The sequence below is a fragment of the Amblyomma mixtum genome, chromosome 9 (assembly GCF_055824585.1).
Source record: "Amblyomma mixtum isolate Tamu chromosome 9, ASM5582458v1, whole genome shotgun sequence".
Lineage (NCBI taxonomy): Eukaryota > Metazoa > Arthropoda > Arachnida > Ixodida > Ixodidae > Amblyomma > Amblyomma mixtum.
Window position 1 is genome coordinate 11,484,318 of NC_143020.1, and position 144,179 is coordinate 11,628,496.

At 47.9% G+C, this 144,179-nt stretch overlaps 1 protein-coding gene and 1 pseudogene across 1 annotated transcript; both read left to right on the forward strand.

Annotated features, from left to right (window-relative positions):
• The first annotated feature begins 8,723 nt into the window (after positions 1 to 8,723).
• LOC149328309 (uncharacterized) lies at positions 8,724 to 23,690 on the forward strand (annotated as a pseudogene).
• Positions 23,691 to 36,911: 13,221 nt separating this feature from the next.
• On the forward strand, positions 36,912 to 102,937 carry LOC149328310 (uncharacterized). The gene is made up of 3 exons (XM_089558957.1): positions 36,912 to 37,026; positions 94,668 to 94,948; positions 102,575 to 102,937. The coding sequence occupies exons 1-3, from the start codon at positions 36,912 to 36,914 to the stop codon at positions 102,935 to 102,937; spliced, it is 759 nt and encodes a 252-aa protein (XP_089415083.1).
• The last annotated feature ends 41,242 nt before the right edge of the window (positions 102,938 to 144,179 follow it).

Genomic DNA, 144,179 nt, shown 5'->3' on the forward strand with positions numbered 1-144,179 from the left:
CCTTCTCCCCCGCCCAAAAAACCGGCAGCCCAGAGAAAAGGCCCAGGGCGTCGTGTACAAAATTCCGTGTTCCGTCTGCCCGGCGTCGTACATAGGGGAAACGAAGAACTTCGCGGAAAGGATGAACCAACACAAAGCGGACGTCCGTCACATGAATCGTCAACGCAGCGCCGTGGCCGAACACTGTGAAGGGTGTGACCACCCAATTGACTTCGACAGCACCATTGTATTGGAAACGGAAGCTAACCCACGCAGGAGGCTTCTACTCGAGTCGTGGCACATACAGCAAACACGAGAGAATGTTAATCGTTCCCTGGGGACTCTCCCCTCATCCTATGTCCATGGGCTGCGGCCATTGACCCGCAGGTCCTCCACACAGGGGCTTAAAAAGCCAAGCTGCGCTCGCCCGTAGTCACACCGTGAAGAAGGGGCCGAGCCGGTCCCGAAACGTCGTGTTTTTCCTGTATTTTACTTGGTTGGCGTCACTTACCTTCTCCTAACATTAAATTTCCCAACCAGACAGACTTCTGTCGAATGTTTTCTTTTGGATACATATTATTTCACGTATTTGAAAAGTGCTGGAAGTATGCTTTAAGTGAGGTATTAGTGGCATATTTCAAGAATATTGTTGCGGGAAAGAATATATTTACAGATATTTACAAATAGACAAGTACAGCTGCGAGCGGCACCGAGAACACAGTCCGAACTTCGTTGTCGTCTTCTACTCTCCGCACTCGTGCCATCGCTCTTTGTCGTCGTCGTCTACCCGCATCAGGACCCCCGGCTGCTGAAACGCCGTCTCGGCGTTAGGGCAGCGACGTATGGGCGTCGTGGTAAGGTTTAAGGCGACAGACGTGGACGATGTCGGTGGTGGCGCCAGATGACGAGGGCGAGGTTTCAAGGGGAGCAATTTCATAGTTCACGTCGGTAACACGGCGCACGACACGGTAAGGGCCACGGTAGTGTGAAAGGAGCTTCTCGGAGAGACCGACGCTGCGAGAGGGCGTCCAGAGAAGGACGAGTGATCCTGGGGTATATTCGACGGCCAGGTGACGGCGGTCGTAGGCTGACTTCTGGGAAACTTGAGAGGCTTGGAGCCTACTACGTGCTATTTGGCGCGCCAGCGTGGCCTGGGAGATGGCGTCCCGAGCGTAAGCAGTGGTGGGGACTGAAGAAGGCGGCATGAGTGTGTCCAAAGGCAAGGTGGGATGCCTACCAAACAAAAGGTAGAAAGGAGAATAGCCTGTTCTGTCATGAAGGGAAGAGTTATATGCAAATGTCACATAAGGCAAGGCTGCGTCCCAATCTCGGTGGTCTGGCGATACGTACATGGCTAACATGTCGGTGAGCGTGCGGTTGAACCTTTCCGTAAGCCCATTGGTTTGGGGGTGGTAAGCTGTCGCGAGCTGGTGCTGCGTGTCACACGAACGAAGAATGTCGTGAACTACTCTGGATAGAAAATAACGACCGCGGTCGGTGAGCAGTTGACGAGGGGCGCCGTGGTGAAGGATGACGTCTTGCAGAAGAAAATCGGCAACATCGGTAGCGCAGCTGGACGGCAAAGCACGCGTGATGGCGTACCGAGTCGTATAATCAGTTTCGACAGCGATCCACTTGTTGCCGGAGAGGGACGTCGGAAAAGGGCCAAGAAGGTCGAGGCCAACACGGTGAAAAGGTTCCGGAGGTATGTCGATGGGTTGCAGAAGACCGGCAGGCAGAGTGGAGGGCCTTTTCCCACGTTGACACAGGTCGCAAGCGGCCACGTAACGCTTGACGGAACGATAGAGACCAGGCCAAAAGAAGCGATGCCGCACCCGAGCGTACGTGCGGGACACGCCAAGGTGACCGGCTGTCGGCAGATCGTGCAGTTCTGCAAGGACAGAAGAGCGTAGACGTTGGGGTATCACGAGCAGGAGCGGGGAACCATCGGAGCGTAGGTTTCGGCGATACAAAATGCCGTTCTGGAGCACATAAAGGTTCAGAGATGGAGATGGTTTTGCAGAACGGATGCCATCAAAGATAGGTCGTAAAGATGAGTCGTGACGCTGTTCGTTGGCAATATCAGCAAGATCGGAGATAGCTAAGAGGCAGGGCAGGGTCTCAGCGTCCTCTAGGTCAGGTGGTTCCACAGGGTATCGAGATAAGCAGTCAGCGTCCTGGTGATGGCGCCCTGACTTGTACACGACGGAGTATGAGTATTCTTGGAGGCGCAATGCCCAGCGACCTAGGCGACCGGTGGGATCTTTTAGTGAAGACAACCGACAGAGAGCGTGGTGATCAGTGACAACAGCGAATGAACGGCCGAACAGGTAGGGTCTGAATTTAGCTACTGCCCAGACAAGGGCAAGACACTCGCGCTCAGTAATGGTGTAATTTTGCTCCGCGGCTGAAAGTAGGCGGCTGGCATAAGCGATGACTCGATCTTGACCCTGTTGACGTTGGGCAAGTACGGCGCCGATGCCATATCCGGAGGCGTCCGTGCGAACCTCTGTGGGAGACGACGGGTCAAAATGTGCTAAGATGGGCGGAGTGGTCAGCAAATGGACGAGAGATGAAAATGAGTTCTCTTGAGCAGTGCCCCAGGTAAAGGGGGTGTCGTTCTTCAGAAGATCGGTGAGGGGACGAGCGATGCCGGCGAAATCTGATAAAACGGCGAAAATACGAGCACAAGCCGACAAAGGTGCGCACATCTTTCGACGACCTTGGAAGAGGAAAGTCCTTCACAGCTTGAATTTTGATGGGCTCTGGGCGTACACCAGAAGCGTCAACGAGGTGTCCGAGAATAGTGAGTTGGCGACGACCGAACTTGCATTTCGATGAGCTCAGCTGAAGTCCGGCGTTACGAAACACTGTCAGAATATTGGAGAGGCGCTCGAGGTGCGTGGCAAAAGTAGGCGAGAAAACCACAACATCGTCTAGGTAACAGAGGCAGGTGGACCATTTAAAGCCACGAAGAAGGGAGTCCATCATTCGTTCGAAGGTAGCCGGGGCTTTACAGAGGCCGAACGGCATGACTTTAAACTGGTATAAGCCATCAGGCGTCACGAAGGCGGTCTTCTCGCGGTCCTTTTCATCAACGGCAATTTGCCAGTACCCCGATCGAAGATCAATTGAAGAGAAATATTTGGCGCCGTGGAGGCAATCTAGGGCATAATCGATCCTTGGGAGTGGATATACGTCTTTTTTTGTGATGCGGTTGAGGTGCCGATAATCAACGCAGAAGCGCCAGCTGCCATCCTTCTTTTTCACCAGGACGACTGGTGAAGCCCAAGGACTTGACGAGGGCTCGATGATGCCTTTTGCGAGCATCTTGTCCACCTCTTGATTTATGACGGTGCGTTCGGCGCTGGACACTCGGTACGGACGTCTGCGGAGAGGAGCGGAATCACCGGTGTTTATGTGATGCGTCACCACAGAGGTCCGAGCCAAAACACGGCTATCAAAGTCGAAGATGTCGCGGAAAGATGATAAGAGGCACCTAAGATCGCGAGCTTGCATCGGCGGTAGGTCAGAAGCGATCATGTCGGCGTAGTCGTCCGTTGGGTTCGCTGTTGATGGGGCCGCAGGCAACCGGCATTGCTGAGTGGAAGGTAAGCAGCTGTCCACCACTGATATCACACATTCGGCAGCAGGGCACAGCGTGGCGAGTGAGATGCCTTGCGGGAGCGGTTGGATGGATGAACCGAAGTTCAGGACCGGAAGGCACGCTCGGTTGGCCGACATTGTAAATACAATGTGTGGAAGCGCAATGCTGCGCGTCAGGGCAACGTCAAGTTTCGGAGTGACTACGTAGTGACCTTCAGGTACAGGGGGAACAGATGAGAAAGAAATGTAAGTTGCGGCTTGAGGCGGTAGACGGACAAAGTCGACAGCACAAAGACGGTGTATAACTGGGGACGGCGACTCAGCAGAAAGAGGAAGGTCAAGCTGAACAACATTAGTGGCGCAGTCAATGAGGGCTGAATGCTCAGACAGGAAGTCGAGGCCAAGAATGACTTCATGAGGGCACTGGTCCAGAACAGAGAACAGAACGGATGTATGGCGGCCGGATATGGTCACACGGGCTGTGCATAGTCCAACAACATGAGCAGTTCCGCCGTCGGCAACGCGGAGAACGGCTTTGGGTGCAGGGGTCAGTACTTTTCGGAGGCGGCGTCGTAGGGCTGAACTCATGACGGATACGTGCGCGCCTGTATCGATCAGGGCTCTCACAGGCACTCCATCGACATGAATGGCGAGCAAATTATGGTGTGCGCGAAGGGCTAACCGAGGATTTTGGGACTGGGGCTGTACTGCAGCATCACCTCCAGACACTGCAGCGTCTAGTTTTCCGCTTGCGATCGTCCGTAGGGTCCAGGAGAGGAGCGACGGCGTTGGGGCGAACGAGACTGGCGACGGAGGGGGGACGGGGAGCGGCTGGAGCGGGGAATCTCGCCGTCGACTGTAGCACTGTGCTGGGCTGGAGGGGGCGTGTAGTGGCTGGGCTGTTCGTCGTCGCGGTGGGAGCTGAGAGGACGGTATGTGCTGCGACGGGACCAATAATTTCGACAGTGGCGGGAGATGTGGCCAATGCGGTGGCAATGGAAACAAATGGGCCTGTCGTCGGTTGTCCGCCAGTCGTTATGGTTTCGGCGACGTGGAGTGAAGTACGAAGGTCGTCCAGGAGCAATCGCAGTGAGTTCGGGTGGTGGTGAAGACCGTACAGGGCTGACGGGCTGGAAACCAAGGTTGGCAAGCTCTTGGCGGACGACAGCTTGTACCAGAGAGATGGTAGGTAAGCGGGTGTCGCCATCATGTAGATGCTGGGGGGCAGGGGACATAGCTTCGAGCTCGCGTCGGATGATGCGGGTCACATTTTCTGGGGGCGCTGGAGTTGCCCGGTGTCGCAGGTCTTCACATGAAGAAGTCGCAGCCGTGTTGGGGAGGCGTGTGTACGGCTGGCTAATACGCCTGCTTTTGGCTTCCTCGAAGCGTCGACATTCCTTAATAATTCCGTCGACTGTAGTGCAGCTCTTGTATACGAGCAAGTTGAAGGCATCGTCGGCGGTTCCCTTCAACACGTGGCCGAGTTTGTCAGACTCGGGCATGTTGGCGTCAACTTTGTGACAGAGGGCCAGCACATCTTGAATGTACGACACATAGGACTCCGTAGATGTTCGAGCTCGGGAGGCGAGGTCCTTCTTAGCGGCAAGCGTTCGGCCGAGCGGCCGTCCAAACAATTCGCGGAGTTTCTCTTTGCACACGTCCCAGCTGGTCAGATGGTCTTCGTGTGTCTCATACCAGACCCGGGCGGTGTCTTTTAGATAGAATATTACATTTGCGAGCATAAGGGTCGGATCCCAGCGGTTGTAGGTACTCACTCGCTCGTACATGTTGATCCAGTCGTCGACGTCAGTGTTGTCGGTACCAGAAAATGTCCCAGGGTCACGAGGGGGAGAAAGAACGAGTGATGTCATGGCCGGGGCTGAGGTTTGCTGGGCGGCGTCGTGGGTCATGATGAGTGAAGGCAACTGGCGGCCGCTGCGGAGCTCCGTCGTCGGTAGACGTAGGGGAAATCCGCACCTCCACCAAATATGTTGCGGGAAAGAATATATTTACAGATATTTACAAATAGACAAGAACAGCTGCGAGCGGCACCGAGAACACAGTCCGAACTTCGTTGTCGTCTTCTACTCTTCGCACTCGTGCCATCGCTCTTTGTCGTCGTCGTCTACCCGCATCAATATATTTCGAATACCTACAATGAATTTTCAAGAACGCATTTCCTACATAATTTTAATGCATTCATGAACACAAAATATGTTTAAAATGGAAGTTAAATAGTACACGGTATATTCCAAACGTATTAGTTTTCACGAAGGGTAGTTATGGAGTTTCAGTTCAGGGTGCAAAGACTCAGTTACCGAAAATGTTAATCAAACTTGCTTCTGTTTGCTCTCCACGAGTTAATACGTTTCTTTTTTATCTTTTTGTTCGCACCTCCGTTTTCTTGATCGCGTTTCATTTGTTGCTGATTGTACATGTATCATGAGCAACTTCTTTTGGGGCAAGCGGCACCTTTTTGCACATTTCAGGCAGTATGGTGCGCTGCAGCAGTCAATTCTGCTTCGCTCTTGCAGTTTAACAATTAGCTTGCGTTCTCATTAGATTGTCAAAACCACTGCATGGACGTCATATACAACCTGCGGCAAACGTTGAAGGGCACTTATTTTGATATTTATTGTGACTGTCAACGCCAGATAATTCTGACAGCCCAGTTGGAATGCTCGTTTCCTGTGACCCCGTAGCGAAGATTCAGATTATGAAGGCCTTTGACCATGTAATAAACTTCTTACATTGACGAAGCACTCAGGCTTAGGCCTAGAGCCCTTCAATGAACTGGCCTGCCGAAAATCCTTGTGCTTCTGTGTTGTTGTGCTGCTTTTCCGCATTCAATTACTTCATGCTGAACACAGTACAAGAGCCGTCACTGTGCAATGTTGAACAAGACGTCTTTGATCGCGTCTGCGTCGGTGCGATGTGTCGTCTATAATGTCCTTCGGAATGCAGACGCTGGATGCTAAGCCTAATATTTGTATAAACGGAGACTAACTCGAAGCATCAGCGGTCTTTCGTTCACGAGGCTTGCTACTGTGATCTACACAAATTTTTTCGCCCTAGATAATAAAGCATCTTCCTCAGGTCTCCTGTTGCAGTGCGGACAGTGCACAGGCAGTAGCATATATTTCAGACAACCTTAATTCCTTCCTGGATGCCCTTCATTGTTGTGGAAAGCTAGCGTAGATTAAGCTGAAAGAAAGGAGCCTCGAATTGACTGTGTGTTTTCTAGTTCTCTGAAACACAGGGTCGTATCAACTTCTGCAACCAGTTCAAACGGTTTGGGTCGCTGGCCACCCTGTGAGATCAAGCCATTCGAAAACCTTGGTTGGTGTGAGTTTCAATTAATTTGACGCTACTCGTTCTCAATAGTTGCGAAATTGCTGAGGGAACTAGCGGGCCCTTCTAATCCAACCAGTAGGAAGCTTCGTGGGTGCAGACTCCTTCAGATGTGTTTCAGGGCCCTCCTAGGGTGTCCCTATTAAGAAGGACCCTCTATTCCAAAAGGCCCAGGACAGAGCAAGGACTCCAGAATTTCCGAAGCTTTTCAAAATGACCAGGGGAGCTTGCAATAACACCATCTGCCGGGCTAGTTGGTTGCGATCCATATGTATCAGCAGCGCGAACACAACACCGAAAGAAGGAGGAAAAGATAGTACAGCGCTCGGTACTATCTTCTCCTTGTTCTTCCTGTGTTGTGTTCGCGCTCCTGATACATACGGAGCTTGCAAGCTCTTGCAAACCAGTCAGAAAGAAGCCTCGTGGACCAGAGATTGCCACAGATCTGTTTTAAGACCCGACCTGTGGTGTCCCTAGAATGACGGACCCTTTGTTCAATAGATCTGAACAAAGATGGGATTAAGCATTTTGGGATTAAGTATGGGAAGCTCCCCTTGCCCTGCTATAAGGGCAAGGGGAGCTTCCAGGCATCTGTAATCCGGTCAGTACGAAGCCTCATCCGCCAAAGGATGTTATGATCCTTCGTATTCTAGAGCCTGCCGTGGGGTGTCTCTAATGCGAAAGACCCTCTGAGTCGTGAAACTACCAGTGTGGAACTGAAAGCATTGAAATGCCACAGATTTTTCACCGTCGTTCACAAAGTTTCGAGTGAGGCATGGACGCAGACTTTAAAACACGGCTTTAAAACGAAGACTTTAAAAGTCTAGCTTACTTGTCTGGTGTGTGGACAACCTCCGGCACCTCCGCGTTGTGAGCCTTCAAAAACCTCGAGGGCGAGAGCTATGTCACTAAGCTAAGCGTGGGTGGCTCAACGCCATATTTTCATGCAATGGCACGCAGCAGAGGAATCCTCGACCAAACATGATACTCAGGGGACTTACGAAGTTGTGAGATTAACCACGCCGTTTCTGCGCATTAGTTGTGCAGAATGACGCCAAAACTGCCGGAGTCCCTCAGGAGATTTTGCTGATAATCGCTTAGCGTTGATAGGGGTTTCCAGCGGTGCGCAGTGACGCTGCGCCCCGGAGATAGGGGGGAGACTGACCCCCTAGTGCGGCTGTCGGGGTACTAACTTCGGGAACTGGGACTTCACCCCATGCTTCACCCCATGGCGGAGGTCGCCAAGCCCCGCATCCCGCCGCTGAAGGCGGAGTAGTTCTCCGTCGCTAGAGCTTGTGCTTACAGGACAGAGAAAATTCAAAGCTCTGAGGTGAAACATGGGACGGCCGATTGCACAATAGAAGATGGCGATGGACTTAGAAGAACTGAGAGTGTATTTAATCTTTCAGGAAATGATGCTGCCGAGGGATGAACCTACGGTAAACCTGGCAATTCACGAGGGGTTGAGCCCCCTTAAAAAAAATTCCACCAAGCCCGAATGGCGTCGGCCAGACATCTGGTAGGGTAATATGAGAGAAAACGTTCGATGCCGCTTCGAAAGGAGCGCGTAGTTGGCTGTCTCAGGGTCCATATATATAAATGGCGTCGCTCTCATTTCACTGCAGAAGCTGTTAACTGCTCTTTTCTGGTTCTCGCATCGATGTTGTATTACTAGTAGTAGAGGTGGTCAACGTAACCGGGTAGTTAATGCAGAGGGAACAACCGGAAGCGAACTTACGGTGGAAAGAGGAGGCCATGAAGAGAACGGCGGAAAGTGTGGCCGGAGAATGGTTACCAACGGTACCATCCGGATATCGTTAACCGTGGAAGGAGTAGGGTGCGGACAGAGTGAGGCATGCAAATACCAGAGAATGGCACCCAAGCTGTAGAAAAATTGCTCAAGATGTCAATGCTCCTAGATCCATGAAAAGCCCATTCAGATACCCCGACAATGTTTACTTGGTGCGCAGTGCAGCTCTGGGAGATGGCTGTTTGACCGCTGGTCAACGAACCTGCTTCACATGAGATGAACGGCTCTATCCGAAAGACAGCTCCTCAGGACAGTTCATAATGCGGCGTATCAAAGCAAATAACTCAACATGAAGACTGCCAAAAGAGCTATGAGCTTTCTATATTCTTCTCACTCTTTCTTTCCTGTTGGTGTTTTTAATATCTATAGGAATTATAGGGACAGCTAAATTTGGCACCAGTACGTTCAATGTAGGTGTAACACCGAAAAAAACCCTAGAAACGCTTCCACGAACGGCTTTAAATATACTCCAACACTGGCTTAACGTCACAGCTCCCTCGGTAGCCAGTCTCTCGCTGCGTACCACATCGCTGAACGACCGTTGCTCCGACCTTTTATAATCCACGAGGCGCGCGACTGTGCGCCTTGCCTCCGTTGAAAGGGTGAGCACCACACTAAGCGAGATCGTCCCGGTGCCAAGCGTGTCCGCAAATGGGTACACAGTGCACAACGGCACCCTCTCACCGCTGCGCCTGAGCGACGTCAACGTGACCGCCGAGCATGCCGTCTGCGAGGAGAACGTGCGGCACTTCCCCTTCGTCATCGCCGTGAGCACGGTAAGGAGACGTGACTGGGGCCTTATTCTAAAGCTGTCCATTTTACATTGTCCATTTCACAGCCATGCGGTTCTCTCAATCTTCTCTGTGAAGCGAACCGGCTATCGGGTGGTTGGCGACCGGATCTCACTATTCGCAGCCATTGGTTTCAATGTGCCCCAATATGCAGCAAATGGCGAGGTGCATCGCCGCGCTATGTCAACAGCCGATGACCACACCTGACCGCTGTCTGCCTTTTGCTGCAATGTGCAAGCAATGGTGATTGCCTATCAACAACCACCAAATTTCCGGTTCGCTTACCACAGAAGCTTGAAAGCTGCGAGTATGTCTGAGTGACCAGTGAGAGAGGCCAGAAATAGACGTAATGTGGGCAATGGAAAATGGACAGCAAATAGAAAACGGCCCCTGGTCTCCATATGAAAATCACGCTTTGAATTGTTTGTACCGTGTTTATCCCTGTTTTTCGGCCTCCTTTCTTGTATTACTTTAAATTACCTGCCCAGTGGTACAGTATTGATCGAGAAATGATACTATCTTTCTCTATCGAAAAAAGAATAACCTAGGCTTTTCAGGCCTTTAAACTTTTTACCTCTCCCATGGCAACTGGCAAATCATGCTCCTCTATGACGTATAGCCTATCGTCGAGCTCATCGACCACATGGCGTTCAAAAAATTTCGAATTCGCTTCATAGCGTTTATCAACACATGGCTTGCTTACAAGCGCCGCCAAAAGGCAGTACCTATGGAGGGAAATGCAAAGGCATCGGCTTAACATGGGAGTGATCAAGCAGTGCGAAAAATGTCGTTACACCTTAAGCACATTTTCAAACTACTTAAAAAATTGCTCTGAATAATAATAAGAAGAAAAAACTTCATTGTTACACTGAAAATGCTTATTGGTGGGAGCAATATGGGCTGCTCCCGACTTCCGTCTTCTAGTTTAGGGCCCGCACGGAGACAGCTGCCGCACACGCTCGGTCTGCAACTGTCCGGTCTTGGACGACGTGCTCGTCCAAGAATATTTAATCATCTGCCTATGTTCCGGCTTCAGTAAGCAGTGGCGCCTGACTACTGCGTTAGCAAGCACTTAATTACACCACGTTTAATCCATCAATATTGTGTAAACCTCTGCGAGTTGTCGTCATCTTCAGTGATCCTTCTCGTTCGGCTTTTCCCGTAAGCGGCTGTCGTTGCTGCCGTAATTGTCTCCGTTCATGCCACTCCGTACATCGTCTATTCACGCTTTTTAACTATTCTTAGGTGTTACGATAGACCGTGGCCTGTCCTCGACGAAGCACATTTCTGTGCTCAAGAAAAGCTCGACAGCTTTGCAAGCATTGTGCGGTATATGGCAGGAAAATGTTCGGGTCCCTCCGAGCGATCTTTACGACACGTGTACCAGGCCCTGGTAGTCGGTCTTCTCAGATACCGTGCACCCGTTCTCTCGGGGGTCAGACTATCAGGCCTGCGTGTGCTTGAAAGCGCGCAGGCTCGTGCTTTAAGAGTATGCTTGGGCTTGCCATGTAAAACTTCTACATGGGGCACATTTTATGAGGCCCGCGCCTGCCCAGCACGAATTTATTTTCAACAGGAGCCACTTCGTGTGCATTTGCGGCATCTGACCAGGCATCGTCATCACCCCCTGACCAACATTAGTGCGGTGCGTCCAGATGCAGCCTTTTCCAGAGCCCTTTGGATGCAGCGCAATGCGGTGCCTTCGAACTACGCGCCACACCACATTGCGGAGGTGCCACTTTGGGCAGTACCAAAACCATCTATACGGACAACAATCCCAGGGATAACAAAGAAGACGCACATTCCAACAGTCGGACTGAAACAGCTGGCGCTGTCATACATTACATCTATGTATACTAACACCCAGCATGTTTTCGTGGACGGATCCGTGACGACCACCTCTTCAGCTGCAGCGGTGATAGTGCCAGGAAATGCCTCATGTCACCGTTTCAGGCTCATGCACAAAACGTCCTCTACGGCAACCGAATTGGCAGCCATACGAGAAGCCGTCCTTTATATTGGTCACCAGCCAGCGCAGCAATGGGCTCTATTCTGCGACTCGAGATCGGCATTGCAGGTCGTACAAACTTATCTAAAACCAAGGGCGTGCGAGCAGCTGGTTCAACAGATTGTGCTTTTGTTAGCCGGAGCTTTCCACCGCGGCCATATCATAAAGTTTCAATGGATACCGAGCCATTGCGGCATAGCGGGAAACGAGCGTGCTGACGCCGAGGCTCGGATGGCACATAGTGATGGTGCTTGCATTGAGATAGCCTTTTCTAGATCAGACATTGGAGCCTTGTTGGTGCATTTAATGCAAGCGGCAATGCAGTCGCACTGGCGTGATTCGAGTCATCAACAGGACCGCGTCTGTAATCTTGACGCTGGCTCACGATTACATTTGCCATCTATGGTGGTGCGACGTCATGGGACTTTTCTCCACCGGCTACGGCTTGGCGTTGCCTACAGCAAACACTATCTTCACAAGATGGGCATCGAAAGTAACCCAAATTGCGCACACTGCCACACTCCAGAGACTATTGGACACCTTCTTTGCAAGCGCCCGAACTATACTGCTGAAAGGAGAACATTGGAGGCTACCGTGAAACAACTGGACTCTCGCCCTCTCCCTGAGGAAACTCTTCTGGGCGCCAGGACGAGACGTTCTGATTGGTGGTGTGTGAAAAAGGCCCTGCTCAACTTTTTGTGTGAAACAGGCCTGGATACTCGTCTGTGACCGCCTGTGCACAACCTACATGGTTAATGACATGTGTCGGTGTTTGTGTTGCAGACACCAGTTTTATGAGTTTTATGTGCGTCTACTAACCGCGATGCGAGTGTCAGCCAGTGTGTGTGTGTGTGTGTGTGTGTGTGTGTGTGTGTGTGTGTGTGTGTGTGTGTGTGTGTGTGTGTGTGTGTGTGTGTGTGTGTGTGTGTGTGTGTGTGTGTGTGTGTGTGTGTGTGTGTGTGTGTGTGTGTGTGTGTGTGTGTGTGTGTGTGTAGACATCACCCGTGAAACTCATTGTATTATGCCATCATCAGCCTTCATTCGCACATTCCTTTTCCTCCTCTTCCCTTTCCCCTGTGTGGAGTAGCAGGCCAGGGCCATGTTTCCACCGGCCGACCTCTCCACCTTCCCTCATTAAAATTCCTTTCTCTCTCTCTCCCACATTATTCGACTACGGCTTTGTTTAGAGTGGTCTATAATTTGCCGCTCCTCATTGTGTTACTTATGTTGTAGGTTGCGGCCTGCCGAATAATGGGGCGCGATGAACGGTAACAAGATAGCAATAAAATAGCAACAATAATAATATAACAATAAGAAGAGATGATTTAATTGCCGCTGGCTGAGCGCAAGGGCTCCGTCCTTGCACCACTGCCAGCTTCGTCTTCTTCGTCACATTATGTTCTCGCTTTTACACTGCTCAGCTTTCCTTGCTGAACCGCGACGACCGCATTTTACCATTGTTCTCTCAGATAGACTTCTCCGCATAGCACAGTTTATAAACTCTAATTTGTGCGTATCTTGGTCTCACAAAATAAATAATCGCTATATCCTTGCATGCATTCAACTAAGAAGCCGGTTCTCTTTGGACGCCTTCACAGGAGTGCAATTTGACGCCAGTGAATTTCTACTATCTGCAAAATTCAGATCGTTTGAGAGACACATAACAACACATGTGTTCGGGCCTTGCTGTACCCTTGGGTGGCAATATTAATCATGTTTAAAAGAGAAAGGTCCGGACCAGGGAAGCGCACAGGGGGATGGAATAAAGGCGGGGGCGAGGTTTTTTATTTAATCATTTAATCAATTTCCTCAATTCCTTCAGGTAACCTACTGCCGGAGACAATTATAATATTGGCATATATTTCGAGATATATTTCTATAAAGAGATTACCGAGGGCAGAACTGAAGTTTTGGGTGGATGTTAAGTTTTAAATTGTCAAAGAAAGTCAGAACAAAAACGTGGGTTGCAGCATAGTGTGTTTACCTTTCCCGCTGGCGAAGCCAATGTCAGTGTTACCGCGGAAAAAGCGTTTTTAGTAATATGTTATTGTAACGATAGTATATTTAAAACAACCTTAGTACTCTCAACTACAGCGCTAACGAAGTATTTACATCTTTTATAAGATCTCTCAATACAGCCACAAAACGTGGCGTAAGTGACGCGGTAGTCGTTGTGTTCGTAGAACTGCGTAGAGATATTATACTATAGGTGCATATCGTGTCCCTGACACAAACGTTTGCAGACGCCGCCAACCTTGGCAAAAATGTACTATCATATGAAAAAAAAATTAATTGTGTTGCTGGATTTCTCAGCGTAAAGACGTTTCGACTGATCTAAAAAAATATAGCCCATAAAAGTCCGGAAACTGTGCTCTCAGATGAAAGATATGAGAAGTGCGTTATGTCAGTACCATTTCAAGCGCCATCTTTTATTGATGCCTGCTGTTGCATTCGCCTTCTATTGCATAATTTTGAAACTAACTCTCGCGCCATTGTAGGAAATGTCCGTGTAACATATTCAGCTCTGATACGTTTTTCTGTCTTGTTTACTTTCGCTGACCGGCTTATGGTCTTTTGCTTCCTTTATTTCTATTTTCACTGGTATGAACTTCTTGTGGGGAGTGGTACGAGCTAGAGACGTTCACATGCTCTTTCCAGTTTGGTCATTAGCCAACTTACCGGTCGTAGTTCCGTCATCGCTCATCTCTATTTGCTTTTGTTATCACCGAACCCAGTCAGCTGATTACTAGTAAAAGCACATAGCTGAATATAGTGCCGAGAAGCAGTGTCAATTCTGGGATGCAGGTTGTCCGATTGGCCATAATTTTTTTTCTCTTTCAGCGACCCCACTGCGCTTTGTCGAGCCCGATGTAGCTTGCCGACATATTCCTAACATACTAATCTTATGCGCACAAAGAGTGAGAAACACACCCAATCAAAGAAAATAGACCGCATCTCAACTGCTTGCTTATTAAAAAACAACGTAGTGTGTACGCGCCGGTGCTACCACTCATCCCACATGAAAAACAGTTAAATGGTGTGGAAGTAATAAAATTTTCGGCCCCAAAAAGCTCACAAGGACACCTACTTCCATTACGTTTGCAATGCGATGCCCCCAGAAAATGTCGATGTGGCTATATCCAATCTTGCTCCATTCTTTAATGGATGTGTTTTCCGAACCATACACGTTTGTCAGCAGGCATTCTGGTAGCTGACAGATGTTTCCCCCAAAGTGTCTAGAGGCTGCGACACAAAGCAATGATGATACATCAAAATGTGCAGTATATGTTATTTATTTTTTATTTATGTATGTTCCTCCCGCGCCGTTAGGCGTTACAGTACGAGAGGATATAGTTAAAAACGAAATAAAATGATAAGTCTAGCAAACATCACAATACGTCTTGACAGTGCACAATTGCACCACTGCGGTAAGCATTTTTACAACTCAGAACTCGGCAAACAGAGAATAGCCATTCACATTACATACTTTAAAACAAATAATAAAAAGGGGAATCCGAGGGAAATAAATCCCTAATGGTTCAGTGCTAAAAAGAAAGTCCGATGACATCAGTTTCGATCCTGGGAATTTCGTGACCAGTGACTCATTTTTTTCCCGATGATTCTTCTCATGCTACCGCATTAGGAACGTAAGCTGAAAAAGCCGCAAGGACTGACCGCTATGGAACCTTCCCTTTTCTTTCCGTACACAGGACGACTTTGCACTAAGGCTAAGTTGATTGATTACTCAAGCAACATTCAAATTCATCTATGCAGCTTAAATCGCTAATTGCGGTATTAAGTAGGCGTGTCCAGATTATTACTGGAAAACACCTGCTAACTGAATAGCCGAAAGAAGAGAAAACATCGCGCCCTCGTTTGGGGTTTTTAAAGCGAGAGCTATTACGTTCCCCACTACAGCGTGTTTTCTGTAGGTCCACGGTAAGGTCCTCTGCAAGCAGTCGCAAAACAAAAATCATCGGATGCACTTCAATCTCATTATGTGCTCAAACGAGAAAGCTGTGCGCGGTCCGCCACTTGAGCCATTTTCTGTGCTAGCGCTGTGCATTCTGAGGGCTTTTTTTTTAGGGTGCTGCACGATGGCGCTACGACTGCACGAGGAAATTCATCCGAAACGCAGGAAATTTGCTAGTTGCTTTGTTTGCGACATCTTTAGTTACCATGCTCATAAATACTCGTGTAGGCCCCAGTACATATCTCGAGGATCCGCTTTTAAGAACTGTGCATTCACCAGACGCGGCTTTATTCAGTATCAAACATCCAAGTGTCATGGCGGAGTGGCAGCGTCCCCGTCTGGCACGCCGGTAGCCCGGTTGCGATTCCCAAATAGATCCCAATTTTATTTGCTTATTATTTAAGCCACCACACAAGTTATGACTTATAGTTCGTGCGGACACTTTTCCTGTCCATGCCACTAATCAGCCAAGAAAACCTATAGCCCTAAAAACGAGCCTAGCTTGATTCGACTACCCAGTCTTCAGCAATATGGCGAGCTATCCAGCAATATGACGGGCTATTCTTTCCACCACGGGAACAGACGCACACCAGATCAGCTTTTATTGGAAATCTACGTCGTGATTTGGTTCCAGAGGACACCGCATGGCTTTGTGCAGCTAAGGCCTCGTCAATTGTCCTTAGCTGAGGGATGAGGTCCGAGCTCAGGAGCATAGACTTCCACTCCTCGTGCGCAGTTTGTGAATTGTCTTGGAATAGCCAAATCATATTGTATCGGATCCGTTTTCCCCCCATATGTTGTAAGTAACTGTGGAGTGTCCGGCATATATCACTCATAAGGGTAGGGTGTCTGAAGGTATTATTTTGGAGCTGTTTCCAGGCGCCACCTTTGTCTTCGAGAGAGTCTTGCACGCTTCTCCCGCATATTTAGTTCTTTGTGTCCTGTAGTGTATTATAACAACTCTCCGTTTCCCGTAAGTGTTTAGATGCAGATGCCTATCATCATCTCCGTCACGAAGCGCTCGGTCCATCAAACCTCCAGCTCGGCAGCGTGTGTGCAGTCATTACCAAGTATGGAAGCGTGAGCCGGTGCTCACGCGTCAGCGTGAGCGTGTCGGTGCCCTAAAATGTTTTATGCAGCTAGTGAAATTCCATCCTTGGCGTATTGTGGGTCTGCGCTCTTGGAATCCCTAAGAACCTGAGATTGCACAGAAGCCAGAGCCAAAGCAACGATATCTCATTCCATTCCTCTGCACTGTGAATACGAAGGGAACCATCTGTTAGAATTTTGTGTGTCTGATCTTCGAGAATTGCAGTGATGTGCCGCGCATCCTTATATTCGGCAGCATCAAAGAAGTGCAACCCGCATAGTCAGTTATTGAAGTCAGATCTGTTAATGTCACGATCATTGGCAAAAGTAAGAGACCCCTTCCAAATTCCGACCTGCGCCACTCAGCGTGTCTGCGCCCCTGAAGGTGGGGGAAGGTGCGGGGGGGGGTCTCTTATTTTTGTCCATGACACTACATCCATCAGTACGGCGAAGAACTCAGCGATAGCAGTATCTTCTGTCCGAACTGTTCACACTCACAGGTCAGCACTTCACACTTCATTCATACCAAAGTTCGAGGCATAAGCGTCCTCGCTCTGCAACGGCCACAGAGTGCTTTTTTGCTCGTGCTTTTATGTTGTTATGAAATCAGAGGCGCTGCAGAAGTTTTACAGTGGGTGCAAACCTGGACCATACCGTAAGGTAAGCGACAAAGGGCTGGAATGGAAAGAGATTTAAAACGCCGACAACGTTTACACAGAACTTATAGTTCTTGCCAAGTACTTAGGTTTGTTCTCTTCTCGTGTTTGTCATACTGTTGCATGTTTACCTCTATCACGATTTTGCTAGTGTTTCTCCCCTGCCAGCGCACCTAATTTATTTTAGTAGTGTTCAAATTTAGCACCCTGTAGGTACTGCTGGTCTTACAGTTCCTTACGTTCGTCTTTTCATTCAATTTCTATTGTACTCGTCACACCAATGCTATCTTGGTGACGACAGGACCGATAGTGTTCCTAACAAATGAACAGACCTACAGCTTATTTCCCAAGGAGGAGGAGGATAAACTTTATTTTCGTCGACAGATGTATCTGACGGTGTGGGGTTAGAGCCCCATCAAGTGGCCATGAGCCCGTGGCGTTCGGCGACTTCTAGGGCTCTTGTCACAACCCGGATCTGTGTGTCCGAGTCGGAGCTGAGCAATGCGGCCTCCCACTGGTCTGGATTCGAGAGCTGCAAGCCTCTAGGGGGGTAGTCCCGAGGGCAAGCCCACAGTATGTGGGATAGAGTGGCATGTTGGCCACACACTTGACAGGAAGGGGAGTAGACCCCAGGGTATATGCGGGCATATATCGCGGGGTTGGCGAAGGTGTTCGTTTGGAGTTGCCTCCACGCACCTTCTTGGGGTTTGGTGAGAGAACTATGTGCGGGGGGATATAGAAGTCTACCTAAGCGGTAGTGCATGGTTATATCATGAAATGTGACCATACGATCTCTCGCCGTCCGCAGGACGGGCGACACCACAACCCGGTCGACGAATCCTCGGGCATAATTGTGGGCCGCCTCGTTGCCTGGATGCGACGAGTGCGCAGGGACCCAGATCAATTGGATCGGGCGGAGTTGAAGTTTGGTGGAGTGGAGGAGAGAGAGGGTGACAGGGGAGACCCGGCCTTTGGCGAAACTACGAATCGCCGATTTAGAGTCGCTGAAGATGGTTTCTGCAGAGGTGGAGACCATCGCCAAGGCTATGGCCGCCTCCTCGGCCTCTTCAGGCGATCTGACGGGAATGGAGCACGCAACTAGCGGCCGTCCACAGTAGTTTACAACCACGAGCGAAAAAGCTTCGCGGTCGGGGTATCCAGCGGCGTCGACATAGACTGCTGTCTGATCTGTTAAATATTTTTTGTGCAGAGACTTAGCCCTGTGCTTGCGGCGAGCGACATGATACTCTGGGTGCATATTTTTAGGAAGAGGGGTAACGATAAGGTTACTGTGGATATGGTGTGGAAGCTGGACCCTGTCGGGTGCGGTTGTTTCGAAGCGTATTCCAAGCTTGTCGAGTATGTGACGTCCCGTGGAGGTGTGAGTGAGACGCTCGTACTGAGAAGTGAGATGAGCTTCCGAGAGCTCCGTCACAGTGTTGTAGACCCCTAATGCCAGTAGTTTATACGTGGGGGTCCGGTGGGGGAGATGAAGAGCCGCCTTGTAAGCCTGTCGAATAAGGCAGTCAACGCGGTCCTGTTCCTGGCAGCTAAGGTAGAGGTAAGGGAGGGTATATGTGAGGCGACTGATAACAAACGCCTGAACAAGACGTCGGAGGTCAGCCTCTCGCATGCCTCTATGTTTATTAGCAATGCGACGAATTAGACGAATGGTCTGCGATACAGAGACTGTAAGTTTAACTAGAGTGTCGGTGTTTTTCCGATTGCTCTGGATGAGGAGCCCCAATACCCTAATGGTGGATACTTCGCGTATGGGCTGACCACTAGCAGTAATGCAGATGGGAGGGTGGCCGTGGAGGCCGGGTTGACCTCGGATGAGCAGCAGCTCGGATTTCTGAGGGGAGCACGAGAGGTCGGCTGCGGCTACATGGCGCTCAATGACATCGACCGCTTGTTGAAGTGCGGATTCGACCTCAGCATCGTTGCCTGTTGAAACCCAGAGGGTAATGTCGTCTGCGTATAAGGTATGGGATAGCCGGGGGATAGCGTCTAATTTAGAAGGTAGCGTGAGCAAGGCGACATTGAAAAGAAATGGGGAGAGAACGGATCCCTGGGGGGTGACATTGCTACCGAGGTTTATAGGGTCTGAGAGGAGAGAGCCAAAGCTAAGTTCAGCTGTACGACCAGAGAGGAAAGTACGTATATACTCGTAGGTACGGTGACCAGGATTTAATAGGGAGAGGTTAGTGAGAATAGCTCGGTGCGAGACGCTGTCAACTGCTTTAGTTAAATCAAGCCCTAGAATAGCCTTTGTGCCCGCTCTGGTAGAGGGGCACAGTATCTCTCGTGAGAGCTGGAGCATAATGTCTTGCGTAGAGAGATTTGAGCGGAAGCCAAACATGGTGCGAGGTAGGAGATGGTTATCTTCAACGTAATTATTGAGACGGTTGAGAATGACGTGCTCCATCAGTTTCCCGGCACAGGAAGTTAGGGAGATGGGGCGGAGGTTTTCGAGAGCTAGTTGTTTGCCTGGCTTCGGTATGAAAGTCACGCGTGCATGTTTCCATGCTGCGGGGATTTTACCCTCTCTCCAGCAATCATTCATAAAGGCAGTGAGGGCCCCAATGGACGGGTCATCTAAATTACGGAGAGTTTTGTTGGAAATGCCGTCCGGTCCCGGGGCAGAGTTAGGACGGAGCTGAGTGAGAGCGAATCTTACCTCAGCTTCCGAAATCTCCTGATCGAGGGCAGGGTTGGCACCGCCCATGTAGGGGGGGAGAGGGTCCGGGGAAGTAGTATTGAGATAGCGTACACGAAGTTCATCGAGAAGATCCTGGTCTGAGCCGGTGTGTTGATGGACTATGCGGGAAATGGTGTCTCGTTTGGATGTTTTGCAACCGTCTGGGTCTAAAAGGTAACGGAGAAGGTGCCAGGTGCGAGTTAGCCAGAGCTGTCCACGCATGTTTTCACAAACTTGACCCCATTGCTGGGTAGTCAGTGCGATAGTGTGCGCCTCAATCTGTTTGTCTATCTGAGCTACTCTACGCCGAAGCGTTCTATTGTGGCGCTGTTTTTTCCAACGGTTTTGAAGGCTTTCGCGGGCCTGCCATAGGTGGAAGAGACGGCTGTCTGTATTGAATTGATCAGCCGTGATAGGTGATTCTTGAGTAGTAGCAGAGACATCTGCCTGCAGTTTGGAGATCCACTCGTCCAGGTTATTAATCCGGGTAGGGGCGTTCTGAGCGCGTAGGGAACGAAACTTGTCCCAATCCGTGATTAGGGTCGGGCGACCTCTCCGGCGGAACGGGGACATGCTGAGGGTGGTCGCGAGAAGATAGTGGTCGCTGCCGAGGGTATTCCCAGTGTTCAGCCACTGATCGAACCGTACGTTTTTGCAGAATGTCAGATCAGGTGAAGTGTCAATAGACACACTGTTTCCTACGCGGGTGGGAGTGTGAGGGTCAGTAACAAGGGTGAAGCCCAGTTCCTGTGCTCGCAACCACAGAGTGTTACCCTTTCGGTTGGCGGTGCGGTAACCCCAAGCGGGGTGGTGGGCATTGAAATCTCCTACAATGAGGAGACCAGAATGGTGCGCAAGCCTGTTGACCCGGGAAAGAAGGGTGGTGAAGTTGCGTCTTCTGTCTCTTGGAGGGCTATAAAGGTTAAGAATGAAGAGTCTTTGGTCGCCCCTTTTACGAGGGAGGAGTTCGAGCAAGACGCAGTCTACCCCAACGTCGTCTAAGGAGTGTTGGACGGCCGTCAGGTTGCGTTGAACCAAAATAGCGGTGTCGGGAGTGGTGACATCTAGGGGTGAGTATGGTTTATAGCCAGGTAGTTTCACTGGGCCATGAGTTTCCTGAAGGGCGATGATATCAGGGGGGATGTCGGAACTTTGGACATACTGCTGCGGCGAAACCCCCTGCAGTTCCATTGCCACACATTAAGTAGGTGGCGGGGCGCCATGGTGAAGTGTGGGTGAAGCTAAAATGGGTAGGGTGGTGGGAGCGTGCGGCAAGCGAACGTATGGTTTAACGCGCGTCGTGTGGAGGGCGGCCGTTGCGTCTCCCCTAGCTTCAAGGCCTGTGATGCGTGTTTGGATCTGTTGCATGAGGGTGTTAAGTTGTTGTTGGATTTGCTGCTGCATTTGTTGTTGGAACTGGAGCATTTGCTGTTGGATTTGTTGGGAGAACTCAGCAAATTTCGCTTCGAGCTTAGCATCAATTTTAGCCTCTAATTTTTCCTCTAGGCGAGCCTCAAAATCCTCAAGGTCGGCAAAATTAACGTAGCGTTCTGAGCGGGAGGTAGCTTTCCGCTTAGAGGGAGGACTAGAGGTAGTATCTTTGGATTGCGGGTTAGTAGATGGGGGGGGGCCTGAGGTGAGATGGTAGGAACAGGTTGAAGTGGTAGAGTGGCATTTGTTTGAGGTGGTGGATCGGGTGCAAAGGGTGGACGCTTTAAGGTAGCGTTTTGTTGTTGGAGTCTATGATTGCTAGCTTTAAGGGCTGTTATCTCGTCGCGCAGGGCTTGCAGCTCTGAATCACGAGACTGAGATTGCTGAGAGTGAGAAGCCGCAGCTGCCCAGCTCACCTGGTTTTTCGTGGAGGGCTCTCGGTGAGGAGACGACTTGGAGTCCAGGGGTGGGAAGGACTGGGAGCGATTCCGGCTGGAGCGCCGGTAAGAGGAGGAGGAGCGGTTAGAATCCATTTTGGCCGAGGTGTTTCCAGACCTTGGCGACGGGTCCGGGATCGGGAACGATGGGAGGTGGAGGCACTGTCTGAGTCATCTTGTAGCTGGCGTTTCAGTACGGGAGCAGGCACTTTGTAGCGGCGTTTACACATGGAGGAACCAGTCTGGTGAGGACCAGAACAAACTATACAAGTGGGGGTGCATTCATGGGTTTCGTCAGGGTCGCAAACTCCGCAGTGAGGACACTTGGAGAGCTTGGGAGACGGGCAAACGTCCTCTCGGTGTCCCGTTTTGCGACAGTTAAGGCAGGCTTCCACTTTGTTCTTGAAGATGTAGCAGCGCACAGCACTTCCTGTGTAGGAGACTTGGCGGGGGACCTTTGTCCCTGCGAAAGTGATGACAATAGATTGGGTCTTGCCTAAACGGCGGGCGTAGAGAATGCAGTGTTCTGGATTCTGGGGTATCAAGTACTCCATGATTTCCTCCTGGGTCTCATCCACGTACTGGTGGTGAATGATACCTCGGACGTATGCGCCTGGTGGGGCCAAATAGGTGGCAACTGGGTAGCTTGTCGGGCCCAGGATGATTTCCTGTAGCTTCGTGTAAGTGATGGCGCGGTCCCGGTTCGGGGTGCTAAAGGTGAGGGTGTTGTGAACGAAATTCACCCGAAGGCGGTCCTCTGCGGTATCGGAGTAAGTCAAACGAAGGCTTGAGGTGATATGCTCTGCGAAGAGCGTTCTCGCTCCAGGAACGCAGATTTAGGCCCCCGCGAGGGCGAATGATGACTTTAAAGTCTTCAAGAGGGAGACGTGGCAGTGACGGTGCACCTCGAGGTAGCTTACGTGACGTGGAGGGAGGTAGCTGCTGGGACGCGGTATGCTGGGCGGACGCGGAAGGCGTCTCCGTCAGCGGTGGCTTGGGAGTGCGTTTCGATGAAGAAGCGGCGGAGCCGCGTTCGTAGCAGCGGGCTACGTAGGTCCAGTCCGTGGGTATATAATCTTGAGGGGCTAGATCCTCCCCCTCCACGGTGACGACGTCCATGCTTGGCGAAGCACTGGGCCCGGCTGCGAAGCAAAGCCTATCGCCAGCGGCGGTACGCTTAGCGAGGCTGGCGCTGGACTCGGTGGAAACAAGTGTCCATGCAGGTCACAAAAACGGAGTGCCGGTCCCGAAATTGGGTTGGGCAGGTGCCGAGCACCTTCGTGAACTTCGGGAGACACAATAAGATTCGGCGGAAGGTCAAAAGTCGGTCAAAATAGCAGAAATGGCCGGAGCCCATACGCACACGCGTCTGCACACCAGGCCAGGAACGCCGACCTTATTTCCCGAGTGACGCTACGAGCGCAAACGTTGAAAATTTTTTGCGTTCAGTTCTCTGAATGCGTCTCGCTTGTATTTTTTTTCCCTGTCATAGTAGAACGCCCAGATGAAAGGCATCAACGAGTACCACTACGCGGGCAACGACATAACGACGCCCGAGGAGCGCGGTCGGTTGGGAGTCACATTCACAGGGGTATCGTTCAACGGCAAGCTCACCCACCATCTGGGCGGAAGCCAAGGTGAAGGTTCTTCCCGGCCGAAAGTGATGCGTGTGGAAGTCACTCTTAGAGAATACCCCTGGTTTTCAGCCGTAGCTACGGGCCCCCTGAACCCGCAGAGAAGCGGGGTGCCCTACTTCGGCATGATGCGGGCGGCCGATCGCAGCTTCGTGCCGGTCATTGCCAAGTTGCCTGAGACGCACGTGCTGCTCGGGCTCAAGGCTGCGCTAGGAGCAGAGTAGCCGCCGATATCTGAAAAATACTGATGGCACGCTGCAAACTGAAATGTTCTTGCACCCTCTGCCTGCCCGGAATTGAAGTGCTCTTTTATGTATTTATATTCAGCCATACACTTGCAGAAGAAGCTCAACCTGGCCTTGAATGTAGTTTATAGGGCAACTGTGTGCGAAAAGGCGATTTTGCGTCATAGCAGAGGGAAACAAAACCATGAAAAAAAAAACTATGGAGCACTTTGGCAGCCTAAAGTGCGCTAGGCTGCCACGCTACTTCGACTACTTCGCGCTACTTCGACTGCCAGTGACTGCCTATGGTGCCTCGCGCGAGCCTGCTCTGGCTGGCTCACGGCAGCAATTCGTTCCCTGTTACTACGACCAATAAGTCAGTCGATGCATCCACCATCCGGGCTTCAACATATTAGTTGACGCAACAGAGTGGTGTCGTCGGACGACAGCCAGAACACTCGCACGTAGCATAAGCAACGCCGACGGAAACGCCTCCTACCTGCTCGGTGATAGCCCCTCTGGTGACGTCTCTACGCTGTCCTTTCGCCTTCCACCGTTCTGGGCTGCCTATCCTCAGCTGTGGAACTATTGCCCGCATCATCTCGCAGACGCAAAAGTTTCATCACGTCTCTGCGCCGCTCCCATCAGAGATTGCCGCCGAGGCCCGCGATCTCCTCTTAAAGCCACTCGCCTCGGCACCCTTAGAAACGTTGGCTACGGAGCTCATCAGGTGAACAGCAGTGTCACAGTATCGCCATCTGCCACAGCTTATCTCATCCGAAGAACTGGAGGACCGCAAACAGCTACAGTTGCTGCGGCGGCGCCAGCAACTCTTAGACAACTAGGATGCTACCTTCGACCGTGCATTCCTACGTGATCTGTTCCTTCAGGGCTTGCTATCGTCGGTCCACATGATGCTAGTCACCGCCCATGGTTCGTCTAGGGAGAAGATCGCCGAGCACGAGAGTCCATCATGGACGTATTATGTTCTCCAGTTTTCCCTGGCCCTGTCTCGCGACCTCTCACCCCGACATCATCTGTTCCCCCTCCCGATTTGTTTCACGGAGCCTCCGTGAGAAGTTCCAGGCCCAGATTACCTGTCTCTCAGACCAGGTCACTGCACTTTGCACTTCACACGGTTGCTCTCCATCTCGTCGCCGGGCGTCTGTTGACTGGCGCTGTCCGACACCACCCGCTCAAAACGGCGAGGACTGGTACCACCGTACCTTCGAGGAAGAGGCGCGTCGATGTGCTCCGGACTGTAGTTACCAGTGAAATTTCTACGGCACCTCTAGAAGCGGCGCATGGGGTGGGAACTGAGACCAGCCGCTTATTCTTCATTCATGACCGAACCACCGGCCTCCTTTTGCATGTAGATACCGGGGCATAGGTTAGCATTCTTCCCCGCATCCTTACATCGTCATCTCCTCGCCTCTCCCGTCTACAGTTCCAAGTTGCCACACCCCCATTCTTACGTACGGAGAGCCTGCTCTAACACTAAATTTCGGTCTAAGACGTGTATTTTGATAGATTTTCTTTGTCGAGGACGTAGGCTATCCGATCCTAGGAGCTGATTTCCTGCGCCACTACAACCTGCTGGTGAACAAGCACTGCGAGCGTCTCGTGGACGCCACGACGGGCCTCACTGTCCAGGCCCTCTCCCTTCGAGCACCGCTTGTCCTTATACTGAGCCCACCCCAGTCGGCCTATGAGACCCTCCTGGACAAATAATCGTCTCTGATCCGTCCATCCAACTTCTTACTGCCCTTTCAGCACCAGGTCACGCATCACATTGGGACCATTGGCCCACCCACACACGCTCTACCCCGCCGCCTTGCTCCAGACCCGTTTCAGATTGCCTGCAACGAGTTCGAGCAAATTCAGAGCTCCGCCTTATCCAACCCTGCTCTAGCACCTGGGCGTCATCTCTCCACATGGTGCCGGAGAAATCCCCAGACCGGCGAACCTGTGATGATTACCGTCCTCAAAACACCGCTATAGTTCCGGACCGCTATCCCCTACACCACTTCGCGGATTTTGCAGCATCGCCGCACGGCGCCACTATTTATAGACCTGGTCAAGACCATTTTACCGCGAAACCACCTGAAGTGCCCAAAACTGCCGTCATTTCTCCAATAGGCCGCATAGAATACATCCTTAACCGGAAAACCGTGTTAACGCTTTGTGGACACCGTGATTAGGGGTAAGCGAAATATTTAGGGAAATCGTCCAAGGTGGAGTACATTTGTAACAAGGGAGTAAATTACTTATTCGAATCCACCTAAGCTTCCACAGAACCTTTGTTCTTAAAGAAAAATGCCACTGGTCCGGGGTTCGAACCTGGGGACCACCACTTCACTGGAGTAGTCTCTCTACCAACTGAGCTACCAGGAGGTCTGGCATATGGTAGGGAAAGAGCTAATTGATTAATAAATTTAAGTTGGAACAGTGTTTATTAAATATTGAGGGGAATACCTCAAGGTTCCACTTGCATCGATCGTTTCACTCGCTGGCTCGAAGCCTTCCCTCTGCCTGACACCACGACTGACGATTCCGCAATAGCCTTCGACGCCGGCTGGGTGTCCCGCTACGGGGCTCCCTCGTCTTTCAGCACAGACCGTGGCCCTAAGTTTGAGTCTTCCTTTTCTCAAAACCTTATGCCTCTGCTTCAAACCTCCCGAATTCAGACTACCGCGTACCGTCTTATAGCCAACGGCATGATTGAACGGTTCCATCTTTCGCTCAAGACCTCCCTGAAAAGCACAACTGGACGCCAAACACTGGACTACACCCATACCACTTGTTCTGCTCAGCCTATATGATACATTTAGACACAATCTCCGCTGTAGTCAGGCAGTACATGTCTTTGGCTCGCCACTGCGTCTTCTCGGTGAATTTTTCGACTTGACTGTTTTGTCTCTCTGCCCCGAAGTTGCGGAATATGTGACGCAGCTTTGTGCATTTTGCCGTGATCTCCGACCTCCTGTCCTTCGATACCAATCCCGTGTTTATTCGAGCGTTACTTCTGAACTTTCAACTTGCTCCCACGTTTGTGTTATGAGACTCCGTCCGCAAACCACTGCAGCGCCCCTATCACGGCCAGTTTCGTGTTGTCGAGCGCCATCCGAAGTTTTTCATCGCGCTGTATCAGGGGCGCTCTGACTCAATTTCCATCGACCGTCTGAAGGAAGCCTGTAGAGAGGACGTTCTTTCCAGTACACTGCCTGCATGGTTTCGGTGCCCCAACCGACCAGTTGCTCACTTACGATGCCTTCCGGTGGCAGTCGTCAAAAGTAACAGGTCTCGCTGCTGCGCCCAGCTCCACCGGGTCCCTTCACTAGCGGGGGGGGGGGGGGGGGGGGGTTCTGTAGCAGCAGGACCGGTCGCACGCAGCATAGGCGGCACCGTCCGCCGATCACCACTACCTAGGAGCATCCGGTTCGGACTCCTGCCTCGTGCTGGTGCCTCGAGTGAGTCTTTTATGGCTGGCTCAAGGCAGCGTATCGTTTGCTGGAACTACGGCCAATAATTCAGCCGATGCTTCCCTCATCCCGACATCATACTGTTTGACGCAGCATACTTCATATGCTCCCACGAACACCGTGCAAACTGTCAAGATAGGCGGTATATCGGAAGCCGACTCGTACGTTTCTTTCGTTACTTACCGCTGAACTCCGTCGCTGTTTGTCGCCATCGGGACAGTCGAATCAGCTTGCCGACTATTCGCTAGCATCTTCCTCCGGATTGAGGAACGGCGTGTTCTTTTCAGAGCTGGGAGCTCATTGTGGCAGTCATCCCCCGTTGTCGCTGCGAGAGCGCGAGTTTCGGGACGCGAGAGAAGACCACGACGGCATTTGAAGATGAAGCAGGTGTGCGGTATGCGACCGCGCCAACAGGAAGCAAACAAATCAAGACTGCCGGAGTATTGGTAGATGTAGAGTAGGCGCGATGCGTAATCTGGTTTTTTATTTTGCTGGCACGCTGCAACCTATCAGGAGGAGAGGCAAAGGGTCATTTTTAATCAGCGATGGTTATGTCGCAACATGCGCAGTTGTATGAAAAATATTTGCGGGACGTTCATACACGACTGATTGTTTACAAGTCTCTTTGCTTCTCTAAGCCTCACCCCAAACTGTCTGAGCGTATTTTTTCTTAGTGAGATCAGATCATAGAGAGGCCAAGATATTTTATAATACCTGTGGTCTTATATTTAAGAAAAGACCAGATAATAAAAGATATCGCAGCCGCCGAGCTTTTAATTTGTCCTGCGGATCACACAGGCTTTACCACACCACCATCCTCTTTGAGTGGCGATCGCACAGTTACCTTCGATCTTTACGCCGTCATCTTCACAAGTACAAATAGAATGGCGAGAAAAATGTTTCATTTTAACCTCTAATTTTCGCGGCGATGAACAGGTCATTTACGATGTATGTAACATGAACAGAGCCTAAGGGAGGCAGACAGAGAGAATGCACATTAATAAGCAGCTTTTGTGTCAGCCGCTATGCCGGTAGCAGGCTTGCCGCACGAGGCGAAGCTCCGCTTGCAACTGGACTAGAGGGGGGGGGGGGGGGGGAGGTAGAGAAAATGTGGTGATTGTTGGTCTGAAGGGAATTCAGAGAGGCAGTGGGTGACTTTGATGTAATTTTCTTGACCTGAAGTTAAGGCTTCCATCTGGCCAAAATTTATGCTTTTTTGTGCAAAAACAAGCCAATAGATTACGATTTTAAGCTTCGCTACGGCTCTTGCACATTGAACGTGTCAGTTCCGATCCATTTCTAGGAGTTCAATTCCATCATAACCTAGGCTGGAGCGACAACATATACCCAACCCGTGTCACGATAGCGAGAGCTATTGGAATGCTTTCTCGGCTTCGATATCTTTTACCTTTCTCGCTGAAAAGGCAGTTGTATTTCTCTCTTATCCATTCTCGCATCAGTTGTTCTCTTCTTATCTGGGTACCTGTAAGAAAACAGACTAGGAAAAAATATTAGCCCTGCAGTAGCGTGCAGCTCGGTTACTTTTTACCTGGAGGAAACAACACAAATAGTTGCTCGGCAAATACACAGTTTCGTATGATCCCTGTGAAAGCCATGTATGAACTCAAAATATGTATATTTATTTTTAACGAAATAAAAACAAATCATATTAATTTTTTTTCACACGTACCTAAATAGATCTACTGGCTGCAGCTTGCGTCAGACTTCTGTTGTGGTAAATAGGCCTCGTACTAATTACGGAACACAATCAATTGAGTACCAAATCATGTTGTTGTGTAATTCTCATTCGTTTGTAATAGATGCTGCTAAATATAGCTCCACGCCGAGGGGTTTTAAACGCATCTGTTCGTCTTTCCTTTTTGTATAACGTTGTGACCTAGACGAGAAAATGCTTACTTCTGGTTCCGTTTGATGTACTGTTATGTTTACGGTTCGAGCTACCCTTCTGTATTGCATTTCTGAATCAATTTTGCATATGACTAATGGCGTATTATTTTTCTTATCTTTATATATTTACAAGAAACGTTTATGATGCGTCTGTTGTGTAAATGACGGCAAAGGTAGCTTTTTTTTGTATACTGCAATACCGCTCTTGCTGCTGTACCCAGGCAAGGACAAGACCCAGTTAGGAGGTTCAGCACCTCCTTTTGTCTTGTCTTGTGGGTGTCGTGCCGGCGCCCACATTTCGCTGGCGGGCCTGTCTAAACAAGCGCTGCGCGCTCGCCGACGCTCAAAGCAGGCCCAGACTTTTTCGGACAAGTCGCGACATGCAGCGTGACTCATCCCGCCGCGCGGCGCCGACACGGACCCTTCCTCCTCTCCTCCTCTCCGTCGGTGCGAATTCCTCCGACGCTCGCCGGTTCTCGACCATTGGTCTAATTTGAACGGTGGCCAATGATTGGAGGATTTGAACGGCTGGCTGCCGTAACCGTTACCAGCGGCTATAAAAACGGAGCCGCGCTGAACCCGAGGAGCAGACGGGCAGCAGAAGAGCCATCACGCCGGAGCTACGCTCGCCGCCGGGGCCGCCCTTCTTCTGTGTGCCTGCCCGTGGTGCTCTTGGCCCTTGTATCATGTAAAAGCCCTTGTACATACTGTACATAAACGTCCCTTTACTCACCGTCGCCTCGACCGTTTCCTGGCTCGGACACCCAGTCCCAACAGTGGTGGCAGAAGTGGGATGCCCCAGTCCCAACAGTGGTGGCAGCGGTGGGATGCCAAAGTCCCAACAGTGGATGGCAGCTGCGGGATCGACCGGCGTCAGCTACCTCGGCGCGGTGAGTGCCTGATGTTTTCCCCTCAATTCGCCAGACTGCTCTAGCACACGTGATTGTACTTTAGAGTAGGGCTGTGTGTTGCACTGGAGAGAGCTTTGCTGTTTCGAGCCAAGTCGGAGCGCTTTGAAACGAAAGCTGGTGCAGAGGGCGTAAACGAGGCGTTGTTGGAAAGAATTACTTGCGCGTGTCGTACTAGTAGCGCTATAGTAGTGAACGGCAAGGGAATTCTAAGAAAAGGGCAAACTACAAGAGGTTATTGTGCGCGATGGAGAACTTCAAAGTGAAGGAACTCATCGAAATTTGTGAAGAGTTGGGCATTGATTTGGGCCCCGCAAAACGAAAGCATGCGATTCTTGAGATCATGCGAAAGGAGAATGTAACGGCTGAGGAAGCCAATGAGGCCTGGGAGGAGATCACAGAACGCCGTGAGCGCGAGGAGGCCGAAAGACGCCGTGAGCGCGAGGAGGCCGAAAGACGCCGTGAGCACGAAGAGGCAGAAAAACAGAAACAGCTTGAGCGCGAAGAGGCAGAAAAACGGAGGCAGCTTGAGATAAAACGGCATGCCCGCGCTAAGAAACTGATGGACCTGGAGCTTGAAGCGCATGAGCTCGATTTCGAGAGATATAAAACATTGTCCGCTCTGCATGAGACTAACGGTCAGAAGCTGAGAGACAGGCCGCAGCCCTTCGTGATCGCCGAAGATATGGCGAAATATTTGGCGGAGTTCGAGCGCGTCTGCGAGAGAAAGCGCGTTGAGCGGAATGGTTGGGCACAGGAGTTGGTAGCCCTGCTTTCCAGCGAAGCGTATGACGTTGTCAAGCGCCTGTTGGACGACGGCTTGGCGGATTACGATGAGCTCAAAAGCTTCTTACTGGCGAGATATAACGTGTCACCGCTGGACCTTCGCCAAAGGTACCTGCGAGAGAATAGCACCCCATCGTTTAACGATTTTCCGTACCAGTTTAAAGCCGACATTTTAGAGTGGCTCGAAAATGCTGAAGGGTCGGAAGATCGTGACGCAGAGGTAGAGTGCGTAGCTGTAGAGCAGAGCTGCCAGTGCGGCACAGAGGAAGGTAGTCCGTACGTGGCAGATGTAACTGCTGCTGTAACAGTGGGAATTGCCCCGCATTCGCCAACTGAGAAAGCCTCTATACCATCGGATAAGGTAGTCGCAGCATCGGACGATGCAGTTACAGAGGTCTCGCCCATTCAAATTGTGGCGGAGTTACCGGAAAGCGAATCTCCTAGCGTCTCGAAGGCAGGAGAAGTTGTTGAACAGGGCAGAGAGGACGTCCGTCTGGACATTAGTGAAAACACTTGCGCCGACGCAAGCGAAGTAGATGAGGACGGCACACCGTGTTGTTCAGCGCATTCAACAAAAACGCAGAAACCTGAGACTTCCGATCAACGGATGCGGACGCATATAGAGTTTGCGGACGCTGAGTTGTGTGCTAGTGTTTGCAGCGAGCGATGCGAAACGAGCCCCATGCTTTCGCTCTGCTCTGAGCTTTGCGACTTTCCAGAAAGCAGCTGCAGTAGCGGGAACACCGCGACTGAGTGCAGAGCCGACCCTCATCCGCTATCAGCTGAAACGCGCCAGGAGCACGACGCGAGCTGCGTGTCAACACTAATGTCAAGAGAAAACACTGGTTCGTCTGCGCCTGAAGAAGCTAAGGCGCTGGACGACAGTGAAGAACAGAACGTTCCAGACAACATAGCGGCGGTAGACGTCAACCCGTCCGAGAAAGATGAGGCCGAATGCGCACTCAGAGACGCTGAGCAGGAACAGCGCAGCTTTGAGGAACTTGGTGAAGGCGCCAAAGACAGGTCTGATCGAGGTAGCGCACGTGAATCGGCTGAGAATCATAGTGACATTGTCAGAGAACAGGAACCTAGGCGACGAAAGCAGCATGTGCTTCCTCAGGAGAAAATGATAGGAAAGCACGAGAAAGAAAGCTGCAACCGGAAGGAAAGTAACAGCCAGTTCCGAAAAGTGAGCTATCACCACAAGGTGACCGACAAAGAGTGCTGCCGCCGAAAGGACAGTAAAGGCAAACTCGAGAGAGAGAGCTGTCACCGAAAGACGATGAAAGGCAGGCAAAAGAAAGAGTGGTGCCGCCGAAAGATGAAAGGAAGGCATAAGAAAGACGGTCGCCGCCGAAAAGAGAGAAAGGGCAAACGCGCGAAAACGGGTTTCCACCATCGGAAGCGCCAGCGTCGCCGGCAAAATGACTTCAGTAAAGTCAGTCACGTTGTCAGCCCTGAAACTAGCGTCAGAACCAGAGCTAAAGAAATGTGCGAGGCATCACTATCGCGCAAAGCGAAGAGCATAAGTGTGTCGCGGCACATAGGTCTGGGCAGTAGAATAAACTGCAAAAAGAAATCGTGCAAACATTCGCGCGGAAAAGTGCATCAAGGCACCAAACCGAGATTCAAGAGAGCGCTGCCCGGGAGGCGAAAAATTAAGGAGCGGGACAAGTGTGAATCTTGCCGCCAGCACAGAGAGAGCGAGACGCGCAAAGGCACGTGCTCTCATGCGGGCTCTCGCTTTCCGCTGCATTCACGGGAGAAACCGCGCTCCCACAGAGAGCGGCACGCGCACGGAAGGAAAGCGCGTGTACGGCTCAAAGAGCGAAAGATTGTACGAGGCCGCAGTGACAGGGGCAAGAAAATGGCCAAGAAGAAACCGTCTAAGCGCTCAGCCAAGCACAGTTATCGCGATAGAAAGCCGCGATTCGAAATGACGCCACTTAGTAGGCGTAAAATCAAAAGGCCGTGTAGAGGCGAACTACACACCGAGCGGAAAGGCAAACGGATGCGCGAGAAAGTCAAGACTCGTGCAAGGTCTGACTTGCCCCCACGAACAGTGAGAAAGAAAGAACGGTCCCATCGGAAGCGTTGCGCACTCGCTATGGGACGTCGCGACTGGCGCGCGAAGCGCAAAGAAAGGGACAAGTTGCCAGTCAATGAAAGCGAATCACTCGTACTGTAGCTCCCGTAGAAACTGGAAAGACAAGTAGAGAGAAAGAAAAGCGCGTATACCGCGAAAGAGGCAGAGACATTAGCTACCGCGGTAGTAGAGCGAGAAAGAAAAGCGCGTCTACCGCGAAAGAGGCAGAGACGTTAGCTACCACGGTAGTAGAGAGAGAGAGAGAGAAAAGCGCAGCACAGCGAAAGAGGCAGAGTCACTAGTTTCCGCTGTAGCGGGTGTCGTTTACCGTCCGTTAGAAGCGAGGAAAACGCGAACGTAGACGCACTAAGCCGTGTGTTCTAAGCAAGGCTGGCTTCGCCTCCTCGTGACCTACATTTTGTCTCTTCGCGAACAGCTGTTTTAAGTTCGCTCGTAGATCGGGGAAAAATTTGTCCTCATTTGTGGCCTCAGCTGTGTGTTCTGGCCGAGTGATCTCAAGAGAGCGAATTTATTTTGCATTCATTTCATTCCGAGTGTTTCATGTGTTTGACACTTTGTTTGAGTTAATTACTTTGGAGTTCTTGTATCCCACATGTGTCTCTTGTAGAAGAGGGAACAAAAAGGGGACAGAAATATAGCCAGCAGAGGTTTTTTGACTTGAAGTCTGGTGTTTTGACGGGTGACGGAGGGCACTTGCTCGTGTTGGGTGTTGCCTGTTGTCGGTTGGTTCTTGGCAACATGCAGAACGATCAACGACCGATGCTGAGAAGCAAGCTCTTCCGAAGGACCGAGCGAAGCTGATCCAGTCACCTGGGCGACAAAGCTGCGGAGCAGTGATCCTGTACTGCCGAGCGGGACCCGTTCTCGGAAAGGAGCCTGGAGCTACCTGCGGCTGAACACCGGACGAGAACTTGGAGGAGCCTGGCGTACGAGCGCGCCCCGCATCCGAGCCACGCGGAAGTAGCTCGTCTTCGTGGCGCATTGTCTGGCGGCGGTGGTGCTGTCGTGCCGGCGCCCACATTTCGCTGGCGGGCCTGTCTAAACAAGCGCTGCGCGCTCGCCGACGCTCAAAGCAGGCCCAAACTTTCTCGGACAAGTCGCGACATGCAGCGTGACTCATCCCGCCGCGCGGCGCCGACACGGACCCTTCCTCCTCTCCTCCTCTCCGTCGGTGCGAATTCCTCCGACGCTCGCCGGTTCTCGACCATTGGTCTAATTTGAACGGTGGCCAGTGATTGGAGGATTTGAACGGCTGGCTGCCGTAACCGTTACCAGCGGCTATAAAAACGGAGCCGCGCTGAACCCGAGGAGCAGACGGGCAGCAGAAGAGCCATCACGCCGGAGCTACGCTCGCCGCCGGGGCCGCCCTTCTTCTTTGTGCTCGCCCGTGGTGCTCTTGGCCCTTGTATCATGTAAAAGCCCTTGTACATACTGTACATAAAGTTCATTTGACTCACCGTCGCCTCGACCGTTTCATGGCTGGGATGCCCCTAAGTCCTAATATGGGCAATACGTGTATGTTGCCCGAAGGAGAAATTAACAAAAAAAAAACTCATCCTCCCCGCCTTTCATCCTCCTCCTCCATGCAGTTGGCACACGAAAGTACGGTCGGATAACGGTACAGATATGCTATAGTCGGATTATAACCGATGTTAAGGTGATCGTTCCGTAGGAGATGAATGAATGAGATGGAGCGTTCGGGGTGAAGTGATGGAATGGTCTGTTTTTTCTTGAACGTTTTGGTACTACATGTTCATTTGCTTCCGATATTCCGATATTAAAGGACCTCTAGTCCGGACGATAGGCATGGCCTGAAGATCGCAGTTTCCTGGTGTAATGTTTCGCTGACAAGCTGATCTGTCAGGTCGTCACCATTGGTAGTGTGCGCAGCGCATGTGTAAATGTGAGCGTGATCCGGAGGGGGTTGATGATGAGAAGCTTCTGCCTTAAACAATAGATTTTTACTAAAAACGAGGAGTCGATGAAGTTGTCATCAATGCTTTCTTATCCAGAAAAGAAAGACGACCGTCGATGAACAGCACAACTCCCTTTCTTTTCCTGGTAATATTAATGCAGCATATATTGTCACAGCAGAGAAAAGACACTCCTCAACGTCGCCAGCACGTAGTGCTAATGACGGGCTGTTGTGAGGAGAGCGATGTACACATGCACGTGATAAGCACACCACTGTAGAGTGCAATACGTATGCTTTGTTTCCAAGAGTCTTATTTATGAACCGCCGAGACAACAGTACAAAGCGAAGCAAAGGAATTGCTTCATTGCGAAAAATTTCAAGGTTCATTAGAGTCTTCCATGAGGCCAATGCGCCGGCGTCTCAGCATGAAGATGGCCACAGATATTGATCTCGCTGCAGTGCCAAAACAATGAGCGCAGGATTTGGAACCGCCTCAGAGTGCGCGGTTCGGTTGCAAAGTCGTAAAAATAGTCCCTGGTCATTGTCAGGTAGCCTGCATAGTTGAGAGATTGCAAAGTAAGTCATTGTTAGGTAGCCTGCTTCTGAGTAACTCTGGGGACGGACTGCAAAGCATGATCGATGACTTCAGAGCAGAACGATGGGTCTAAAAACTAATATATGGAAAATTTAAGTAACGTTTAGCAGCCTCGCAACTGAACAGCGGTTTACAATTGATAGCGAGGCGCTGGAAGTGGTAAGGAAATGCGTCTAATTATGGCAGATACTGACCGCAGGTCCTAACCATGAAAGTGAAGCAATTTTAGAAGAATAGTAAAGGGGTGGAGCGCATTTTTCAGGCATTTTCTCGGGTCGTAAAGAGAAGTTTAGCAAAACCCTTCAAGAGAAAAGTATATAACAGCTCTTATCAGGAATCTTTTATGGGGCAGATTGACAGTTTCTAAAAGAAAAATTCAAGTCGCATCTTTTGAAAAAGCTCAAATATATATATATTTGTTTGCGCAGAAAACGCTGAAGCAGCAGAAATGCTTAAATCCGGCTGTGTCTTGTATTGCTGTGTCTCGTGCCAGTTTTCGTTTACTCATTCACTAATAAAAATCGAAAATACAACTTATTATGAGTAAATCACCGGAACTGCTGCTATTTGAAAATTATGTATAAAGAAATACATCTTATATTTTCCTTTAAGTCTCAGAAGAAAGCTTCTGCAACTTTGATTAGCATATAACTTAAATAGATGTCGCCACATTTCTCAACTTTTTGAGTTAGATTCGCAGCATGAGCACAATTTTTATCACTGCAGGTGGATAGGCAAGAAGCTTCCTTTAAAGACAAAATGGCCAATAACATTGCAACGGTAAAGCGGCATCTAAAGTGAAAATTAGACATTACATTAATGCGCACATCGATATAAAGCGAAAATGAGTTTCATTAAGTAAAAGCATTCGGACGATTTCTCTTTTCGGAGACATTCAATTTTCTAGGTGTCGCGCTTGTATTAAAACTTCCCGAAAAATAAAAGTGACATGAAATTATCATCTAGAAAAGGCTTCCAAGGATGCCACTATTTTTTTCAATAACGCTTCATTGGTTTTCTCAGACGTCTGCAGAAAGAGACTACTAGACTACATATGCACAGGTGGCGCAAATGATCTAAAGTACTCATTCAAAGACCGAACAATCCTCAAAGTATACTGCGCACACAAAAACAAGAACTTGTTGTGCGTACATTCCCGTCCTTGTTTTTGTGTGCGCAGTATACTTTGAAAAGAGACTGCACCTTTTGTATATTTCTGCTACTTCGTTTTGTTGCATTTCTGTGCCTTAGTGTAATTTTTGTTTCTCTTGTGCTTGCTTGTTTGCGGTTATTTCACTTCGATGTATTTCTGTATCTTTTACTGTATTTTTTTTCTTCTTATTGCTTGCCTTCGTTGTATTTCATATCTTTTTTTTCCACCTTTTTCCATGTTGAAGAAATATACCTGATGTTAATTCGCCTCCCCCTCATGTAATGCCCTTGGGCCCTTAAGGAGAAAATAAATGAAACGAAATATGTGTGACAGACTCGCCCAACAATGCACTCTTTTAAACCGAACAATGGCGTCCCATCTCGCGCAAAGGAGATATCTGGGTATCAAGGACTCGTGCGTCAACACAGGCTTCAACACATACACCATCTACCCTCGGCTTCTCAACTGGTCAACACGCATGGGTTGGCGTTTCTTCAGTGGCAACACTTCATAAGCAAATTCGTTTCTCGCCTAAAGGCTTCCTCTTCAGCTTATTTTCTGCATATCTGAAGTTACGAAGTGTTCGTTTGTTGATTGCGTGTATTTAGCCCAGCGGAGCCGTGATGATTATAACTGCCTTTTTTTTGTTAGTGTGTTGCAGCAATTTGATTCGCTATCGAAGCCACTCTGCCTTGGTTGTATAGACCACGTTAGACGAGGTCAGAATTTTCCGAATCTATCGTGCCCGCGCAATCGCCTTGTACTACGGCTTGGCACGATACTTCAAAAACATATCCTGGATAGCGATGTTCCAAACCTTCAAAAATTCTATTTGTGGAACCTATAGAAGTTACAGAATCAAAACTGACTTTCCATACAGGTACTCGCTACTGTATCGTCGATAATTAGATATCTCACTGAAATCACCACTATTAATAAAGGTGGCAGTGCTATTAGCTAAGTGAAAAAAAAAATGTTATTTCTGGATTCGTTGGTGTATTCGATATAGGGCACTGTTTTTGGGAGGGTTTTGAGTAATGCGGCCGAACGGATTCCATTAACCTCCAATTTTAGTGAGTTGCATTCTTGGCGCAGGTGGTATTCTTTGAAGCCGCCGCGGTGGCTCAGCGGTTATGGTGCTCGGCTGCTGACCCGAAAGACGCGGGTTCGATCCCGGCCGCGGCGGCTGGAATTTCTTTGGAGGAGAAATTCTAGAGGCCCGTGTACTGTGCGATGTCAGTGCACGTTAAAGAACCCCAGGTGGTCGAAATTTCCGGAGCCCTTCACTACGGCGTCTCTCATAGCCTCAGTCGCTTTGGGACGTTAAGCCCCATAAACCAAACCAAACCAAACCGTATTCTTTGAAATTGAACTGAAGCTATGGAATTGAACTGAAGCTTTGAACTGAAGCTATGGGAACGTTGAAAAGAACACTTTCATAAGCAGCCTAGCAATATCATTATTAAAAGGTAATATTACTAAAATAAACCAGCCAGTGAGCACTTCACTACACAGGAATAACTTTGAAACTTTAGCTGATGACTTTAACTTGCTAATGCAGTATTTACCGAGCTGTCTCTGCCCTTGCACTGTGCAAAAGGGTATAAGGAGTATTCTTGTTTGAAAGTTTGTAGGAAAAAAACAAAAAGCTGAAAGGGATGATATTTTTTATTAGTAAGAACATCTCTCGACACTCTCTGTTTTTTAGATGTTACTTTCACTATATGTTTTAAGCTTCGGCATCTGCTCAAACCACCTGTCTGAAAAAGCCCCACGAGGCGGTCATGCTGTAGGGACGTGGAATGTAGATGGAGGTTTTCTTTTTTTTTCCATGACAGCGAGCCTGTCTCCCCGTTCCTTCTGTCCTACAGTGCGAGGAAGCGCGAGGTGTACGACATACAGAAAACGAACGTAGGAAGAAAAACGGCAGAGAGAGCCAACGGCACTGACCTCGGCTCTTCGGAATTCTTCACTTTTTTTCAGTGTGCTACCGGCTGAGGTAGCGACGGCCCTAAGTCTGACTCACCGTAGCCTCAAAATATGTGGCAATTTTTACTCTTATGAATATCGAGAGTCGTTAACATACGCGATACTCTAAAAATGCATTTTCCATAGCGGTATTTCTATATTTTCCTTTTTAGTAAGGTTATACGTTGCATCTATACGCGGAGTGTATTAAAAGATAGCATCCAACTTTACATGCATCTTCGATACTGACCACGCCTGGCTTGTAGAATGCTTGAGATAGCTCTTTGTGTTTTAGAAGCGGTATTTCGAAAGCTCGCAGCCAGCCTTAAATAGTGTGTGGCCTGAAATAAAGCGCAGACACAGTTCCCACTGGCTGACTACATTGGTTGCTATTTCTGATGCCGGGTTGTCTGCACTGTGGGCATCCGGGTGGCTAAATAAAAAAAAATGACTATGTTTGGAAGTTCATGCCGCGCTACTTGATGCGCTGACTCAGCGGTAACTGTTCATGATTGTGGCTGATGTTCTTCTCCATCTCGTTATGCCTAAAGCCCTTTAACGAACTAAAATCAACGTACCTTTGAAGAATTTCACTTGACTCCTTCCCTGCTCGTTCCCTCGATGTTCGACGCTGTCATTGGCGAAAAACCGTTGCATGTAGTAGCGCTTTTTCTTCCTTGTTTTATTACGTCTTTTTCTCCTGCGGTGTCTAACAACGCGAGTAACGCACCCAATCATTTCGTTTCGCGCCCCTTCTTTGCTGTTTCTAAAATCACCCAGAGTTCGCAATACTGTGTGCTCTCCGGAAAGCCTCTGCTAATTTAGCACTGCGTCGAAGGAGCCACAATCGAAAGGAGGGACAGTGTGCGGTGGAATCGGAGAGAGAGAAAGGAGATTGCATTAGTTCAGGGTGAAGGAACTTAAAGGTGCACTGAAGAGGAATCTGAACTCGTCCTTTCGCCGCGGGAACTCGATCTACACGTTCCTACCATTCTTAGAAACTGCGACTTATTGCCCGGTGGCGTGTTCGCCAAATGCAGCCGGTACAGCCAGCGATGACAGCGCCGCCCACCGGCAGGTAGCAGCCACATTAAGGCTGGTTATAAATATTCATTCAGAACAACGGCTTGACATCGCCGCTATGGCGCAGTGGATTCGAGGCACGTGTTGCGTATGGAAGGTCCGCCGTTCGACTCCGCTCTCTGTACTGTAATTTTATTGCTTTTTCAATTTCATTTTTTTCCATTTTTTCCCTTTTAGGTCGCAAATCGTGATGCTTAGTGGCATATAACGCCGTTTAAGAGGATTTATTATCCCTTTTAGGTAAGCCGTTGTGACAATCTTCAGTCGCCGTGATCAATTCACCGTGGTTTCAAGTCATGTGGCTGTACAGGCTGCCGTTGGCGAATACGCTGCCCGGTGTGGCCGATTTCCCTAATTAAATCGAATTAACGTCCGCCTCCCACCTTTATTTTTTGAATTCTGCCTTGTACGGTGGGCGGAGTCGACCGACGCGGGGAGTGCCTTTCACCCAGTCCCGTGGCGGCTTGCCGCTCTGCCATCGGCGGAGTAATACGTAGTAGTCCGTAGAAGCAAATAGTCCGCGCGTATTTTTATTTCTGCGGGCTTATTTTGCGGTTATATTATCTGCAAATCAAAACTATTTATTCACGGAAACCTAAAAAACAAATTGAAGCGAAAGCAAAGCCTCCACGGAGCTGGCTGAAAGGCACTCCCCGCGTCGGTCGGCTCCGCCCCCCGTACGAGGCAGAATTAAAAAAAAAAAGGCGGGAGCTGGACGTTAATTCGATTTAATTAGGGAAATCGGCCACACAGGGCAATAAATCGAAGCTTCTAAGAATGCTCGGAACGTGTAGATTGGGTTCCTGCGGCAAAAAGACGAGTTCAGATTCCCCTTCAGTGCACCTTTAAGTCCGCCTTTAGGTACGCCAAAGTGGAGCCTTGTATAAGATGTGTAACATCATTTTGTTTACAATATTCTGCCTCCGGGGCAGCTTGACATACAGGGAAGTGTGGATTGTTTTACTTACAGCAAGGCTGTGTGTAAGTTATAGTTATCTCTTTCTGACCCTCGCGGAGGCTCATATATTGTTTTACAATGCGTCTTACTATGTAGGCGAGGCGACCACCCACCTCTGTGGTTACATTGGCAGTTGATTGAAAGGAAAGTTCGTGCAATTGCATTTTAAACAACTGTTAAGTGGATACGCGGGGCTCCTTGAGAACTTCCACGATGAGTTAGGTGACAGCATTGCCCTGTTTGTGTTTTTTTGTACGACAGGGTAAAAAAAAAATTGGCGTGGTTTAAGTGAGCGTGAGGACCATAGTAGCGAGATGATATTTGACCATGACAATTATTTTTTGCAAAGTTCCCCAAACGTCACCCGGTGAGCTTTTCGTGCGCCAGAGAACGGGATCGTAGGGGTAGAAACAGTGCCGGAGGAGGGGGCTTTGAGAGGGAAGTCATAACGAGGTTAAAAAGGTTACGTGAGACGACTGAGCCCGGCGTGTGCGGCTAAGGAGGGAAATGGCGGAGATAAGCGATTCGGGAAGAAGAAGCCGGGCAATACGGTCGGACAAAGAAGCGCTGAAATACTGGTGCAGGCGTCAGCCACAGTGTGTGGTGTCGGGAAGCGGGTCGTAAGCGATACTACCAAATTCCATACGCATATCGATGGTGCAGCTGATTCGGGGTGGGGTCTGAAAGATGCGTTCTTAAAGCAGACAAACGTCCTGAGTGGACATTCCTGCCCAGACGGCAAGTGCTTTGTGGGAAAAAATTCAGCTGCACTGAGATGGTGTTCAAGCCTGGTGAGGACCATGCGCGCCATGATTTGGACAAGGCAAAATGTTACGGACACAGACAGGTGACAGAGATTCTGAATAAGGACTGGTCGGCCCGCTTTCGGTAGAAATGCAGAGGTTAGACAATTCCAAGTGTACTGGAGATAGCCGTGAAGCCAATGGATGGTGCGTTCACCCAGCAGAGGCAGCGTTTCGTTTTCTCGTAAATTCTTAAGAAGCGTATAAGCAGCCTCATCTTCTCCCGGAGTGCATTTACGGTTAAGACCATGTAGTGCATGTTCTAGTGGCTCCAGGGAGAACTGACAGGGAAGATCGTCTATTATTCTTCAAAAAGATGGCAAAAATTCTCTCGACGAAGCTGAAAGGATGTCCTCCATTCTTTTCAATCGTGTCAAGGTCTTGACTGGTTACCGCTGTCGAATGACAAAATGACACATAATTTAAAATTCGCCTACCGTAGAGAGAAGGTAGGAAGGTTACAAGGGCGACATTCAGGGGTGTGTGCGTGTGTGGGGGGGGGGGGGGGGGAGGAGGGTAGTCCGTCCCTCCCACCTCATCCCCCACGGACAGAAGGCCTAAAAATGAACCACACGTATCACCGCTGCAATTCATTTTCACATCAATCTCAAATGATCACATCTACTGGTCTGCAGATCATACAGGCTTTATTTAAACGCCTTTCTTTTTCACTAGCGATCACGGAGTCTGTAAGGCTGTCCACTTTTTCATCAATGTGACGATGACGAGTATAGCACCAGCAAAGACAATGCATTTTCAGCTTCAACTTCCTCAGGAAAATAACACGTCTCCTGTTGACCAAAAGCATCAGAGGAGACAAAGGAGCCAAACAACCAAGTTTTAATAAGAATAAATGTGAAGTTCCTTGGTCCTCATTCTCTTGTTAATGTTCGGAAATGAAAGAGGACCAATAAAACAGAGCACATGATGCCTTTATTTCTTCGTAATTTCATTATTAATACAACATAAATTGCTGCATCACAAAACAAACTCTTCAAAAGTACAGGGGACATACCGCTAATGAAGGGTTATGTGAATGGAGTGCTGTAAACATTCACGCGAATGCACGCCACTACAAAGTGAAATACGTGTGCTTCGTGGGTAACAGTCCGCATTATAAACCGCACTGCACACAATGCTAAACAAAGAAAGGAAATGACATATTTGAAAAAATTTAGGGTCAAGTGCAGTATTTAAGCAGAAAGAAGCCAGAAAACGTCGACTTGAAGTTTTCCCCACATATCGTCTCGCTGCCGTGCAAGCAAAATCAGAACAAGGCTGCAAACTTTTGCAGACCGAAAGAAACAGTTTACAGACCGTAAATAGCTATGTTCCTCATTGTCAATTGCTCCCCATTAGACACAGGCACCCATACGTACAACAGTTTTTGGACTACGTGCCTAACCTCACGCGTGGTGTCGAAGTCAACACATCAAAAAATGATGGAAGTGGCGCAGTGCGGCAATGAATTTTCTGCTGGTTGGAAATTCGCTCTCGCCATTCAAGCCGCCGCGGCTGCTCGAAATAGTTTTTTTTTTGTGTGTCGCGGAGACAGAAATCGCGAGCATATTCTCTCGCACATGAAACACCCTTTGCCTGTGGGAGAGATTACGTGCGGCCACGATTACATTTGCATGTCTTTCTGCGCTTTGGTGTTTGCATAATGAGTAAGCAAACCGTTAAGCTTCCGTCCCAGACACCAGAAAAGCTGAAGTGCTGCGCACAGATGTAGCGAGTTGACTAAAATGGTTTTGGATACGGGCCTATATAGGATGCTGAAACTAACAAGAAGAACCTGTAAATATGAAGCCGGGCTGTAGAAATAGAACCAAGTGTCGTCAGGCTTGCTAGCTAGCGGTTAATATTCGGGGCATTGTAGCTGCGCAAATAATCAGGTGAAAATCATCCTTGATATTGCCGGATACAGTTCGGTGACAATCGAAAGGTTAGGTACCTAGAGCAACGTCACACATAGGCGTGAAAAACCTAGTAGCCGTGCTACACCAACCCCTTTGCTAACCTCCTAGCACTATTCCAATACAAAGATACCAGGCCTGAAAGAGGGCGGAACCGGCACATCCACGTTTGTGCAGTGGAACCAGCAACCAAGCTTGGCTCGAAGAGAGCACCGCATGTTATGGACTTTTTTCTAGGTTAGGGTTCGTGCGCGAGCTTCAGGCGAGTCTCGAAATTTTTTTTTCTTTTTTGCTATAGAATTGAGCGTTGTAGCAAGTAACCTGTAAGCTATGTGAGCAGTTCTGTCGTAATTGTTTTTCACTGCGCAGGTGCGGCGAGTGTAGCTTTCTGAACCCCGAAACACTGTGCACTCTGCAGAAAGTACGAGAGGATATGATACGGCGCCAATCCCGTAATTGTACGCAACACAAGAAAAGACCAAATGACGATGTCCGTATTGCTGTCCAAGCCTTCAAGTTTTTGTGGGCACTAGCAGCAGGCATGACCCTTACAAACAAAACTATGCGAGTACATGCAGCGCTTGTTCTTCAGGGAACCGGAAGGGTTGGCGGACCGACTCAGCAGCTTAAGGTTGCAAGACCGTATATGGCGAGGAACGCTGCGGTGAGCTAGGAGTTGCTCACTTGAGGGGGCTTCCTCTCATGCGTTTGTGCGTGTGTGTATGGAGCAGGAAGGGTCAGGATAAGGTGCATGGTGTTGACACGTGGTATGACCGAAAGCATCGTCAATAGTGCGCGAGATGAACTGGTACCTGTGACGTGCCTGCCACAGACTCCTCAGTCGTATGAAGCGGCGAGAGCTTGTTATTAAGCTTCAGCTTCGGATGGTGTAGCTGAAGCCAAGACAGATGCTTGAATACCTAGAAACGGCGGTTAATGTTACATTTCTTGACCAGCAAGAGCGAGCGGAGATGTTTTGAAAATTGCAGCTCGATCCAAAGGCCTTCGTCGCGTTTCGCACGTGCGTTTGAAATTTATGGCTGGTAGCCACGCTTCCTTACGCGCTGATCACAATTGCAGCGGGTAATGTTAGACGTGCCGCTCAGTGCGGTAAAGGCCCAACACTGCTTATACCTCACGTGACACGTGCGATCTGCTGAGGGAAGAAAATATCGGAAGGAACAGGGAAGTGAAAATAGGCCTGCACAGGAAGACTGATGAAAGACCAGCCAGGATGGGTGTCAGATAACGACACGCAAGTATACACAATTTGCTGCGAGTTCAATTATGCCTTCTGATGGTTCGCTTGTGAGGAACTGCGGATAAAGTTGATAGGGAACACCTGATCAAATTAGCATTTCTCGGTGACATTGATTTTGCTCAGAAATTCAGAGCACGAATACTAAAGAACGACTGTGGGCTTAAAATGGCAAATCTTAATGGCTGGCTTGGAAATTCTTGTGAAAATGTAATGTACAAAAATTTTGGTACGAACCAACAGGCGGCCAGGTATTAGAGCTCCTTATCGAATAAGTTTCGACACGGAAAGTAGCGACCGCCGATTTGAGCGATGATAGAGGGTTATAGCTAGTCTAATAAAACTTTTATTAAGCACATTTTGCCGGTGTTTTGAGGTCATCAATACCATCAACCGAAGAGAAATATATTTACAAAGTGTGAGTAAATGTATGTACAGGGAGAGGCAGCCGAAGAACCGAACAAAGTAAGGACGAACGGCCAGCGCCGTCGTCGTCTTTGTCTTGCGCACTCACGCATAGCACTTTTCGTTGCTGGCTACGCCTATGGCCTTGACTCTACTGCCGGCAGCAAAAGCCCCGTCCCGGTGCAAAGTGCTTGCGATAGAAGGAGCGTGGTACGGTTTGAGAAGCAAAATATGGATCGGTCTTGGGGCGGGTTGGTTATGTCGGAGAATCGAGGGGGGTAACTCCGTTAGTTGCATCGGGTCACTTCACGGAGCTCTGAAAAGGGTGATTGTGTTGACGAAGAAGCGTCTCCAGCAGCCCTGCGTATTTCGAGTAGGGGATCAAATGAATACCAGTGATTCAGGTGGGTAGTGTACTAGCTTATACAGGCGGCCGTTAACAGACTTCCGGTGTAGTCCTGGGAAGCTGTTCGTGGGCAGTTTGGTAGGCCATAGTGGCTTGGGCTATCGCGTCACGTAGGCACCTAGTGGTCGATGTCGTGGAAGGCGGTAGCAGCGTATCCAAAGGCAGTGCAGATTGTCCACCAAACAGAATAAAGGAAACTAAATAGCGTGGGAGGGCATGCCACTACGGATCGTAGGAAAAGGTTACATAAGGCATGGCAAAGGTCCGACCACAGTTCCTGGGTGTCAGGACCTCTTCAGCTTCTTTGTAAGCCTGCTCGTTCGAGAATGGTAAGCTCTAGTGAGCTTATGCTGTGTGGAACAGTTTGGCCGTATGCCGTCAACCACCTTAGTCAAAAAGCAGTGACCCCTGTCTGTCACCCATTGGTGTGGAGAGCTGTGGTGAAGGATGACATTCTGGAACAGGAAATCGGCGACATCACTTGCGCAACTTGTTGGTAATGAAATCCTGATAGCGTACCAGGTCGCGCAGTCAGTTGCATTAGTGGTTTAAGGGTTGCAGGAGCGGGAAGCCGGAAAAGATCGACGGAGGTATCCAGCTCAAACACGCTAAAAATGTTCCAGATTGGGAAATAGAGAGTCAGCACTGTGTCAACGTTGTCTTGTATGATGTTTTGGTTTGTTTTGGACTCTACACGGACGCCTAGGAAGAAGAGCGGCATCATCATTATTTATGCGATGCTGAACAATAGAAGGTCGAGATGTTAAGTTTCATTTCTTCTGAACATTGAAGCAGTGGTCTTAAAAGGAACATCGGCTTGCTTGGTAAACCATCTCACAGCTTTCTACATGAGTTTGTGGCCTGTGACTCAATGATGACGCGGCGGAATACTGTCGCATGTCGACAGCAACGGCGGAAGCATTTACCATTTGGCCGCAGAGGCCGATGTGTGTCAAATATGTAATTATTCGACGGGCGGACGCGGCTCTTTTGGTAAACAGTGCGCAGCGACGCTGGTGAGCTTGCTGCTCTGAAGAAGGCGTCTCGCTTTCCTCTGTGCTGAAGTGCAGCTTCCGTACACCGTTCCCATGCGGCGCTCCGGTGCGAATACCAGGTCGCGTGGTCAGTGTACAGTGGCCAACCGCAGTCAAAGATCGGACCTCCACAAAGCTTTCTTTACAACTGCAGAGTTAGAATGCATGCCGGAAGAGCGGAGAGAGTGTGTCGGGGACATCTCTGGTGGGTCGTTCGCGTACACGGCGCATGTGACCAAACGCAAGGAGACTGCGCAGTTCTGAAAGAACTTAATTTCCCAGCTGCGGATCTAGGGGACAGGAGGCCGCTTAAAAAGTGCAGGGTGATACGTTCAGTGCTTTTTTCTCTCCCCGTCATGTTTAGAAATCACTTTAGAATTCCTTAATCCTGGGTCCTCTTCTTCGGCGACAACTGCCCAAAATCGGACTGTCTGCAGCCCGATGTCCGACTCGGCCCCCCGCTACACTTTGTCTTCGCTGTTGGAGAAAATTCAATTGAACAGAGCCTAAGACAAGCAATCAAAGTCAAAGGTGTGCTGAAAACAAGACTGAAGGCATCAGTGGACATGACAGAGGTGTCTTTAAATCAAGACAAAAGACATCGAAGGCCATGAGCTTGCAGGGGTAAGAGGTCTGAAGCAATCACTTTTGCCCTTTTATCAAATGGTGGGACGTCAGTCAAGTGGCAGTTAGACAAGGCCGGCACGCTGCTTGTTACCGCTGATCCGCCGATATAATGCATTCAGCAGGAGGGCACAGCGTTGTGAGCGAGAAAATTTGCAGCCCCGGCAGAACATATTACGTTGAGGACCGGAATGGAGGCTTTGTTTGCAGACAGCGGCGACGGTGGCGCATGGGCAACACTCCATATAAGCGGCACGTCGGGACCTTCAGGAATTGGTGGGACGTACTCGAGAGAGATATAAATAGCTGCTTCGGTGTCCAAGCGGGCAAAGTCGGCGGCAAAGAGTCGGTGCACAACGGGATCAGGTGGGTTCTCTGGAAGAGGCAGGGTGAGTTTATGTCACTCTCGACAAGGGCGGATTGTTCGAAAGGGAAGTCAAGGCGGGGGATAAAGTTATGAGGGCAGTGCTCAAGGACAGTAAGGAGAAGTATGGCGTACGGTGGAGAACGAATTCAAAGAAAACATTTCCGCCTTTCAAAGGAATCAAAGTAATTTGATTTACACTGACCAGTACCTTAGAAGGCAAACGCAGCTGGGGGCGGCAGAAAGTTAGGAGGGCGGAGGAGATTAAGAAGTTTGCTGAGGTATGGAAGCCGCAGCTGGCAATGGACAGTGTTAATTGAATAGACATGAAAGAGTCCTTCCCCTGCCGTGCGCATAGTCAGGCTGATGATGATGTTGACCAGAACCTTTAATTTTTATTTTGCGCGTTCGTTCGAGTCAATTTCCTCGATTCGTACTAAGAAAAAATGCCGACATATATAGGCTGTAATGAAGCAGCAGTGACTACGTGAAATAAAAATTTCTGTCAACAGCTATAAATCACTGTTGGAGCTGGATAAGCTGAGCAGAATTCAAGTGAACGCTACGAGCTCCTTCTCTTATTTAATGCTCGAGAGGAGAAGGCTATCAGAACTAGTGATCCACGTTCAACGTTGACCTAAGATTCTTTTGTCTTGCAAAAGTACAGCCAGAGTCTCGACGGCAAAAACGGCGCTAGCGAGAGCAAGAAAAGTTATGAGAATGCCAAAGAAAGAGGACAGATCTGCTAATTGAAGAGGCTGCAATTGAGTTATTTCTTTCTTATTATTTTCTGCTGAAATTGTCGTGTATTGAAGTTCTAAAGGCAGACGGAAAAGAGCAGCTTCCTTAAATTGACTGATAAACTGGGTTAATGCTTCGATATGAGGATAATTCTTCCGCACAGGTACGGTGAGAAAAAGCGTGCTTAGTCGATCTCGAGATTCGAGGAGTTCTCTCTTCTCCTCCTGTAAGAACCCCGAAGGTAAAGAGAACGTATAACAGATGCGGTCGTTTCGGCGAGCGCACTTCAGACACTCCGAAAATGATTTAGCCGTAAGGTTTCTTTTGCCGCCGTTCTCCTGAAAAGACAAGCTCAGTTTCCTCTTAATGATGCTCTCATGAACAGTATGCTTCAATGTGGAATACTGCATCGCTCCTTGAACTACACAGGGTGCCACACGATTTTCGTCAAGGGCAACCTCTAGCTTTTGTATGGTATCTATTGCATTTGGGAAAGCGCGGACGGCCAGTGTAGATGTTAGTTCACTCCGAAAGTAGTTGGAAAATGGAAAGATACCAACCAGCCAGACGCCACAAACAATGCCAGAAACGGAAGCTCGTCTTAGGCGAGGAATTGGCGACGATGAGGCAAAGAAAGAGGCTAGGAGAAACATGAACACATCAGAGGCAGTATCCGGTGGCCGAGGTGTTCTGTTTTCGTGCTCAGCGAGGAGTAAAAATACGAAGCAGAAAAAGAGAGCAGCAGCAACCAGAAGGATTCCCGCCTTGGCTCTGTTCAGGACGTCAAACATGGACAGCGGTATAGCGCGGTTGCGGTTGGAGTAGAAGGTTTCATGCGAATACGTGATCACACCGGGAATGGCAAAATATTTTATTGAGTTTCCATTGATCACGCCCAGGTTTCCATGGACATCAATGTGTCCGTAAACCATTCCTCTAGCTAGAACTTTTGTTTCCTTGTAGAAAGTCTGAACTACAGTCACGTTGTACAGTGATATGGCACTCCAAATGATGTCCATTTGCCAAGCATTGCCGTTTGGTTTCTCTTTCCTGAATTGCGGAATGTCAAAACACGCGTTGTGGATGACTGTGTTGCGTAGCGGTGACTGCCTTTTCAGGGCAGACCCACTTTTCCTGTGTTCCTGACCGCAACCTCTGGAATACAAGGAGGGAGAAATCGACGAAAATGCTCCTTGCGTCTCATTTTGTACTGTTTTGGTTCTCGCTAATTCGCAAGTGAAATTCCTGACGGCGGATTTTGACACGTAGTAGCTCAGCAAAGCCCTTCCTTCTTCATTGTCTTCTAATAATATCCAGTCGACTAAGTGCACAGAGATCCAGAGGCGGAAGATTTGGTTCAGGCAACGCGATGAATTTTCTCCGAGGCTCGGTATCAGCACGTTTGTTTTGGTGCTAATCTCAGTGCTTTCCCTCACTAGCATCAGGAGTCCCAGTGAGCCTGGATACGGCAAAGTCCACAAAGTGACCGGCCGTGGTATTTTTCGCAGCCAGAAGAGGTCCGAAGTATCCCAGTGCTCCTTGCACGTTATCAATGCCACTTCATCTCGCCGCGTTATGTGGGAAAGAACAATGTTAATTGCAGAAGGATTTCTTCCGTCAAGGTGTTGGGTACACAGCGTCGGTGTACACAGAATGCTTAGCGTTGCAAACTTGAATTTCGCATACAGAAGCATTCTGTATACCGCTTTTATGGCTTGAGAGCAACAATTGTTTTGCGTTCAGCAAAGAGCTGGGAAAGCCTATGTCGCAGTTGAATAACCGAAAACACAGACGAAGGAGGTTTTTTTGTTAAGTGAACAGCTCTGCACTGTGCCTGGAAGCTAAAGAGGTAAGTTACACGGGTGAAAATGGCGCGCATTGAGAGAATTGGCCACCAGGGAAAAACTAGATTCGGCCTTAAGAACGGAACAGTCTTCCAAGTCCTTGTTGCTTAGCATCTACTAGCGAAAGAGTTTCAGTATCTTCTGGGGAGGATAATGTTGGAAAAAAGGAAAGGGGAGAGGAAAAGTTCAACTGATTTCTTGTTCTGGCAGTACTGTGTAAGCACTTGCACAGAGAAGACAATATTTTCTATGCTAATGCCTTCATCGTATCAGAACACGCAAAAATGACAAAATATTTACAACAGTGGCAGTCGCGAAATTGTAATGCAGGTGGTCGCTCCGGGAGAGGATGAAGAAAGTAGTTGAATGCACCATCCATTCATTGCTATGTATGAAGGAAACAGCTGTTTCGGCCGCTGGCTGCCATGGCAGGGTGCAGAGAAGTACGGTGACCGCAACTGTAATAACATTTTAGTCGATAAGTTTTCTGCATATTCTAAACAAACACCTAGAATTATAAGAAAAACAAAGTTTTTAGGGTGTCGTACTTTTGCATAGTAGCATGTTTTTCTTATGGGATAGCATAAGACCTCCATGTCCCTACAATCGCTGTCGGCGTCACACTTTTCCACCTTCAAGTGGTGGCTTGGTAGATGAAAAAGAACCTGCAAATTTAGTACATGCATGAGCCAGCTGTGACCTCCCACCTGCCCTTGCTGGCAAATGGAAGTGTGGAGAGAGAGAACTGCCAGACAGCTCGTAGTGAGGTTCTTATTCTATCGCATTGTCGACGCCAACGGAAATTAAGTGTTTTTTCAAGTTTTGTGCAAACTTGGCACCTGTGTGTGCAACGCCCTGATGTGATTCACAATTTGAAGTCACAATGTTTTCCCACAGAACGGTTCTGAAAACAAGCAGATTGCTAGCTTACAGGATATGTGCGCTTGGTGTAACGAAGTCAATCTATGATAAAAATTTATAGTGTTCAGGTTAAATAATAACAGAAACCATCATTCGATGTTTATTGATGAATGAAAGATAATTTCAGATCGAAACTGCTCCACGAAGAGTAGGACTGCTTTGCGTGAAGCAAAATCCCACCAGCGGCTTCAAGACTTCCGGTTATGGGCGCATTTATAAAATCGCCGCCCAGGGGACAAAAGCACTCTGCCATAAACTGGAGCGTTTGCGAATAGCTGCATTTGCCATTTAGCTTTTGTACCAAGCGCGAAACATAGTTTCTTGCTTTCTGTGGATAATGTATGGTACGTGGTGGTTTTGTGAGGAAAGGTTTCACTTATCAGTGCGCACTTGAGCCATGCCGCAAGGTAGGGGAAAGAGAGGAAGGTGCGAATAAAAGACGCAAGAGAGATTACGATGCCTTAGTGGAAGTCTTCGGATTAATTTGCACAATGTATGCCACCGAAGGAGAGTAAAAAGGCCAGAGAAAGAGAAAGAAATGTTTTTGTGAACCTTAAAAACAGCAGCATTATTTTTTTTGTTTCCGTGGCTACTTAATGTTGGAGGCGTCATATAAGTGCCGATGCAAGTACATTTTAGTGTTTGTAATGTTGTGTAATGTTGTGTGAACTTTTGTGTCTCAACTCTCCTAAGTCCTACGACTGCTTGCTTACAGAGAAAACACGGCGTTCGTATCTTTGTCTCCCGGGCTGAAGCAACAATTGTAGAGAAGCGCCTATTTATTATGAGCAGCTATAGTTACATGCAGCCTCAGCCATCGATTTTTTTATTTTTTTTAACGCGAACTTGTGCACAGTTTTTGCCCCAACTAAGAGTTGCTATGTGGCGTGAACTGAACAGGGCGTAAGGAAGTGAGGCAGAAAAGTGGCTGTTTTTCTTTTTAACAGGACTTAGCAGAGGTCTCCGTAATTTAAAAAAAAATCAAACTGAAAACTAAGAAAATAGATGTTTAGGCAGCATGTGATTAAGTATAGCAGCCAACTTTAAAGAGACGCTTCTCCGCAATTGCTTGTAGAGTAGGAAGGCAAGGGCTCATAGGACTGTGGACAGGCGAGACACAAAAGCTCGTTCGCTTTCCAAGAGAAACTCACATGCACTCAATGTCGTAAGCAGCTAAATACTTCTCGCGAACATAAATAAAGTACGGAAAGGTGAATGAAATAATTTTGGTTTTTTTTAGTTCGCGCAACCGTTTCTCGCTCTTTCGCTGCATTATTAATTGTCACCGGCTCACATGCACTGTTCACATTAAGAATGAAATCCTACTTAGAGCGGGCCACAAAGGCTTGACGCAACTATAGCAAATCGCGGACGGTTTATTGCATGCCAGAATGTTTTCGCCCTCTGGGCGGAGTTTTTTAAAATGCGTCCATAATATGCAAGCATGACGCTCTTGCGAGATTTTTCTTCTGGCAATGGAGTCCTTGTCTCCCAGAAAAAATTTTGTTTGTAATGCTCTGTCGTCACTCACTTAACAGCAAATTGTCCTTTCTTTTTACGCAACCAGAAAAGCACACATTTTTGGTATAAGCCGCCTGTGTTACACAATGTACAGCTTTATGCGTAGAAGCTTGCTGGCCAATCATTCTCGCATAATGAAAAGACAAACTACTTACTGAGAAATTTGATGCGCCTAGTGGCCAGCCATCAATGCCGGGTCTCACTCCTCTCAATTCTGCCAACCTGTGCCATGAAATTGCTTTTCTCGCATAACCCACAAACAGTAGTACGCGAGTCCCAATAATGCGGGTCTAATGTGCATCTGTCACCTTTACCCATTATGAAAACATTATAAATATGAAAGGCATTGACAAACTTGTAAAATTTTCTTTTCCATCTTGAATTAACTCAGATATTCGAGAACAGGGTGGCGAATGCCAGAGCGGGGATAAACCTCGTACATGGTGTTTCGCCCAATACTTTATGAACTGAAAAAATTGGCTTTTTAGAAAGAAGAGAGCTTTTTTCAGCATTGCATTGTCAGCGGTGTAGGACATCAGAATACAGCTAAGACGTGCTAACTAGCAGGCCAGTTTGCTAATATTGAATATTTCACTTTTTAACCGTTACCATTAGGCTCCTTAATTATTGAGAGGCGTGTAGCGCACCCTAAGTAATATCCGTTTTTAGAATTTGAAAAAAAAAAACGCGGTTACTCTCGGCGCTGTGGCCCAACAAGTTTTGGCTATTCCGACAAGTTAGATGCAGAAGAGAGGATGTTTTGCTACAAGCTTCTTGAAAGTGTATGTCTTTTGGCCTGATGTAGCCAAATTGTGCTCGGTCACAGCGCCCATGGTAACTACGTTTTCGAAATTCTGAAAACTGAGATGTATATTAATTACGATGGGCTACCCGACCACCATGTGTCTTTTAAAAAAAAAGGTTCTCTAACCTGGCGGCGTGCTCGTGCCCGTTTTGCTAAGTTTGGAATGCTAAAATTTCGAGCTTTCTGAACGAAAATCTCTCGTAGATAGCGGCGCAGTTTTTTTGGTCTTGACTCGCCCTGTAGTTAGTAAGGAAACTTGCTCTGGGCGTAATGATTATCAGTTTGTAAAAAAATGCCGAAGACAGCGCCACTTGAAAAAGTTCATATATCGGGCCTCAATTCTTCGCACCGGAAACACCTAAAAAGCTCAAAATTTTCAAATCCGATGAGCGTTTCGATTTCTAATGTTCGTGCTAGTTCTTGTTTACTTTGTATTAGGGCATAGTACCGAAAAACGCCACTGATTGCAAGTATATCCCCATACCTCCCTCTATTTCAAAATCATGAATGAAAACACCTCGATTTTTATTATTATTCTGAAATAAAACTCCACAAATTCGTCTAGCATGTAGCTTAAAAAAGAAATTGTCAGATTTTTGAGATAGATTCGCAAGAGTGACAGTGTGAGCACATTTACGGTTACCATTAGGGGATAGGGCATGAGGATTTTCTTGTAAATATCAAGTGATCAGTGAATATCGGAAATGAACAAGTAATTAAAGGCACTTGAAAACAGCGCGTTATAGTTTTCCTGCAAATGTATGCATTGAATGAATTTCTTACCTTTTCGAGGAATTCAGTTCACCAAGTTTTGCGCATGTAATAAAACGACGCGAGGAATAAACGCCTCGTGACGAAAAGAACAGGACAAACGGCACCTTACAATGCAGCTGCTTTCCAACACCGTCTTTCTGTTGCACTGTCACCGACAACAATCCCTTATATGCGTGAGTGGAACGAGAAGGAAATATCGTGGAAGAAAGTTGGGCTAGTTGGTGTGTATTCGTAAGTGACTGCGACATTGCAAGGAAAGAAGAACTACAAGGATGAGCGAAAGCTTTCAACTGATACTGCACTTCTGCGAGAATGTATTTACACCTCCGCTAAGCTAGAAAACAACGATCTTTGACACTTGCACCAAAACACGCAAAGGCAGAGCAGGAGGCTCAGTTCGACATTCGACACTCACTGGTGCTATCTCGGGTGCCGGGCTGTTTGCACTGTGGGCGACCGGTTCGATCAATAAGAAGCTGATGATGTGGATCGATTTATGCCGTGCTGTTTGATGTGCTGACCTCAGCGATAGCCGTTCTCGCATGGCGTACTTGTCCTGCTCGGCGTCGTAGCGTGAGCGCCATGCGGGATGTGTGCCACTTGCCCTCGGCTACCGGCCTTTGCAGTGAATTTACTTCCTCTTATCACGCCCGACCCTTCTTTCTTTGATAATTTATGAAAAAAACTTAAATTGTAGGGTTATGCGTGCCGAAGTGACCCACAGCTGTTTGGGAAGCCGTTCTGAAGCGCTCCGGATCAGGTTAAATGAAGTTAACGTGAGCCAAGATCTCACAGCTCAAGGGCGTTGCCAGAGAAATGCGGCCACTGCGGGCAGGGTTCGATTCCGCTGCGTTGCGGTCGGTCGCCGAAGGATGAAGCCACTGAGCCACGATGGCGGCATCGCTAACTTTAGCAGCCATAATTCAGAGTTCGACAGTAACCCGTATGGGGAAGGAAATGAATACTATAGTACGAAAAGGAGCCCTCCCCAAGAACACGAAATTAAACCACGGCTACATAGCAGGTGTTTCAGGAAAGACTTTAAGTAGTTCTCAAAAATAGGCTTTTCGGGGTACAAATATGCCTTTGCGACATAGTATTGCTAGTGTTGCCGGACACCAGAAAACCGGTCAACCGTTTTAAGTAGTAAGCTGGTCAACTAATTTTTAATAATTATATTTATAATATTGGAGTTCGAGCTTAGTTGCAATTAGGCATTTGCAACCGCTCGGTAGTGATAACCATGTCAGTTTTTAGAATTTCCAATACGCGGTTGCCTTGGCGGCTGTGGCTCGGCAAAATTTAGCTTTTTCGACAAGTTGGCTTTTCGAAAGCGCATGCATTTCGGCACGATGTAGCCAAATTTTGTCGATTCAAAGCGCAGAGGATAATCGCGTTTTTAACATTTAAAACATTTCAGTGCAATGTGGAAACTCGCACATATAGTGTGGACGGCCACAGTCCTTGTCCCAGCGGTTCTGCTTAGCAGGCCGGCGTTCGCAAGCGCGCACCCGAGCTTCGTCAGCTTCGTCTTCTTCCTCTCCTTCGGCAGCGTTAGGCGCTGAGGCAGCAAACCCCAACTCTCTTTCTTACAATACCCCCGGGGTGAAAAGGTGCCATCCTGGCGGCCTAAGGGCACGAGACGACAGCTGGGTCGTTGTAGGGCTTCTGACGGTCTAAGTGCACAATTTCACGGCCGTGGCAGCGATGGTCAGACGAAGGCGTGATGGGCTCCACAAGATAATTAATTGGCGATGTCTGCTGAACAACACGATATGGGCCCTGGTATTTGCTCAGCAGTTTTGTAGACTGTCCTGGGCTGGAGGAGGGCACCCAAAGCCAAAGCAGGATTCCGGAAGATAGGGCGGCGGCAGACCGGGAGAAGCGGCGCAGGAGCTGTTCTGACGGTGCTGGTCGAGTGAAGTAAAGGAACGGGCGAGTTGACGGCATTCTTCGGCATGCGCAGCGGCCTGAGAGACGGTTGTAAATTCGGACGAATCGGGGCGGTAAGGGAGTATGGTGTCCATGATGGAGGAAGGCTCGTGTCTGTACAGAAGAAAATACGGGGAAAAACCAGTAGTGGCTTGCGTTGCAGAGTTGTAGGCGTATGTAACGAAAGATAGAACGCGGTCCCAGTCTGAGTGATCGGCAAAAATGTACTTGGCCATCATGTCGCTGAGGGTCCGGTTGGAGCGCTCGGTCATGCCGTTCGTCTGCGGATGGTACGAAGACGTCGTGCGATGGACGATATGACACTCCCGAAGGAGGGCTTCCACGACGCAGGACAAGAAGACGCGACTCCGGTCGCTGAGCAATTCCTCAAGCGCACCGTGGCGAAGAATGAGGTTCTGAAGTATGAAACCGGCTACGTCAGAGGCCGTCGCAGCTGGCAACGAGGCAGTTGCGGCATTGCGCGTGAGATGATCAATAGCGACGATGATCCAGCGGTGCCCTTCGGCAGTGATGGGAAGAGGGCCATAAAGGTCAATTCCAACACGGTCGAATGGTCGGGCGGGACACAGTAAAGGTGGCAGAGGAGTAGGTGAGTGCGGTAGTGGGTTCTTGCGACGCTGACATTAAAGGCAAGAGCGTACGTACTGGCGGACGAAGCGGTACATGCCCCGCCAATAATACCGGAGGCGTAGCCGGCTAAAAGTTTTTAGCAGACCGGCATGACCGCATTGCGGGTCATCATGGTAACTGGCACAAATGGCGGAGCGGAGATGCCGTGGAATCACGAGCACCCATTTGCGACCATCGGGGAGGTAGTTCCGACGGTACAGCAGCTGTTCACGCACAACAAAGTGATGGGCTTGACGACGGAGCGCTCTAGAAGGGAGGCGCGCTGAGTGGTTGGCTAGGAAATTCAGAAGAGAAGTAATCCAAGCATAATTGCGCTGCTCAGAAGTCATATCAATAGTGTCAAGAGAAGGTGTGAGGCCGGAAATAGATGGTGGGTCAGGCTCAGAGGTCACAGGGGAGTGCGAGAGAGCGTCGGTCACTGAAGTCACAGAAGTCACAGAAGTCGGAGGTGTCACGTTTCAACTTCTTAACACCCAGACAGCGGTCATAAAATGGACATTGGGTTGCCTGGCAAGATTCTCCAAGGCTGTTTCCATGGCCGTGTACATGAGTTGGCGGTGCATAACTCAAGCAGAGGGTGGCGATATAATGTGGAAAGCCGATGGCAACGGCGGCAGCTTCCACAGTTTGCTCACTTGAACTGGTGAAGAAAGAGCACCAGACCATATAAACCACAACAAAGAACGAAGACGAGACACCAATTCAAGTATGCACCAACTAGCCCAAAAAGACGTGTAAATGCAATTTGGTCACGGAGATCGAGGTGTGCCAGCTATGTAAACGGTGCACTGTGACGCCTGTGCGTTCGAGCCTTTGAAAAGGGCCTCTCGTCTTCTGTGCTGAAGTGGAGCTTCCATACTACGCTCGCATACTGCGCTGAGCCGTGAACAGAAGGCCATGTGGGCAGCGAACAGTGGCCAACCTTGCTCAACGACCGATTAACACAGCTGCAAGGTCAGCAGCTGGAAGAGCGGCGAGTATACGTCGGGAATATCTCTAGCGGGCAGTTCGAACAACGTGCATGTGATCAAATCCCGAGTCATTGGCCATTACTGACACAACTAAAAGTTCTGAGCTACGGATGTGGGAACAGGCGGCCCTTTAAATGGTGCTGAGGTGCTAAGTTCCAGTGCTTTCATCTCTTGTCGTCATGTTTATATATAACGCAAGATTCCTGTAATCGTCAGTTCCTCCTTCGGTGAGAACCACCCAAGGTCGGAATGTCTGCAGACCATATATGATTCGGCCCCTCGCTGCCCTAGGGTTCGCTACTGGATCAAACTCAACGCAATACAACCTAACGGAGGGCAACGCAGTCAAAGATGTATCAATAAGAAGAGAAGACACCAAAACGGTGAGCTTCACTGGTAAGAAGTCAGAAGCCATCACTTTTGCCGATTTATAAGGTGGTGTGGTATCAGACAAGCTCCGGTTAGAAGTGGTCGGTGCCCTGCTTGTTACCACCGATCCGCCTATATGATGGATTCGGCAGCAGGGCACAATGGGGCGAGCGAGCAACTTTGCAGGCGTGGCTGGACGTATGACGTTGAGGACCCGAATGGAGGCTTGGTTTACAGACAGCGACGACTTTGTGCGCAAGGGCAGCACTCCGTGTATGAGGCTCATCAAGGGATGGATTAATGATGCATGACCATCGGAAATTGGTGGGGCAGCAGTGAAAGAGGCATAAGTGGCGGCTTCAGGGTACAAACTGACAAAGTTGGCGGTACAGATTCGGTGCAGAATGGGATCCGGTGGCTCATGTGTCAAATGTAGGGCGAGCTTGTGTCACATTCGATGAGGGTTGAATGTTGAAAGAGAAAGCCAAGGCCGAGGATGAGGTTATGAGCGCAGTGCTCAAGGACAGTAAAGATTAGTGTAGCGGCCGGAGTAGGACGAATTCGAAGAACACGTTGCCAGGTTTCAAAGGAATCAAGTAAATTTTTTGGCTTATAGTAATAGCGACCTTTCATTGTGACTTTGCGTGAACTTTCGTACTAGTCTTCCTCGAATCGCACAAAGATAATATTTATGAAATATATAAGGTGTAAAGATAGAGCCGTGACTACATGCAATAAAACTTTTCGACAACAACTAGAAATCGCTATCGGACCGTTATAACCTTAGCACAATTCAAGTAAACGCCACCAGCTGCACCTCTTGTTGAATGCTTGAGGGGAGAAGGCTCTCAGAAATACTGCTTAGCATTTGGTTACGAATTAAGCTTCGTCTCAGATTGATATGCATAGTTAGAACCTCGATAGCAAAGGCAGTAGTGGCGACGGCCAAAAACGCCAGGAATATGCGAAAGAAAGACGCTAGGTCTACGAATTGAAAAGGCTGCAATTTAGTAGTTTTTCGCTCAGGATTTTCTGCAGACATTTCCGCTGACTATATTAGTCGCTTCTTTTTTTTATTTTCGTCGTCGCAGATATCGAAGGTATTGGAATCCTCAAGAAATAAAGCATTCGCACCTCAGTTTTTATACGTAGGGTGTATTGCTTCACAAAGACTCCTTAACGCGCATAACATATGCGTTTGGTCCAGAGAGTTTGCTCGCCCTTCTAAGACTAATTGAACACGGGAACAACTTAACTGAACACGTAGCAAACTAAGCAGTAATCGGCATATGGTTCTTCCAGTGAACTTATTTCGCCACGGCACAAGCGATTGGCGCGCTCAAAAAAATTACCTACTCTATTACGTTGTTTATGTATGCGTCTATATATATTCACGCCCGACCGGAGAGTTGATAAATGCACGAAATCGGCTTCTAATTTTGATCAGAGAGAACAAAGGCTGTGGTCCTTATCTTAATTTAAGCGCAAATCACCTCGAGAGATTTGTCAAAAATCAGCACAGAAAGAGAAAGCTGCGCACTCATCCGCGTGCTGACACATGATACCTCGCATGGCGTTTTGTGTTACTAAAACGTTGGGACGGAGTAAAAAAACAGAAAAAGTGAAAAGCTTGAACGCACCTAGTTCTGGCACGCATCGTAGTGTCTTTTCACAGCGGAGAGGGTAGCGCAACACTGCATCGGCATTTTACTTTTGAAACGAAGCTCAGCCGTTTTAACCCAACGCTGGGCAGCGGTTTCGTTTTCTGTACCATACCAACATGGAGGACTTAGTTCTCGGAGCGCCGAGAGATGGCGCTGCGCATTTCGCATATCGTCTATTGGCGATGATGAGGCAAAGAAAGAGGATAGGAGAAACATGAATACATAAGAGGCAGTATCCGGTGACCGAGGTGTTCGGTTTTCATGCTCAGCGAGGAGAAAAAAACGAAGCAGAAGAAGAGAGGAGCAGCAACGAGAAGGAATACCGCCTTGGCGCAGTTCAGGACGTCAAACATGGACACTGGTACAGCGTGGCTGCTTTTGGAGTAGAAGGTTTCGTAGTAATAGGCGATTAGACCGGTAATGGCGACATTTTATTGAGTTTGCATTGGACACGTCCAGGTTGCATTTGATATCAATCTGCCCATAAATAAATCCGAGAAATATATCTTTTTTTTCGCTGTAGAAAGTCTGAACTGTAGTTACGTTATACATTCATATGGCGCTGCAAATAATGTCCATTTGCCAAGATGTGCAGCCAGGTTTCTCACTCTTCAATTTCGTATTGTCAACGCACGCGCAGTGGGTGACAGTGTTGCGCAGGGGAGAATGCCTCTGTTGCCCGGATGCATTTTGCTGGTGGGTGGAACTGCATCCCCTGGAATGCAAGAACGGAGAGCTTGGAGGAAATGTTTTGTTTGTCGCGTCTTGCGCGGTTACGGTTTTCGCTATTTCCCAAGTGAAATTCTCGACGGCGGAGTATGACGCGTGGCAGTTCATTAAACATCTTTCTTGTGCACTGTCCTCTAATAATATCCAGTCTGTTAAAAACCAAAACAGCTGAGGACGAAGGATTTTATAGAGGCAACGCGATGAGTTTACTCCGAGGCTCGGTATCAGCACGTTTGTTTTGGTGCTAATCTCAGTGCTTTCCCTCACTTGGTTCAAGAGTACCAGCGAGCCTGGATACGGCAAAGTCCACAAGGTGACCGGCGGTGGTATTTTTCGCAGTCAGAAAATGTGCGAGGGATCCCAGTGTCCCTTGCACGTTATCAATGTGACTTCATCTCGCTACGTTATGTGGGAGAGAAGAATGTCAATTACATAACGATTTCTTTCTTCGAGGCCTGGCGTACTCTGCGTCGGGGTACATAGGACGCCTAAAGTAGCGAATAGCAATTTTGAATGCAGAACCATTTTTAACCTGTATTTTTAACGCTTGAACACCACAATTACCTTTGCGACGAAGAAATTGCTGAGGTAGCCAATGCCACACATAAATAACCAGAAACACTAAATTGATTCTAACGCCAAAGAAACCATGCATCGGTCTGGTAAGCTCAAGAGATAGCTACACAGGAGCAAAACGCGGCGCATTGATAGAATTCCACACGGTACAAAAACTAGATTCAGCCTTACGCACGATGAAAATGGAACAGTCTTCAAAGTGTATCTTTCTTAGCGCCTACTATCGAATGGGGTTAGCAAGGTGCTCGAGAGGAGAATGTGGGAAAAAAAGAAAGTTGGGAAAAGTTCAATTACCTGCTTGTTCCCGTGGTAGAATACAAGTTTTTGAACGCAGGTAGCAATGTATGTTATGCACTAGTTTTCATCATATCAGAACAGGTAAAAATGGCAAAATATATGTAAGGCTGGCTTCCGAGAAATGTTAATGCAGCTTGGCTATCCGGAAGTGGATGCAGAAAGTTCTCAGATTCACTGTCTCTTGAATGATACGTCTGAAGGAAGCAGCTGTCTCCGCCGCTAGTTGCAGGGAAGTGTGAGGCGAAAATTGTAAAAACGTTGTTATCATTTAAGTGTCTTCAAATTATAAACAAACGGCTGGGATGGGCACCAAACAAAGATAATATTCAGGATCCCGTGATGCTACATCATAGCGTGTTTTTTCTTATGGCATGGCATAAGAGCTCCACCCTTCGCCCCGACAGCCGGTGTCACACTTTGTCACCTGCAAGGTGACAGGGCCACTTTGGCAGGTGAAGCTAGCTGTGGCCTGCCACCTGCTACTTTTGGAAGGTGGCAATATGGAGAAAGGAAAATCCCCCTTTCGATTGGCATACTATATGTGATCATGCATGAGAGCTCAGATTAAGCTTCTCATGCTACCCCAATGTCAGAGATAGCGGTGATTATGTGTCCACCGAGCTTTTCTCCCAAGCGGCGCCTGTTAGTGCAGCGCCTTGAAGTGACAGACAAGTGACCTCACAAATAAACTGTTCACGCACAAAACTCCTACAAATAAGCAAACTGCTTGTTTTGAGGTGGTGCGGGTAGTTTGTAATGAAAAAAGTCTATACAAGTAATTTATAACCTTTTTGTTAAATAAAGAGGAAAAGATCATTTGATGTCGCCCCGGGAATGAAATAGCGTTTCCGAAGTTACTCCAGGCAGACTATGACTCCATTGCCTAAAGCAAAATCCCGCCAGCGGCGTCAATACTTTTCATTATGAACGGGCTTGTAAAATCGCCGCGCAGACTGTGAGAACAGTCTTACACTGCAGTGATTGCCAATAGCTGCCTTTGCCATTTAGCGTTTGTAGCTAGCGCGGTTTCTTGCTTTCTGTGAACAGTGTACTTGGGCGAATAACAATACAAAGCCACGAGAAGAAGTGAGAAACCCTTGAGTGAAGCTGAAAGAGTGCGAAATTATTTAATTTCCATTTCGTGGCTTGTTTACGTTGGCAGCAAAGTACTGGCCTGCATATAAGTGCTTATGCATGTATATTTTAGTTTCCTGGATTGAGTCTAAACTTTTGTGTCTCAACTCTCTTAAGTCGCAGGAGCGCTTGCCTACTGAGACGAGTGCCAAACAATGCGTCGCTCGTTGATCTATTTGTCTATCGAATTGAAAAAACAACTGTCGAGGTGCGCCTAGTTATTATGAACAGATAGGAGATCTCATGCAGCCTGAGGCATGGATTCTTTTTTTTCAGCCCCAAATATTGCGCGATTTCCGCCATATCTAAGAAATGCCATGTAGCGGGTACTGAAAAGGGCGTAAGGAAGTGATGTAGTGAAGAGGAAATTTTTAACGACGGTTTGCAGCGCGTTGCTTATTGCTAAGAAAAAATAAAGAGTAGGGGGCTCAGGATGCACGTTAGTAAATCTAGCTGCTTCTATAAATAGGCTCTTCTCAGAAATTGCTCGTTTTGTACGATAGACAAAAACATCCATAGCAGACGCCAAGCTTCGTACCGTTGTGTGGAAGGCCAGAGCTCGTAGGACTGAGGACAGGTCAGACATAAAAGTTTGCATGCTTTCCGAGAGACAAAACTCCACAAGCGCTGAGACTCATAAGCACGTCAGCAATTTGCCGGGAACATAAATAAATGCCGCAACCGGGCAAATAAATAATTTCTTTTTCAGTTCAAAAAGGGGTTTTCTCACCATTTCTCATGGGCTTTTGTATTGGAAATCGCACCTATACATTTGTCACACAAAGTAAGAAATCAGTTTTCGAGTTATTATCAACGCTTAACGGCAGATGTAGCAATTCAAAATAGCGGCTTTGAATGCCAGAGTGTTTCCGCACACTGGGCGGCGTTTTTATAAAAGGATTCATAATGAAAATCTTGACGCTTCTTGTGAGATTTTGCTTGACACAATGAAGTTCAACTCTAACTGGAGCCATTTTCATCTCAAGCGCTCTCTCATCACTTATGTAACAGCAAATTGTGTCTTCCTTTCTACGCGACCGGAAGACCAAAACGTTCTGCATATTCTCGATGCGTTACACAATGTATAGACCTACTGCAAATAAGCAATTTGCTTATTTGGTGAACGTCTGTGCGTGGAAGTTAGCTGTGCGAAATACCATCTCAGAGTATGAAAGGAAAAACTTCTTGGCGGCAACTTCGACGCGCCTAGTGGCCGCCTAATGAAGCAAGATACCACCAGTCCTATCTCAGCCCATCTGCGTCATGAAATCAATTTTCACTCGCAACCTATACGCAACAGTAGACGGAGCCACAAAAATGAAGATTATTATTCATGTGTCGCCCGTACATCTTCAGAAAGCTAGTCTTGTAATGGGAGCATATATTTAGTATTCACCTCTAAATCGATAACAAGATTACGCTTGCGACAATAAAAAACCACTCAACTTTGAAAGAAAACTGCAGAGAATTCATTTTGTGCAAAGCGGAAATGAAATGGGAAAATCAGGAGGAGACAGAGTGCTTTGAGACGGGGGCATGATAATTGTTAACCTCAGCGACTGACTTATCAAATTTTTCTTGCTTCTTGAATTAGCGCGGAAGGAAAAAGAGAGACTGGAACACCAATGCTGCGTGCAATAGAAATTTTAAATGGAAGTTTATACCTACTCCCCACTTGACCACACAGAATTCAACATCCGATGAGACAAAAGTACGTTTTCCCGCGTTTTCACGCTTGAGCGGTAGCCACTTTTAATGACGACAAGAAATGGCGTCAATCTGATGTTTCAGAGAAAAACATCATATCCGATCTGAAAAAAAAAATATTTCTGGTTTACTAAAAAATTATGACAAAGCAGTCAGCGTACACGTGCCTCTTCTGATACTTTCTCAACGCTACGATTTCGAGCTCTATAAAATAGGGTATCTTGCAGATAGTTGTGCAGCTATCTTTTTCTTGACACGCCCGCATATTAGCATAGAAGGCAGTGTGTTTGGCCGTAATAATATTAGTTTCCAAAAAAAAGTGAACAAAATGCCTTCTGCAGGAGTTAAAGGTACCGATCTTTATTTGTTCGCACCGAAAAAGGTTAAAAATACGAAAATTTTCAAACCCGACAGCGCTTTGTACTGATAATCCTAAAGCTAATTTGCGTTTACAGAGTGTTATGGCTGCATATTTATACACAGCATTGATTACGAGTGAACTGTGGAAATTACGGCGATTTGAATTTATGGTAAGAGAGGCTCCTTAAATTTGTTTACTATTGATAGCCGCCTTATCGGATCTCTTCGAAGGAACGTGATGCCATTCGCCGACAAGTTCAAGAAATGCTCCAGGACGACGTGATTCATCCGTCGACGAGCCCATGGGCATCACCTGTTTTTCTAGTGGCGAAGAAAGATGGAACCCTACGGTTCTGTATTGATTACAGGCGTCTGAACAAAGTCACTAAAAAAGACGTTTATCCTCTTCCGCGCATTGATGACTCCCTGGACCGGCTACGACACGCCACGTACTTCTCGTCACTAGATCTACGCAGTGGTTATTGGCAAATCGAGGTGGAGGAACGCGACCGGGAAAAGACCGCATTTATTACACAGGATGGTCTGTACGAATTCCGGGTGCTCCCTTTCGGCCTGTGCTCGGCTCCTGCCACCTTCCAGCGGATGATGGACACCGTGCTTGCCGATCTAAAATGGCAGTCCTGCCTCGTCTACCTGGATGACGTTGTCAACTTCTACGCGACGTTCGACGAGCACCTGAGGCGCCTGCGGGCTGTGTTTGCCGATATTCGTTCCGCCGGTCTTTCCCTCAACCCCGAAAAGTGTCATTTCGCCTTCCAGGAGCTGAAGTTCCTGGGTCACATCGTGAGCGCTAAGGGAGTTAGCCCTGACCCCGATAAGACGGCCGCTGTCGCTGCTTTTCCCGTGCCAACCGATAAGCGCAGTGTGCGCCGCTTTCTGGGTCTTGCGCCTATTATCGACGTTTTGTGCAAAACTTCTCCCAGATCGCTGACATAGTCATCCGCCTCACGAAAGATGCCGAACCGTTCTTCTGGGGCCAGCAGCAACAACAGGCCTTCGAAGACCTCCGCACTCCTCTTCAAAGGTCGCCCATCCTTGGCCACTTCGACGAGTCAGCCGACACAGTACTACACACAGACGCCAGCAACATCGGCCGCGGTGCGGTCCTTGTGCAGTGGCAGGATGATCTCGAACGCGTAATCGCATACACAAGCTCCACCTTGTCACGCTCGGAGGCGAACTATTCCACTACTGAAAAATAATGCCTGGCAATTGTGTGGGCAATGACTAAATTTCGCCCATATTTATACGGCCGCCCGTTTAGAGTTGTCAGTGATCACCATTCGCTCTGTTGGCTAGCGAACCTGGAAGATCCCTCGGGGCGGCTTGCACGCTGGAGCCTTCGTCTTCAAGAGTTGATGTCACCATCGTCTATAAGTCCGGTAGGAAGCAGAGTGATGCCGACTGTCTGTCTCGTGCCCCTGTCGATGATAACCGAGCTGATCCCGACGACGATTCTGTGTTTCTCGGCGCCATCTCCACGACCATCCTCACTCAACACCAAAGAGACGACAGTGAACTACGGCCTCTCATTGAGTATCTTGAAGGAAGCGCAAAGTCGCCCCCGCGACTCTTCTCACGTGGTCTGTCGTCATTCCGTTTGCACGATGGCGTTCTGTACAAGAAAAACTACCACCCAACGCAAGCTGTCTATATGCTCGTCGTACCTGCGGCTTTGCGCGAAGAAGTCCTGCAGGCGTGCCATGATGACCCATCTTCTGGTCACCTGGGTTTTTCTCGCACTTTGGCGCGGATCCGCCAAAAGTACTACTGGCCCAGGGTTGCTGCAGTTGTACAGCGTTACGTCGGAACTTGCCGCGAGTGCCAACGTCGCAAGACGCCACCGACTAAGCCGGCCGGACTACTACAGCCCATTGATCCGCCACAAGTCCCCTTCCACCAAGTCGGCATGGACTTACTCGGCCCCTTTCCGCAGTCCTCGCTGGGTAACCGCTACATTGTGGTGGCCACCGACTACCTCAGCCGGTACTGTGAAACTAAAGCTCTCCCCCGTGGTACCGCTGACGAAATTGCGAACTTTTTCGTTCAAAACATGGTGCTTCGTCATGGTGCCCCCATCGTCGTTATAACTGACAGGAGAACGGCGTTCACCTCGGCCCTCACACAGGAGGTTACGCGCCTTAGCGGCACGAATCACCAAAAAACAACCGCTTACCACCCTCAAACGAACGGACTCACCGAACGGCTCAACAAGACGATCGCCGACATGATCTCCATGTATGTTGACGCATACCACCGGAACTGGGATGCCATACTCCCTTACGTCACTTTCGCCTATAACACTGCACTACAAGAAACGACGCGTTTCACTCCATTTCGTTTAGTGCATGGTCGCGAAGCCACCACCATGCTGGACGCAATATTGCTTCCGACTAGTACTACCTCAACTGTTGTGGGTGCTGACCACTTCGTTCGTCACGCCGAGGCCGCCCGCCAACTCGCTCGACAGAGCATCCGGCACCAGCAAACCCACGACGCTCGCCGCTATAACCTACGCCACAGAGCTGTTAGTTACCAGCCCGGCGAACAAGTCTAGGTTTGGAGCCCAATCCGCATGCGTGGACGCTCCGAAAAGCTTCTGCGCCGATATTTCGGCCCCTATGAGGTACTCCGCCAAGTGAGGTGAACTATGGAGTTCTTCCCCAAGGAACAGTTGGCTCCTCCAGACGGCCGACCTCCGAAGTTGTCCATGTCGCACGGTTGAAGCCATACCACGCCCGCTAGCGCTTCAGGCGTGTCTGCACCTGCCGTAGGACACATGCAGCGTCCCTTCTCTTCCTGCTGCCCATTGCTGCGGCACCGAGTCGGTGCCCTTCAGATGGGGGGGGGGGGGGGGGGGAGGAAGCAATGCCACCGTCCGAACCAATCAGTGGCGCCGTACCGCGGCCGAACTTTTTAAGCTGGGACTTGCCAAGCCTTGGGCATTCGACGTGCTAAAAGATCGTCTTCTTTCTCGCTCGAGCTGCCTGCTGGCTGGCACGCCCACCTTGTCTAATTAGAACCTGGGCTATTTCTTCACCCGTTTGTCGGTGAAAATATTTACGTCGAATAGCCTGAATGAAAACAGCATCGATTATGTTTGCTCATGACAGTTTCGCCGACTAAATGCAGTTAGATTGCGGTGACCAGCTCTCGTCATGGTTGCGCCTGCACACTCAGGTGAATCGTTAAAAATCTCTAAGAGAGATTTATTGCCGCCCATTAAAAATGCAGATGATCAGTTCCTGACCAACTTCTCTCTTTCTTTTCTCCTCCAGTGCTCAACGGAATTTCGCAACACTACAATTTCGACCATTATAGAATGGGGTATCTTGCAGATAGTTGTGTAGCTTTGTCTTGACACGCCGCATATTAGCATACAAAGGAGTGCCTTTGACCGCAATAATTATTAGTTTCCAAATAAATTTAATAAATTTGAACAAAATGCCTTGTAAAGAAGTTAAAAGTACGAAGTTTATCTCTCCGCACCAAAGAAGGTTAAAAATATGAACATTTTGAAACCCGACAGAGCTTTGCAATGACAATCCTAGAGCTAATTTGCGTTTACAGAATGTTGTGGCAGTATATTTATATACAGCACTGACTACGAGTTAACTATGAAAATACGGCGATTTGAATTTATGATAAGAGATGCACCATAAATTTGTTTACAATTCAGAATTAAAGCTGCATAACTGTGCTTAGCATACACTGCAAAATGATATTGACATGTAACAAAGCACGAAATTCAGCGATCACTTCTCAGAAAGATAGCCAAGAAGTTTGTTTTAAATACTAGGAGGCTAGTGAATATGTCCAATATTTTTTTGCACAGGAATATATTACAGGAATTTATTACCTCTCTGAGACATTAAACAGTCCAAGTGATGCCCATGGATTGAAAGTGCACGAAAAATAGAAGTTCCATGAGTAAAGGAGCCCGGGAAAAGCGCGCCACGAAGCCACTATTCTTTAGTATTGTTTTCTTGATATTTTTGGTCGTGTACTGCTGCAGATAACTTACGCGTGGATGGCGTGAAAGAGCACTGTTTTTGATCTGACACAGGCAGTTGACCGTCAACACATATTTATTGCGACTTTGCTAAAAAAACTACGATCTTTGAGGAGTGTGCTGTAAACACCGAACGATCAATTCCCATATGAGGCAAATGAGATAGCGGGAGACAAGGTCATATGCGTCAACACAGGTGTGTTGACGGACGTGCTGTACAGCCAGCTTCTCAACTGGTGTGAAAACGCACCTGTTTTCTTTCCTTCGGTTGCAAAAGTAGGAATAAAACTTTCGCTTCTTGCCTCAAAGTTTCTTCCTAGCCGGCTATCTGCATTGTTTGAGGTTGGAAGCGAATGCTTGTTCCTTGCGTGCTATTGTCCAAGGGGTAAAAAAAAAGTTGTTTTCAGCCCAGTGCCGCCGTGAATATTGCCAGGAAGATTTCTTTTGCTTATTTTCTGTTTTCGCGAAACATCGTGACCCGGATATCGACTTTTGCTTTGTTCTAAATGGCTGACTGAGTTTTAGAAGCCTTATCTCGAAAGCTCGAAGGTTTTTCTTTTTAGAATACTGCCACTCCGTTCCGGGATTTTAAAGGGTGTGAAAGAAAAAAAGCGATGAAGAAAGGTGCGGTGTCGGCTTGGGCGGCAGAAGGAAGTGGGCCGAGGTTGAATGGTGGCGTGAAAAAAAGGTGCGGTTATTCAGTGCGCAGGGTACGTACGCACGGTTTGGTTTATTGGTGTTTAACGTCGCAAAGCGCCATAGGCTGTGAGGAACGACGTTGTGACGGGCTCCGGAAATTTCGACCAACTGAAGTTCTTTAACGTGCAATGACATCGCACAGTACACGTGCCTATAAAAATGCGCCTGCATCGAAATTCGGCCAGCCACGGCCGGCATCGAACCCGCGTCTTTTGGATCAGCAGCCTACGCCGTAATCACTTTTTTTTTTCTTTATTACAGCCTACGCCGTAATCACTGAGACACCGCAGTGGGTGGTACGTACGTACGTACAGTCTTTGTCAAAAGTAACCAAGCTGCATGGTTTCTTAAGGCTCAGCTTCGAATGACGTAGCTGGAGGCAAAGCGAAGCTTGGAAGGAATTGCTTCCCAGAGAAGGAAAGGCGAAGGAAAATATTTAAAAATTCAGTGTACACTCAAGCTCCGCCTCATGCGTACGACGCGATGGCGTAATATGGGTCTCTCCAGTGGCCTGGGTTCCTGTTTGTTGCACTTCGCAGACAGGGACACTATTGTTTATTTGTTATTTTATTTTGTTTTCATTATTTATTTCTTTAACGACGTAGAACGAACGTTCGCCAGTGGTACGTTGGAATGACATCCTACGACATCCCTTTTTTTTGTTCTTAACAAAAACTGTGCTGTGTTGAATGGGCTACAGTCTCTGGATGCCAAGAAAACGACCTTTGTGGCTAGTTGGGGCTGGGGCGTCTAGTCTCTGGAAGATCTCTATGATGGACCGGCACTCAGAATCATAGCGGTGATCGAATTCTCTGTTTAGTGAGCAGTGCACGTTGGTGCAGGGAGTGTAGGCTGGCCTAAAACAGCCGCCTAACTGGCTCACCAATCTAGATGCATGCGTGTCGCTCATTTGGAAGTTGGGGACGTGAGAAGGTATGACGGACTCGTATTATGCAGCTCGGTGGTTTGTGGCAGGAGGACATCGAGATTTTTCTTACCGACAGTTCTGCATGCAATGAAGAAAAAAAAAAGTTGCTCAGTGGCCCAGGGGTAGAGCTCACGGAACTCGACCTAAGGGGCAGTGGTTCAATCCCTGACTGGTTTATTTTTTTTTCAATGCAATTTCTTGTCTTTTTTTTCAGAGACACTATGTAATAGGGATGGAATGACGTCACAATAATAAGGAGGTTAATGGGAAAACGTGCATTGACGTCACTACTGTTCTAGTGTGTGATCGTTCTGGGATGTATGAACTACCCGCCTTAGTTCACGTGTGTGTGGCATTACGACTCTGTGGACTGACCCGATTTTGCTTCGGACGCCAACCGCGCCAGGTTGTCCGCAGAAGGGACACTTAACGCTCCCGCGCTAAGACGCGTGCGCAGGACGAGAGATAGAGACATCGACAACTGCAGTGCGAACCTAAAGACTGCGTCCCTTTGCGCTTGATTGTTTGGAATAGGCGGGTGTCGGGAAGGCTTCCTGAGGCTCAGAGCCCGATGGTGGTTGCGGAAAGCTAGGCTTAGACGTGCCACTCGGTGTGAAAAAGACCAAGCTCGCCTCAGTCTACTCAGCAAAAAGCTGACGTAACGCACAGGCCTGCAAAGAGGGACGCGAGCACACGAACTCTGATCAAATGAAGCGCTAAATGCATGTTTTCACGGGGGAGGGTTTCACGTAGCTTTACATGTGGCAGAAATTTTGAGTCACTTGAAGGCGCACCATACACCGGTGTCCGAGGCGAGAAAAATTTCTACCGTAAAAGAAGGCGACTGCAAATGATCATGCTGGTTGACATCCTCTCCGAGTATTTTACTTGTTATGGAAGCTAGCTTTATAGACTATAACATACGAACCATTCTATTTACAGCACTTCACTTCATCACACCACGGAAGCCGGTGGGTCGAGTTGCTTACGGCCGCTGGACCTGTGAGAGAACTGTAACGCGTTGCACTCTCTCCTGCTCCTGCCAGAGTGACCTCCTGCATGGATGTTTTTGGAATGGTGCCCTTAAGGAGATTTGCTGCGTTAAGCATGCTTTGACTCGATGGTACTCATAATATAGACCATTATCCACTGTCTGATAATATACATAACGGCTTCTGGAATTACAAGAAAAGGGTTCGGCATCGATAATCTTTTCTTGCTAATTGGTCATCTCACTCTATTCGACCAATTTGGGTCGTAGGTACTGAAAACAATGCCCTCAGCAGCCTGTGCTCTTTTTTGACCAAGTTCTAGGAACACTGTACTTTTCTTCGATTTCCTCGTGCATGGCATTTCTTTTGAGCTCACAAGACCGACAGCTGGCGGTTAAGACCTTGCAAGTACAAAGCCTACTTCGAATACATCATTCGTTTTTAACAGCTGCTCTTTTTTACCGAAGGTATTCTGTCAAATCATGTAAACCGCAAAACTTTCATAATTTTAGCGGGAAGCTTGAAGAATGGTTCTCCATGCGAAAATATTGCTGGCTGTGATGCACGCCGTGCTGTGCAGTTCGACACAGTTTGTGCCACCTGTTAATGAAAAGGGAAGTTATGTGATTAGCAGCCTGCTTTCACACATAGCCCAGCGAGATGAAGTGGCATTCATGACGTGCAAAGGACACTGGGATTTTTCGGACCATTTCTGGTTGAAGGATGTTCCATGGCCTGTTACTTGCTGGACTTTGCCACAGCCAGGCTTGCCCGGGCTCTACCAGCTGGTGAGGAAGAACACCGACATTAGCACGAAAACCAACGTGCTCATAACGAGCCTCGGAGAAAACCCGTCACGATGCGCGAGAGCAACATTTCGCTACTGGCTGTTTCTGTACTTAGTCGACTGGATATTGTTAGAAGACAGTGTAAAAGGAAGACGTTTGATGAGCCGCTACGTGGCACGATCCGCCATCAGGAATTTCACTTGTGAACTACCTCAAAGGGAAACACTGCTAAATGACCCTCGGAAAACCTTCGCTCCAAGCGTTCTGTCACTGTATTCCAGAGGTTGCAGTCAGGCACACGGGAAAAGTGGGTCTGCCCAGAAAAGGCAGTCACCGCTACGCAACACAGTTATCCACAACGCGTGCTTTATCATTGCGCACTTAAGGAAAAGGAAACCAAACTGCAATTCTTGGCAAATGGACATCATTTGGAGCGCCATATCACAGTACAACGTAACTGTAGTTCAGAGCTTTTATACTCATATAAAACCGTTAGCTACCGCTATGTTTGAGGGACATGTTGATGTGCAAGGGAATGTGGGCGCTGCCAGTGTAAACTCAATAAAAGATGTAGCCATGCCCGGTTTTATCGCGTATTGGTACGATACCTTCTACTCGAACCGCAACCGTGCTATACCACTGCCCATGACTGGCATCTTGAACGAAGCCAAACTGGGTTTCCTTCTTGTTGCCGCTGCGCTGGTTTCCTGTTTTTTGTTCTTCGTGCTGGCTGACATCAAGCAGAGAAAAACAAAGTCAAGATCACCGGACTTGGCCTCTGATATGTTCATGTTCCTCTTAGCCTCCTTCTTAGCCTCATCATCGCCCACACCTCGCGTAAGAAGGGCTTTTGCGTCTGGCGTTGTTTGTGGTTTCTGGCTCCTGGGTATCCTTCCGTTTTCGAACTACTTCCGAAGCGAACTCACTTCAAGGTTTGCCCTCCGCGCTTTCCCGGAAGCCCTTGACACGCTAGAAAAGCTGATGGTTGCCCTGGACCAAAAGCGTGTGGCTCCGTGCGTAGTAAAAGGAACTTTTCAGCATAGTAATTTGAAAAGCAGTGTCCATGACAACGTCATTATCAGCAAGTTGAGCGTTTCATTTAAGGAGAACAGCGTCAAGGAAAACCTGACGACTGAAACGTATCCGGCGTGCCTCATCTGCGCTCAGCGAAATGACCGCATCTGTCATGTGTTCTCTCTGCCACCGCGGCTTCTTATTAAGGAGAAGAGAGGGCTCGTGGAATCTAGAGATGCGATAAGCAGCCTTTTGTTTAGCATAGCTGTACGCAAGAATTATCCTCATTTGGAAGCATTAACCGAGTTCATCAGCAGAGTTATAGAAGGCGCTCTTCTCCGTCCTTCTCGAAATTTCGAGCAATACGATATGTCACCGCAAAATCACATTCGAATCATTATTGAATTGCAGCCGCTTCAAGTAGCGGACCTAGCCTCTTTCTTTGGCATGTTCATGGCGTTTTTGGCTGTCGCCACTGCTGTTTTTGCTATGGAGTGTTTAAGTATAGCCTTTAAAGAAAGAAGAAACTTAGGTTTTAGCAGTTCTCTCTAACGTAGGATGCTGGCATGGTGGAATACTAGCATCGTCGTACTATCCTGCACCGCAGATGAGGTGGAGCGAGTCGCGTTTCTTAGCATTGCACTCTGCTTATCACAATGGCTATTTGGAGGCATTTTTTGAGAAAGATTTAATTTTACATTGTTTCAGCTACATGCTTAAAGATCACGCACTTTGTTAGTTTTTCTTAATACCATTCGAACAAAACTGCTTCCAAAGAGAACACGCTAAGTGAACATACAGTCCAAGTGGCAGTAATGAAAAAGTTCCTTTCTTCCTCTTAAACAAGTATTTATGCGTTGGATACTGAGAATTTTCAACAAGTACAATATCGGAAGCTTCCTCCTAATCATAATAAAAATTATGCAACATTCGGATCATGTTTTTCCTCACCTCTGGACCAGAACCTGGAGGCTAATGAAAGTTATTGACATTAAACATTTCACAGCGTGTGAATTATTCAAAGGAAAATTGGAAGGGTAATTTTCACAGCCAAGGCGAGAGCAGCGTGTTTTAGGAAAGAAATTCCAGCTGTTATTGTTGCAGAAGTAAGAAAGATGGAACTCGCCGGACGTGTAAACCGAAGAACGTTAAGTAAATCTGAACTATAATATCGGACAGGGAAGTACAGAAACAAGATTTAAAGACAGGTTTCGATTGAAGCTGCCATGGCCGACGCATTTTGGGCTGAACGGACGTCATTGGAAGAGGCATCGAACTTAATGTGAAGGCATCATCACTGATAATGATATTTTATGTCGACAGGGAAACTCATATTGTAAATATAGATAAGATATTATCGTGATTTAGAGTTTCCGCCCTCTCTAGAAAGCATGGTTGCGGGATGTGAGCTTGAGGTGCTGGCGAGATGAAATGAAAGACACGTCTAGCGGCAGGCTAGTACTGCAACAAGGTTATCTCTACGAGAGACACGTTTTTTGGTTATGAAAGACTACAAGTCAAATCCAATGGACGGCTCGTTGCCTTGTTTCCGCGAAAGGGGACTGTCTCTGGAAGAAGCGACAGCGCAGGCGGGTCTTCGGAGGAACACAGTCGATTAAAACGGGCGTCGTTGAGAGAACTGACGACAGGCTGCACCAAGCCCTGTTCTAAACAGATGTAAACAAAATATACCACTTCACTCAGTTATTATTAACAGAGTGCACCTGAATCGAGACGCGAGGAAAGAACAAAACAACCCGATGTGCCTTTACCAAATGTCTCGCGCTGACGTTTAAAATAAAAAAAATGATGCGCTTAATCTCCTCAGTGTTAAAGATCATGTCGACGAATGAACATGTGATGAGAATACTAGCAGCGTCCTGCGAACGCTGGGTAATGCGCAGTGTGTTTCACCTGAGACTTTACACATTTTTTCTTAAATTGGCGTTTTCAGTTAGAAGAGCGTTATTTCAGCATAGCATTGTCAAGAGTGTAGTATACAAGAACACAGCTAAGGTGTGGTAACTGGCTGGCTGGTTAACTAATGTTGAATAGTTAACTTTTTAGCTATTACAATTAGGATCCTTGATAACCGACGGGCGTGTAGTCCTCCGTAAGTAACATCCATGACAGTTTTTAGGATTTCAAAACGTGGTTGCCCTCGGCGCTAGGGCCAACAAATTTTGGCCATCTCGACGAGTGACTGCATCGGAGAGGTTGCTTTGCCTGCCAGCTTCTCGAAAGCATGTAGTTTGGCGCGATGTAGGCAAACTTTGTTGCGCCACAGCGCAGAGGGCCACCGTGTTTTCGAAGTTATAAAAACTAATATGGATATTACTTACGGTGGACTATACACCTCTCCATAATTAGGGAGCCTAATTGTAATAGTTAAAAGTTCACTATTCAATATCAGCTAGCCACCTTACTAAATAGCACTTCTCAGCTGTATTCGGATGCATTATATCGCTGACAATGCTATGCTGAAAAAAAGCGCTCTTCTAACTCAGACAGCGACTTTTCAAATATTGTATGAAGTCTTTGATGAAGCACCCTTTATATGCCCACGGCCGTAAGCCAGGTAACTGTACTGCTTCGCACTAGAATGTTAAAGAAAGACCAAAAAATCCCGTCTCAGATATAATGGTGAAACGAACTGGGGGTCATACCCTATCTGATAAGTGCGGTACAGAGCCTGAAGAGCCTGTCCACAAGGCAGGAACTGGGCTTTTCTTTCACAACACCGCTGAACCTCAGTCGATAATATGGCACGATTCAGTAGTGAATTGTGAATGCATATTGCTCCGATCCTGATCCTATGCTTTGTTTGTCACGGAAATCTGCTTTTGGGAATTGAATAATTCTGTGCTGTAGTATACCGGCTGGGTTTTCGTGCCGGAAAGTGTGTATTTGGTACACAGTTTGCTGTGTAAACACAGTCTTGCGTAAACACAGAACCGGGCTGTCGAATTCCGGACATCATTACGTGTTGTTTCTTTGCCGCGATCACAATGGTTGAGCTTGATGTAACATTATTTTATTTTGCCGCTCTGACCAATCTACTAGACAGTAATCCAGTCATATTTTATAATCTATAGAAGGTCCATGTGATTATGTGACCCTCCATAGAGTTGTTGGAAAACCAATTCGTTTTCTTAAGCCACAAATGAAAGTTAAAAACTCGGCTTTTGTGTGGATGTGTTTCTCTTCTCTTGCGTCACATACCAATATTTCATTCTTGTTTACTGACCGCTAAATTCGCAGCATTTACTTTCTTTTTATTTTTGCTTGTATGCCACCTGGTTGCTGTGTATGAAATGCGTTTCCTGCAATAAAGTTATTGTGAGTCAACTTTAGGTCTGTTGTATTTTCGTGGTGTTTGCTCCAAATTAGTTATTACCGGCTTGCCCAACTGTCTTCTCTCCTCAACCATCTCTCCCGCTCGATCCTAGTGACACCATGACAGGCATCCATTTTGTGTACGGAGTGAAAAAACTAGTTAGAATAATTACGCCGTGGAGTGCTTTTGGCACGTACCTTCACGCCATTAGCAGCAGCTTACCAGTGCCACTCATGTGGAGATTAATCGAGGGTGTCATTCCACGAGAGATGAAACCACCCAGACATTTCACATTTTAATTTTCTCTATTATTTTATATATAATGCGCACATTATACATTAGGCCAGCTGGAAATATTGTTTTGGAAAATATTTCAGGAGATAAAAATTATGAACGACGTTTGGCAGATACAGCACTTTCACACACAGCTAAATTTTGCAAATTTGCTGTGAGGTAAAATTCTAGGTATGGTTTGGTTTGGTTTATGAGTTTTAACGTCCCAAAGCGACTCAGGCTATGAGAGAGGCCGTAGTGAGGGGCTCCGGAAATTTCGACCACCTGGAGGTTCTTTAACGTGCACTGACATCCCACAGCACACAGGCCTCTGGAATTTTGTTTCCATCGAAATTCGACTACCACGGCGCATATGAAAGCCATGATAGATACGTTTTGCGTGCTAAAAGCGCAATTGAGAAAGGCTATGCAAGGCTTATTTCCGCCACGGTGGAGAAATTGTTGCTTACTAGAAAGAACTTAGAAAATGGCGCTAGTCTTAAATGAGGCTGTTTTAAAGAATTTTTTTTCCTGCAAATATAAAGCATATCTTCGAAATTTTACAGTATATATGTATTCAGATGCTAAAAAGCCCACAAACTTTAATTGTTGCATATTATAGGAAATTAGCAAAAGTATTGCCCTAAATCTGGGATTTTTGATCACAGTAGTTTTTCAAAAACCGAAGAAAAAAAAAAACACCACCCCAATTTTTCTTAAATGTTAAAAAAGAGGTTGAAAATAACACTAACGCACATGTTATCTTATTATTTTTTCCAACAATGTTATCCAAGCCCAAACATGTGGCTTCTTTAGCATCGGCAGGAGCGCCTAAATTAAGGAGTGTAAGCACCAAATACGCCCTCCGCTGGTCGAAATTTCCCCAATTCAATTTCCCCAATGGAAATCAAGAAAAAACACAGCCTAATTGCTTTTAATGGACAAACACCGATTTGTGACGTACGCAGGATTCGGTGCCGCCGCTATTCCCGCGTGCCTGCAGCAACTGGGAGTGCGGCCCCTACGAATGCATGCAAAAAAAAATACTCTCAATGTGTCTTTCTTACTGGACGTTGCTCCTGTCTTTAGTTAAAAACAGCCGACTGTATCCTAGAAAGGAACGCAGAAGTGCAAAACATCATTTCAGAGCCAACTGTTTATTAAAACGTCGCAGTATGCGCTTGACAGAGACGTTTTACTAATCCATATTTTGTACTATAGGTCTAATCATCTTTTAATAATCAAGGAGGACCTCATTTACTCATTCCGGAGTGTCTGTAATAGGCAGAAGCTTAAAAAATTCAACGTCAGTTGAGGAAATGCCTACTTTAGCACAGGTGTAACCAATCCAGCATATATCTAGCACAACCTAACAAAATAAATGAACAGAGATCAAAAAAGAAACCAAAAGGTATTTCGAAATCAAGTGCCGCTACCCGCTCTTGCCGATAGCGGCGTCACCGAATCCTGCTTACGTCAAAGATGCCTTTTTGCCCCCCAAAATATTAGGTACGTACCCTTTTGACGGAGAAGGCCTCAGTTTTGGATCTGGGGAGAATTTAGACGAGCGTAGGTTGCATTCGCAGCTTGAGCCCCTTCATGTAAACGCACCTGCCGATACACAAGAAATAGAAGTTTGATCTTTGATAACATTTTTTCGATACAAAATAACGTAACATTTTCTTTTGTATTCTTTTTCGCCTCCTTGTAGAGGCTTGTTTTCGGAGTTTTAGAATAATTGGAGTTGAGGTTGTTTTGCTTTTAAATACACTATATTAAAAAATGACAGATTTAGGACAGTACCTCTTGGTATTGAGGTTATCTAGAACTTAAAGTCGAGGCACTCTTTTAGCAACTTGATGCTTATCAACTCGGCAAATTTGAAGGAGATGCGGTTTACACTTAGGGAGAAAAAATTCCGGAAAACAGCGTTCATCCAGACGTGTGGGCTTTTCGAAATTTTTTCCTGTAAGTGACAATCTCTTCACAATGGCGGTAGAAACCTTCCATATTCTTTCTACCCTGTACCTTTCGCAGGCAAAATATATCCATCATGGCTTTAATATCTCGTTTCACGCGCCATCAAAAAGTTGCAAAATTGTGCTGTGCATGAAGGCGAAGCCTCCGCCACGACTTCGTTTAAAATTTCTTTTTCCTCAAATATTATCTCTCTCAGAAAGCAAAATTCATTGTTCTCCTTCTGGATAACCAGCGCACAATATCTAAAACAATAAGCAATATTTTAATTTTCAAATATTTGGCCATGTTGATCTCTCATGGAACCACACAAAGGTACCCAGTACTAATCTATGGGGAAGAAATTAGACGCTAACGAAAAAAAGTTTCAAATCAACGACAGCTCTACCAGCTATGGGACAGGGACTGACACATGCTACGGTAAGAAACAAGAAGACAGCAGAGTGGGTCAGGAACAGATGCGATCGAATGATAACATAATCCAGATCAAGAAGCAGAAATGAACATGGGCCGTGCATGTATTGCGAAGGGAACATAATCGATGACCTCATAAAGCAACGTGTTGGATCCCAAATGTAGGCAAATGCAAGGATGGGGTGGGGATGTATGCGTATGGTGATTCAGCAAAGGAAATTTGTGGGGATAGAGAGAGAGCTTGTGGCGCTGGAGAGAGAACTAGAGGTCATTGGACCCTTTTCCTGCGTTTCACGTTGTTACGTTGGGGATGATGGCGCTGAAGATGATGACCACATTGTATACTCCGTGTTCAGTGATTAGGCTCCACTAGACTTCCAGTTCTGTTAGTTTGCCAGCTTCTCAATGTGAAAGCCCGCTGATGTTGATCCTGCGTTCACTTCCTTCGGCTTCCGCAGCCACAGCGTATAGTGTCTGTGCTGAGCACTGATAGGGTGATAGGAACAAGGCTTTGCTTTGTAGCACTCGGCAACACAGTGGATGGTACTGTTTTGCTTAGGGAAATGTGCAGCCGGAATGCATTGTCCCAACGGAAGCTTTATGTTCCCCATTCCTTCTTCCTCCGGATTCAGCTAAGATGAAAGCGTGCCTGAACTTCGAGAAGCAATAATGCAAGCCTATGTAATGAGCAGCCAGCATTAGAAAGATCAGTGAGCCTACACAGAAGTATTGCTAACAATGTGAAACTGTACCCGAGCCACATGATCTGGTTATGTGGCTGGTCCCTCAAGCGCCCATAACTTAGTCTAGCTTCTAAGGTGTTCTTCCAGCACAAAATTTTGTTCAAAGCTAGCGCGTTGTCGTGTCTGCCGTGTGCATTCACTATTCGAGTCCATCCATAGCACCGACGACAGCTCCGCGCTCCGTGCGTGTGGAAGAACACAGAGAGAGGACAACACAATCTTCTTTGTTGTGTCGTACTCTTTCTCTGCTCTTCCTAATAGCGCTACATCCAATCTTGAAATAATACTGCTGAAACTATTTTTAGAAGACAATCACATGCGAAGTAGCATTGTGGCTTAAGCTTAATTTCCTCCTTTCGCTAACGCTAGACTTCTAGCAGTGCAATTTCAGTGTTTAAAGCGAGAGGAAGTTAAAATATATTGCCACCAGCGCAAAAGACGGCAGCGAAGATTGCGGAGGAAGAAGTGTGCGGCACGGGCTCTCTCCACGGCTGTGTGCGTTTGTATCCGCTATGCAGCCTGGCCAATCCCCCGCCTTGGGCATGTCCCATTAAGCCTGAGGACATCATCATCATCATCTTGCTGACCGCTGCGGTGTTTGAGTCTTCGGGCTTCTCTCCTGATCCTCCCGCAAGGCTACTTACTACGTGACATCTGTTGGAGGGCGCTGGGTGCAGCTTACACGTACCGGGCGTCCCCTACAAGCCGTCAAAGGTCGTTATGTTGTTACTGAGATCGGGACTTACCTGGAATGCAGCGATGCCACCCGGCGTCCCTGCTGACAGGGGCTGCGATGTCGCTGTCCGAGTCAAGCGTTCCAATAGAGTCGTCACGATACGGTTCTTTTCCAGGAAAACACTCAATAGTTCGCGCACAGAAATACCATCACCCTGGTCGACACTGATTGGCGAAAGAGGATCACGCACATCAGCGCCAGTCGCACCACTCTCGTTGTCGCCATCAGCTGAGACTCCCCCGGTCGGAATTTCGTCTTTGTTAATGGCGTCGTTCGCGTCTCACAGCTGTGCCGCTCAGTTCGCTAGGCCTCAAATCCAGCGTTCGGGTATCTTACTTCTGAGATGTTAACACTTTTGACACACACAGATCCTAACACTTAAAAAAATATAGAAAGGTTTTACTGACTTTCGCAGATTTAACGTGGTAGAGAGAAAACGCGCGGTTGTCGCACAATACTCACAGGAACGTCCGTTAAGAACGTACGTTGACGAGCCGCCTTCCCCCGAAACACACACACACACACACATCGTCCTCTCTCCTCCCAGCCGTGCCTTAACAATCCCCTTCAGGCTCCCTAACGTAGGGGGCGCCAGCAAGCGGCTGGTGAGGAAAAGTCTAAAGACATTAAGTTATGGCGCCGTTGCAAACCGTTACGTACCACCGCCAACACCATGCTACAAGCCACCACCACCAGGCGTTCGCGTTTCACCTTCCAGGCCGAACGTAGTGCAGCCTTCAGGTCTTCGACGGAATCACGTCTGGTGAACCGCATGCCGCCGGCCGTTGTGCTACCATTGCGGCGAAGCTGGGCACATCTGTCGCCGCTGCCCGTTCGAAGAATTGGGTCTCCGAGGATACACTTTCGATGCACGCCGTCCGCTGCCTGGTCATAGGCCGCGGGAGATCGTGGGTTTCATTGCGCAGTCCGATCCCGGCCCAAACCGCTTTTCCCGATCCTCGTCGCTTCGCCGATACAGTTCTCCTGGGCAGCGGAATAAATCCCCAAGTCCTCATAGGTGAAATTAGACGACGCAGCTTCTGGAGGATCGGCTGTTTTACGACGCAAACTCAGATCCTCCAACGCCGCAAGACATTTCTCCGCTCCTGCCGCGCCACACGGAGCTCCAGAGCCTCAGCAACCGGTCGACTAGTCACCACGACGACTCGACGATCCTCGCCGTCACCCCGACGCCAATCGCCAACGCAGTGGCCACCCTTCAACACACCAAAGCCGCGACTGAACACCTCGACATTGTCGAGGCACGACACCACCCACAGTGGACCTACACATTTCAGTCGATGCAACCGACGTTAACGCCCTTGTAGATACTAGCGCCGACTATTCCATGCTTAGTTCCCAATTTGCCGCGGTGCTCAAGAAGGTGACCACCAGTTGGAACGGCCCGCAGATACGTACAGCCGGAGGGCATTTGATTGAGCTCACGGGAATGTGCAGGTCGCGAGTAACATTGCGAGGGGAAGCCTTCCTGGCAACGTTCGTCGTGCTACCCCAGTGCTCCCGTGATATCATCCTCGGTACGGACTTCTTAACGGAACACGGCGCAGTCATCTACCTGCAGGCGAAGTCTGTCAAGTTTTCATTGAGAATGCCCTCCGAACCAATAGCACACTACCAGCCGCCCTACAAATTCTCGACGAGCACTTGAGCGTGCCGCCACGTTCTAGTGTCATGGTGACCGTCGGTACAGTGACACTGCAAGGAACAAAAGGTGTCGTCGAGAGCAAGCAGGTGTTGCTTCTGGAAAGAGGCATTGCTGTTACCCGGGCAGTTATTCTCCTCACCGATGGGAAGTTGATATCTTGCTTACTAACTTCAACAATGAACACCGGCAGCTGAATAAGGGGACCACTGTAGCCTACCTTGAAGCCATCACATTCAGTGCACATTCGCCGACTGTAACTAGCTGAACTACGACGTGTATCCGGACCTGCCTCACCACCGTCAAGAACAACTCCGGACCCTGCTCAACCGCTACCGTAGCTCCTTTCCGTCGTCGGCACGCGTCGGACACAGACATCTTGTAAAGCATCGCATTATTACAGATGACACTGTCCGTCCCCTTCCTCAGTCACCCTTTAACTTTTCTCCTAAGTCGAACAGACCGCTATCAAGGCTCAAGTTGAGGAAACGCTGAATACCGACGTCAGCCGCCCATCTCGGAGCCCGTGGGCAGCCCCTGTGGTCCTTGTAAACAGAAAACGTGGCCATTGCGATTTTGCGTCGACTACCGTCCCTGAGAAAACATGTTTACCGTCTGCCAAGAATCGACGATGCATTGGATGACCTCTGCGATGCCAAATATTTCCCTTCTATAAAGATGAAGTCGGGGTACTGGCAAATCTAGGTGGACAAGAGGGACCGTGAGAAGACGGCTTTCATCAAACTAAACGGATTACACGAGTTCCAGGTCATGCTTTTCGGTTTTCGCTCCGCACCAGCCACTTTTCAAAGACTCATGGACACAGTTCTCGCCGATGTGAAGTGGCACACCTGTCGTGGGCACCTGGACGACGTGATTGTCTACACCCCAAATTTCATGAAGCACCTTCCTCGCCTCGCCGCGGTACTGCAGGCTATAAAGTTTTGTGGCATTGCACTTAGAGTCGAGAAATGTCGTTATGCTTACGAGGACCTGAAATTCTTAGGCCACGTAGTCAACCGAGATGGTGTCCTTCCGGATCCAGAGAAATCGGTTGCCATTGGGAATTTCCTGGCACCACGTGACCTGAAAGAAATTCACCGCTTCCTAGGCTTATGCGCATATAACCGCCGGTTCGTCAAAAACTTCTCGAAAATTGCCGCACCCATTACTTGCTTGACCAAGGCTGATGTGCCGTTCACCTGGAGCACCCCGCAGGAGCAGGCTTTTAGGAATACCAAAATCACCTTCAGGCGCATGATGTAGCCTACGCCTTAAGGAATATGATATTACTGTAACGTGCAAGTCCGGCCATAAACATTTAGACGTCGACTGCCTTTCCTGTGCTCCCGTTCACCCAGCTCCGGCGGCCCATGCTTACGAGGACGCCTTTGTGAATGCCCTCAGCCCAACTGACTTCGCTGACCAAAAGCGCACTAACACGGATAGCCGAGCTGTACTCGACGTCATTGAAGGTACACGCGTCACGCTTCCTAAGGCCTTAAGCCGCGCTTTTTCTTTTCTCTGACTCCGCGACGGCCTTCTTATCAAGAAGAATTTTACCCTGAAAAGTCGTCAGTAATCACTTGTGCCAGAAAGCCTACGCGGCGATATTTTGTACGCCTGCCACGACGAACCCTCTTCCGGCCACCTCGGTGCAACTCGAACCCTCGCCAGAATTACTTAAAGGTACTTCTGGCCTGTTTTATCCGCCGCCTGATGCATTATGTAACAACTTGCCGGGACTGCCAGCGACGCAAGGTTCATCCCCTCAAGTTTGCTGGTTTTCTCAAGCCCATTCAACCCCCGCCCAGTTTATTTCAACAAATTGGTATGGACTTGCTTTGACCGTTCCTTACATACAGCTCTGGAAGCAGTAATCATAGTAGCTACTGACTACCTGACGCGCTACGACGCCGTGGACTGAACGAAAAACTCCTGCGCCGTTATATCGGTGCTTATAGAGTCCTTCGTCCTGTTGGCGAGCTCAAATACGAGGTTGTCTCTAACGAGACGCCCGAACCCCAACGACGCAAGTGCTGCGAGGTGATTCACGTGGTCCACCTCAATACTTACCAGGCTAGGACGTACTGACCTTTTTGTCGCGTGTGTCGCGTGGGTCGATGCTTCCCGAAAAGGGGTGTGTGTGTATGGGGGGGGGGGGGGGGGTAGGGCAGATACCATTAGCGCAAAAGATGGCAACGAAGATTGCGGAGGACGAAGAAGTGTGCGGCTCCTGCTCTCTCTCCTCGGCCGTTCTTGTTCACCGCTGCGGTGCTTGAGTCTCCGGGTTTCGTGCCTGATCCGCCCTCAAGGCTTCTTACTGCGCGACAATATTCATGTTTACGTCAAACAAAAACTAATGAAAAATATTCTAGAAGAAAATAAAATATCTATTCTCATTCAAAGCAGTATGTAAAGCTCAGCTGTAAAAGGGCTATTCTGGTATAATATATACCTGTAATCAGGGCACTGAAAATACTGGACAACAAGGGCGTTTGTATTTTTCCACCAGTTCCAACTTAACCGCACGCCAGGGAACCAATTCTAACGTCATATTGCTGTGCTTTGGTGAGTGCTTATTTCGACCTATTGCAACTCAATCGTTAATAGCAAGCAAGATATACGCTCAGGAATCTACAAGTACGCATGGGGCACAAGAACAAACCTTTCACAAAGGTCTGCGGTGAACGAGCTAAGCTTTTAGCCTCTCAACTCCAGTCATGGAAGCACATCGCGAGAGTTTTTTGTGAAGCAGTGCTTAAACTGCAAAAGTGAGTCAGTGAGTCACAGTGTCACTGGAAAGAAAAGTCGCGCTCGTATTCTCCTGTGTGACAGAAGCTGGCATGCTAACAAGGAGAATCAACGAGATAAAGGAATGCAATCGAAAGACGAGAATTAATTTCTATGTTGAAGATTTACAGACAGGCACTACCCGAAGGACCGCGCATGTGCGATTTCAGGATATTTCAAGGGTATATACTATTTAAATATGAACAGGAATATGAACTAATATTGCATAGAAAAAAGTGGGTGTGCTAAAAATGCATTTCAAACATATTGTATTAATTCCATAAATATTTCGCATTTTTTTCCCTATGCTTAAACTCCAATAAGAATGCTTTCTAAGTATACTAGGAATAATATTTTGAACGTTCTTAAAAATACGTGAAAAGTACATTTTTTCCCCGCTTAGCATATTTATAATGCATTAAAAGTATACTAAAAATAGACATTAAGTACATTTGAAATGGACTTAAAACACCGCCGCGGTGCCTCAGTGGTTATGGTGCTCGACTGCTGACCCGAAAGACGCGTGTTCGATCCCGGCCGTCGTGGTTGAATTTCTATGGAGGCGAAATTCCTGAGGCCCGTATACTGTGCGATTTGAGTGCACGTTAAAGAACCCCAGATGTGCGAAATTTCAGGAGCCCTTCACTACGGCGTCTCTCATCGCCTCAGTCTCTTTGGGACGTTAAACCCCATAAACCAAACCAAACCAAATAACATGGACTAAAAACACATTTAATACATTAAGAGTATATTCACTTCAGCTTATGAAAAGTACTCTGGTCGGCTTCACAGAAGGAGACGAGATAATGCTTCTAGTCCAGAACAAATTGTACGCGCGTAGTTATCATCAATCCAGAGGTGTAGGGGATTATGAAGTCATATGACGGAACGGGCACGGCAAAGAAGGAGACGATATAATGCTTCAACTCCACAACAAAATGTACACGCTTAGTTATCATCAATCCAGAGGTGTGGGGGATTATGAAGTCATATGACGGAACGGGAACGGCAAAGATACCTACACACAGCTAGTCAGGACGAAAGTGCCGCAGCAAACGAGTGCACCGACACGTACCATGCTTGGCTTGCCTTATATACAGAGTAAAGTTTCAGAGGTTCTTTCGTCTTCCTTATTGCACCAGCGGTGCCCCGCCAGAGACGGGTTGGTTTCAACTCGAAGACTGAAGCTCTTCGCACCAGGGGTGCCCGTCAGAGACGGTCTTGTGTTCAGTTGAGACGCAGGGGTAAGGCGAACACTTCAAATTTTATGTACAGTATTTACAATAGATACAAGTTAAGGCACTAGACACATTAAGCAGCAAAAAGGACAAACCAAACAACAAAAAGGTGGATCTGGCTAATACTAGGGGAGGCCCCTACTCGGCGTTGCCGAAGATGCGTTGCATCTCACCTTAGCGCAGAACCCCGCTTCCAGCTCCGGGGCCTGGTTTTAAAGCCCTAAAGGCCCGGCCCACATTTCGTGGCTTCCAATCATGTTGTGCTCTCAACATGATTGGTTCTTCAAGGGCATGGCCAGCCCTCCGGCTTCAACAAGGTAAAACCACCCTCTCTACCACTAAATAAACATAAAAACAAACACAAATACACATTCGTGCCAGAACGTGCGCGAATCGGTTCTGCGGGGCGGGTGGACACCCGTACTTCCCGGCGCGTTCGCGAGCGCCCGCGTTCCGAGAAAGGAGACGCTCCGCTTTGAGTGCCCCCGCGAACGCTACCGATCCCTTACACGCCCTTCCCAAGATTCTACAAAGGGCTCAAATGCCACTTTTAGAACTACAATCAAAAGGGATGGGTGTCTGACACGAAACTACTCTTCGGGTGACCTAACATAAACAAAACGTACACATTCAAATGCGCGTTTCACACCTGTAAAACCAGCGCATTCACCGAAGTGCAAGCTGTCGCGCTGCGACCAGTTGTACCAACAAAACCAAAAACAACAAAATGCACACGGGCACCAACACAACATTACGCAAAATGCACACTTAAATACACACAGTGGCATGCCTGCCGTGCGCCGTAACACAGCGTCCAAGTTGGTGCGTTGCACCCAGTTCAGCAGCATGCACACCCGCGTCCTGCTCGACACACACACCGACACTCGCAACTAGAGCGTTCAGTAGCACTCGCACGACGTCTGTAAGTGGCCACGTGAGCCTCCTTAGTCGCACCGAGCGTCCTTGTGTGCGTTCGAGCCACTACGCGTCTCAACACAATTAAAGCCTAACTGCCACTCGGCTCATTAGGCTGGTGCCACAGCGGGGCAAGAATTCAAAAATGCTGCCCTCCAGGATCGAAAACAACGTCCTGATCCTCGATAAGTCCAAATCTTTGACAATGCGACGCCCCTAAGGGAACGCTCTCTCCGGCGCACCAGTACGAACAGCGTACTGCGTAAGGAACATTAGCCTTGTCCAGTCTAACTATAACAGTGCGGCCGGCTTTGCTACATCTAATTTGGCATACCGCAGCCCGGAGCGTACTGTTCCTCGAACCGACTTTCAATTTGAAAGCCACGCCCCTGCCTCCTGTTGCTTCGCCTCGCTTGGAGCTATTTGCCCCGTTCCTGCACGGGCATGCAATGAAATTTCCGCTCCCTGCATTATAGGCGCTTGCCGATTTCGTGGCATCATATAACTCCGAGGCTACCTGCGCTCTTTCGCAGCCACTTAATCCTAATTTGCCTTGTGGCAAGTCACCACGAATTTCCCTGTCCTCAAATGAAAGGACTTTGCCATCAATAGTGCTACGTGGCACTTCATGCCACATGCCTGGCACAGTGTGCCGTTGCGGCAACGTTTGACCTCCTCTTATCCCTAGCTCGCCAGTCTGACGTCTGTCGTCGCTGGTCGTTTCACGCTGAACCGACTGCTCTTATTCGCAGCCCGCTTGAGGCCGCGTTTTTGGAATTAGAGTGATTTCCAACAATCCTGAACTCGCGTCCGCGTCCCTGGTGTCATTTGGGGTAGAGCTAACTTGCGCAGCTGGATCGTCGGAGTGCGCGTTCACCGCCTCTAACACCGCGACGCTGCGTTCCGTCAGGATACTTTCTTCACGAGAGATTCCAGTTTCGCGGAAAGCTGGCTCTCTTTTTTCTTCTCTCTGGCTGTTTTCTTTTCCTGTGCTTGACAGGCATATGCCTTTGCCTTCCAGCACTGGCGACCTCTCTGCTCGGGACTCGGAGCAGTTCTCCCTGGCTAGTTGGCTAGCTCTCCTAGACTCCTTGATCTTAGAAATCTCGAGCTCTACCTGCTGGCGTCTGGCTTCGATTACCTTCAAGAAATACTTAACCTCCTGAGGTTCTTCCTCACGAAGCAGCGCCTTTCCGCTATTCACTTTCGCGAGTTGAGCCTGAAGGTCCGCTAAGCGCGCCTTCGCTAACTCAACCTGGTACCTCACATCGAGTGAGGGCCGGCATGGATAGCCCTCCATACCGCCGTCTGTACTCCTCAACTGTCCTACCGGCTCGAACACAGGGACGTGAACAATGCGACCAAGGAAACTCACGGTTTCGATGCGTCGATCCGCATTGCCCGCTCCTTGGCGTCGGAGTCCACCGCCACTTTCCCCGGACGCTGCGATGAGCTGTCGCACGCCGCTGGTCCGCCGCCGGTGACCGTCAAGTTATCGACGCGCTGCTTTTCAGTACCGTATGCAGTCCCGCGTCGCTGGACTACTGTGCCGTGGTCCTTGCATCCTTGCCGCCGTCTCTCCGCAGGTCCTTTCTCGAACGCTGCTGTTGCCTGACCGTCGCCTTTCTCCCTGCGTTCAATCTTCTTCCTGCGCCGTCTTCCGATGGCCGCAGGATCCTGTCGACTGCGCCAGTAAAGTTTCACAGGTTCTTTCGTCTTCCTTATTGCACCAGCGGTGCCCCGCCAGAGACGGGATGGTTTCAACTCGAAGACTGAAGCTCTTCGCACCAGGAGTGCCCGTCAGAGACGGTCTTGTGTTCAGTTGAGACGCAGGGGTAAGGCGAACACTTCAAATTTTATGTACAGTATTTACAATAGATACAAGTTAAGGCACTAGACACATTAAGCAGCAAAAAGGACAAACCAAACAACAAAAAGGTGGATCTGGCTAATACTAGGGGAGGCCCCTACTCGCCGTTGCCGAAGATGCGTTGCATCTCACCTTAGCGCAGAACCCCGCTTCCAGCTCCGGGGCCCGGTTTTAAAGCCCTAAAGGCCCGGCCCACATTTCGTGGCTTCCAATCATGTTGTGCTCTCAACATGATTGGTTCTTCAAGGGCATGGCCAGCCCTCCGGCTTCAACAAGGTAAAACCACCCTCTCTACCACTAAATAAACATAAAAACAAACACAAATACACATTCGTGCCAGAACGTGCGCGAATCGGTTCTGCGGGGCGGGTGGACACCCGTACTTCCCGGCGCGTTCGCGAGCGGCCGCGTTCCAAGAAAGGAGACGCTCCGCTTTGAGTGCCCCCGCGAACGCTACCGATCCCTTACATACAGTATATATACCCATCGAGAGCGGAACACTATCTTGCCCGATGAGGCTTTTTTTGGGCAGAGTCTGTGGGCCCGCAACCCATCTCAGAAGTGCCCGACAGGTCGCGTTCGAATCTGGGGTCGATCTAGAACCGAATTGCTCGTTGAAACTTGCTTCAAGTTTCAACGAGCAATTCGGTTCTGGCACGAATGTGTATTCGTTCTGGCACGAATGTGTATTCGTGGTGTATTCGTGTGTAATGTGGTTCTGGCACGAATGTGTATTCGTTCTGGCACGAATGTGTATTTGTTGATAGTTGAACTATCAACCAACAGATACACGGGCGTCTAAGAGAGCCGGTCGGCTTTGCAGTCAGGCTCTTTTTCGCTGGCATATTCGGGCCCGGAAATGCCCAAGGCGCCTTTGCCGGCATAATGCTATCACGTTCTCCGCAAGTAGTGTAAATAAGCGGTGATTGCCCTCCTGCTAGAAGTTACCGTAAACGAAAGGACGGCAGGAAAGGGAGTTTTCACTGTTCCCTGAAACGTCATTTCGAGGCCTAGGTTGTTCCACAGTAGCTTGCAGTGTAATGAAAATAAACTGTAGAAGAACTGCAGATTGGGCTAGTTGGTGTAGATTCATAGTGATGGTTCAACAGCGCAAACACACACAGACCAAGAAGGAGACAAGACACACACAGCGCTGAACTTACAACTGATTTTTTATTAGGAAGAAGTATGTCATAATATACACACACGAAAACAACACACATGAAAAAACAGCGCACATGCGCAATGTCAACAATCTCATAGAAGTAAAAAAGGTAAAAACCGCTTTACAAGCACGTGTGTATCCACAGATCCACTATCCACTGGGTAGCATTTTCATTTCCCTTAGAGATAATGTTACAGATGGCGCACTCACGCGCCATCTGTAACATTATCTCTAAGGGAAATGAAAATGCTACACAGTGGATAGTGGATCTGTGGATACACACGTGCTTGTAAAGCGGTTTTTACCTTTTTTACTTCTATGAGATTGTTGACATTGCGCATGTGCGCTGTTTTTTCATGTGTGTTGTTTTCGTGTGTGTATATTATGACATACTTCTTCCTAATAAAAAATCAGTTGTAAGTTCAGCGCTGTGTGTGTCTTGTCTCCTTCTTGGTCTGTGTGTGTTTGCGCTGTTGAACCATCACTATAATGAAAATATGCTTACGCGGAATACCCATTTGTTAGAATTTAAGTATATGTTTGACGAATTAATTGTGTATTTGCTAAACTATACTTGAAATACATTGTTAACACCAAAATTTCCCGAAATTCGATTTCGAGCATTAGATTGTTCAACGGCAACTTGAAGTGGGCTGCAAATATGCTAATGTGGGGACTGCCAGTTTGCTAAAATTTAAGTATTCTTTGGACGAATTTATTGCTTATTTACGGAAGTAAAGGCGCGGCCATAAGTAAACGGAGCACGCTATTGCGTTCCAAGTGCAATTACTCTTTCTCCATTGGTAATAAAGAAGCATTGTTTGTCTACAAGAAGGTCCAGCAACCTCCTCTACCAGCATGCGCGCACCACTGCTGGAAATTTCAATAAGATGACGCGTGAAAAATAATCGAAGACAGTTGCGACCTCCGTTTACTTTTTTCCGCGCCTGTACACTTCAAATACATTTACAACACTCAAATGGAATTTCCCAAAACGTGATTTCGAGCCCTCGACTGTTCAACGGCAGCTAGAAGTGTGCTGCAGATACGTTTGAAAATACTGCCCATTTGTTAGCATTCAAAAATACTTCGGATGAATTAATTTGATATTTAAGAAAGTGCACTTTTAATATATTGACAAGATGCTTAAACTGGATAGATATTATTTCACGTATTTGAAAAGTGCTGGAAGTATGCTCTAAGTGAGGTATTATTGGCATATTTTAAGAATATATTTCGAATACCTACCATGAAATTTCAAGAACGCATTTCCTACATATTTTTAGTGCATTCATTAACACAAAATATGTTTAAAATGCAATTTAAATAACACAGCGTATATTCCAAACCTATTAGTTTTCAGTAACGGTAGTAATGGAGTCTCATTTCAGGGTGAAAAGAATCATTTACCGAAAATGTTAATCAACCTTGCTTTTGTTTGCTCTCCAGGAGTTAATACTTTTGTGTTTTTGTTTATCTTTTTGTTCCCACCTCCGTTTTCTTGATCGCGTTTCATGTGTCCCTGGTAGTACATGCATCATGAGCAACTTCTTTTCGCACCTTTTTGCACATTTCAGGCAGTATGGTCCGCTGCAGCGGTCAATTCTGTTTCGCTCTTGCAGTTTGACAATGAGCTTGTGTTCTCATTGCATTGTCAAAACCACTGCATGGACGTGATATACAACCTGCGGCAAACGTTGAAGGGCACTTATTTCGACATTATTTTGTGACTGTCAACAGCACACCAGTCTGACAGCCCAGATGGAATGCTCGTTGCCTGTGTCCCCTGTAGCGAAGATTCAGATTTTAATGCCTTTGACCATGTAATAAACTTCTCACATTGACGAAGCACTCAGGCTTAAGCCTAGAGCCCTTCAATCAACCGGCCTGCCGAAAATCTTTGTGCTTTTCTGTTGTTGTGCTGTTGTGTTGCTTTTCCGCATTCAGTGACTTCATGCTGAACATAGCACAAGAGCCGTCACTGTGCAATGTTGAACAAAACGTCTTTCATCGCGTCTGCGTCGGTACGATGTATCTTCTATAATGTCCTTCGGAAGGCAGACGTTGGATGCTAAGCCTAATAGATGAATAAACTTAGACTAACTCGAAGTATCAGCGACCTTTAGTTCACGAGGCTTGTTACTGTGATCTACACAAATTTTTTCGCCTCAGATAAGAAAGCATCTTCCTCCGGTCTTCTTTTGCTGTGCGGACCGTGCACAGGCACTACCATCTATTTCAGACAACCTTAATTCTTTCCTGGAGACCCTCCATTTTTGTGGAAAGCTAGCGTAGATTAAGCTGAAAGAAAGCAGCCTCGAATTGACTCTGTGTTTTCTAGTTCTCTGAACCACAGGGTCGTATCAACTTCCGTAACCAGTTCGAACGGTTTGTGTCGCTGGCCACCCTGTGAGATCAAGCGATTCGAAAACCTTGGATGCTGTAAAGTTTCAATCAATTTGACGCTACTTGTTCCGAACAGTTCCGAAATCGCTGAGGGAACTAGCGGGCCCTTCTAGTCCAACCAGTAGGAAGCTTCGTGGGCGGAGACTCCTTCAGGTGTGCTTCAGGGCCCTTGTAGGGTCTCCCTATTAAGAAGGACTCTCTACTCCAAAAGGCCCTGGACACAGCAAGGACTCCACAATTTCCGAAGCTGTTCAAAATGACCAGGGAAGCTTGCAATAACACCACCTGCCGGGGTAGTTGGTTGCGATCCATATGTATCAGCAGCGCGAACACAACAGAGAAAGAAGGAGGAAAAGATAGTACAGCGCTCGGTACTATCTTCTCCTTGTTCTTCCTGTGTTGTGTTCGCGCTGCTGATACATATGGAGCTTCCAAGCTCTTGCAAACCATACAAACGGAAGCCTCGTGGACCAGAGATTGCCACAGATCTCTTTTAAGACCCGACCTGTGGTGTCCCTAGAATGACGGACCCTTTGTTCAATAGATGTGAACAAAGATGGGATTAAGCATTTTCTCAAGAGGTGCTATAAGGGCTAGGGGAGCTTCCAGGCATCTGTAATCCGGTCAGTACGAAGCCTCATCCGCCAAAGGATGTTATGATCCTTCGTATTCTAGGGCCTGCCGTGGGGTGTCTCTAATGCGAAAGACCCTCTGAGTCGTGAAACTACTAGTGTGGAATAGAAAGCATTGAAATGCCACAGATTTTTCAGCGTCGTTCAAAAAGTTTCGAGTGAAGCGTGGACGCAGACTTTAAAACGCGGCTGGTTGCTTAAGCTTCCTGCGTAACTCTAGCTTACTTGTCTGGTCTGTGGACAGCCTCCGGCACCTCCGCGTTGTGAGCCTTGAAAAACCTCGAGGGCGAGAGCTATGTCACGAAGCTAAGCGTGCGTGGCTCAACGCCAAGAGTTCATGCAATGTTGCGCAGCAGGGGAATCCTCGACCAAATATGATACTCAGGGGATTTACGAAGTATTGAGATTAACCTCGCCGTTTGTGCGCATTCGTCGTGCAGAATGACGTCAAAAGGGATGGAGTCCCTCAGGAGAATTTACTGATAATCGCTTAGCGTTGATAGGGGTTTCCGGCGGTGCACAGTGACCCTGCGCCCCGGAGATAGGTGGGAGACTGACCCCCTAGTGTGGCTGTCGGGGTACTAACTTCGGGCACTCGGACTTCACCCCATGCTGCACTGGGGGAGGTTGCCAAGCTCCGCATCCCGCCGCTAAAGGCGGAGTTGTTCCTCCGTCGCTTGCGCTTGTGCTTACAGGAATGAGAGAAAATTCAAAGCTCTGAGGCGAAACATATGGCGGCCGATTGCACAATAGCAGATGACGATGGACTTATAGGAACAGAGAGTGTATTTAATCTTTCAGGAAATGATGCTGCCGAGGGATGAACCTACGCTAAAACTGGCAATTCACGAGGGGTTGAGCTCCCTTAAAAAAATGCCACTAAGCCCGAACGGCATCGGCCAGCCATCTGGTAGGGTAATATGAGAGAAAACGTTCGATGCCGCTTCGAAAGGAGCGCGTAGTTGGCTGTCTCACGGCCCATATATATAAATGACGTCGCTCTCATTTCACGGCGGAAGCTGTTAAGAGCACTTTTCTGGTTCTCGCATCGATGTTCTATTACTAGTAGTAGCGGTGGTCAACGTAACCGTGTAGTTAATGAAGAGGGAACAACCGGAAGTGAACTTACCGTGGAAGGAGGAGGCCATGAAGGGAACGGAGGAAAGTGTGGCCGGAGAACGGTTACCACCGGAACCATCCGGAGATCGTTAACCGTGGAAGGAGTAGGGTGCGGACAGAGTGAGGCATGCAAAACCCGAGGATGGCGCCCAAGCTGTAGAAAAATCGCTCAAGATGTGAATGCGGCTAGATCGATCAAAAGCCCATTCAGATGCCCCGACAATATTTTCTTGGTGCCCACTGCAGCTCTGGGAGATCGCTGTTTGACCGGCGGTCAACAACCCTACATCACACCAGGTAAACCGCTCTATCCTAAAGAAAAATACTCAGGACAGTACAAAATGCGGCGTATGAAAGCAAATAACTCAACATGAACACTGCCAAAAGAGCTCTGAGCTTTCTATATTCTTCTCACACTTTTTTTCCTGATGGTGTTTTTAATATCTATAGGAATTATAGGGACAGCTAAATTTGGCACCAGCACATTCAATATAGATGTAACACCGAAAACAACCCTAGAAACGCGTCCAAGAACGGCTTAAAATATGCTCCAACACTGGCTTAACGTCGCAGCTCCCTCGGTGTCCAGCCTCTCGCTGCGTACCACATCGCGGAACGACCGTTGCTCTGACCAGGAAATCCACGAGGCGCGCGCTGTGCTGCTCGCCGCCGTGGACAGGGTGGGCGCCATAGTAAGCGAGATCGTCTCGGTGCCAAGCGTGTCCGCAAATGGGTACACACTGTGCAACGGCACCCTGTCACCGCAGCGCCTGACCGACGTCAACGTGACCGCCGAGCATGCCGTCTGCGAGGAGAACGTGCGGCACTTCCCCTTCGTCATCGCCGTGAGCACGGTAAGGAGATGTAACTGGGGCCTTATTCTAAAGCTGTCCATTTTGCATTGTCCATTTCACAGCGGTATGGTCCTCTCAAGCTTCTCTGTGAAGCAAACCGGCTATCGGGTGGTTGGCGACCGGATCTCAATATTGCTGTCATTGGCTTGAATATGCTCCAATATGCAGCAGATGGTGAGGTGCATCGCCGCGCTATGTCAACAGCAGGGGACCACACCTGACCGCTGTCTGCCTTTGGCTGCGATGTGCAAGCAATGGTGATTACCTGTCAACGACCACCGAATGTACGGTTCGCTTCCCACAGAAGCTTGAAAGCTGCGAGTATATCTGAGTGACCAGTGAGAGAGGCTAGAAATAGACGTAATGTGGCCAATAGAAAATGAACAGCTTATAGAAAACGGCCCCGGGTCTCCATATGAAAATAACCATTTGACTTGTTTGTACCGTTTGTATCCCTGTTTGTCGGCCTCCTTTCTTGTATTACTCTAAATTACCTGAATGTCAGCCCACTGGTAAAGTGTTGATCGAAAAATGATGCTGTCTTTCTCTATCGAAAAAAGAATAACCTATGTTTTTCAGGCCTTTAAACTTTTTACTCTCCCATGGCAACTGGCATATTATGCCCCTCTATGACGTATTGCCTATCCTCGCGCTCATCGACTACATGGTGTTCAAAAAAGTTCGAATTCGCTTCATAGTTTTTCTCAACACATGACTTGCTTACAAGCGCCGCTAAACGGGAGAACTTATGGAGGGAAATGCAAAGGCATCGGCTTAACATGGGACTGATCAAGCAGTGCGAAAAATCTCGTTATACCTTAAGCGCATTTTCAAAGTACTTATAATAATTACTCTGAATAATAATGAGAAGAAGAAACTTCATTGTTGCTCTGAAAATGCTTATTGGTGGGAGCAATGTGGGTTGCTCCGGACTTCCTTCCTCTAGTTCAGGGCCCGCACAGAGACAGCTGCCGCACAGGCTCGGTGTGCAACGGTCCGGTCGCCGTTGACCTGCTCGTCAGTGAATAATTAATTCCCTGCCTATCTTGCGCTTCATTACGGAGTGGCGTCTGACTACTGCGTTAGCAAACACTTAATCTCTGAAATGAACGGCGGCGCAACAAGGACACTCAACAAGAGAGGGGACACCACATGCGGACACGTTAAGTGTGCGCATGTGGTTAAGTGTCCTCTCTTGTTAAGTGTCCTTGTTGCGCCGCCGTTCATTTCATCATGCACCAACTCGCCCCTCAGGCCATTCTTCTGACTTAATCTCTGCTATACACCATGTTTAACCCATCAATTTTGTGCAAACCTCTGCCAGTTGTCGTCATCTTCAGAGATCCTACTAGTTCAGCTTTTCCCGGAAGCGGCTGTCGTTGCTGCCGTAATTGTCTCCGTTCGTGCCTCTCCGTACATCGTCTATTCACGCCTTTTAACTATTCTCAATAAAGAAGTTATTTGTGGATTCTAGGATTATTTCCAAGGAAAGTACAAAAAACTGTGGATAATGTAGCGGGTTCACTATATATTCTCGATTTTTTTTACCAGGCTGTATAACATGTCAAGTTTATTTTGAGCCACGTGATTTCGACACAGAGCACAAATATAGGCATAACACTTTTAATTGGAACACAAATATTTCTTCATTCTATCTTTGTAGGCTCCTTTTCATACTTTCTACAGTAAAGTAATAGTAAACCTCATTAACAGAATACTGCCTAATTATGTTTACTAGATTTTGGGCAATATCCGGGGATAGTAAGCCTAACTCGATCATAGCAATAGAATTTTTACTAAGGCTACTCAACGAGCTCTGATTGAATGTAGCCATCAGGGTGTTGCGAACTGATGCCTTGCGCGAAACGGACGATTGCTCATTATGGCAGTCTTACCAGAGTAGATCATGAGAGTTTTCCTCATGTTTGATTGAAAACATGTCATTAAAATGGGTTTGGGCTATGTACCTTCCGCTCATCTATCTTCACATTATTCGACTACGGCTTTATTTAGAGTAATCTATAATCTGCCGCACCTCATTGAGTCACATATGTTGTATGTTGCGGCCAGCCGAAGAATCAGCCGCGATGAACGGAAACAGACAGCAATAACATAACAGCAACCATAATATAACAATAACAAGAGATGATGTAATTGCCGCTGGCCGAGCGCAAGGGCTCCTTCCTCGCGCCACTGCCAGCTTCGTCGTCTTCGTCACATTATGTTCTGACTTTTGCACTGTTGCTGAACCGCGATGACCGCATTTTACCATTGTCCTCTCAGATAGACTTCTCCACATAGCACAGTTTATAAACTCTACTTTGTGCGTATTTTGGACTGACAAAATAAATAATCGTTCTATCCTTGCATGCGTTCAACTAAGAAGCCGGGTCTCTTTGGACGCCTTCAGAGTAGTGCAATTTGACGCCTTTGACAGCTTCTACTATCTGCGAAATTGAGATCGTTTGAGAGACAGATAACAACTAATGTGTTCGGGCCTTGCTGTACCCTTGGGTGGCAATATTAATCATGTTTAAATGAGAAAGACCCGGACCAGGCAAGCGCACAGGGGGATGGAATAAAGGCCGGGGCGGGGATATTTATTTAACCAATTTCCTCAATTCCCTGTGGTCATCTACTGCCGGAGACGATTATAATATTGACATATATTTCGAGATATATTTCTATAAAGAGAGTACCGAGGGCAGAACTGAAGTTCTGGGTAGAATTTAAGGTTTAAATCGTCAAAGAAAGGCAGAGCAAAAACGTGGGTTGCACCATGGTGTGTTTACACTTCACGCTGGCGATGCCAATGTCAGTGTTGCCGCGGAAAAGGCGTTTTTAATAATATGTTATCCTAACGATAGTATATTTAAAACAACCTTAGTACTCTCAACTACAGCGCTAACGAAGTATTTACATCTTTTATAACATCTCTCAATACAGCCTCAAAACGTGGCGTAAGTGAAGCGGTAGTCGTCGTGTTCATAGAACTGCATAGAGATATTAGACTATAATTGCTTATCGTGTCCCTGACACAAACCTTTGCAGACGCCGCCAACCTTGGCAAAAATGTACTATCATATGAAAAAAAAATTAATTGTGTTGCTGCATTTCTCAGTGTGAAGACGTTTCGAATGATCTAAGAAAATATAGCCGATAAAAGTCCGGAAACAGTGCTCTCAGATGAAAGATAAGAGAACTCCGTTATGTGAGTCCCATTTCAAGCGCCATCTTTTGTTGATGCCTGGTATTGCATTCGCCTTCTATTGCATAATTTTGAAACTAAATCTCGCGCCATTGTGGGAAATGTCACATGTAACATATTCAGCTCTGATACGTTTTTCTGTCTTGTTTACTTTCGCTGACAGGCTTAAGGTCTCTTGCTTCTTTTTCTTCTATTTTCACTGGTATGAACTTCTTTTGGCGAGTGGTACGAGCTAGAGACGTTCACATGTTCTTTCCAGTTTGGTCATTAGCCAACATGCCGGTCCTAGTTCCGTCATCGTTCATCTCCATTTGCTTTTCTTATCACCGAACCCAGTCAGCTGCTTACTAGCAAAAGCACATAGCTGAATATAGTGGCGAGAAGGAATGTCAATTCAAGGATGCAGGTTGTCCTGTTGCCCCGTTATTTTTTTTTCTATCTGTTTCAGCGACCCGACTTCACTCTGTCGAGCCCGATGTAGCTTGCGTACATATTCATAACATAATATTATGCGCACAGAGAATGAGAAAAACAACCAATAAAAAAAAATAGACCGGACCTCAACTGCGTGCTTATTAAAAAACAACGTAGTTTTTACGCGCTGGCTCTACCACTCATCCCACATGAAAAACAGTTAAACGGTATCGAAGTAATAAAATTCTCGGCCCCAAAAAGCTCACAAAGACACCTATTTCCATTACGTTTGCAATGCGATGCCCCCGGTAAATGTCGATGTGGCTATATAGAATTTTGTTCCATTCTTTAATGGATGTGCTTGCCGAACCATACGAGTCTATCTGCAGGCATCCTGGGAGCTGACCGATGTTTCCCCCAAAGCGTCTAGAGGCGGCGACACAAAGCAATGATGATACATTAAAATGTACAGTATATGTTATTTATTTTTTTATGCATGTTCCTACCGCGCCGTTAGGCATTACAGTACGACAGGATATAGTTCAAAAAGAAATAAAATGACAAATCTAGCAAATATCACAATCCCTCTTGACAGTGCACAATTGCACCACTGCAGTATGCATTTTTACAACTCATAACTCGGCAAACATAGGACAGCCATTCACCTTACATACTACTTTAAAACAAATAATGAAAAAGTGGACTCCCAGGGAAATAAATCCCTAATAGTTCAATGATAAAAAGAAAGTCTGATGACATAAGTTTCGATCATGGGAATTCCGTGACCAGTGACTCATTTTTTTCCCGATGATTCTTTTCATGCTACCGCATTAGGAACGTAAGCTGAAAAAGCCGCAAGGACTGACAACTATGGAACCTTTCCTTTTATTTCCGTACACAGGACGACTTTGCACTCAGGCTAATCTGATTGATCACTCAAGCAACATTCAAATTCATCTATTCAGGTTAAATCGCTAATTGCGGTATTAAGTAGGCGTGTCCAGATTATATCTGGAAAACACCTGCTAACTGAATAGCCGAAAGAAGTGACCACATCGCCCGTTCGTTTAGGTTTTTTAAAGCGAGAGATATTACGTTCCCTACTACAGCGTGTTTTCTGTAGGTCCACGGTAAAGTCCTCTGCAAGCAGTCGCAAAACAAAAATTATCGGGTGCACTTCAGTCTCCTTATGTGCTCAAACGTGAAAGTTGTGCGCGGTCCGCTATTTGAGCCATTTTCTGGGCCAGCGCCGTACATCCGAAACGGAGGAAATTTTCTGGTTGCTTGATTGCGACATCTCTAGTTACCATGCTCACAAATACTCGTGTAGGCCCCAGTACATATCTCGAGGATCCGCTTTTAAGAGCTGTGCATTCACCAGACGCGCCTTTAATCAGTTTCAAACATCCAAGTGTCATGGCGGAGTGGTAGCATCCCCGTCTGGCACGGCGGTGGCCCGGTTGCGATTCCCAAATAGATCCCAATTTTATTTGCTTATTATTTAAGTCACCACACAAGTTATGACTTACACTTAGTGCAGACGCTTTTGCAGGCCGCCTCTGTCTGCCATTTCCGTCCATACCACTAATGAGCCAAGAAAGGCTTTCGCCCTAAAAACGAGCCTAGCTTGATTCGACTACCCAGTTTTCAGCAATATGGCGAGCTATCCAGCAATATGACGGGCTATTCGTTCCACCACGGGAACAGACGCACACCAGAACAGCTTTTATTGGAAATATACGTCGTTATTCGGTTCCAGATGACACCGCATGGCTTTGCTGCAGCTAAGGCCTCGTCAATTTTCCTTAGCTGAGGGATGAGGTCCGAGCTCAGGATCACAGACTTCTTATTTTGGAGCGGTTTCCAAGCGCCACCTTTGCCTTGGAGAGAGTCTTGCACGCTGCTCCCGGATATTTAGTTCTTTGTGTCCTTTAGTGTGTTATAACAACTCTCCGTTTCCCCGTAAGTATTCCCCGTAAGATGCAGATGCCTATCATCATCTCCGTCACGAAGCGCTCAGTCCATCAAAGCTCCAGCTCGGCAGCGTGTGTGCCGTCATTACAAAGTACGGAAGCGTGAGCCGGTGCCGGTGCTCACGCGTCAGCGTGAGCGTGTCGGTGCCCTAAAATATTTTATGCGGGTAGTGAAATTCCATCCTTGAAGTATTTTGGGGCTGCGCTTTTGGAATCCCTGAGGACCTTAGATTGCGCAGAAGCCAGAGCCAAAGCAACGATATCTCATCCCCTTCCTCTGCACTGTGAACAGGAAGGGAACCATCTGTTAGAATTTTGTGTGTCTGATCATCGAGAATTGCAGTGATGTGCCGCGCATCCTTATATTCGGCAGCATCAACGAAGTGCAACCCGGATAGTCGGTTTTTGAAGCGAGATCTGTTAATGGCACCATCATTGGCAAAAGTAAGAGACCCCCTCCAGGTTCCGACCTGTGCCACTCGGCATGTCTGCGCCCCTGGAGGTGGCGGAAGGTGCGCGGAAGGGGGGGGGGGGGGTCTGTTATTTTTGTCCATGATGGTACATTCGCCACTACGGCGAAGAACTCAGCGATAGCAGTATCTGCTGTCCGAACTGTTCACACTCACAGCTTCGCACTTCACACTTAATTCACACCACAGTTCAAGGCATAAGCCTCCTATCTGCCGCGGCCAGAGTGCTTTTCTGCTCATGGCTTTATGTTGTTATGAAACCAGAGGCGCTGCAGCAGTTTTACAGTGGGTGCAGACATGGACCATACCGTAAGAGAAGCGACAAAGGGCTGAACTAGAAAGAGATTTAAAACGCTGACAACGTTTACGCTGAACTTATAGTTCTTGCCAAATGCTTAGGTTTGCTCTGTTCTCGTGTTTGTCATACTGTTGCATGTTTAGCTGTATCGCGATTTTGCTAGTGTTTCTCCCCTGTAAGCGCACCTAATTTATTTTAGTAGTGTTCAAATTTAGCCCCGTGTATTTTGTGGTGGTCTTACAGTTCCTTACGCTCGTCTTTTTATTGAATTTCTACTGTAGTCGTCACACCAATGCTATCTTGGTGTCGACAGGACCGATGGTGTTCCTAACAAATGAATAGACCTACAGCTTATTTTCCGAGTGACGCTACGAGCGCAAAACTTGAAATTTTTTTGCGTTCAGTTCTCTGAATGCGTCTCACTTGTTTTTTTATGCGAAGCATACTACTTTAGCTACCACTTCAGCCCTTCGCCGTGGTTGTGCGCCTCCAAATCACGTGATGCATGACGTCACACCACGTGACACGATGACGTCACGAAAGTGGAGAAACGGGGGCCCACCTCGCGCCGTCGCTGTGGTTGTGCGCCTCCAAATCACGTGACACGATGATGCCACACCACGTGACACGATGACGTCACGGCAGTGGAGAAACGGGGGCCCACCTCGCGCCGTCGCTGTGGTTGTGCGCATGGAGGAAAAAAAACTGAGGAGGGAGCGTCCGGCGACAACCTTGAAGCCTAGTCTTAACAAGTAAAGATATAGCAAAAAAAAGAAAGTGTGTCCCCCCGTGATCGCACCACGTGATAGCGTGCGGTAAAGTCTAGCCCCGCTGCGCGCGCGCATGCGCCGATTAGCGCGGCAGCCTAACTGTAGATCAACTTCCTTGCGGTAGACGCCCGCGCCGCGGGTCGCGCATACGCGCGCACTAAAACATACCGGGATCAAAACATAAAGGACCGGCTCGGAGAGCGAAAAACTGAGGGAGAAAACGACTTCGAAACACTCGGCTTGCGAACGCTGGCCGCGTGACGTCATACTCCCTCCTTAGATTTTTTTCCTCCATGGTTGTGCGCCTCCAAATCACGTGATACATGACGTCACACCACGTGACACGATGACGTCACGACAGTGGAGAAACGGGGGCCCACCTCGCGCCGTCGCTGTGGTTGTGCGCCTCCAAATTACGCGACACGATGATGCTTCGCATTCTCCAGGCTGAACCAAGTTAAGTCTGAGCCATTTTTTTCCCCTGTCATAGTAGAACGCCCAGATGAAAGGCATCAACGAGTACCACTACGCGGGCAACAACATAACGACGCCCGAGGCGCGCGGTCGGTTGGGAGTCACTTTCACAGGGGTATCGTTCAACGGCAAGCTCAACCAGCATCTGGGCGGAAGTCAAGGTGAAGGTTCTTCCAGGCCGGAAGTGATGGGTGTGGAAGACACTCTTAGAGAGTACCCCTGGTTTTCGGGCGTAGCTACCGGCCCCCTGATCCCGCAGAGAAACGGGCTGCACTACTTCGACATGATGCAGGCGCCCGATCGCAGCTCCGTGCCGGTCTTTGCCAAGTTGCCTGAGACGCACGTGCTCCTCGCGCTCAAGGATGCGCTAGGAGCAGAGTAGCCGCCGATATCGGAAAGATACTCAAGGCACGCTGCAAATTGAAATGTCTTTGCACCCTCTGCCTGTCCTGAATGGAAGTGGTCTTTTATTCATTTATTTTCAGCCATACACTTGCAGAAGGAGCTCACCCTGGCCCTGAATGTAGTTTATAGGGCAACTGTGTGCAAAGAGTCGATTTTGCGTCATAGCAGAGGGAAACAAAACGATGAAAAAAAGCTATGGGGCACTTTAGCAGCCTAAAGTGCGCTAGGCTGCCACGCTACTTCGACTACTTCGCGCTACTTCGACTGCCAATGACTGCCTATGGTGCCTCGCGCGAGTCTGCTCTGGCTGGCTCACGGCAGCAATTCGTTTCCTGTCACTACGACCAATAAATCAGTCGATGCATCCACCATCCCGGCCTCATAATAGTTGACGCGACAGAGTGGTGTCGTCGGACGACAGCCAGAACACTCGCACAACGCCGACGGCAACGCCTCCTACCTGCTCGGTGATGGCCCGTCTGGTGACGTCTCCACGCTGTCCGTTCGCTTTCCACCGTTCTGGGCTGCTTATCCTCAGCTGTGGAACTATTGCCCGCATCATCTCCCAGACGCAAAAGTTTCGTCACGTCCCTGCGTCGCTCCCATCCGAGCTTGCCGGTGAGGTCCGCGATCTCATGCTAAAGCCACCCGCCTCGGCACCCTTAAGGCCGTTGTACGATCGCTTTTGAGCGGATCCGCCAGGCAGGCGGACTGGCGGACCGAACGACCAGACAATAGGCATTCACCCCGTTCGGCGGGCGGGAGGAAAGTTAGTGAACTTCAACTTTGGGGCTGACGAGCAAACCCCCTGGCGACCGAATCGCAGCGATTGGCTGCTTTTTACGTGACCTAGGCATCCGCTTCTGCCGGGACAAGATGGCCGTCCGTCGACTGAACTGGGGAGCGAGGCATAGGTCGTGGCTGTAGTGGTGGCAGCTATGCCGCGAGGCATACTATATTGACCACATGCTGATATTACGAGTGTTCAGAGTGACAGCGAACTTCTCCGCGTGCAGCAGCGGCGAGCAGCGACAGTTTCCCGAGTTGAAATCGACGCTGATGTAGTTGACAGAGCGCCTCTTCAAACCGACGCAAGACCTACGCGTTGGCGGTGTCACGAAGTGTTTATATGGAGCTGTTTGTGGTTGCTGCAAGCGTTCCTAATTCCTGCGAGGATCATCACGCACAGCGGCGAGCAACAGCTGCTCACGGTGAACTTCTGAGCGTGCATGACCTGCCTAGCACAGTGACTAGTGTCCGCGTAGTGAAAGTGATTGCGATCGACGCGAGTTCTTTTACGTCAAGGCAGTGAAATGTGCACCTTCGAGAGCTCACTACGCACGTCGTGCTTTCCGAATGCTGAAATGAACGTGGCGTTTTGCAGCTAGTCGCATTCGTGGCGATGGTTGCAGTGATCGCGACCGAAGCGTGCACAGGACGTTGTTACTGGCTACGCATTCCTTACCATTTTGTTCGCGATTCGTGTTGGCACTGTGCTTGATAATTGCCGTGTGTGCGACGTGACGCGACGCGAGCTTGGCTGCACGGCCGTAGGACTGTTTTGCTGCGACAACAGCGATGTCGCCATCCTTCTGCGCTTTGGTGCTCCATTCAGTACGTTTTGTGATGATGGGTGCTCGGTTTACGACTCGCCGGAGAAACTGTGTAACCTCTGTGAAAACATCGGTGCAGTGCAAATGTATCTTCTGGAGCGTCATTTCTTTTTATTTCCTGCTGGCTGTGCGCACATTTGCCTGCCATAAACATATCGGCGTGATGAATGGGTGATTGAACACTTCCTCTAGCCATTTCGGTTTAGGTTGTAACAACATGGTATTACGCGATTACAAACAGGAATCATTGCCGCTTTTAAATCACGACTGATTGATAGTGTACAAATCTCTAATATGTGCCAACTCATAAGTCTGTTTTTCATGAGCATTTCAATTGATGTAGCGCAGAAAAAAAAAAGTGTGGCAGCAGCTTATGCAATCAAAACTGTCCACAGAGCAAGTTGAGCATAACGAGTCTTGATGAAAAAGGAGAAAAAAATATTGAGAAAACCTTTGCCGTTGCTTTTTTTCTCTTTTTGCTTAGCAGTGTTAAGTTAATATTGACAAATGCTTGGCAGTATTCAGTTTAAGTGGGATTTTGGTTTCCACTGCAATCAGAAAAATACAGTGGTCTTGAAGCACCTCATATGCAATGACAGTGTCTGTTGTTGATTTTGCTCATGGTCCTTTTCGATCCGGAGATCAGTGGTACCAAACTGGATCTGTTCGCAATGCTATTGTTGCAGAGCTGCTCACAAAATCCGCTTTATTGGTGCTATCCGGTTGTTCAGCGGCGCTTCCTGGGCCAGCCGCAGCAGTTTGTTTAACAAGACATTCTCGAAGCTTTGAGCAGATCTCGTCGATGCACTTGCATATGTCTGTCTACTACCGCCTTCATTTGCCTGTGACTGCTTGCTCAGACATGACTACTTGCAGACTGCATAATAAGCCCTCTGGAGCTGGTAAAGCTACGCTAGGAACAAATACGATGTTAACAACATCACTGCACAGGGTAGCAATTCTTGCTCTGTCGTCGTCCCTTAGCACAGTTTCGACATGCCAACTTGCTACCGGTGCACCCCACAGTACGCTATGATCAAGTTCTGTGAAATTTACAGAAAGCAACAACGGGAAAAGAAGCAGGTTGTATAGGCATATCTAGTGCATGCTGTATAGATAGCTTCCTGCCTTATTATAGCCTGGCTCCTCTGTTTTTAACCCTTCATCACCCAGCACCTATGGCCCTATTTGTGTTATTGGCATGTGCTGCAGATCACCAAACACATTTCATACTCTTGACCCTGCTAGATTGTTTTGGTTCATTAAGTTGTTTGATTCAAATCGGCAACCTTTTAGAAGACACTTCTGCAATAGCCAACTTTTTCTTGTTCTTCACGACATGTACCTTGACTGCAACATCCCCCTATGATGCTTTTGTTCTTTGCTTTGAAAAAGCATGCGATTCCCCTATTTTTGTGAAGCTGGTCTTCTCGTGCTTTAACTTGCATCCAATAGCTCTAAACTGGATCCAAGCTTAAACAGCCAGCCTTCGGCAGATTTCCCTTGCCAATTCTCATGTATCTTGCCTTTTCCTGCAATCTCGGACGTCCGCAAAGGCACTCCTTTGGGCTTCAGCTTTTTATTACTTGCATTATTACCGTCCCTTCAGTGTTTTGTCCCATGCCTTCACTGACAGCCATATGGGTCTGCCATATTGCAATCAATACCAGCATTTCAGTTCTCCAAAACAACAATTAGCATGCCCTGCGTTGGCCTGTTTGCTAATGTTACTAAGAATACACTATTATTTTTTTATTGTCATTTTGCCAACTTATTAGGCCTTCCGATAAAGGTATATTCACTGCATACCGGTTCAAATACCTAATAATCCTCATACACCCACCCACAACCAATGATATTTACACTCGGGGTGTCCTTAGTATCACCGTCTTCCAAGTTGCTTGCGTTCAAATCTCCTGTGGGGCATTAGCTTGTGTATTCGAATGGCACATGCCACAAAACCTAACTTAACTGGAATCCTGGAATGAGTTCAGACCTGAGGCACTTGTTTTATTCTCTCAGACTATTTTTGAAGCTCCAGTGTAACAGCACTAAAAGTGAATCTTCAAATTTCTACATGTCGTGCGGAAACTGCAGATTTTTTTAAACTGTTCATTGTCACATAACCAACTAATCTGTTCTGAGTCATGGTTCCTTCTGCACTAGTCGCACAAGCAGTCTTGTGCCTCAGTTAGCGCATGCCACTGCATTTCAAGATTCATTTTTGTTTTTGCCACAAAAGGCTGGAATGGCCTTCCAACTCACAGGGCTTACTAACCTCTTGTCCTTTGAGCTAGTCACTGCAGAAATCCATGCAGGAAATGATGATGTTCATCCACTGAATTAGGTAAATCCCCCAAGGTGAAGATTTGTGATAAGGGAGTAATTACTCATTAGCGTCCACTCAAGTGAAGCCATAAGGCTACAAAGAAAACCTACAAAGTTTTCCTTTGTAGCGGTATGGCTGTACTTGGATGCTAACGGTTAATTACTTCTTAGTAGTATAAATTAGTACTGTTCAGGTATAATAAATGTTAAAATAAGTTATTGTAATGAAGTGCTTAGCCACTTGCTCAGCTCAGGAAACCAATACAATGCTATCTTATGTGTTAGAACTATCCTCACAATCTATTTCAAGTAATATTGGGGCATATTTACACAACAGTTTTGTCGGACGGTATACAGTTGCATTTAGGCTAACTTGCACACTGCACAAGCTAGGTCTAGCCAGCTAAACTCGTGCACTGAAAAGCTAAGCATGCATTACTGTGCCTATCTTTGTCAGTCTTTCCTTGGCGCTTCTCTCTTATCGTATCTTACCAAATTTTGAGGTGGGCCATCATTTCTGACGAATCTACAAGTACTTTTCTGCCGTGTCCACGTCACCGTCGAACTGCGCCTAGGCGCGCACGCCAGACGCTAGCGCCTCAGCCGACGCGCCTGCTGCGCGTCGGTCCAGGAACGCGCTAGCTCGGCGAGACGCCACCCGCCCTTCGCGCCGGGCGCGACAGGAAGAGAATGGCAACTTCTGCCGAGGAAATGGATAGCTCTGCGGAAGATTTACCAGCACCGCCGACCACTTCAGCAACAGCTAATGGACAAGAGGACGAGACGGGCTGGAAAGTGGTGACCAGCCGGAAAACGAAGAAGAAGGAACGCGCCCCATCATCCACTGCGCAACTATCACAGAACGCAAGCGACGGCCAGGTGAGCTCTTCTCGTCCGTATCCTAACATTATGAACAGGGTGATAAGAGCCTCACGCATGCCACCCCTACCGCAAGACAACATCAAAATAGTGCTTCGCCCAAAGGGCGGCTTGAACTTACAAAAGATCGGACCTACCTTAGTGAGCAAAGCCCTCATGGAAGCAGTTGAACTTAATCCTGAGCAGACTACGGAGGACATTATATGTCCCAATATTACGCAGAACATCATGGTGGCGAGCACGCCCCTTCGAGAGAATGCAGACAAGTACGCGGATGTAAAGGCTATCCGAATAGCCGGAAAAGAGTACGCAGTCGGTGCTTACGAAACTGCCCCAAGCGACACCTGCAAAGGGGTAATCAGATACATTGACACTGCCGAAGACAACAGAACGATTGAAAGAAACATCGTAAATGACCGCAACCCCTTGGCACTAGCGGCGAAAAGAATCAAGAACACAGGATCAGTGATCATTGTGTTTGATGGCCTTCGCGTCCCGAACTTCGTTAGATATGGACCCACGCTGGTACCCTGCTACTTATATCGCAGACAAGTAGACGTATGCTACGTATGCGGCAAGCTCGGACATCGTGCGGACGTTTCCCCCGAGCCGGGCTCCACCGAATGCAGGGGCTGTGGTCTTCCTAACCCCACCTCATCCCACGTGTGCGATCCGAAATGCAAGCTGTGCGGGGGCTTGCACGCGACGGCGAACAAGGTGTGTAGGAAGCGCTATCTGATTCCATACGTAGTACGCGCTCGACGACAACGAGCGCGACTGGAGCAACAAGAGATAGCACAGCTCGTCGCAGAAGACAAGCAGCACGCGGAGCGAGGCCGATCTGTGTGCAAGACGTCGGCACGCAGCCGCTCGCGCTCTCAATCGCGGAGCCGCACAAGCAGGAGTCGTTCACAGGTGCGCTTCGGTGGAAAGAACAACGGGGGTGATGGCACGTGGGCGGACAAGGTCAGAGGCGCTACGACGACCACTCCAAAGGAAAGTGAGTCCCGCAACCCAGATAAAGAACGGATTGCTATGTTAGAACAGGAACTAAGAGAGCTAAAAGCCACTTATAATAAGCTAAAACTCGAATTAACTGAGGTAGGTAAAGCGAACAGCAGTCAACCAACGCGCACTCCCGAGCCATCGACCGATATGGAAACTCCCCAACTCGTTGATGATGAGAAAAAGGAAGAACAACGCGAAGAATGCCCGCCTCCTAAGAAGCGCGCTGTAACGCAACCGCGAATAGCCGTGCGATCAAATGTTAAGGACGCCATGGACGCCATGAGCGAAAATATGAGAATAATGCACGATAGCATGGTGCGAATGAACGAGAAAATGGACATATTTAGCACGCGAGTACAGAAAATGGAAATATATCTGAACAGTACGGTAGTACCGGCGATGGAGAGGATGAGTTCACAACACATCGGAACGCAAAGCCCACCTCGCGGCGGTCTCACTGCAAGCGAAGGGGGCTACAACGGTCAACATGGCAGTGCCAAATAAGACACGCAATCTCCGCGTCTGGCTATGGAACTGCAGGGGGATCGCCTCAAAAAGGGCGGTTCCCCCGCAGATGGTCAAATCAGAAACCGAGAAGCTACACGACATCCTGCTACAAGAAACACTCACAACCGAATTGCCCCTTACGGGCTATAAGGCCGAAGCCCACAGAAACGAGCAAGCCAGAGGCGTCGCTTTACTGATTGGAAAGAAGATCCCATACATTCGGCATGACATCCGCCACACAGCCTGCTATCTAGAACACCTCACGATCGAGATCATACCGAACAACCACGTAGGGAACAAGCATCTTCCTCACAAATCTGTACACCAGCCCTAAGGATACGAGGCAAGGGTTCAGAGGCATTCTGGGCAAGATTGCGCACATCGCCAAAGATAGTCCGCTGATTTTAGGTGGAGATTTCAACGCCCCACACCAGGCTTGGGGCTACGCGTATCCCTCTAGCAAGGGAGATCGTCTTCTCACGACAGCCTCCGATCTCGAATTCACGCTGATCACAGACCCGGAAATTCCAACGAGATGTGGCACTTCCACATGCCGAGACACCACACCGGACCTCACTTTCGTCCGGGGCCTAGAGAAATGCGCTTGGCACAACTCGAGCATCGACCTTGGCAGTGACCACTATATTATCCGAATTGATGCAGAGATACCAGGAAAGAGGCAAAGGGAGTACAAGGTAATCGATTGGGACAAATTTCGTGCAGTACGGACGCAGCGATCCAACTCATCCGGAGAAACCACAAAGCAAACGATAACGAGCTGGACCAAGCAGCTCAAAGACGACATCGTAGCCTCAGAACGAACGATTACCACGGACGTTAAGGTAGAGAGAATGGACAGTCGATTAGCGAATCTTCTCGAAGCCAAACATTCCATTCTAGCCAGGTGGAAGGGGCAACGTTTCAACAGAAGACTACGAAGGAAACTTGCCGAACTCAACAAGACCATTGAAGATTACTGCGTGGATCTCTCCCGACAACAATGGGACGAAGTCTGTAACTCCCTCAACGGCCAAATACGCAGAGGGAGTGGGTGGGGGCTCATAAAACACCTCCTCGACGAACACGGAACAAAGTCCAAAAGTATACAACTGACCAGGCTCAGTAAATTAGTACACTGCGCGAAGCAAACCACTGCTGCCGAAGTCCTTGTGGATGACCTTGCCAAACGCTACTTACCGCTTAAATCGGGGCTACCTAGTACCTTAGAAAGGAATAACTATGACGGTGCCCCAAACTCGCAGCTAGATACGGACTTCACAGAAAGCGAAGTACACTTTGCAATTCACGAACTCAACAGTAACTCTGCAGCAGGCCCTGATGGTATCACAAATCGGGCTCTCCGAAATTTAGAGGACAGCTCGGTCACGTTCCTAACGCAACAAATCAACGAAGCCTGGAAAACTGGCCATCTTCCTGCCGAATGGAAACATGCAAACACGGTCCTCATCCCAAAACCAGGCAAGCCGCTGGGCCTACAAAACCTAAGGCCCATCTTACTAACGTCCTGCCTAGGAAAGCTAGCCGAACACGTCATACTTAATAGACTATCGGAATACGTAGAAGAAAAAGAGGACTTCCCCTCCAATATGATAGGCTACAGGCCGGGTCTCTCAACGCAAGACGCTATGCTACGAATCAAAGAAAAGTCTGTTGGATCGCCCCACACGAGACACCAAGGCGCTGCTGGGATTCGACGTGGAACAAGCTTTTGACAACATCCAACATCAAGCCATTCTCAAAGCCATATCTGTCGACAATCTCGGAACACGCTTCTACCGCTACGTCAAGGCATTTCTGGAGGATCGAACGGCCACTCTCCGGATAGGCGAGCACGTCTCGGAGAGCTTTGAACTGGGCGATAAGGGAACACCACAAGGCTCAGTACTTTCACCATTCTTATTTAACTTGGCGATGACAAAGCTTTCTCGCGCACTGGGTGAAATTGCTGGTGTGGAGCACACCATATACGCAGACGATGTCACCATCTGGAGCACCGGTGGGAGCGATGAGGAATTGGAAGCTCGCATGCAAGAAGCCATCAAGGTTACCGAGGCCCATCTTGCCCCAATGGGACTTCGGTGCTCTTCCAGAAAATCGGAGCTGCTCATTTACCACCCCTCAAGACCAGGGCGCCCGTCCAACGACTGGCGCAGACACCCCACTCCATGCATAGAGTTACACGACAGGGAGGGAAATCGCATACCTGCGGCTGACAAAATACGAATTCTAGGACTAATCATCGAAAGCAACGGGTCCAACTGGGGCAATGTTGGACAGCATCACGATCAAGATTCCAAACGCGATCCGGATGTTTCGGCGCATCATGAATAGGCACAGGGGATTGAGCGAGGACAACGCCATTAGAATGGTCCACGCTTTTGTACTCTGTCACATCACATACGTGGCTGCGGTGCTCAACTGGAAAAAAGTACATCGGAAAAGGCTCGAAGTTCACATACGTCGAGCTTTCAAGACAGCGTTGGGGCTTCCCGAAAATGCCTCCACTGATCTTCTCTTACAGCTAGGAGTGGACAATACCCTTGCCGAAATCATCGAGGCACAGCACACGGCACAGATCGCACGCCTATCAAGCACTAAAGCGGGCACAGATATTCTCGTCAAGCTCGGCCTGAACACCATAGCAGAAAGGACAACGTCCTGCAGTTACCTAAAGTCGTGCGAGAAGCAATTAAAGTGTTCCCCTTCCCAAGAAACGTACACCCGATCCACAATCAAGGAAGAAGACTCGCCCGCGCCAAAGCCCTCGCTGCGGACGCGGCAAGGTTTCCAGACCAGACAGCTTTCGTGGATGCAGCGTACATACCGGGAAAGCATGCCTACTCGGTAGCAGTAGTCGACGGACACGGGCGAACGCGTAACTCACTCAAACTTTTCACGAAGAAACCAGAGGTAGCTGAACAAGCAGCGATAGCACTAGCTCTCAAAGACTCGAGCTTCACAACTGTGTACAGCGACTCTAGAGCAGCCACTCGAGCTTTCGCCAAGGGCGGAATAGACAAGACGACGCTACGAATCTTAGGCGGAAGTAACATCACCGATCACTCCATCGTATGGTTCCCGGCACACATGGGCAGCTTAGGGGGTGGCCTGCGGAATCTCAACGAGATCGCACACGAGGCGGCGCGAGGGCTCATCGGCCGCGTCCCTCCGGTTTCCCCCGCTACTCCACATATCCAGTTCAGGGATCAGTTATTCACGTGCAACGAGCTCACTAAACACTATTATCTAGGCAGACGAGCGTTTCCCCTCCCGGATAAGAAATTAACCCGCAGCCAGTCGGTCACGTTACGCTTGCTCCAAACGAACGCATACCCCAACCCCTGGCGCATGAAGCACATCGACCCAGACTACGACGGACAACATGTGTGTGACCAGTGCAGTGAACGTGTAGACTTGACCCATATGCTGTGTGGTTGTGCATCAAGTGACGCCTACGCCCAGAACAAGGAACATTGGGACAAAGTACTAAAGAGTGCTTCACTTCACGACCAGCTTCGGGCTGTCCAGGAGGCCCGCGCGGCGGCGGAGAGCTTCGGGCTCTCTGTGCCTACGTGGGAGCTGCCCTCTACACCTGGCGCCTAGCCGAGTGTCCTTCAGGACCCCTACTGTGGGAAATAAAGTTTTACCACCACCATGAACATCACTTAACAGTTAGCAATGTTCACTTTTGCTTGCTACCTTGGGAAGTGGTCATCGTTACATTCAGCCATTCTACATTTTACTGATCTGTGAAAAGAACTTTAGACATTGCTTTAAGGCTGTATCAGAGAACATATGCATATATACCTGTCACATACTTAAGCGGCTTATTTGTAATTTCATTTTATAGCACGACATCATAGCTCCCTTACTGCAAAATCTAATTTTACAAATTCTACTTGAGGTGCTAGTGTTTGCTCGAGATAACCAGATAATATGTCCATCGTACCTTGTTCCCCTGACTATACAAGTATTCTTTCTCAGCCTAAGCAGGGAGCCGTGGCCATGTAAACACCCCCAATTGGTTCTTGCATTTACTGAACCTGTCATTCAGTTTACTGGCTCCGACATCTCATTATATTTATATTGATGAGAATGGCATGCACAGACTTCTATGCAATACGAAGGCACCAACTTTGCTTTGCATTCACAGCGGCATTTGAGAATGCTTTGGAGTTGCACAGAGTATATGCCAGCTTGTTTTGTACATGGCAACAATGACATGGCCTTCAGCAGAACTTCCCATAGTTGTTTTCAACACTGCATTCTGCCTTGTGCAACTGCAATATGAGCTCAAGAAGGAATGCTAAACCACAACTTGATGGCCCGCTGTCACTGTGCAGAACAAAGCCATACCCTTTTAGCCCAGTGATGCACGTCTAAGCCCCTTTGCAGCCACAGAGTGCTATTTCAATGTTGGCTTTAATAATGGCGTGAAAAACATGACGAAAATAAATCATTTATGCTGCATTTTCACTGTTCTGTGAAATGCATAACTACTTTAATTACAACTGATTTTACCTGTTCCAATTAGCTGGAAACATAACTTCTCATGTCCATTAGCATTTGTGTTTGACAGCAGTGTCGTGCTAAGTTGTGAATGTTAAACGCATGCACAATTAACACACACCCCCACACGCACGCACGCACCTGATATATTGAATAGGTAAGCATGTCTTTTGCAGTAACAATATAGGGAGTCAAGGAGAAGGCCGTTTACATATTACAGTGACTGTGCAAATTGCTTGGGAAAGGCTGCAAGTGCAATTATTTTTTTTCTCTGTCAGCACACTGAAGTGTGCTATTTTGAATAACTGACTAAAAATTTTAAGTATGCAATCGTAACTATTTTAAAAAGTGGGATTATGCCGATAGTAATTGCGGACGGTTGTTAGCAGCCTGTACTGCAGCGTGGCCCGATCGAGAATTCACAGTAAGAATCGCGTCATCGCAGCGAAATCGTCAGGACAGCGTAACTTTCAGAGCAGGCAGCATTCTGTTATTTTGGGGCCGGAAATCACGGTCCGTGGTGAGAACGTATCGTCGAACCGGGACGCGATGTGACGCGTTTTTCAATCTCTTGGGTAGAAATGATCCAAACACCTATCGTTTCCGACGGCATCGCTTCAGATGAGCAGACTCGCCTTCGATCTTGCAAAGTTTTGTCGCGAATTGTTTCGCGGCCATCAGGGTCGTCTGAACCGAGATTCGTGCCGTTCCAGCCCGAATCAGCCGACCACGAGTCTACCTTCGACAAAAATCCCGCAGCAAAAGAAACGTTGACGCAACGGATATTGCCTTGAATACACCGCATTTAATATGGGTAATTTCTACCGCAAGATATCTGCGTGTTTCGCTACAAACACATGCCTGTACCGCTGCAGGCGATTAGGCGGGCGGCACTGCCGGGAGAGCCAATCGGAACGTTCGAACCATCCGTCTCGTCCGCCAGCAGCAAAAGTGATCGTACAACACCATTCCGCCCCACGCCCGAGCGGAGGCAGAAAGCGAGCGGTTCGCTCGCTGGCGGATCCGCCCGAAAGACGATCGTACAACGGCCTTTAAAAACGTTGGCTACTGAGCTCATCAGGAGAACAGCAGTGTCACAGTACTGCCGTCTGCCACAGCTTATCTCATCCGAAGAACTGGAGGACCGCAAACCGCTACAGTTGCTGCGGCGGCGCCAGCAACTCTCAGACAACTAGGCTGCTACCTTCGGCCATGCATTCCTACGTGAGCTTTTCCTTCAGGGCTTGCTATCGTCGATCCACATGATGCTAGTCACCGCCCATGGTTCGTCTAGGGAGCAGATCGCCGAGCACGAGAGTCCATCTTGCACGTATTCTGTTCTCCGGTTTTCCCTGGCCCCGTCTCGCGACCTCTCACCCCGACTTCATATCTTCACTCCCGATTGAACCTACCGAGCCTCCGTGAGAAGTTCCAGGCCCAGATTACCTGTCTCTCTGACCAGGTCCCTGCACTTTGCACTTCCCACGGTTGCTCTCCGTCTCGTCGCCGGGGGTCAGCTGACTGGCGCAGTCCGACACCACCCGCTTAATACGGCGAGGACTGGTACCACCGTACCTTCGAGGAAGAGGCGCGTCGATGTACTCCGGTCTGTAGCTTCTAGGGAAATTTCTACGGACACCTCTAGAAGCGGCGCATGGGGTGGGAACTGAGACCAGCCGCATATTCTTCATTCATGACCGAACCACCGGCCTCCTTTTTCATGTAGATACCGGGGCATAGGTTAGCATTCTTCCCCGTATCCTTACATCGTTATCCCCTCACCTCTGCCGTCTACAGCTCCAAGTTGCCAGTCTCACCCCCATTCTTACGTACGTAGAGCCAGCTTTAACACTAAATTTGGGTCTACGACGTGTATTTTGATAGATTTTCTTCGTTGCGGACGTACGCTGTCTTATCGTAGCTGGTGATTTCCTGCGCCACTACAACCTTCTTGTGAACAAGCACTGCGAGCGTCTCGTGGACGCCACGACGGGCCTCACTGTCCAGGCCCTCTCCATTCGAGCACCGCTTGCCGTTATACTCAGCACACCCCAGTCGGCCTGTGAGAGCCCCCTGGACAAATAATCGTCTCTGATCCGTCCATCCAACTTCTTACTGCCCATCAAGCACCAGGTCACCCATCACATTGTTACCATTGGCCCACCCACACATGCTCTACCCCGCCGCCTTGCTCCAGACCCGTTTCAGACTGTGTGCAACGAGTTCGAGCACATGCTAGAGCTCGGCCTTATCCAACCCTGCTCTAGCTCCTGGGCGTCATCTCTACACATGGTGCCGTAGAAATCCGCAGACTGGCGAAGCTGTGATGATTACCGCCCCCGCAACAACGCTATAGTTCCGGACCGCTATCCCCTACCTCACGTCGCGGATTTTGCAGCATCGCCGCACGGCGCCACTATTTTCTGTAATATAGACTTGGTCAAGACCTTATCACCGTGAAACCACCTCTAAGTGTCCAAAACTGCCGTCATTGCTCCATTAGGCCTCACAGAATACATCCGTAACCGGAAAAACATGTTAACGCTTTGTGGACCCTGTGATTAGGGGTAAGCGAAATGATTAGGGAAATCGTGCAAGGTGGAGTAAATTTGTAACAAGGGAGTAAATTACTTATTGGAATCCAGCTAAGCTTCCACACAACCTTTGTTTTTAAAGAAAAATGCCATTGGTCCAGGGTTCGAACCTGGGGACCACCACTTCACTGGAGCAGTCTCTCTACCAACTGAGCTACCAGGAGGTCTAGCATATGGTAGGGAAAGAGCGAATTGATGAATAACTTAAGTGGGAACAGTGTCAATTAAATATTTAGGGGAATACCTCAAGGTTCCACTTGCATCGATCGTTTCACTCGCTGGCTCGAAGCGTTCCCTCTGCCTGACACCACGACTGACGATACCGCAAGAGCCTTCGTCGCCGGCTGGGTGTCCCGCTACGGGGCTCCCTCCTCTTTCAGCACAGACCGTGGCCCCAAATTTGAATCTTCCTTTTCTTAAAACCTCATGGCTTTCCTGGAAACTTCCCGAATTCACACTACCGCGTACCGCCCTATCGCCAACGGCATGATTGAACGGTTCCATCTTTCGCTCAAGACCTCCCTCAAAGCACAACTGGACGCCAAACACTGGACTACACCTCTACCACTTGTTCCGCTCAGCCCCTTTGGTTCATTTAGACACTCTCCGCTGTAGTCCGGCAGTACTTGTCTTCGGCTCGCCACTGCGTCTTCTCGGTGAATTTTTCGGCTTGACTCTTTTGTCTCTCAGCCCCGAAGTTGCGGAATATGTGACGCAGCTACGCGCATTTTGCCGTGATCTCCGACCTCCTGTCCACCGATACCAATCCCGTGATCGTTAGCTCGTCCCTTCTGAACTTTCAACTTGCTCCCACGTTTCTGCTGTGAGACTCCGTCCGCAAACCGCTGCAGAGCCCCTATCACGGCCAGTTTCGGTTGTCCAGCGGCATCAGAAGTTTTTCATCGTCGAGGATCAGTGACGCTCTGACTCAGTTTCCATCGACAGTCTGAAGCCAGCCTGCAGAGAGGACGTGCTTCTCAGTACACCTGCCTGCGTGGTTTCTCTGCCCCAACCGACCAGTTGCTCACTTACGACGCCTTCCGGTGACAGTCATCCAAAGTAACAGCTCTCGCTGCTGCGCCCAGCTCCACCGGGTCCCTTCACAAGCCGGGGGGGGGGGGGGGGGGGGGTGGAGCGGCTCTGTTGCAGCAGCGTCAGTCGCACGTAGCATTGGCGGCACCGTCCGCCGATCACCACGACCCCTAGGAGCATCCGGTTCGGACTCCTGCCTCGTGCTGGTGCCTCGGGTGAGTCTGTTCTGGCTGGCTCAAGGGGGCGTATCGTCTGCTGGAACTACGGCCAGTAACTCAGCCGATGCTTCCCTCATCCCGGCATCATACTGGTTGACGCAGCATACTTCATGTGATCCAACGAACACCGTGCAAACCGTCAAGACAGGCGGTATATCGGAAGCTGACTCGTACGTTTCTTGAACTCCGTCGCTGTTTGTCGCCATTGGGAGAGTCGAATCAGCTTTCCGACTATTCGCTACCATCTTCCTCCGGATTGAGGAACGGCGTGTTCTTTTCAGAGCTGGGAGCTCATTGTGGCAGACATCCCTCGTTGTCGCTTCCAGAGCGCGAGGTTCGTGACGCGAGAGAAGACCACAACGACATTTGAAGATGAAGCAGGTGTGCTGGAAGCGACCGCGAAAACAGGAAGCAAACAAATCAAGATGGCCGGAGGATTGGTAGATGTAGAGTAGGCGCGATGCGTAATCTGGTTTATTTATTTTATTTTGCTGGCACGCTGCAACGCATCAGGAGGATAGGCAAAGGGTCATTTTTAATCGCCGATAGTTGTGTAGCAACATGCGCAGTTATATGAAAAATATTTGCGGCAGGTTCATACACGACTGATTTTTTACAAGGCTCAGGATTTTTTACAAGGCTAAGGCTCAGCGCAAACTGTCTGAGCGTATTTTTTATTAGTGAGATCAGATCACAGAGAGGCCAAGATATTTTATAATACATGTCTTATATTTAAGAAAAGACCAGATAATAAAACATATCGCAGCCGCCGAGCTTTTAATTTGCCGTGCTAATCTCACAGGCTTTACCACACCACCATCCTCTTCGAGTGGCGATCGCACAGTTACCTTCGCTCTTTACGCCGTCATCTTCACAGGTACAAATTGAATGGCGAGAAAAATGTTGCATTTTAACCTCTAATTTTCGCGGCGATGAACAGGTCATTTACGATGTATGTAACGTGAACAGAGGCAAAGATAGGCAGACAGAGAGAATGCACATTAATAAGCAGCTTTTGTGTCAGCCGCTGGGGGAGGGGGGGGAGGTAGAGGAAATGTGGTGATTGTTGGGCCGATTGGAATTCAGAGAGGCAGTGGGTGACTTTGATGTAATTTTCTTCACCTGAAGTTACGGCTTCCATCCGGCCAAAATTTAAGTTTTTTTGTGCAAAAAAACAAGCCAATAGATTACGATTGCAAGCTTCACTACGGTTCTTGCACATTGAACGTGTCAGTTCCCATTCATTTCTAGGAGTTAAATTCCATCATAACCTAGGCTGTAGCGACCACATACACCCCACCCGTGTCACGATAGCGAGAGATATTGGTATGCTTTCTCGGCTTCGATATCTTTTACCTTTCTCGCTGATAAGGCAGTTGAATTTCTCTCTTATCCATTCTCGCATCAGTTGTTGTCTTCTTATCTGGGTACCTGTAAGAAAATAGACTAGGAAAAAATATTAGCCCTGCAGTCGCGTGCAGCTCGGTTACTCTTTACCTGGAGGAAACAACACAAATAGTTGCTCGGCAAATACACAGTTTCGTATGATGCCTGTGAAAACCATGTATGAACTCAAAATATGTATGTTCATTTTTAACGAATTATAAACAAATTATTTTTGTTTATACACGTACCTAAATAGATCAACTGGCTACAGCTTGCATCAGACTTCTGTTGCGGTAAATAGGCCTCGTACTAATTACGGAACACAATCAATTGAGTACCAAATCATGTTGTTGTGTAATTCTCATCCGTTTGTAATAGATGCTGCTAAAAATAGTTCCACGGCCTGGGGTTTTCAACGCATCTGTTCGTCTTTCCTTTTTGTATAACGTTGTGTCCTAGACGAGAAAATGCTTACTTCTGGTTCCGTTTGATGTACTGTTATGTTTACGGTTCGAACAACCCTTCTGTATTTCATTTCTGTACCACATTTGCATATGATTTAGTGCGTATTATTTTTCTTATCTCTATATGTTTACAAGAACTGTTTATGATGCGTCTGCTGTGTAAATGACGGCAAAGGTAGCTTTTTTGCATAATGCAATACCGCTCCGGCTGCTGTACCCAGGCAAGGACAAGACCCAGTTAGGAGGTTCAGCACCTCCTTTTGTCTTGTCTTGTGGGCAATACGTGTGTGTTGCCCGAAGGAGAAATCAACAAAAAAAAACTTATCCTCCCCGCCTTTCTTCCTCCTTCTTTTTGCACTTGGCGCACGAAAGTACGTTCCGATGACGGTACAGATCTGCCATAGTCGGATTATAAAGGATGTTTAGGTGATCGTTGCTTAGGAGATGAATGAATGAGATGCAAAGTTCGGGGTGAAGTGATGGAATGATCTGTTATTTTCTAAAACGTTTTGGTACTACATGTTCATTTGCTTCCGATATTAAAGGATCTCTAGTCCGGACGATATTCATGGCCAGAAGATCGCAGTTTCCTGGTGTAATGTTTCGCTGACAAGCTGATCTGTCAGCTCGTCACAATTGGTAGTGTGCGCAGCGCATGTGTAAATGTGAGCGTGATCCAGAGGGGGTTGATGATGAGAAGCTTCTGCCTTAAACAATAGATTTTTACTAAAAACGAGGAGTCGATGAAGTTGTCATCATTGCTTTTCTTATCCACAAAAGAAAGTTGTCCGTCGATGAACAGCACAACTCCATTTCTTTTCCTGGTAATATTAATGCAGCATATATTGTTACAGCAGAAAAAAGACACCCTTCAACGTCCCCTGCACGTAGCGCTAATGACGGGCTGTTGTGAGTAGAGCGATGTACACATGCACGTGATAAGCACACCACTGTAGAGTGCAATATGTATGCTTTGTTGCCAAGAGTCTTATTTGTGAACCGCCGAAACAACATCACAAAGCGAAGCAAAGGAATTGCTTTATTGCGAAGAATTTCATGGTTCATTAGAGTCTTCGATGAAGCCAATGAGCGGGCTTCTCAGCATGAAGATGGCCAGAGATATTGGTCTCGCTGGAGTACCAAAATAATTAGCGCAGGATTTGGAAGCGCATCAGAGTGCGCGGTTCGGTTGGAAAGTTTTAAAAATAGGCCCTGGTCATTGTCAGGTAGCCTGCATAGTTGACAGTTTGCAAGTAACTCATTGTTATGTGGCCTGCTTCTGAGTAACTCTGGGGACGGACTGCAAAGCATGATCGATGACTTCAGAGCAGAACGACGGGTCTAAAAACTAATATATAGAAAATTAAAGTAACGTTTAGCAGTCTCGCAATGGAACAGCGGCTTACAATTGATAGCGAAGCGCTGGAAATGGTAAGGAAATGCGTCTAGTTAAGGCATATACTGACCGCAGATCCTAACCTTGAATGTGAAGCGACTTTAGAAGAATAATAAAGGGGTGGAGCTCATTCTTCAGGCATTTTCGGGTCGTAAAGAGAAGTTTATCAAAACTCTTCAAGAGAGAAGTATATAACAGCTCTTATCAGGAATCTTCTATGGGGCAGATTGACAGTTTGTAAAAGAAACATTCAAATCACACCTTTTTAAAAAGCTCAAAATATTGTGACGAAGACGACGAAGCTGGCAGTGGCGCGGGACGGAGCGCTCGCGCCAGGCCAGCGGCCATTAAATCATCTCTTGCCCATCGTTTACCACGCCTCATTCTTCCGCTGGCCGCCACGTTACATTTGGTGGAGGTGCTGAGGTCCCTTCATCGCCACCCTGGTCCCGGAGCTTCGGTGTCCTGCGCCTGCCGAGGACGTCAGCCGTCAGTGCCTGCTGAGCGCCGCCCGGCCATATATATATATATATATATATATATATATATATATATATATATATATATATATATATATATATATATATATATATATATATATATATATATATATAAACGTAATTCGGTTTACACACGGTAGAAAAAGAACAACTTTATTCTAACGTTTCGACCAGGGTCTGGCCTTCGTCAGAAAATCACCAGAACTGCTGCTATTTGAAAATTATGTATAAAGAAATACATCTTATATTTTCTCTGAAGTCTCAGAAGAAAGCTTCTGCAATTTTGTTAGCATATAACTTAAATAAATGTCGCCACATTTATCAACATTTTGAGTTAGATCCGCAGCATGAGCACATTTCCTGTCGCTATAGGTGGATAGGCAAGAAGCTTGATTTAAAGACAAAATGGCCAATAACATTACAACGGAAAGCGGCATCTGAAGTGAAAAATAGATAATACATTAATGCGCACATCGATATAAAGCGAAAATAAGTTTCATGTAAGTGAAAGCATTCGGACGATTTCTCTTTTCGGAGACATTCAATTTTCTAGGTGTCGCGCTTGTATTAAAACTTCTCGAAAAATAAAAGTGACATGAAATTATCATCGAGAAAAGGCTTCCCAGGATGCCACTTTTTTTTCAATAACGCTTCATTGGTTTCCTCAGAAGTCTGCAGAAAGAGACTACTAGACTACATATGCACATGTGGCGCAAATGATCTAAACTACTCAAAGACCGAACAATCCTCAAAGTATACGGCGCACACAAAAACAAGTACTTGTTGTGTGTATCTTCCCGTCCTTGTTTTTGTGTGCGCAGTATACTTTGAAAATAGACTGCACCTTTTGAATATTTCTGCTCCTTCGCTTTGTTGCATTTCTGTGCCTTGGTGTAATTTTTGTTTCTCTTGTGCTTGCTTGTTTGCTGTTATTTCACTTCGATATATTTCTGTATTTTGTACTGTATTTTTTTCTTGTTATTGCTTGCCATCGTTGGATTTCAGATCTTTTTTTCCACCTTTTTCCATGCTGAAGAAATATACCTCATGTTAATTCGCCTCCCCCTCATGTAATGCCCTCGGGCCCTTAAGGAGAAAACAAATGAAATGAAATATGTCTGACAGACTCGCCCAACAACGCACTTTTTTAAACCGAACAATGGCGTCCCATCTCATGCAAAGGAGATATCTGGGTATCAAGGACTCGTGCGTCAACACAGGCTTCAACACATACACAATCTACCCTCGGCCTCTCAACTGGTCAACACGCATGTGTTGCCGTTTCTCCAGTGGCAACAGTACATAAGCAAATTCGTTTCTCGCCTAAAGGCTTCTTCTTCAGCTTCTTTTCTGCATATCTGAAGTTACGAAGTGTTCGTTTGTTGATTGCGTGTTTTATCTCACGTGTCAAAGATGGTTGTATTTAGCCCAGCGGAGCCGTGATGATTAAAACTGCCTTTTTTTTTAGTGCTTTGCCCCAATTTGATTCGCTATCGCAGCCACTCTGCCTTGGTTGTTTTGACCACGTTAGAGGAGGCCGGAATTTTCCGAATCTATCGTGCCCGCGCAATCGCCTTGTACTACGGCTTGACACGATACTTCAAAAAGGTATCCTGGATACCGACGTTCCATACCTTCAAAAATTCTATTTGTGGAACCTATAGAAGTTACAGAATCAAAACTGACTTTCCATACAGGTACTCGCTACTGTATCGTCGATACTTAGATATCTCACTGAAATTACCACTATTAATAAAGGTGGCGGTGTGATTAGCTAAGTGAAAAAAACTTGTTATTTCTGCATTCGTTAGTGTATTCGATATAGCTAGCGCCGCCCGAGGACGGCTCGCGCTTGAGAACTGCCGCTTGTGTGCCGGGCTCTCGCCTCGCTGGTTCCTAGACAACTTGCGCCCGGGTCTTCGTCGCCAGCGCTTCAACGTGCCAATACACCACTCCACATAGGGCAGTGTTTTTGGGAGAGTTTTGCGTAATCCGGCCGAGCGGATTCCATTAACCTCCAATTTTAGTAAGTTCCAATCTTGCGCTGGTGGTTTTCTTTGAATTCTAACAGTGAACTGAAGCTATGACAACGTTGAAACGATCACTTCTATAAGCAACCTAGCAACATCTTTCTTAAGAGCTAATGTTCCTAAAATAAACCGGCCAATGAGCACTTCACTATAGGAATAAATTGGAAGCTTTAGCTGATGCCTTTAATTTGTTTATGCAATATCTATCGAACTGTCTCTGCCCTTGCGCTGTGCTAAAAGGTGTAAGCTCTACGCGCTTGGGAAAACCGGACAGCTATTTCATCATCGCAGTATTCAGTAGACTTTTGAAGTTGAGTATTCTGGTTTGAAAGTTTGTAGGAAAAGAACAAGAAGCTAAAAGGGATGAAATTTTTTTATTATAAAGAACATCTCTTGATACACTCTGTTCTTTAGATGTTACTTTTACTTAACTGTTTTAAGCTTCGTGATCTGCTCGAACCGCCGATGCGAAAAAAGCCCCACGTTGTGGTCATGCTGTAGGGACTTGGAATATAGATGAAGTGGCTCTCTTTTTCTTCCACACCAGCGAGCCTGTCTCCTCATCCCTTCTATCGCCCAACGCGCAGAGCGCGAGGTGTATGTAATACAAAAAACGAACGTAGGAAGAAAAATGTCGGCCCGAGCCAACGGCACTGACCTCGGCTCTTCCGAGTGTGCTACCGGCTGAGGAAGCGCCGGCCTGAAGTCTGAATCACAGCAGCCTCAAAATATGTGGCAAATTTTACTCTTCTGAATATCGAGAGTCGTTAATATACGCTATACCCTAAAAATGCATTTTCGATACCAATATTTTGATATTTTTATTCTTAGTAAGGTTATACCTGATATCGATACGCGGAGTGTATAAGACGACAGCATCCAACTTTACATGCGTCTTCGATACTGACCACGCCTGGCTTGTAGAATGCTTGTGATTACTGTTGGTGTTTTGGAAGCGTTATATCGAAAGCTCGCAGCCAGCTTTAAATAGAGTGTGGCCTAAAACAAAGCGCAGACACAGTTCCCACTGGCCGACTACATTGGTTGCTATTTCTGATGCCGGGTTGCCTGCACTGTGGGCATCCGGGTGGCTAAATAAAAAATTGACTATGTTTAGAAGCTCATGCCACGCTGCTTGATGCACTCACTCCGCGGTAACTGTTCATCATTGTGGCTAATGTTCTTCTCTATCTCCTTAGACCTAAAGCCCCTTAAAGAACTATTAGCCACGTACCTTTGTAGAATTTCACCTGGCTCCTTCCCTGCACATTCCCTCGATGTTCTACGCTACCATTGACGAAAAGGCGTCGCATGCAGCAGCGCTTTTTCTTGCTTGTTTTGTTGGGTCCTTTTCTCCTGTCGTGCCTAACAACGCGAGTAACGCACGCAATCATTTCGTTTCGCGCCCTTTTTTTTGTTGTTTCTAACATCATCCAGAGTTCGCAATGCCGTGTGCTCTCCGGAAAGCCTCTGCTAGTTTAGCACTAATTAGAAGGGTAACAATCGAAAGGAGGGGGAGTGTGTGGTGGAGTAGGAGAGAGAGAAAGGAGATTGTCTTAGTTAAGGGTTAAGGAACTTAAGTCCGCCTTCAGGTAAGCCAAAGAGGAGCCTTGCATAAGCTGTTTACTATCATTTCGATTTCATTATTGAAGCGAAAAGCTTCGCTAGGCTCGTCAGCACCGCGCTTTGCGATAGCCACACTTGCCACAGCTGCGCATACGCGAAAGCGAGCGACATCAAGCGGAGCGCAGGTGGCCGCTTCTGCCGCAGCCATCGTCGCCACCGCGCACTGACTCTGTCGTCTGAGCGTCGCCGCTTCTCCTGTTCGCGACCGTTTTACCCATCGCAGCTGCCGCGCGGTCGCTGCCGCCGTCCCAGGTGGCGGCGGCCATAGAAGAGGCGGCCATCCTCGCCACCGTTTGACTTTTCGCCGCAGCTGTGCGCAGAACACATTTGAAAGGAGGGGTATATCAGGCGCGCTTGCCCATAGAACAGGCGCAGACACTCGTCATGGAAGGAGAAGAAAAAGCAACAGTCGGACGGCGCAGAAACACCGATCCAGAAGTGGTAGCTTGGGAGTTGGCTGAAACGCAGCGAGAGCTTTTCGCTTCGAGGTATCCAGGCTTAACCTTAGCTAAGCCACCGTCAATTCTTTCCTCCTCCGGGGCAGATTGACGTACTGGGTAGTGTGAATTATTTTCCTTAGAGCAAGTCTGTGTGTACGTTATGTTTCGTTATGTTTTTCTCACCATCGCTGAGTCTCACATATTGTTTTACAATGCGTCTTATTATGTAGGCGAGGCGATGACCCGTTTCTGTGGTTACGTTGGCAGTTGATCGAAAGGAAAGTCGTGTAATTGCATTTTCAACAGCTTTTAAGTGGATACGCGGGGAATCTCAGGAACTTCCTCAATGGGTTAGATGACAGTGTTGCCCTGTTTGTGTTTTTCTTTTTTGTGAGAGGGCAAAAAAATGTGGTTTGGTTTGAGTGGGAGTGAGGACCATAGTAGTGGGATGATAACTGACCATGGTGATGCGTTGTTGCAATGTTCCCTTCACCTTACCCGGTGAGCTCTACGTTTACCATAGGGTGGAATCGTAGGGATAGAAAGTGTGTCGGAGGAGGGGGCTTTGAGAGGAGAGTCATAACCAGGTTAAAGAGGTTGCGTGAGACGATTGAGTCTGCAGTGTGCCGCTAAGGAGGGAAATGGTGGAGATAAGCGATTCGGGAAGAAGAAGCCATGCAACGCGGTCGGACAAAGAAGCGGCGAAATACTGGTGTAGGCTCGAGCCACAGTAAGTGGTGTCGGGAAGCGGGCCGTGAGCGATAGTACCAAATTCGTTACGCATATCGATGGTGGAGCTGATTCGGAGGGGTCTGAAAGATGTGTTCTAAAAGCAGGAATACGTCCTGAGTGGATATTCCTGCCGAGAAGCCAAGGTGCTGGGGGTGGGGGGGAACAGTTCATTTGCATTGAGATGATGTTCAAGCCTGGTGAGGACCATGCGCGCCGTGAATTTGACGATGAAAGGTGTTACGATGACAGAGAGGTGAGAGAGATTCTGAATAAGGGCTGGCCGGCCCGGTTACGGTAGGAATGCAGAGCTTAGACAATTCCATGTGTACTGCAGAAAACAGCGAAGCCAATGGATGGCGTATTCGCCCAGAAGAGGCAGCGTTTCGTTTTCTGGTAAATTTTTAAGAAGTGAATAACCAGTCTGATCTTCTCCCGGAGTCCATTTACGGTTAAGACCACGGAGTGCATGTTCTAGCTGCGCCAGGGAGAACTGACAGGGAAGATTGCCTGTTATTCTTCAAAAAGGTGGAAAAAGGTCTCTCGAAGAAGCTGAAAGGATGTCTGCCATTCTTTCAATCGCGTAAAGATATTGACTGGTTGCCGCTGTCGAATGACAAAATGACACATAATTTAAAGTTCGCCCCTCGGTAGAGAGAAGCTAGGAAGGTGTAGTTCTTGACTACAACAAAGTTGCAAGGGCGACACTCAGGAGTGTGTGCGTTGTGGGGGGGGGGGGGGGGGTAGTTAGCCCCTTCCCCCTCATCCACCATGGACAGAAGGCCTAAGAATGAAACACAGGCATCACCGCCGCAATTCATTTTCCCATCAATCTCAAATGATCGATGGTCTGCAGATCAAGCAGGCTTTCTTTAAACGCCTTTCTTTTTCACATGCGATCATGGAGTCCGTAAGACTGTCGACTTTTTTATCAATGTGGCGATGGCGGATATAGCACCGGAAAAGACAATGCATTTTCAACTTCAACTTCCTCAGGAAAAAAAACACGTCTTGTGTTGACCAAAAGCGTCAATGGAGAGAGAAGGAGCCAGACAACCAAGTTTTAGTAAGAATAAATGTGAAGTTCATTCGTCCCCATTGTTTCTTTAATGTTGGGAAATGAAAGAGGGCCAATAAAACAGAGCACAGCATGCCTTTATTTCTTCGTAATTTCACTATTAATACAACATATATTGCTGCATCACAAAACATACTCCTCAAAAGTACAGGGGAATTCCCGCTAATTGAGGGTTATGTGAACAGAGTGCTGTAAACATTCACGTGAATGCACGCCACTACAAAGTGAAACACGTGTGCTTCGTGGATAACAGTCCGCATTATAAACCGCACTGCACACAGTACTAAACAAGGAAAGGAAATTACATATTTGAAAATTTTTTAGGGTTAAGTGCAGTGTTTAAGCAGAAAGAAGTCAGAAAACGTGGACTTGAAGTTTTCCCCACATATCTTCCCGCTGCGGTGCAAGCAAAATGAGAACAAGGCTGCAAACCTTTGTAGACTGAGCGAAACAGTTTACAGACCGTAAATAGCTATGTTCCTCATTGTCAGTTGCTCCGCATTAGACACAGGCACCCATATGTGCAACAGTTTTAGGACGACGGGCATCACCTCACGCGTGGTGTCGAAGTGTACACATCAAAAAATGATGGAAGTGGCGCAGTGCGGCAATGAAATTCCAGCTCGTTGGAAATTCGCTCTCGCCATTCAAGCCGCCGCGGCTGCTGGAAATAGGTTTTTTTTTTTCAGTCCCGGAGACAGAAATCGCGAGCGTAACCGCTTGCAACTGAAAAAGCCTTTACCTGTGGCACTTGCTGCTGGGCTAGTTGGCTTTGGTTAATTAATTAATTAGGTTTTAGGCTCAAAAAAACAGACGAGACACCTAGGAAGGTAACAGGACTTCCTGTTACCTTCCTATGTGTGGCGTCTGTTTTTGCGCCTAAAACCTAATTAATTATGAACTTTACTTTTCGGAAAGATTACGAGCGGCGAAGATTGCTGTAGCTTGTCTTTCTGCGCTTTGGTGTTTCTAGAATTCGTAAGCAAACCGTTAAGCTTGCTCCCGGGCACCAGCAACGTTGAAGTGCTGCGCACAAATGTAGCCAGTTGAGTAAAATGGTTTTCGATACGCGCCTATATAGGGTGCTCAAACTAACAGGAAGAACCTGTAAATATGAAGCCGGGCTGTAGAAATAGAACCAAGTGTCGTCAGGCCTCCTTGCTAGAGGTTAATATTTGCGGGATTGTACCTACGCAAATAATCAGGTGAAAAACACCGTTGGTATTGCCGGACACAGTTCGGTGACAATCGGAAGGTTAAGTACTTAGAGAAACATTGCACATAGGCGTGGCAAACCTAGTAGCCGTGCTACACCAACCCATTTCCGAACCTCCCAGCATGATTCTAATACAAGGATACCAGGCCTGAAAGAGGGCGGAGCCGGCAGATCCACGTTTGTACAGTGGAACCTAAAAGAGAGCACCGCATGCTATGTACTCTTTTCTAGGTTAGCGTTTGTGCGCGAGCTTCAGGCGGGCCCCAACTTTTTTTTTTTGCTATAGATTGGAGGGTTGTATCAAGTAAGGTGTAAACTATGTGAGCAGTTCTGTCGTAATTGTTTTTCACTGCGCAGGTGCAGCGAGTCTAGCTTTCTGGGTTCCGAAACACTGTGTACTCTGCCGAAAGTACGAGAAGATATGATACGGCGCCCATCCCGTAATTATATGCAACACAAGAAAAGACCAAATGACGTTGTCCGTTTGGCTGTCCAAGCCTTCATGTTTTTGTGGGCACTAGCACCAAGCATGACCGTTAACAACAAAGATATGCGAGGACGTGCAGCGCTTATCCGAATCAACAGTGGATAAAGGAGCGGGTCTTCAGTCTGTTTCAGGGAACCGGAAGGGCTGGCGGACCGACTCAGCAGCTTAATGTTGCAAGACCATATATAGCGAGGAACGCTTCGGTGAACTAGGAGTTAAGATTGCTCAGTTGAGCGGGCCCATCCGTTTGTGCGTGTGTGTTTGGAGAAAGAAGGGTCAGGATAAGGTGCATGGTCAGGAAGGGTCAGGATAAGGTGCATGGTGTTAACACGCGGTATGACCGAAAGCATCGCCAATAGTGCGCGAGATGAACTGGTGCCTGTGACGTGCCTGCCACAGACTCCCCCAGTCGTATGAACCGGCGAGAGCTTGTTATTAAGCTTCAGCTTCGGATGGTCTAGCTGAAGCCAAGACAGATGCATGAATAGCTAGAAACGGCGGTTAATGTTACATTTCTTGACCAGCAAGAGCGAGCGGAGATATTTTGAATATCGCAGCTCGATCCAAAGGACTTCGTCGCGTTTCGCACGTGCGTTTGAAATTTGTGGTTGGTAGTCACATTTCCTTACGCGCTCATCACAATTGCAGCGGATAATGTTAGGCGTGCCGCTCAGTGCGGTAAAGGCCCAACGCTGCTTATACTTCACAGTGAGACGTGCGTTCTGCAGTGTAAAGACAATATCGGAAGGAACAGTGAAGTGAAAATATGCCTGCACAGGAAGACTGAGGACAGATCAGCCAGGGTGGGTGCCAGATAACGATACGCAAGCATACACAATTTGCTGCGTGTTGTCTTATGCCTTCAGATAGTTCGCTTGTGAGGAACGGCAGATAAAGTGTATGGAGAACACGAGAGCAAACTAGGATTTCTTGGTGACACTGCGTTTGCTAAGAATTTCAGAGCACGAATAGTAAAGTATGAGTGTGGGCTAAAAAAGGCAAATCTTAATGGCTGGCTAGGAAATTATTGTTAAAATGTAATGTGCAAGAATTTTGGTACGAGCCAACGGTTTACGACAAACGGCCAAGTATTGGAGCTTCTTATCGAATAAGTTTCGACACGGAAAGTAGTGACCGCCATTTTGAGCTATGAGAGGGTTATAGCTAGTCTAATAAAACTTTTATTAAGCACATTTGGCCGGTATTCCGAGGTGATCAATACCAGCAGACGAAAAGAAATATATTTGCAAAGTGTGAATGAATGTATGTTCAGGGAGAGGCAGCCGAAGAACCGAACAAATTAAGGAGCAAATTAAGGCAGCAAAAGCCCCGTCCCGGTGCAAAGTGCTGGCCATAGAAGGAGCGTGGTACGGTTTGAGGAGCAAAATATGGATCGGTCTTGGGGCGGGTTGGTTATGTCGGAGAATCGAGGGGGGTAATTCCGTTAGTTGCATCGGGTCTCTTGACGGAGCTCTGAAAAGGGACAGCCCTGCGTATTTCGAGTAGGGGATCAAACCAATACCAGTGATTCAGGTCGGTAGCTGATACAGGCGGCCGTTAACAGACTTCCGGTGTAGTCCTGGGAAGCTGTTCGTGGGCAATTTGGTAGGCCATAATGGCTTTGGCGATCGCGTCACGTTGGCACCTGGTGGTCGATGTCGTGGAAGGCGATAGCAGCGTATCCCAAGGCAGTGCAGAATGCCGACCAAACAGAATAAAGAAAACTAAGTAGCGTGCGAGGGCATGCCACTATGGATCGTAGGAACAGGTTACATAAAGCATGGCAAAGGTCCGACCACGGTTCTCGGGTGTCAGGACCTGTTCAGTTTCTTTGTAGGCTTGTTCGTTCGAGAATGGTAAGCTGTAGTCAGCTTATGCTGTGTGGAACAGGTTGGCCGCATGCCGTCAACTACCTTAGTCAAAAAGCAGTGACCCTGGTCTGTCAGCCATTGGTGTAGAGCGCTGTGGTGAAGGATGACATTCTGGAACAGGAAATCGGCGACATCACTGGCGCAACTTGTTGGTAATGAACTCGTGATAGCGTGCCAGGTCGCGAAGTCAGTTGCGATAGTGGTTTAAGGGTTCCAAGAGCGGGACGCAGGAAAAGATCCGCGGAGGTATCCAGCTCAACACGCTAAAAAGGTTCCAGATGGGGAAAGAGAGAGTGAGCACCGTGTCAAAGTTGTCTTGTATGATTCTTTGTTCTGTTTTGGACTCTGCACGGACACCTAGGAAGAGGAGCGGCATCAACATTATTTATGCGATGCTGAACAATAGAAGGTCGAAATGTTAAGTTCCATTTCTTCTGAACATTGAAGCAGTGGTCTTAAACGGAACATCGGCTTGCTTGGTAAACCATCTCACAGCTTTATACATGAGTTTGTGGCCTGTGACTCAATCATGACGCGGCGGAATATTGTCGCATCTCGACAGCAACGCCGGAAGCATGCACCATTTGGCCGCAGAGGCCGGTGTGTGCCAAATATGTAATTATTCGACGAGCGGACGCGGCTCTGTTGGTAAACAGTGCGCAGCGACGCTGGTGAGTTTGCTCCTTTGACGAAGGCGTATCGCTCTCCTCCGTGCTGAAGTGCAGCTTCCGTAGTCCGTTCCCATGCGGCGCTCCGGCGCGAATACCAGGTCGCGTGGTCAGTGTACAGTGCCCAACCGCAGTCAAAGATCGGACCTACACCGGGCCTTTAATTACAACTGCAAAGTCAGCATACGTGCCGGAAGAGCGGGGAGAATGTGTCGGGGACATCTCTGGTGGGTCGTTCGCGTACACTGCGCATGTGACCAAATCCAAGGTGACTGGGCAGTTCTGAAAGAACTTAATTTCCCAGCTGCGGATCTAGGGACAGGAGACTGTTTAAAAGTGCAGGGTGATACGTACAGTTCTTTTTTCTCTTCCCGTCATGCCTTGAAATCACTTTAGAATACCTTAATCCTCGGTTCTCTTCTTCGGCGACAACTGCCCAAAATCGGACTGTCTGCAGCCCCATGTCCGACTCGGCCCCCCGCTATACTCTGTCTTCGCTGTTCGAGAAAATTCAATAGAGCAGAGCCTAAGACATGTAATCAAAGTCAAAAGTGTGCTCAAAACAAGACTGAAGGCATCAGTGGACATCACAGAGGCGTCTTTAAATCAAGACAAAAGACATCGAATGCCATGAGCTTGCAGGGGTAAAAGGTCAGAAGCAATCACCTTTGCCCTTTTATCAGATGGTGGGACGTCAGTCAAGTGGCATTTAGACAAGGCCGGCGCGCTGCTTGTTACCGCTGATCCGCCGATATAATGCATTCAGCAGGAGGGCACAGCGTTGTGAGCGAGAAAATTTGCAGCCCCGGCTGAACATATGACGTTGACGACCGGAATGGAGGCTTTGTTTGCAGACACCGGTGACTGTGGTGCATCGGCAACGCTCCATATAAACGGCACATCGGGACCTTCAGGAATTGGTGGGACGTACTCGAAAGGGACATAAATAGCTGCTTCGGTGTCCAAGCGGGCAAAGTCGGCGGCAAAGAGTCGGTGCACAACGGGGTCAGGTGGGTTCTCTGGAAGAGGTAGGGTGAGTTCATGTCACAGTCGATAAGGGCGGATTGTTCGAAAAGGAAGCCAAGGCGGGGGATGAAGTTATGAGGGCAGTGCTCAAGAACAGTAAGGAGAAGTATGGCGTACGGCGGAGGACGAATTCAAGGAAAACGTTTCCGCCTTTCAAAGGAATTAAAGTAATTTGATTCATACTCACCAGGACCGTAGAAGGCAAACGCAGCTGGGGGCGGCAGAAAGTTAGGTAGGCGGATGAGATTAAGAAGTTTGCTGAGATATGGAAGCCGCAGCTGGCAATGGACAGGGTTAATTGAATAGACATTATAGAGGCCTTTCCCCACCCGTGGGCATAGTCAGGCTGATGATGATGTTGACCAGAACCTTTAATTTTGATTTTGCGCGTTCTTTCGAGTCAATTTCCTCGATTCGTACTAAGAAAAAATGCCGACATATATAGGCTGTAATGAAGCAGCAGTGACTACGTGAAATAAAAATTTCTGTCAACAGCTATAGATCACTGTTGGAGCTGGATAAGCTGAGCAGAATTCAAGTGAACGCTAGGAGCTCCTCCTCTTATTTAATGCTTGAGAGGAGAAGGCTATCAGAACTAGTGATCAACGTTCAACGTTGACCTAAGATTCTTTTGTCTTGCAAAAGTACAGCCAGAGTCTCGACGGCAAAAACGGCGCTAGCGAGAGCCAGAAAAGTTATGAGAATGCCAAAGAAAGAGGACAGATCTGCTAATTGAAGAGGCTGCAATTGAGTTATTTCTTTCTTATTATTTTCTGCTGAAATTGTCGTGTATTGAAGTTCTAGAGGCAGACGGAAAAGAGCAGCTTCCTTAAATTGACTGATAAACTGGGTTAATGCTTCCATATGAGGATAATTCTTCCGCACAGGTACGGTGAGAAAAAGCGTGCTTAGTCGATCTCGAGATTCGAGGAGTTCTCTCTTCTCCTCCTGTAAGAACCCCGAAGGTAAAGAGAACGTATAACAGATGCGGTCGTTTCGGCGAGCGCACTTCAGACATTCCGAAAATGATTTAGCCGTAAGGCTTCTTTTGCCGCCGTTCTCCTGAAAAGACAAGCTCAGTTTCCTCTTAATGTTGCTCTCATGAACAGTATGCTTCAATGTGGAATACTGCAACGCTCCTTGAACTACACAGGGTGCCACACGATTTTCGTCAAGGGCAACCTCTAGCTTTTGTATGGTATCTATTGCATTTGGGAAAGCGCGGACGGCCAGTGTAGATGTTAGTTCACTCCGAAAGTAGTTGGAAAATGAAAAGATACCAACCAGCCAGACGCCACAAACAATGCCAGAAACGGAAGCTCGTCTTAGGCGAGGAATTGGCGACGATGAGGCAAAGAAAGAGGCTAGGAGAAACATGAACACATCAGAGGTAGTATCCGGTGGGCTAGGTGTTCTGTTTTCGTGCTCAGCGAGGAGTAAAAATACGAAGCAGAAAAAGAGAGCAGCAGCAACCAGAAGGAATCCCGCCTTGGCTCTGTTTAGGACGTCAAACATGGACAGCGGTATAGCGCGGTTGCGGTTTGAGTAGAAGGTTTCATGCGAATACGTGATCACACCGGGAATGGCAAAATATTTTATTGAGTTTTCATTGATCACGCCCAGGTTTCCATGGACATCAATGTGTCCGTAAACCATTCCTCTAGCTAGAACTTTTGTTTCGTTGTAGAAAGTCTGAACTACAGTCACGTTGTACAGTGATATGGCACTCCAAATGATGTCCATTTGCCAAGCATTGCAGTTTGGTTTCTCTTTCCTTAATTGTGGAATGTCAAAACACGCGTTGTGGATGACTGTGTTGCGTAGCGGTGACTGCCTTTTCAGGGCAGACCCACTTTTCCTGTGTTCCTGACTGCAACCTCTGGAATACAAGGAGGGAGAACTCGACGAAAATGCTCCTTGCGTCTCATTTTGTACTGTTTTGGTTTTCGCTAATTCGCAAGTGAAATTCCTGACGGCGGATTTTGACACGTAGTTGCTCAGCAAAGCCCTTCCTTCTTCATTGTCTTCTAATAATATCCAGTCGACTAAGTGCACAGAGATCCAGAAGCGGAAGATTTTGTTCAGGCAACGCGATGAATTTTCTCCGAGACTCGGTATCAGCACGTTTGTTTTGGTGCTAATCTCAGTTCTTTCCCTCATTAGCATCAAGAGTCCCAGTGAGCCTGCATACGGCAAAGTCCACAAAGTGACCGGCCGTGGTATTTTTCGCAGCCAGAAGAGGTCCGAAGAATCCCACTGCTCCTTGCACGTTATCAATGCCACTTCATCTCGCCGCGTTATGTGGGAAAGAAGAATGTTGATTGCATAAGGATTTCTTCCGTCAAGGTGTTGGGTACACAGCGTCGGCGTACACAGAATGCATAGCGTTGCAAACTTGAATTTCGCATACAGAAGCATTCTGTATACCGCTTTTATGGCTTGAGAGCAACAATTGTTTTGCGTTCAGGAAAGAGCTTGGAAAGCCTATGTAGCAGTTGAATAACCGAAAACACAGACGAAAGATGTTTTTTTGTTAAGTGAAGAGCTCTGCACTGTGGCTGGAAGCTCTTGAGGTAAGTTACACGGGGGGAAAATGGCGCGCATTGAGAGAATTGGACACCAGAGAAAAACTAGGTGCGGCCTTAAGAATGGAACAGTCTTCCAAGTCCCTGTTGCTTAGCTTCTACTAACGAATGAGTTTCAGTATCTTCTGGGGAGGACAATTGGTGAAAAAAGGATAGGGGAAGAGGGAAAGTTCAACTGTTTTCTTGTTCTGGCAGTACTGTATAAGCATTTGAACAGAGAAGACAATGTTTTCTAGCCTATGACCTTCATCGTATCAGAACACGCAAAAATGACAAAAGATTTACAACGCTGGCAGTCGCGAAATTGTATTGCAGGTGGTTGCTCCGGGAGAGGATGAAGAAAGTTGTTGAATTCACCATCCATTCATCCATTCATTGGTACCTCTGAATGAAAGAACTGTTTCGGCCGCTGGCTGCCATGGCAGGGTTCACAGAGGTACAGTGGACCGCACCTGTAGTAATATTTCAGTCGATAAACATTCAGCATATTCTAAACAAACACCTAGAATTATAAGAAAAACAAAGTTTTTAGGATGTAGTACTTTTGCATAGTAGCATGTTTTTCTTATGGGATAGCATAAGACCTCCACGTCCCTACAATCGCTGTCGGCGTCACAATTTTCCACCTTCAAGTGGTGGCTTGGCAGGTGAAAATGCACCTGCCAATTTAGTACATGCAGGAGCCAGCTGTGACCTCTCATCTGCCCTTGTTGGCAGGTGGAAGTGTGGAGAGAGAGAACTGCCAGACAGCTCGCAGTGAGCTTCTTATTCTGTCGCATTGTCGACGCCAACGGCAATTCAGCGTTTTTTGAAGTTTTGTGCAAACTTGGCACCTGTGTGTGCAACGCCGTGGTGTGATTCACAATTTGAAGTCACAAACTTTTCCCACGGAACGGTTCTGAAAACAAGCAGATTGCTAGCTTACAGGATATGTGCGCTTGGTGTAGCCAAGTCAATCTATGATAAAAATTTATAGTCTTCTGGTTATATAATAACAGAAACCATCATTCGATGTTTATTGATCAATGAAAGATATTTTCAGATCGAAAGTGCTCCACGAAGAGTAGGACTGCTTTGCGTGAAGCAAAATCCCACCGGCGGCTTCAAGACTTCCGGTTATGGGCGCATTTTTAAAATCGCCGCCCAGGGGACAAAAGCACTCTGGCATAAACTGGAGCGTTTGCGAATAGCTGCATGTGCCATTTAGCTTTTGTACCAAGAGCGAAACATAGTTTCTTGCTTTCTGTGGATAATGTATGGTACGTGGTGGTTTTGTGAGGAAAGGAAAAAGGCGCAGTAACTGGTTCACTTATCAGTGCGCACTTGAGCCACGCCGCAAGGTAGCAGAAAGAGAGGAAGGTTCGAATAAAAGAGGCAAGAGAGAATGGGGTGCCTTAGTGGAAGTCTTCGGATTAATTTGGACAATGTATGCCACTGAAGGAGAGTACAAAGTCCAGAGAAAGAGAAAGAAACGTTTTTGTGGACCTTAAGAAGAGCAGCATTATTTTTTTTTCTGTTGCCGTGGCTACTTAATGTTAGCGGCGTCATATAAGTGCCGATGCAAGTACATTTTAGTGTTTGGAATGTTGTGTAATGTTGTTTTAACCTTTTTGCTTGAACTCTCCTCAGTCCTACGACTGCTTGCTTACAGAGAAAACGCGGTCTCTTTGTCTACCGGGCTGAAGGTAGAATTGTCGAGAAGCGCTTATTTATTATGAGCAGCTATAGTTACATGCAGCCTCAGCCATCGATTTTTTTTAACGCGAACTTGTGCACAGTTTTTGCCCCAACTAAGAGTTGCTATGTGGCGGGAACTGAACAGGGCGTAAGGAAGTGAGGCAGAAAAGAGGCTGTTTTTCTTTTTAAAAGGACTTAGCAGAGGTCTCCGTAATTCCAAAGAAATTAGCACTGAAAACTAAAAAAATAAATGCTTAGGCTGCATGTGATTAAGTATAGCAGCTAACTTTAAAGAGACGCTTCCTCCGCAATTGCTTGTAGAGTAGGAAGGCAAGGGCTCATAGGCTTCTGGACAGGCGAGACAAAAAAGTTCGTACGGTTTCTAAGAGACAAACTCACATGCACTCAATGTCGTAAGCAGGTAAATACTTGTCGCGAACATGAAGTACAGAAAGGTGAATGAAATAATTTTAGTTTTTTTTTTTGAGTTCGCGCAACCGTTTCTCGCTCTTTCGCTGCGTTCTTAATTGTCAGCGGCTCACATGCACTATTCACATTAAGAATGAAATCCTGTTTAGAGCGGGGCACAAAGTCTTGACGGAAGTGTAGCAAGTCGTGAACGCTTTATTGCATGCCAGAATGTTTTCGCCCTCTGGGCGGAGTTTTTAAAAATGCGTCCATAATATGCAAGCATGACGCTCTTGCGATATTTTTCTTCTGGCAATGGAGTCCTTGCCTCCCTGAAAAAATTTTCTTTGTAATGCTCTGTCGTCACTCACTTAACAGCAAATTGTCCTTACTTTTTACGCAACCAGGACAGCACACATATTTGGCATAAGCCGCCTGTGTTACACAATCTACAGCTTTATGTGTAGAAGCTTCCTGGCCAATCATTCTCGCATAATGAAAAGACAAACTACTTACTGACAAATTTTATGCGCCTAGTGGCCAGCCACCAATACCGGGTCTCACTCCTCTCAATTCTGCCAACCTGTGCCATGAGATTGCTTTTCTATAGGGGTGTGCGAATATTCGAAATTTTCGAATATAATTCGAAAAGTATATTTTTAGTATTCGTATTCGATTCGAAATCTAAGTATTCGTGTTGTTTCGAGTATTCGATCCGACGCGAATATTCGTACCCAGCCGAATATTCTATTGCGAGCACCGGCGCTCATTTCGGTCCGCAAGTCTTATCAAAAGAGACATAACAATATAGCGGCGCCCAGAGCAATGCGTAAGTTGGGCCATATGCAGTAGCTGGCTACGCTGGTGAGCTTCTTTGTGGCTATGCGTGGGAAGCTGGTATAGTCAGAGCTGTGCACGAAATACCTCGCAATACGTGCCATTTCAGTGCCAAGTGGGAGGGCATTTTCTCTGGCTGGAGAAGTCGCTTCAGCTAGAAGGGAACTAACTACTTCTGCCTGACCGTGTGGAGCAGCCGCTTTTCCTTCACGACAAACTTTTATGTTCATCCCAGCAACGCGCTTTTGTACTTATGGCAAGCTATAGCCTTAATCAATGCTGCGTACTAGCTATCTTCTCTGATATTTCAACTCTTCTATGAATAATGTTCGAGACTTTGATACTTTTTGTGCAGCCACACACATCTTTTGTGTTCATTTCATCACTGATAGTTGAACTGTGATGTTCTTGTGTGCTCAAATAATGTTTTGTAGTGGTTAAATGCATCTGACCTTGATTATTCGATATTCGATTCGATATTCAGAACCAAGTATTCGTATTCGATTCGTATTCGAAAAAATTGATATTCGCACAACCCTACTTTTCTTGCATAACCCACGAACAGTAGTACGCGGAGTCCCAATAATGCGAGTCTATTGTGCATGTGTCACAATTACCCATTATGAAAACATGATAGATATGAAAGGCATTGACAAACTTGTAAAACTTTCTTTTCCATCTTCAATTAACTCAAAGATTCGTGAAGAGGGTCGCGAACGCCAGAGCGGGGATAAACCTCGTACATGGTCTTTCGGCCAATACTTTATGAACTGAAAAAATTGGCTTTTTGAGAAAGAAGAGAGCTTTTTTCAGCATTGCATTGTCAGCGGTGTAGGACATCAGAATACAGCTAAGACGTGCTAACTAGCAGGCCGGTTTGCTAATATTGAATATTTCACTTTTTAACCGTTACCATTAGGCTCCTTAACTATTTAGGGGCGTGTAACGCACCCTAAGTAATATCCGTTTTTATAATTTGAAAAAAAAAACGCGGTTACTCTCGGCGCTGTGGCCCAACAAGTTTTGGCTATTCCGACAAGTTAAATGCAGAAGAGAGGATGTTTTGCTACAAGCTTCTTGAAAGTGCATGTCTTTTGGCATGATGTAGCCAAATTGTGTTGGGTCACAGCGCCCATGGTAACTACGTTTTCGAAATTCTGAAAACTGAGATGCATATTAATTACAATGGGCTACACGACCACCATGTGTCATTTAAAAAAAAAGTTCTCTTACCTAGCGACGTGCTCGTGCCCGTTTTGCTAAGTTTTGAATGCTAAAATTTTGAGCTTTGTAAACGAAAATCTCTCGTAGATAGCGGCGCAGTTTTTTTGGTCTTGACTCGCCCTGTAGTTAGCAAGGAAACTTGCTCTGGGCGTAATGATTATCAGTTTGTAAAAAAATGCCGAAGACAGCACCACTTGAAAAAGTTCATATATCGGGCCTCAATTCTTCGCACCGGAAACACCTAAAAAGCTCAAAATTTTCAAATCCGATGAGCGTTTCTCTTTCTAATGTTCGTGCTAGTTCTTGTTTACTTTGTATTAGGGCATACTACTGAAAAACGCTACTGATTGCAAGTATATCCCCATACCTGCCTCGATTTGAAAATCATGAATAAAAACATCTCGATTTTTATTATTATTCTGAAATACAGCTCCACAAATTCGTCTAGCGTGTAGCTTAAAAAAGAAATTGTCAGATTTTTGAGATAGATTCGCAAGAGTAACAGTGTGAGCACATTTACGGTTACCATTAGGGGATAGGGCATGAGGATTTTCTTGTAAATATCAAGTGATCAGTGAATATCGAAAATTAACAAGTCATTAAACGCACTTCAAAACAGCCCGATATAGTTTTCCAGTAAATGCATGCATTGAATGAATTTCTTACCTTTTCGCATGTAATAAATCGACGCGAGGAATAAACGCCTCGTGACGAAAAGAACAGGACAAAAGGCACCTTACAATGCAGCTGCTTTCCAACGCCGTCTTTCTGTTGCACTGTTACAGACAACAAGCCCTTATATGCGTGAGTGGAACGAGAAGTAAAGATCATGGAAGACAGTTGGGCTAGTTGGTGTGTATTCGTTAGTGACTGCGACATTGCAAGGAAAGAAAAACGACGAGGATAAGCGAAAGCTTTCAACTGATACTGCACTTCTGGGAGAATGAATTTACACCTCCGCTAGGCTAGAAAACAACGATCTTTGACACTTGCACCAAAACACGCAAAGACAGAGCAGGAGGCTCAGTTCGACATTTGACACTCACTGGTGCTATCTCGGGTGCCGCGCTGTTTTCACTGTGGGCGCCCGGTTCGATCAATAAGGAAGTGATGATGTTGATCTGTTTATGCCGTGATGTTTGATGTCCTGACCTCAGCGATAGCCGTTCTCGCATGGCGTACTTGTCCTGCTCGGCGTCGTAGCGTGAGCGCCATGCGGGATGTGTGCCACTTGCCGTTCTCTACCGGCCTTTGCAGTTATTTTACTTCCTCTTATCACCCTCCACCCTTTTTTTTTGCTAATTTATAAAAAACTTAAATTGTAGGGTTATGAGCGCCGAAGAGACACACAGGTGTTTGCGAAGCCGTTCTGAAGCACTCCGGATCAGGTTAAATGAAGTTAACGTGAGCCAAGATCTCACAGCTCAAGGGCGTTGCCAGAGAAATGCGGCCACTGCGGGCAGGGTTCGATTCCGCTGCGTTGCAGTCGGTCGCCGAAGGATGAAGCCACTGAGCCACGATGGCGGCATCGCTAACTTTAGCAGCCATAATTCAGAGTTCGATGGTAACCCGTATGGGGAGGGAAATTAATACTATAGTACGAAAAGGAGCCCTCCCCAAGAACACGGAATTAAAGCACGGCTACATAGCAGGTGTTTGAGGAAAGACTTTAAGTAGTTCTCAAAAATAGGCTTTTCGGGGTACAAATATGCCTTTGCGACATAGTATTGCCAGTGTTGCCGGACACCAGAAAACCGGTCAACCGTTTTAAGTAGTAAGCTGGTCAACTAATTTTTAATAATTAATTTTTATAATATTGCAGTGCGAGCTTAGTTGCAATTAGGCATTTGCAGCCGGTCGGTAGTGATAACCATGTCAGTTTTTAGAATTTCCAATACTCGGTTGCCTTGGCCGCTGTGGCTCGGCAAAATTTGGCTTTTTCGACAAGTTAGCTTTTCGAAAGCGCATGCATTTCGGCCCGATGTAGCCAAGTTTTGTCGATCCACAGCGCAGAGGATAATCGCGTTTCTAAGATTAAAAACATTTGAGTGTAATGTGGAAACTTCCACATTTAGTTTGGACGGCCACAGTCCTTGTACCAGTGGTTCTTCTTAGCAGGCAGGCGTTCGCAAGCGCAACCGAGCTTCGTCAGCTTCGTCTTCTGTCTTCTTCCTCTCCTTCGGCAGCGCTAGGCGCTCAGGCAGCAAACGCCAACTCTCTTTCTTACAATACCTCCGGGGTGAAAAGGCGCAATCCTGGCGACCTAAGGGCACGAGACGACAGCTGGGTCGTAGTAGGGCTTCAGGCGCTCTAAGTGCACAATTTCACGGCCGTGGCGGCGATGGTCAGACGAAGGCGTGATGAGCTCCACAAGATAATTAAGTGGCGATGTCTGCTGAACAACGCGATAGGGGCCCTCGTATTTGCTCAGCAGTTTTGTAGACTGTCCGGGGCTGGAGGAGGGCACCCAAAGTCAAACCAAGGACTCCGGAAGATAAGGCGGCGGCAGACTGGGAGAAGCGACGCGGGAGCTGTTCTGACGGTGCTGGTCGTGTGAAGTAAAGGAACGTGTGAGTTGACGGCATTCTTCGGCATGCGCAGCGGCCTGAGAGACGGTTGTAAATTCGGACGAATCGGGGCGGTAAAGAAGTACGGTGTCCATGATGTAGGAAGGCTCGCGTCCATACAGAAGAAAATACGGGGAAAAACCAGGAGTGGCTTGCGTTGCAGAGTTGTAGGCGTATGTAACGAAAGGCAGAACGCGGTCCCAGTCTGAGTGATCGGCAAAAATGTACTTGGCCATCATGTCGCCGAGGGTCCGGTTGGGGCGCTCGGTCATGCCGATCGCCTGCGGATGGTACGAAGACGTCGTGCGGTGAACGATATGACATTCCCGAAGGAGGGCTTCCACGACGCAGGACAAGAAGACGCGACCCCGGTCGCTGAGCAATTCCTGAAGCGCACCGTGACGAAGAATGAGGTTCTGAAGTATGAAACCGGCTACGTCAGAGGCCGTCGCTGCTGGCAACGAGGCAGTTGCGGCATAGCGCTTGAGATGATCAATGGCGACGATGATCCAGCGGTGCCCTTCGGCAGTGATGGGAAGAGGGCCATAAAGGTCAATTCCAACACGGTCGAATGGCCGGGCGGGACACGGTAAAGGTTGCAGAGTAGGTGAGTGCGGTGGTGGGTTCTTGCGACGCTGACGTTAAAGGCAAGAGCGTACGTACTGGCGGACGAAACGGTACATGTCCCGCCAATAATACCGGAGGCGTAGCAGGCTAAAAGTTTTTAGCAGAGCGGCATGACCGCATTGCGGGTCTTCATGATAACTGGCAAAAAATGGCGGAGCGGAGATGCCTTGGAATCACGAGCAGCCATTTGCGACCATCGGAGAGGTAGTTCCGACGATACAGCAGCTGGTCACGCACGACAAAGTGATGGGCTTGACGACGGAGCGCTCTACAAGGGAGGTGCGCTGAGAGGTTGGCTAGGAAATCCAGAAGAGAAGTAATCCAAGGATCCTTGCGCTGCTCAGAAGCCATATCAATAGTGTCAAGAGAAGGTGTGAGGCCGGAAACAGATGGTGTGTCAGGCTCAGAGGTCACAGGCGAGCGCGAGAGAGCGTCGGGCACCGAAGTCACAGAAGTCACAGAAGTCGGAGGTTTCACGTTTCAACTTCTTAACACCGAGACAGCGGTCTTAAAATGGACATTGGCTTGCCTGGCAAGATTCTCCAAGGCCGTTTTCATGGCCGTTGACATGAGTTGGCGGCGCATAACTCAAGCAGAGGGTGGCGATATAGTGTGGAAAGCCGATGGCAACGGCGGCAGCATCCACAGTTTGCTGACTTGAACTGGTGAAAAAATAGCACCAGATCATATAAACCGAAACAAAGAACGAAGACGAGACACGAATTCAAGTATGCACCAACTAGCCCAAAAAGACGTGTTAATGCAATTTGGGATCGGAGATCGAGGTGTGCCAGCTGTGTAATTATTCGACGAGCGGGCGCGGCTGCGTTGGTAAACGGTGCACTGTGACGCCTGTGCGTTCGAGCCTCTGAAAAGGGCCTCTCGTCTTCTCCTGTGCTTAAATGGAGCTTCCATACTACGCTCGCATACAGCGCTGTGTTGTGAACAGAAGGCCATGTGGGCAGCGCACAGTGGCCAACCTTCCTCTACGACCGATTAACACAGCCTATTAACACAGCTGCAAGGTCAGCAGCTGGAAGAGCGGCGAGAATACGTCGGGAATGTCTCTAGCTGGCAGTTCGAGAACAATGTCCATGTGATCAAATCCCAAGTGATTGGCCATTATTGACACAACTAAAAGTTCTCAGCTACGGATCTGGGAACTTGCGGCCCTTTGAAAAGTGCTGAGGTGCTAAGTTTCAGTGCTTTTCTCTTTTGTCGTCATGTTTATATATAACGCAAGATTCCTGTAATCCTCAGTTCCTGCTTAGGTGAGAACCACCCAAGGTCGGAATGTCTGAACCCACATATGACTTGGCCCCTCGCTACCCTAGGGTTCGCTACTGGAGCAAACTCAACGCAGTACAACCTAACGGAGGGCAACACAGTCAAAGATGTATCAATAAGAAGAGAAGACACCAAAACGGTGAGCTTCACTGGTAAGAAGTCAGAAGCCATCACTTTTGCCGATTTATAAGGTGGTGGGGTATCAGACAAGCGCCGGTTAGAAGAGATCGGTGCCCTACTTGTTACCACCGATCCGCCTATATGATGCATTCGGCAGCAGGGCACAGTGCGGCGAGCGAGCAACTTTGCAGGCGTTGCTGGGCGTATGACGTTGAGGACTCGAATGGAGGCTTGGTTTTCAGACAGCGACGACTGTGTGCG

What these genes read in the sequence shown, in the direction of transcription:
- LOC149328310 (XM_089558957.1), top strand. Translation starts at nt 36,912, where the DNA reads ATGGCGTCCCATCTCGCGCAAAGGAGATATCTGGGTATCAAGGACTCG. An exon ending in CAACTGGTCAACACGCATGG is followed by an intron (nt 37,027 to 94,667) that starts GTTGGCGTTTCT and finishes TTAACGTCGCAG; the next exon opens with CTCCCTCGGTGTCCAGCCTC. An exon ending in TCGTCATCGCCGTGAGCACG is followed by an intron (nt 94,949 to 102,574) that starts GTAAGGAGATGT and finishes CTGTCATAGTAG; the next exon opens with AACGCCCAGATGAAAGGCAT.